Source organism: Colias croceus, chromosome 5 (genome assembly GCF_905220415.1).
Source record: "Colias croceus chromosome 5, ilColCroc2.1".
Lineage (NCBI taxonomy): Eukaryota > Metazoa > Arthropoda > Insecta > Lepidoptera > Pieridae > Colias > Colias croceus.
Window position 1 is genome coordinate 11,819,835 of NC_059541.1, and position 134,804 is coordinate 11,954,638.

At 33.8% G+C, this 134,804-nt stretch overlaps 8 protein-coding genes, 2 long non-coding RNA genes and 1 other non-coding gene across 14 annotated transcripts; 5 read left to right on the forward strand and 6 right to left on the reverse strand.

Annotated features, from left to right (window-relative positions):
- The first annotated feature begins 8,700 nt into the window (after positions 1 to 8,700).
- LOC123691940 (putative mediator of RNA polymerase II transcription subunit 26) lies at positions 8,701 to 9,861 on the forward strand. The gene is made up of 2 exons (XM_045636535.1): positions 8,701 to 9,508; positions 9,791 to 9,861. Exons 1-2 carry the CDS (start codon positions 8,701 to 8,703, stop codon positions 9,859 to 9,861), a joined length of 879 nt encoding a protein of 292 aa, XP_045492491.1.
- A 4,621-nt stretch (positions 9,862 to 14,482) lies between these two features.
- On the reverse strand, positions 14,483 to 40,763 carry LOC123691694 (zinc finger matrin-type protein CG9776). 2 transcript variants are annotated; one of them, XM_045636218.1, is made up of 14 exons: positions 40,648 to 40,763; positions 37,635 to 37,806; positions 36,080 to 36,273; positions 35,782 to 35,912; positions 35,005 to 35,133; positions 34,728 to 34,831; positions 34,453 to 34,571; positions 33,823 to 34,120; positions 33,415 to 33,532; positions 30,071 to 30,145; positions 18,596 to 18,819; positions 18,046 to 18,179; positions 16,253 to 16,449; positions 14,483 to 15,332 (listed from the first exon to the last, which is right to left on the reverse strand). In XM_045636218.1, the coding sequence occupies exons 1-14, from the start codon at positions 40,660 to 40,662 to the stop codon at positions 14,867 to 14,869; spliced, it is 2,376 nt and encodes a 791-aa protein (XP_045492174.1). In that variant the 5' UTR covers positions 40,663 to 40,763; the 3' UTR covers positions 14,483 to 14,866. The 2 variants fall into 2 exon arrangements, with proteins under 2 accessions (XP_045492174.1, XP_045492173.1); XM_045636217.1 differs by lacking the exon at positions 40,648 to 40,763 and adding an exon at positions 38,520 to 38,930.
- On the forward strand, positions 20,021 to 21,294 carry LOC123691696 (putative uncharacterized protein DDB_G0271606). Its single transcript, XM_045636221.1, has one exon. The coding sequence runs from the start codon at positions 20,051 to 20,053 to the stop codon at positions 21,206 to 21,208; it is 1,158 nt and encodes a 385-aa protein (XP_045492177.1). The 5' UTR covers positions 20,021 to 20,050; the 3' UTR covers positions 21,209 to 21,294.
- Positions 40,764 to 40,896: 133 nt separating the features above from the next.
- Positions 40,897 to 97,251, forward strand: LOC123691695 (neprilysin-4-like). Of its 2 annotated transcripts, XM_045636220.1 has the most exons (17): positions 40,897 to 40,966; positions 52,237 to 52,295; positions 70,107 to 70,249; positions 79,625 to 79,870; positions 80,249 to 80,448; positions 82,573 to 82,749; positions 83,105 to 83,212; positions 83,674 to 83,818; positions 84,213 to 84,427; positions 84,814 to 84,990; positions 91,255 to 91,358; positions 91,445 to 91,503; positions 91,652 to 91,700; positions 91,789 to 91,856; positions 92,229 to 92,362; positions 95,360 to 95,527; positions 96,142 to 97,251. In XM_045636220.1, the coding sequence occupies exons 1-17, from the start codon at positions 40,955 to 40,957 to the stop codon at positions 96,316 to 96,318; spliced, it is 2,241 nt and encodes a 746-aa protein (XP_045492176.1). In that variant the 5' UTR covers positions 40,897 to 40,954; the 3' UTR covers positions 96,319 to 97,251. The 2 variants fall into 2 exon arrangements, with proteins under 2 accessions (XP_045492176.1, XP_045492175.1); XM_045636219.1 differs by lacking the exons at positions 40,897 to 40,966; positions 52,237 to 52,295; positions 70,107 to 70,249 and adding an exon at positions 78,793 to 78,884 and having other exon boundaries at positions 95,360 to 96,180.
- Positions 53,354 to 53,425, reverse strand: Trnam-cau. Its single transcript has one exon. It is a non-coding gene; the product is annotated as a tRNA-Met (tRNA).
- On the reverse strand, positions 97,245 to 100,529 carry LOC123691697 (probable U3 small nucleolar RNA-associated protein 11). Its single transcript, XM_045636222.1, has 4 exons — positions 100,132 to 100,529; positions 98,225 to 98,350; positions 97,802 to 97,993; positions 97,245 to 97,474 (listed from the first exon to the last, which is right to left on the reverse strand). The coding sequence occupies exons 1-4, from the start codon at positions 100,360 to 100,362 to the stop codon at positions 97,265 to 97,267; spliced, it is 759 nt and encodes a 252-aa protein (XP_045492178.1). The 5' UTR covers positions 100,363 to 100,529; the 3' UTR covers positions 97,245 to 97,264.
- A 1,469-nt stretch (positions 100,530 to 101,998) lies between these two features.
- LOC123691987 lies at positions 101,999 to 105,890 on the forward strand. Its single transcript, XR_006751466.1, has 2 exons — positions 101,999 to 102,147; positions 105,220 to 105,890. It is a non-coding gene; the product is annotated as an uncharacterized LOC123691987 (long non-coding RNA).
- A 286-nt stretch (positions 105,891 to 106,176) lies between these two features.
- On the reverse strand, positions 106,177 to 109,522 carry LOC123691941. The gene is made up of 9 exons (XM_045636536.1): positions 109,431 to 109,522; positions 108,890 to 109,084; positions 108,385 to 108,654; positions 108,037 to 108,136; positions 107,664 to 107,831; positions 107,310 to 107,433; positions 106,985 to 107,090; positions 106,668 to 106,774; positions 106,177 to 106,387 (listed from the first exon to the last, which is right to left on the reverse strand). The coding sequence occupies exons 1-9, from the start codon at positions 109,520 to 109,522 to the stop codon at positions 106,254 to 106,256; spliced, it is 1,296 nt and encodes a 431-aa protein (XP_045492492.1). The 3' UTR covers positions 106,177 to 106,253.
- Positions 109,523 to 112,287: 2,765 nt separating this feature from the next.
- Positions 112,288 to 115,729, forward strand: LOC123691875. Its single transcript, XM_045636459.1, has 3 exons — positions 112,288 to 112,610; positions 113,164 to 113,828; positions 115,412 to 115,729. Exons 1-2 carry the CDS (start codon positions 112,439 to 112,441, stop codon positions 113,727 to 113,729), a joined length of 738 nt encoding a protein of 245 aa, XP_045492415.1. The 5' UTR covers positions 112,288 to 112,438; the 3' UTR covers positions 113,730 to 113,828; positions 115,412 to 115,729.
- Positions 115,730 to 117,502: 1,773 nt separating this feature from the next.
- On the reverse strand, positions 117,503 to 120,762 carry LOC123691990 (E3 ubiquitin-protein ligase TM129). 2 transcript variants are annotated; one of them, XM_045636590.1, is made up of 5 exons: positions 120,149 to 120,762; positions 119,835 to 119,964; positions 119,340 to 119,594; positions 118,893 to 119,011; positions 117,503 to 118,367 (listed from the first exon to the last, which is right to left on the reverse strand). In XM_045636590.1, the coding sequence occupies exons 1-5, from the start codon at positions 120,562 to 120,564 to the stop codon at positions 118,196 to 118,198; spliced, it is 1,092 nt and encodes a 363-aa protein (XP_045492546.1). In that variant the 5' UTR covers positions 120,565 to 120,762; the 3' UTR covers positions 117,503 to 118,195. The 2 variants fall into 2 exon arrangements, with proteins under 2 accessions (XP_045492546.1, XP_045492545.1); XM_045636589.1 differs by having other exon boundaries at positions 118,893 to 119,023.
- Positions 120,763 to 123,128: 2,366 nt separating this feature from the next.
- LOC123691732 lies at positions 123,129 to 124,075 on the reverse strand. Its single transcript, XR_006751444.1, has 2 exons — positions 123,729 to 124,075; positions 123,129 to 123,308 (listed from the first exon to the last, which is right to left on the reverse strand). It is a non-coding gene; the product is annotated as an uncharacterized LOC123691732 (long non-coding RNA).
- Between the last annotated feature and the right edge of the window lie 10,729 nt (positions 124,076 to 134,804).

Genomic DNA, 134,804 nt, shown 5'->3' on the forward strand with positions numbered 1-134,804 from the left:
GGTATAAGTATCATCTAATTTTAAGAGGTAGACAGAAAGATTGCAGTTTGTTTTTGAATGACATAAAAATAATGAAAGATATGCGAAAAAGTTGTACGCGTGTGACAAAAAATAAATACATGTAACGACGCTTTTCGGTTGAGTATCGCGCGCTTGTCGAAAAATAAATACACGTGATATATTACTTTACCCCCCCTCCCCCTTGTGATATTTCGTGATGTTTTGATGGACCCCTCCCCCCCTTTCGAGCCTCACGTGATTAATGGACAGCCCCTAAGTTGGGCCGTAACCGTGCACAAATTGTAATGGACCACACTGTGGCAAATTAAAGAAGTGGTATATTTAGAAAAAAATATTGCCAAGGGCCAGGCCTATATAGCTTTGAGTAGAGTTCAAAATTTTCAGGGTGTGGCTATCCTCTCGCTCCCATATCCCCTCTTCTTTCACAGACTTTCAACCCTTCCCTTTCCACCCCTAGTAAATGGGAGAACCGATTTTGATGTAAACCATATCTAATTGTACCTATATGTACACGTCATATCCTGTCGTTTGATGCTCCATTTGGTTTATTTATCCCCACTGTCACCCCTAATAAGCCCTAAATGTAATAAACGGATGAACCGATTTCGATAAAATATGACTAATTATTGTAATTCACACGTTGGCCTTTCATATTTTGATATGCCACTTGAGTATATTATTTGACCAAATTCGATTTTTGTTCATTCCCACTTTTACCGCTGTAATCTAACAAATGGAAAAACCGGATTGGATAAAAATATAACTAAGTGTTCTTCACCCGTTATGCACTTTCATTTGATATGTCACTTGGGTTTATTTGACAACATTCGTATTTCATTTCCACTTTTACCCATATGGTCTAAGATGAGAATATAAGTCGATCTGCAACGACGTGATAATAGAATGAGACCAATTTTATAATAAATTTAGTGTATTAAAAAATGCATTAAAAATGGGTTGACTGGGAAAATCCTGGACAGGATATTTATTAATTAATTATTAAAAAATCTTTTTTATTAATTGCAGTTTCGAGATAATAAAACAATTTTGTAATAAAACAGCGCTGATATAATTTTTTTTTTCATCATCCTATCAAGTGAAAGTAACTGGTACCGACATACCTGTTTAAACCTGCCAACCTAGCCGTTTGTCCCGGTAAATATTAGAAAACGACTATGACTGCACATTCTGTAGGTTTCATACTTTAAGTCTATTATATTTTTTTTATACTGCTATTAATTAAAAAAAAAAAAAATGTTTTTTTTCTTAAATTCATTAAAAATGTCCTGTCCAGGATTTTCCCAGTCAACCCATTTTTAATACATTTTTTAATACACTAAATTTATTATAAAATTGGTCTCATTCTATTATCACGCCGTTGCAGATCGACTTATATTCGGATCTTAGACCATATACCAATATACAATATAAACGGATGAACCGATTTTGATTAAATATGTCTAATTATACTTTACACGTCATGCCCTTTCATTTGATATGTCACTTGAGTATATTTGACAAAATTCATTTTTTATTATCACTTTTATACCTATATCAAATAAATGGATGAACCGATTTTGATAAAATTTGACAAATTGTTACTGATAGGTCGTTCACTTTCATTTAATATATCACTTAGGTATATTTGACAATTTTCGTTTTTTTCATTCCCACTTTTACCCCTATATACCAAGGTATAATAAATAGATGAACCGATTTTGATACAATTTATCTAAGAACCAGCGTCGGAAAATATGCTGCCTAACAAAAAAACCGCATCTAATTCGGATAACATGTTAGCGAGCTACCGTGGCACAAACAGACACACACACACACAGACACATAGCGGTCATTTTTGCGTCGGGTTTTAAAAATATAATACGACATAATTTAAAGGACATTTGAAGTAAGCATAATTCTAATTTGACCCCCCACCCCCACCCTTGGGAACTTTCGATATGATCACTTGGACATTTATAGGAATCCTAATAATTGAAACAGATAACTTACGTTTTTTCACTTTTATCGTACAGTCTATAATATTATAATGCCTTAGCAAATGTTCGCCTTGAATACTTAAATGGTCATAACTTTTTTATTTATGAACCGATTGACATGAAATAAACACTAAATGTTAAATGAAGATTACCACAATATATTAGTGAAAACCGCATTTAAATCGGATAAGCCGTTTCTGAGATTAGCGTGTTCAAACATACAGACAAACAGACAAACAGACAAAAAATTTTTTAACTACAGTTTTGGGTTTGGGATCTATTTAATAATAATACCTACTCCTTTTTTTTACATATTTTGATTGTACAGACACGACTTTTCTAGAATTTTATTATATGTATTGATGATGTATTGATGATGATATTGATGATGATGATGATGATGATTGATGATGATATTGATGATTGATGATGATGATACCATATGTATTGATGATACCATATCTGACTACAAGTTAAAAAGAGACTATTTTTTAATTTCTATAGATATGGCAGTATGAGTTTTAAATTATGTTGACATATTTTCTATCAAAATGATAGAAATTATGTTGACATATTTTCTATCAAAATGATAGAAATTATGTTGACATATTTTCTATCAAAATGATAGCTACAAATAGTACCTATTAGGAGTCCAGTCTGTTCAAAGGTCGCATCTATTTTTTACGCAATCTAGAAGAGCACGAAAATATAAAAAAAGGAAACCTTAAAAAAATCTTGTTTAAATTTATGTGCATAATTACGTAAATATTAGGGAAGAAAAAGATAGATATTATAATTATTGTATTTTTATCGATACGTGGCGTCTCCACTTTGTCAAGCACTAAGCCTGTCAAACTATTTTCTTTTTCTTCCTAAAACAAAAAGGTAGAGGTTCTATGCTCGTCTAATAATAATTTTAATTTATTTTTGCATATTTTGTGTTTTTTAATTTAATTTAATTTATCGTTTTAAAAATAATTTAGTAGGTATACCTACATACAAGTATTGTAAATTCTGGTTTAAAATAATTATTGAATATAATTATGTATAATACAAATATCAAGCATTATAAATAATTTAGGTACATTAAATAGCCTTCGGCGTCCATAACAAAACTAGATTTCGAAATATAGCACTGATAAAAACGTATTTACTTTTACAAGCATATAGCACTGATAAAAACGTATTTACTTTTTTTTTTTTTAATTGTATTAATTCGGATTGTTTCTTCTTGTAAATTCATATTTAGGCTATACCATTTTTGTATTTTAACGGGTTTCAATCTCCAAATTACCACAAAATCAACTGTGAAAAAAGCAAACAGAAATATACAGGCCGAATTGATAACCTTCTCCTTTATTTTTCAAGTCGGTTAAATATCAAAAAGTAACAGCCCTATAGCTATACGTCATAATTTCATGGGGGGGGGGGGGGGGGCTTAGTTTCCTAACTGTATGTACGTAGTATATATCTGTCAACTGTGAAAATGTTCTGAAGGTAATTATATTTTTCATTGATGGGTACCGCCCACTCGTTGTGCATAATTAATTTCCATACTCTTCGCAAATTATTCATAATCGGTTAGTGAAAAAAATAATTGACGAAAATATTTTTTGACGTGACAACGTCTTATAATTCGATAAAGCCGGCTGCACGCACGAAAAAACATGACTCATGCGGCGTTACCTCGCTCTGACTCATCTGAGGCGTTCCATGTAAGGCTTGAAGTGCGAGCGAGAGCGCGGAACGAGCGACAAAGAAGCACAATCGGACGTCGTCACGTTCAACTATCGTCAGTAAACCGACTTTACAGACAACCAATTTTTTTCGGTTGGCTGACAACTTTGGCTTATTATATTGTAAAGAAAATAACTGACGGAAGATTCACTTTTTCTCTATTTTATTGTGATTGAGTGAATATTATTGTACCTAACAAAAATATTCAATTATAGAAAATTTACCTTTTTTTTTTCTTTATTGTATAATTTCAAACCACCTACAATGTAAAAGTTTAAGTTTAATTTTCTATCCGAACTTTAATCCAATCTAATATATAAAAATCAATGCCACTTTTCGTTGTAATTCCATAACTCGAGAACGGCTGAACCGATTTCGATAATTCTTTTTTTATTATATTCCTTGAAGTACGAGGATGGTTCTTATGTAGAGAAAACGTTAATATGTACCACGGGCGAAGCCGGGGCGGACCGCTAGTGCTCTATATAGAGTAAAGTTATGATAGAAGTATGTAACATTCACGGTTAACAGGGACGTTAATATCGCGTAAAATTAAAAAAAAAATGGTACAAATAATCAAATCTATGAAAAAAGAACGGTTGAAATAAAACCGGCCAAGTGCGAGTAGGACTCGCGCACGAAGGGTTCCGTACTATGGGGATATATTAAGGGGGGGGGGGGCTTAATATATACAGGTTTACTTGTAAAACACCGGCAACCTCGCAGGACAAGATAGCTAACATCATAAGCAACAACATTTGTTCTACGACTTTTGGTAATTTGTTAGATTTTATTTTCATACAAAAATAAATATTCATTTAATTTTCCGTTTGAATATTATAAACTCTACTCTCTACTCTACTTATAAACTATACGCTTCCCAAAAATTACGTTAACAAGAAGCGAACGAGAGAGGGAAGGGGGCGTCGCGTCGCGTCGTCCATCCGATATTGAATAGAACATAGACTTAAAAATGTTACGAGAGTACAATAAAAGTTTAAAAAATCATTTAAAAATAATTTATTGCGTTATGCCAAAAGTCGTAGAACAAATGTTGTTACTTATGATGTTAGCTATCTTGTCCTGTGAGGTTGCTGGTGTTTTACAAGTAACCCTGTATATTTTTTTTTAATTTTTAGTATTTGTTGTTATAGCAGTAACGGAAATAGGTACATCATTTGTGAAATTTCAGTTTTTTAGCTATCACGGTTTATGAGATACAGCCTGGAGACAAACAAACAACAAAGTCTCAGTAATAGCACGTAATAGGGTCCCGTTTTACCGTTTCGGTACAGAACCCTAAAAAGGAACCAAATTATGATTTGTTTTAAATAATAATTTTTAAGTTGATCTACACCATACATTTTTGTTGTAAATTACTAAATAAATATGACTGACTGAGATGATACTAATAATGGGTCGATTACACCTAACGAGTACAGTGGCGAGTCAGTGTCCTCGGCCGAGTGCTCGGTTGGTATAAACACTTTAACACGTTCACTGCGGCACAGAAATATCTGTACTTTCCATTACTGCGTTACGGGTCGTTTTAAACCTTGTCCTATACCAGAGATTGTGGCGGCACGAGGCATATTAAACCCCACCGCCCGTAGGAGACCAAAATCGTTTTTTTGGGCGCCAAATAAGACAAAGTGTGCGACTTTTGTCGTGATTATTATTAACAATGAGTTCATTAACCTAAATCTACCGTCGCCCGTGGTTAGATTAGTTAGTTTAGATTCTAGGGGTAAAATAAAATGTGGGGTCTGATGTACCCCATACCGCACTGAACAATAGCAGTTTTTCATATAATTTAGTGATGGGAAAAGAAATATCGATTTTATTTAATTGTATTTATTTATCAAACTTATGGATGTTTTTCATTAAAACAGGCCAAACAATAATATTGTTTGCAACCAGTGCATTCTGTGAGAATTTTCTTTACCTTTTTCGGCCTCACGACTTGTTAAGAAGGTGCGGAGTTTTTCGTAACATCCTACACATCTACTCTCCTTTGATCCCTTTAAGAGATGATGTGCCTTGTTTGTTGGCTTGTTGACTTGGGCAAGAGTTAAATTTTGATGAGCCATACACCGATTGCCAGGTGTTTTGGATTTGCCGCTAGTTGATTCAATGAACAAACACACTAATAGTAATCATGATTATCAACCTATTTGAAGAAAGTTACTCAACATGTCACATTCACGTTTCTATTAACGATATTTATTATAACGAGTAGTTAGTATGTTTGAAAATTACCTGTATCCACATTCAAGTCCTTCTTTGTAAAAGTTCAATAAGTTGTTCCACAAATAGTCTCGAATGCGTTGCACAACACTAACCGCGTGAAGCTAGCTTAGGGTGCGGTACGAGGTGCGTGGTGGTACGAGGTGTTCGCAACCTCGTTCCGCACTGTGTTAGAATTTTTATTTGTTCAGTGCGGCACGAGGTCTAAGAAACCCGGTATTAAGGTCGGTATACCATTGAACTAGGAATCAATAGCACATCTCAGATATATAGATATCACTTTCCTACACTGAACCAGATGGAAGTTATGCCTCCCGCACGACAGAGAAGTTTAAGTTTTTTGCTACCGCTATAACGACGAGACACGGACAGGGTGTTTCAAGCCCTGTTTCGCAGCTAACGTGTTAAAGAGTGCTCGGCCGAGTACTCGGTCGAGAAGAGAGGCAAGAGAGTCACTAGAATCCCAATTTGTTTTCTAGGCCGAGTACCCACCACCCCGCTTCATTCTTCTGCCCCAGCAGCGACTCGCTATCCCGCTCGGCACGTATAAACACGCTGCACGCACTCGCTTGTCACTCGGCCACTCGCCACTCGTTCGTTATTCGTTATCAAGCAGTGTGCGTGTTTGTGTATTTTTTCAAACAATTTATCAAAATCTCAATTATAGTTCAGGATACATCGCCCATTTTTGCAAGTGACTACTATCAAGCTAATTTTCCGTTTGTAGCTTTATTTTGATGAGACGCCCAATAATTTCGTGTACGAAAGTCTCGATTGTGGTAGCTAACAGAGATAACAAGGATAAAAAATTTTGATTTGATGGTTCTCAAATATTACTGAATTCAAATATTAACTGAATTTTTTTTTAGTTCAATCTCAAGATAATTACCTAAATTATTCGAAAAAATATTTGTCCTACAAAATCTATGGTTGGTTCAAAGAGTCCCCCTTCCCAAAGTGTATCGATAACGAGGTCATCATAAATGATTACTAACAACCTGATTTTTTTGTTTTCACTTAGTTAATGTTTATATAATTCAACAGACATATTGTCCTACAAATTGCGTAATAAATATTTGAGAACCATCAAATCAAAAAATTTTATCCTTGTTATCTCTGTTAGCTACCACAATCGAGAGTTTCGTACACGAAATTATTCGGTGTCTCATCAAAATAAAGCTACAAACGGAAAATCAGCTTGATAGTAGTCACTTGCAAAAATGGGCGATGTATCCTGAACTATTAAAATGACCGCTAATAACAAATGGATCTACTGCAATTCATTAAAAAGGCTATTTGTTGCTCCAAGAGCATTTCGCCTTAAAATCCATTTTCTGGTCCAAATTCGTTGATCTTCCCAAATCCCACAATTCGTTAATAATATCTGGTAACAGCCGATTTAAAACCCGTTTAAATTCTTTTTTTTTCGATCCATTGCAGACGTCACGTCGTGATCAAAACTGAAATGACTCGCCACGTTTTTCAAATATTATAAACTTATAGCAAATCGTAGTCTTGTAGCCGCCCGCGTCTCACCCACAAGGGCCTCTCGCGGACGCTTGCCAATAAGGTTCGCCTCACCTCCCGCGCCCCTCTGTAACGGCCGGCGCGTCTCCCGCACGTGCAGCCGTCATTGTTAGTCGCGGACGCTTGCCAATAAGGTTCGCCTCACCTCCCGTGCCCCTCTGTAACGGCCGGCGCGTCTCCCGCACGTGCAGCCGTTATAGAGAGTCGAGGATTAACCGCGAACGCGACGCAACGTTTCCCGCGCAAACCCTAACTTGATCTTGTGTGTATTCTCATAATATAGTGTATTGTGACCTTGTGTGGAAAGGCGACCACTGATCCACAACCTTTGTATAAGTATTTTATTAGTAAAGAACTGACATCCACCCCTGAGTTATCATTTCTGCCTGCTGGCAGTGGCGTACCCCATACCTGTGACGACCTATGTCTATAAACTGCATTTAAAAATAACTATCATATCATCAAATTCACATAACTACCTAAAAGTGTAACAAATATGAAATAACCCACTAAAAACATTAGTTAACTATAATTAATAATTATTGTTAAAAAAAATAATAGTATAATATAATATAAGTAATAAAGTTATTACTTATCTTTTACGGGGACTTATGTTATGGAATTCCACGTATCTCGATGACTTTTTAGTTATTGTGTCATTCTATTCGAGACACCAGCTGACGTATAATACACCATGTTGTAACCAGCTGATTTTTTTTTTCGTTGAGATATTGGATTAGCTACAATTTGACAAATTTTTAGCTGAGAGGAAATAAATGAATGTATTTTTTTCCTACGTGCGTGGGAGGCTACAACCGCTCACCCTCCCAACCGAGCGCCAGCTGACGTTCACGAGGCTTTATAATACTATACTCTGATGCGTCTGACGAATTATCTCTCGAGAGGAAATAATTAACCAAATTTGCACCTGGCTCCCGGACTTTAAAAAAATATATAAGAAAAACAAAATAGGACGAAGGAAATATTCAGCACGAGGTAATTGAATAAAGTCATTATTTCATTCTAAATATAATATATCAGTTCACAGGGAAATTCTGGCCAATAAATAACACAATAATATGTGATAAGAGGTCAACCTTATTATAATTTTGCATATAAATACTGGACGATGCAACGAGCACGTATCACAGAGTGTTATAAACCTGTAAAGATGTACCGCGTATTTGTTTTGCTTTGTACATTCCATTTGTCACATGGCTTTTTCTGTTACCAACTGCAGGTGCAAGTGGGGGAACTAGAGAAGAGATTCTCCAGCTTGTGGTCGCAGCTATCGGACCAAAGTTGGAACTACGAACACCAGATAGCGCAGGTGCAGCAAAATGCGAATGATACATCGCAGAACGCACAAACACTAATAAATCAGTGCCACGAACTAAAGAATCAACAGGCTGCGTCACATCAGCAACAACAACAACAACTTAACCAACAGATAACGCAACTACAAGCGAAGTTGGCTGAACAACAAGGGGCCGCACAAACAGGAATGCAATGCCAGCAACAGCTAGGCGCTCTACAGCAACAAGTAAACACGTTGCAAGCAAAAGAACAAGAATTTAAAAAGCAGATAGAAGAGCAGCAGCGGAAATTGCTTGAACAAGAACAAAACACAAAAATATTACAACATGATCAGTGCCAACAGCAACTACAACAACAGATCGCGTTGCAAAAAGAGCTAGAAAATAAAATGAAGGATCAAGAACAACAGTCACAGAAAAACTGCGCAGAAGCTAAAGAAAATATCACACAAACAGAACGAGCTAAGTGTCAGCAAGAACTACAGAAACAGCTAGATTTACAAAAGCAACAAGAAAACACAACGAAACAACAAGAACAAGAGTTACAAAAGCTCCGAGAGAGGGTGCTTGAGTTGGAAATTTTTTTGTCCCCCAACAAAATGCCTCGAAATAAAACTTTTGATCACCTCGGCTCGTTTTTGAACGAATTGGACTTTTTACAATGTAATATCGAGGTTTCCACAACTGTGGTTCAAGATTCCTATAAACTTACTTACCGTCTGCCGAATAAACTCACCGATGACGATATGGAAGTTAAAATAAATAACAGAGTGATTTACGTAAAGGGCAGAGAAGGTTCCACAGTTTTGTTTGAAAGCGTTGAATTATTGCCGGCCGGTTTAGATGTGAAATCGACCGATTGGCAGTTGCGGGGAGATAATATGGAAATATTTATTCCATTTAACCTGCTTAAAACTGGCAATAAAATTAAATCATGTATTGCAGATAATCCAGCGATTACAATAGAATCTCCAGAGAGTACTCTTTTCTTCATTTATAGAAAGAAACCAGAATAACACTGAACACATAGCATTGCGTAACCATGGCTGATAAATCTAAATTCATTTATACTCTTTTTAATAAAAAGTATAAAAGCAAAACTGTGTATACAAATTATTTGAAATCTTCCCTAAAATGATTTTTTTTTTATTTTTTCTTTTAAGCACGGGTAGATGTTTTCGGCCTGTGGTGGCCACCTCCTGTGAGTGACATCTATCAAAAATATATTTTTATGTTCAGTCAATTATGCCATTTTACTATGCCAAGTTACAAAAAAAAAATACGTGTGGCACTCGGGGACTGCCGCGGTAAAGCTATTGCATAGCATGCCTTCAAGCCACACCTGCGCCCGTCGGAGTTGGGAGCGTGAGGTTTTTCGTTACGCAATTTCTGGATTCGGTTCCCGCACTCAAGGCCCGCGATAGAAGCTATGCAATAGCTTAAAAAAATTAGGTACAAATGATAAAATTTTACGATTACAATAAAACGAATGCTTTTCGCCTATTTCACAGTGACGTGGTGTGTTCCCCTTCGCAGCTCTCTCTTGCAGGTTTGGTGGGGAAATTGTATACTATTGATTGGGGCAATAATAAGTCAATAAATCAACGTTCAAGGAATGCAAGAATGGCAGAGAATATCGCCGCAGTCCATGGATATGCACAGCAGAACCTGAAGCAGGTGATTTCTTGTCGTGCCTAAGAACTTGCGCTTCAAATTAGTGATTATTAGGTTGTTACACATTTTTTTGTAGGATTTCTTGAAGTTGAGGTAATCCACAATCGACTGATGCTGTAAATGCATGCTGATATTTATCTAACACATGCCACTGATAAAATTCAACAAGATCTCACCACTTCTTCTGTGAAATTGACTCAAAAAATCGTCTTATTTTGATCATAAAATTTTATCATTTGTGCCCGATGTTTTTTCGTGTTACTTGGCATAGTAAAATGGCATAATTGGCTGAACAATAAAACATATTTTTGACTAGCTTCCGCCCGCGACTCCGTCCGCGCGGATGTCGGTCTTCGCGTGGATGGTTTATTTCTCCATTTTGAGTAACTCTGACAATGACATCTTATAAATATCTATTGGACCCAAATACGGCTAGGCCTTTAATAATAAGCAACATGTGTTCGCGGTTCTACGGAACAACGTCTATGGATAAAACTGAAAAATTAAGATTAATTTTTTTCTACATATTTTTCCAGAATAAAAAGTATCCTATTTTACGCCCAGGATAATAAGGTATAATTATACCAAGTTTCATCGAAATCGAACCGTTAGTTTTCACGTGATGCCTGAACATACAGACAGACAGACAGACAGACAGACAGACAAAAATTTTTTTAATCACATATTTGGGTTTGGTATCGATCCAGTAACACCCCCTGCTAGTTATTTTTTCAATATTTTCAATGTACAGAATTGACCCTTCTACAGATTTATTATATTATGTATAGATAGACGTCACTCACAGGAGGTGGTCAGCACAGGCTGAAAACATCTACCCGTGCTTAATGAAAAACCCTTTACTTTCATCATAATATTCATCTTCCAGTATCGTTGACATTTTTCATTTGATATTGAACTTAATGAAAATGAAAATGAAAAATTATTTATTTCAGCAAAAACACAGTAGGTAACAAAACAAAGGAGAATGCCCATTTTTGGTACTGGTTTTTCTCATGCATCAAGACAACAATATATTAAAAAAAATTTCGGCAATTTAGAGGCCTTCTTATCATCGGAAAATATATTTTGAACAGGGAATGTTTTGTAAAATCTAATAAGACATGTAATTGTTTAGATCCGTTATTATAGATTTAGTGTCCATTACCATTTACATTTTTGGTACAGGTTTTTTCTCATGCATCAAGATAAAAATACTATTAAAAAAATCTCGGCAATTAAGAGGCCTTCTTACTATCGGAAAATATATTTTGACCAGGGAATGTTTTGTAAAATCTAATAAGACATGTAATTGTTTAGATCCGTTACCATAGATTTAGTATCCATTACTGGTTACCACGGTAACCAAGCGGTAAGTATTATGACATTTACTATGGTAAATAGCTAATATTGTTTTCATTGAATTACAAAAAAATCAATTAAAATAAAATCACTCTGTAAGGTATTGTTTATACACTGTAGGTTGTTTTAACATATATAGTGAAGTAAAATAATATAAATATATATAAAAAAATATTATTATGACATAGCTTGGTAGGTAACCAGTTATTTCTTATTTGTTTCTTTCTTCGAATATGTAGTGAAAAAATGATTCAAACAACAACAACAATATGTAAACCGAATAAAAACTCTATTGGCATTTTTTAAATATATATTTAGGTTTTCTTGAAATCCGTCCCGGAAGATTTCTGGTGCCTACCTACACTAGCCGATGAACAGAAAGACTTTGTCTGAAAGCATAAGCTCTACGCATAGATTAAATAAGTTAAACGAAAAATAACCTTCAGACGATAAAATACTACCTAAATCACACATAAACCTAACTAAATCGGGTTTATTTAAGTTTTGAGGTTAATTCACATTTTTCTCAATATCTTGAAAACCCCTGTTTTTATCACAAAAAAATCAATTGGTAAAAATCTTTTGAATATCGAAGAACCCTCCAAAACCACTCTGGCATTGACGCAACACTATACTGTGGTCCATACTTTCATGGGCATTCTCCTTTAACAACATCAGAATTTGCTGTCGCTTATTATACAATATAATAATTATTAACTGTAGCTCCCAGCCTCCCTCTCCCACACTAAGAGAACTTGTGTCGTGGGAGCTGGTACGATTATAAAAAATGGATTTACGCGAGGTACCGTAATTGTATAATAATAATAAAAATAACTAATTTAAATATAAGATATGAATAGTAAATCCACAGAGTACATCTAATGAACTAAATTTAAAAATAAATACATAAATAAATAGATACCTAACTATATCAATAAAAAAATAAGTTAAATAAATAAAATTATATGATACTATACTTACAATATAATGTAAATAAACAATAAAAGTGAAGTCCCATGTCCCCGTAGTGGGGTAAGGGGCAGATGCATTATGCATACATCTGTTTCACTGATCGATTTTCTTTAGGGACAAGTAGGTAGGTGATCAGCCTTCTGTGTCCTACCAGACCGAGACATTTTTTTTTTCTTCGTCTCCACCGGGAATCGAACCCAGGACCCCTCGGTTCTACGCTCACGCGTCAACCACTGTACCAAGGAGGCGGTCGTCGGTCGTCGAGGAAAAAAAAAAAATAATTTAATGTATTGAGACAAGAAGCTTTTCTGTTTGTGTGTAATTTAATGATTTTAAATAGCATGTAATAACTTTTTTAGCTTTAGAAATAGAAAAACTCTTAATGTTATCTACATTTTAAATTTATTTTATTATATAATATAAAGATGCCAATATATGGGTTCATGCGCTTAGCGAATGTTGTGTGTGTAGTTATGTTTGGAATTTTGAAGACACGCTTTTTTACAAGATCTTTGTAATCAACTAAATTTAAGATAGATTTATGTGTGGAAAGAGAGCTATAAAGGATCACAGAGCAAGTATGTAAAGGATGAAAAGCTGCCGCACCGTCAGAACGTCACTGTCTTTATAAACTTCAGAGGTTGGGTATCTGAAGGGCTTGCATAACATTGTTTTTAGGACCGCTCGTTGAGCTCTTTCAAGGCCGATAAGTGATGTTTTCGCAGCCCCGCCCCAAGAGTTAATACAATAGGTGATAATGGATTGGCAAAGAGCATAATAAACATTCCTAAGCAGATCAGTTTTAGCTGAATTCCGAAATTTTTTTATTATACCTGAAATTTTACGATCAGAGAGCAGATGTATGTGACTCTCAAGTTCAAATTTTCATCCAACATGATACCTGGGTATCATGTTGGATGAAAATTTGAAATCTTGATGACCTCTTTTAATTGAAAGATTAGCCGGCCTTGTTTGCGGAAACTCTATCATGTCGTATACTATCACGTCATATGGTAATTATACTTATTACGATATTTTTATATAAATAGAGACGCTAGTTGAAGCGATCATTCTAATTTCCCAATTAAGCTAAGGTTATATAACAAAGGTTAATTGCTACTTAGAAAATACCCCTACAAAAGCAGATTATAATACCTATAATATGACAAATATTTGTTTTCATTATTCAAAAGATACATTAGATAGCGACAGGGATCGCATCATCACCTATGTATTCTATTTACTTTAGAAACGCTTTTGAATCATCATAGATAGATTAAAATAGTACCAAACCGGAAATCAGAAATAGTTTGTTCAGAGAAGAGCCGATACCAAACTCTAGTTTTAAATCACTTTTAAGGGGACTAGAAGAGCTAAACGCGAGTTTTATAATGCTTTAAAGTATATGATTAATAACCTGCATTTTGTTATAATACTAAAACTTAATTATATAAGTACCTAGTAGTTTTGATCTGTAAAAATGTAAATTACAACTATTGCATTAAATTATAGCCATACATACGGGATTTTTTTTTTCATGAATTTAATTCATCTAATCTCACTAAGTCGTAAGTATAGTAATTATGTTAAATAGTAAAAAAAGGGGGAAATATCTTAAAATAAAAAAATAAATTGTACATGTCGAACATTTTTATTATTCATCACATAATATACACAAAAACATAAGAATTTAGTCGTAAACTAAAAATAACGTAAATACAAGTCATGTCATGCTCAATACATGGTATTGTACAATTCTTTTTAATTATCAGTATTGTGATTGACTGACTAACATTATCTTACAGACTAATTCTAAATGAAAAATATAAATCTAAAAAAAATAATAAGAATTGAGATTGGGACAGAACTTTCTGATATGAATACTACAAATTACATTTTTACCAAAAAACTCATATTCCATATTATATCAGACATAACACTGCACATGTAAAACACAATAAAAACCCTCATTATAACCGCCAAGTACTTTATTTGTAACATTGTATCCACAAGCCATCACATGCCTGCCCCAACATCCGAGGCATCGATACCCAGAAGAGCCAATTCATCCAACTCTGCTTTATTCCTCTCTGTCTTCTTCTCCACCGGGCTCTCCTTCTCCTTCTGATTATTCTGATTCTGCAGATTCTGGTTCTGTTGATTCTGATTCTGCTGCTTCTGTCTATTATTTTTCTGGTTGCGCTTGTTGGACATCATGGGCACGTGAGTGTCATAGAGCTGGGGCCTCGGGAACAGCGGCGAGTTGAGGTCGAAGGGCATCATCATGGGGGGTTGGCCCAGGAGGCTCAGTTGGGGGAACTGGGGCATCACACCACCGAGGCTGAGCCCCGGGAAGCCCGGGATCCCCTGGAGCCCTTGGAACATGTCCTGCTGGCTCATTTCTTGTTTCACTTCTGACGGGAAGATTATGTCGAGCGCATCTTGGAAGTCTTTCGGTAAGTTTACCGGCGGCTGCGTGCCTCTGTAGGTGAGAAAGAAATTTAAAGATTATTTATTTGGACAACAAAGTGTATATGTAATCAATAAAATAAATTAATTTTATTTAGTTCTCACAACATTAGCAGGTTTCAAAACTTAATAAGTCACTAGCAGTTTAACGATGACATTGTTATAGTTGCATATTATTAATGTTAAACAAGAAAATATCGCATCGCAGTGTTTGCTGTTACATATTAACAATTCCAAACTAATCAACATATTAATTATATTTTTTGAGGCGAAGGATAAATATTATTTTGATAAAGAACCACAATGCTAGACTGATTATGTTTTTCTTGTAAAACCTTGATGATAATTTTTAGCACAAGAGTTACAGTTATTAACAATATTTATCACATATTATATACTTTAGTTTCATAGCATTCAAATGCTTTATAAATAAATTTTTTTGCTATTCGTTTATAATATTACTATTACTTAAAAATAAAAAGAAATACTATCAATATTCTTTTATTTGTGTGAGAAAATGGATAATATATTAAATAAATCCAAAAATGTGTTAGCGATTTATTCACACGTACACGGTTACATGTGTGCGTGTGTAATGTGTACATGCGGCGACATGAGCGTAGCGCACTATGTGTGTATGCAGGTGCATGTATCTGTGTATGTGCGTCTATGCGTACAGCGGCACGGGTGTGCGGGCGCGGGCGGGGCCAGCAGGAAGGCTTGTGTGTATGTACACGTATGGCGGGCGTGGCGCACTACGTGTGTGTACATGTGCATGTATCTGTGTATGTGTGTCGAAGCGCACAGCGGCACGGGTATGACGGCGGGCAGGGAGCAGGAAGGTTTGTGTACGTATGTACACGTATGGCGGGCGTGGCGCACTACGTGTGTGTACATGTGCATGTATCTGTGTATGCGTGTCTGCATACGTACGGCGGCACGGGCGTGGCGGCGGGCGGGGGCTGCGCGAGCGGGGCGGGGCCGGGGGCGGGCGCGGGCGGCGCGGGGGCGGGGGTGGGCGGGGCCAGCAGGAAGGCGCCGGGCAGCAGCCCGCCCACGAGCCGCGCGGCCGCCTGCTCCTGCTCGCGCTCCAGCTGCGACTTCGCTATCTTCTCCTTGAACTCCGCCACCTGAGGTTGGGTACAAAATTATATTATGTAGTTATTTACTTCTGTATAAATAGGGCTGGAAGAGACTATTCTCCACGACACAGGTAATCCTATGTAAAGATTAGTGCATTGTAATATTTTTCGGAATGTTTTAGTAACAATAAAGATTTTTGTATTTGTTTTGTTTTTTTTTTATATAATATAATAGCGGTGTTAAATCCCGTTGCTATGGTAACGGATTATAAAATCGTCGTAAATTGTGAAGAGGGGGGATTGAATCGGCCCGTTGCTATTGACACGCTTGTTTGAAAACGTATTTTTATGATCACAGTATCACAATATGATTTTCATATCCAGTAAGCATCTATTTTAGAACGATATTTTATACACATTTGATATTACGGTCAGAAGAAGTGTTCTAATAAGAATTAACTATACAAAATATATCAATTTTTTATTTAAGATTCATACACACGGACACACCACGCTACTTGTTTCTTGAATATATCATTAAAATATGTTTCTTTCTTTATGCTCAAGTCACAAAATTATATTGAACGAGAAACAACCAGACAAAGAGAATCAGAATTATAATTTTAAACGATACATACCTGTCACTATCGGTGATGATAGCGAAAATGATAAAATTTTTACATTATTCTAATGAAATAAGAATCTATTTAAAATTAAGACAAAAGCTTTTATTGAAATACAACATTTCTAAATTTATTGAGAAATGTGAACCAATGTTGTAAAAAATTTACTTTTTCAAGAAATGGTTAGTTTCGTTACTAACCATTTCTTGAAAAAGTAAATTTTAGTAAGTGACTATACAAAATATTCTAGTACCAAATAGCAATGTACCTAAATATCTATATTGCAGCAAACAAATTAGTTTTTATAGTATCTTATATATAAGTAGCGACAGCGTAGCGATATGCGAAGCTTTCTAATACTACTTCAGTGTTTAAATATATGCACATTTAAGCCTTTGAGCTCCTAATTGTTTGTTTGTTTGAACGCGCTAATCTCGGGAACTACTGGTTTGAAAAATTATTTCGGTGTTAGATAGCCCATTTATCGAGGAAGGTTATAGGCTATATATCATCACGCTACGACCAACAGGAGTCGAGCCACGTGGGTGAAACCGCACGGAGCAGCTAGTATGTTATAAGCTTTCAAAATATATACTCAACTGGCGGTCCACCCCGGCTTCGCCCGTGGTACATATTTACGTTTTCTCTACATAATAACCATCCTCGTACTTCAAGGAATATAATAAAAAGAGAATTATCGAAATCGGTCCACCCGTTCACGCGGGATGCCGTGACAACACGAAACGGGTTTCCTTTTTTATAATATATACGTAGATATATCATTCAACAAGATGGATTAAAGAGTGGCAATGGAAAAATTGCAATAAAAAAGCGAAAAATAATGACAATGCATATGTTTTCTTTGTGTTGTTTAAAATAGAAGTTCTAGTGCATCTAAATAAAGGAAGAAAAGCTAGACATGCAGAGAAAAAACAAAGCTATATATGTATTTTAAAAATATATACTTACATAGATCTTCTTAAGCCAAAAGCAAGAACTTAAAAAAGTAGAAGAAACTAACCTTCTTCTGTATCTCCGCGTCGATCTCTTGCTGTCTCTTCTTCAACGCTTCGTCGCCTTCTTTTTTCTTCTCTTCTTCCTTCTTCTGCTCTTCCGTCTTCGACTTGCCGAGGTGTTTGTATACCGGCATTTTCCCTTGAAGTATAAATATAGATATTCAATTCATATGACAGATTTTATCAATCTAATATCTAGATTTTCTCTTTTGCTTATGAATCCCAATTATATTTTGTAATAATTTAAGTACTTACTATTAACTGTTATAAATAAATAAATAACTTATGTATTTGCAACTGAAATGTCAGAGATACATAAATGATAAAATACAGACATACATTTTTGGCAGGTTTTAACGATTAAAATAAAACAATATATTATACATATTATATACTAATTATAATTTTTTTATTTAAATAAAAAAAAAGTTGTGACAGCAAGTAAGCAGCTAATTTTTTGATATGACATGTAGAATCGAACCCCACCAACAGATAAAAAACAATTATCTAAATATTTTTTAATATTATTTTTTCACGTAACATCAGTGTACTCACCTATAAAGGGCATCTTCCGTATCTCCGGCTTCTTCACATCGGGCGTCGGCGAGTCCCTCCGCTCCTCTTGCTTCTCCTCCCTTCTCTTGTCTTCCCGCTTCTCCTCTCTCCTATCGTCTCTTCTCTCCTCCCTCCTGTCGTCCCTTCTCTCTTCTCTTCTGTCATCGCGGTGTCTGCTTTCCGTCCGGCGATCCGCTGAACGGGAGCGGCGTATGGATTCCCGCCTGTATATTCGAATATTTAATACTAGGTTTCCGCCCGCGGCTTCGCCCGCGCAGTCAAAGAAAAACCCGCATAGTTCCCGTTCCCGTGGGAATTCCGCATTTCGTCATTTTCCCGGGATAAAAAGTAGCCTATGTCCTTTCTCGGGTATCAAAATATCTCCATACCAAATTTCATGAAAATTGGTTCAGTAGTTTAGGCGTGATTGAGTAACAGACAGACAGACAGAGTTACTTTCGCATTTATAATATTTGTATGGATTATTTACATGCAAAACATCACAATATTATAATATTGCGAAGGAATGAGTCATTATACCACATATTTGGATAAAATTGTTTATGGATAGATATGAATAGGAATAAATTAAGGCAGTCAATTTGAGCAGTGCTTTCCTTTACATTAAAACAAATTAATACATTTGACAAATTCGTAAGTAATTAAACTAGAAACGAAATCAATTTTATCATTCTAGGATTATCTCATAGAGAGTAAAGATAGATAGAAGTATGTAACATTCACGGTTAAAAGGGACGTTAATATCACGTAAAATTAGAAAAAAGTATGGTACAAATATTCAAATCTATGAAAAAAGAACGGTCGAAATAAAACCGGCCAAGTGCGAGTCGGACTCGTGCACGAAGGGTTCCGTATTAAAGTTTCCTCCTCCTTAATATATCCCATTAAGGGGGAGGGAGGAGGCTTTATATATTTTTTTTAATTTTTAGTATTAGTTGTTATAGCAGCAACGGAAATACATCATTTGTGAAATTTCACGGTTTATGAGATACAGCCTGGAGACAAACAGACAAACAACGAAGTCTCAGTAATAGGGTCCCGTTTTACCGTTTCGGTACGGAACCCTAAAAAGAAACCAAATTATGATTTTTTTAAATAATAATTTTGAAGTTGATCTACACCATACATTTTTGCTGTAAATTACTAAATAAATATGACTGACTGAGATGATACTAATAACTTAATAAGCTTACGAAAACAACATAATATTAAAAAAATTAAAAGAAAAACAAAATAGGACGAAGGAAATATTCAACACGAGGTAATTGAATAAAGTCATTATTTCATTCTAAATATAATATATCAGTTCACAGGAAAATTCTGGCCAATAAATAACACAATAATATGTGATAAGAGGTCAACCGTATTATAATTTTGCATATAAATACTGGACGATGCAACGAGCACGTATCACAGTGTTTCAAACCCGTCAAGATGTACCGCATATTTATTTTGCTGTGTACATTCCATGTGTCACATGGCTTTTTTTTCTGTTACCAACTGCAGGTGCAAGTGGCGCAACTACAGCAGAGCGTCTACAACTTGCAGTCGCAGCTAGCGAACGAACGTGCGACCTACCAACGGCAGGTAGCGCAGGTGCAGCAAAATGCGGCTGTTACATCGCAGAACGTACAAACACAATTAAATCAGTGCCACCAACAAAAGAATCAACAGGCTGCGTCACATCAGCAACAAGAACAACAACTTAAACAACAGATAACGCAACTACAAGCGAATTTGGCTGAACAACAACGGGCCGCACAAGCAGGAACGCAATGCCAGCAACAGCTAGGCGCTCTACAGCAACAAGTAAACACGTTGCAAGCAAAAGAACAAGAACTTAAAAAGCAGATAGAAGAGCAGCAGCGGAAATTGCTTGAACAAGAACAAAACGCAAAATTACAACATGATCAGTGCCAACAGCAACTACAGCAACAGATCGCGTTGCAAAAAGAGCTAGAAAATAAAATGAAGGATCAAGAACAACAGTCACAGAAAAACTGCGCAGAAGCTAAAGAAAATATCACACAAACAGAACGAGCTAAGTATCAGCAAGAACTACAGAAACAGCTAGATTTACTAAAGCAACAAGAAAATACAATGAAACAACAAGAACAAGAGTTACAAAAGCTCCGAGAGAGGGTGCTCGAGTTGGAAAAACCTTTGTCCCCCAACAAAATTCCTCGAAGCAAAACTTTTGATCACCTCGGCTCGTTTTTGAACGAATTGGACTTTTTACAATGTTATATCGAGGTTTCCACAACTGTGGCTCAAGATTCCTATAAACTTACTTACCGTCTGCCGAAAAAACTCACCGATGACGATTTGGAAGTTAAAATTAATAACAGAGTGATTTACGTAAAGGGCAGTGAAGGTTCGACAGTTTTGTTTGAAAGCGTTGAATTATTGCCGGCCGGTTTAAATGTGAAATCGACCGATTGGCAGTTGCGGGGAGATAATATGGAAATATTTATTCCATTTAACCTGTCTGAAACTGGCAATAAAATTAAATCATGTATTGCTGATAATCCACCAATTACAATAGAATCTCTAGAGAGTACTCTTATCTTCAATTATAGAAAGAAACCATAATAGCACTGAACACATAGCATTGCATAACCATGGCTGATAAATCTAAATTCATTAATCTCTTTTTAATAAAAAGTATCAAAGCAAAACTGTGTATACAAATTATTTGAAATCTTCCCTAAAATGATTTTTAATTATTTTACTTATACTTTCATCTTCCAGTATCGTTGACATTTTTCATTTGATATTGAACTTAATTATACTTTTAATATAAAATTACGATATTTTTATATATAAAAAAAAAACGCTAGTTGATGCGATCATTATATTTTCCAAATTAAGCTAAGGTTATGACAAAGGTTAATTGCTACTTAGAAAATACCCCTACAAAAGCAGATTATAATACCCTATATGTAATATGACAAATATTTGTTTTCATTATTCAAAAGATACATTGCATAGCGACAGGGATCGCATCATCATCTATGTATTCTATTTATTTTAGAAACGCTTTTGAATCATCATAGATAGATTAAAATAGTACCAAATCGGAAATCAGAAATAGTTTCTTCAGAGAAGAGCCGATACCAAACTCTTTAGTTTTAAAACACTTATAACAAAATATTGTTTCACACATAATTATAGAAGAAAGATTAGATGGTTGGTTCATAACGATTTTACTCAAATTTCACAGATAGCTACACTACCTAAGACTTAAGAGACAGTTTCCCAAGCGGAGACGGAACGTAATACTACATAGTTGTCAGCCAGCGGCTTCGACCGTGTAGACAACGATAAAGTTCCTAGCGTTCCCGCATAGCACAGTTCCTACTCCCCTGGGATTTCTCAGGTCCAAATTTGAAATAAATCCATGCAGTACTTTTTGAGTTTAGCCCGGATATACACACAGACAAACAGATAATCAAACAGACAAAAATTCTTAAAACTATATTTTTGGCTTCGGTATCGATCTATAGATCACGCCAAGTATTCTTTAAAAAAAAATCAATGTACAGTTTTGACTTTCCTACGATATAATTCTAGATTTAATAACATATGAACTACAAAATGACTGAATTTACATTCATGTCCTTGAAGTATTTAAGACAATGATAAAACATCCGGCTGACTCAAATGACCTGATGAATATCGGAATAAAACTGTCTCAGTATCTTGATTATCTGAGCTTAATTGGAATGCATTAATTTTCGTTACGTTAGAGCTAGCGCGCAAGAGCAACTTTTGTCTCCGCAACTATTTTGTCTCTCCCACCTATGGGCTAGTATGAAAGTGTGTGCACGTAGCGACGCAACTCCCCATAGAGTTGATGGGAGAGACAAAATAGTTGCGGAGACAAAAGTTGCTCTTGCGCGCTAGCTCTTATACAGAAGGATGGATTAACAGATGACAGCAAACAAAATTATAGATTGACCTACGTTTTTAGGGTTGTGTACCGAAACGGTAAAACGGGAGCCTATTACTGAGACTTCGTTGTTTGTCTGTCTCCAGGCTGTATCTCATAAAACGTGACAGCTACAAAGCTGAAATTTTCACAAATGGTGTAATTACGTTGCCGCTATAAATTGTATAACAACAAATACTAAAAATTAAAATATATGTATATTAAGGAGGGGGTCCCCATAGTAAGGAACCCTTCGTGAGCGAGTCCGACTCGCACTTGGCCGGTTTTGTTTAAACATTATCTACATATTATTATCAAATTTTTCGCGGACCGTATAAACTTGACACTGATGATAACGATGTAACGGTGAGATAATCTTGCTAATTATTTATTTTAAACACTTTATTGTGCTGCTAACATAACAATAGTAGGTACAATAAAAACTTAAACAGTTAAACATAAATAGACACACTTATCTATACTAATATTATAAAGCTGAAGAATTTGTTTTTTTTTGTTTGAACGCGTTAATCTCAGGAACTACTGGTCCGATTTGAAAAACTCTTTCAAAATGCTATAGGGTATATCATCACGCTAAGACCGCGAGGCACAGCTAGTATGTATATTAACAAAGCCATAACCAATCTCTGGAAAGTCCAATATGGAGTTCATCACTCCATATCACAGGGGAAAACCAGTGTAAATTAATAATAAGGCGTTATCTAAGACGTATTAATAAGTTTATTCACTGTAAACAATTACAAATTCCCCAAGGTTCTTGATATAAATATTAGCTTTTAATATACTTAAATACTTTACACTTTAAATATTGCTCTTTTAAAAAATCCAAGTTTCATCACTGGCCGCGAATGTTCATCACGACGCCACTAGCCCATACAACAGTACCCAAACCCGGATAGTGAAAAAATAAGTGACGAAAATATTTTTGTTAGACTGACTGACAACTTTGGCTTATCATGTGAAGAAAGTGATTGACGGAAGATTTAGTTCAGGATACATCGCCCAGTTAACGCCGTCGCGCCTTACGGTCCACACGTCGCGTACAGTCTTTTTTCATGTAACTTACTTTTTACTCGCAAGTTTATAATTACCCCACATTGTCTCAGTTATCACTTATCACAATCGTTAAAGTGCTACAACAATCCTTAAAATCAGTGCAGTATAAATAAAGTAATATCAACTAAGTGCAGTTAAAAGTTATAATTTAAACGCGTTGCTAAGCCGATCACTCGCTGAGTCGCTCCGCTTATGACTCACCGCTCCGCTTGTGCGCATGACCTCACCGCGTGACTGTGCTTACACACTGTGAGGCATACTGACTGTACTGTACGTGCAAAACAAATTAATAAGTGATTTTTGTAAAATAACTTGACTAAATAATAACCGATTAATAAATAAACCATCTATTTATACGTGATAAAATAGTGTATAATTAATATTGTGTCATAAAAACTGAATAATGTCTTCTCAAAAAAACTGCTCAGCCTGCCTTCTCGCAATCAGAGATAAAAACTATTTAACCTGCGCCTCAGAGAATTGTGATAAACTATTTCATCTCCTCTGCGTCAGCCCTACGGCTTTAACAACAGAACAAAAGACGCGTTTTATATGTCCTAATTGTCAAGCTACATTAAAAAAAGGCGGGGATAACTCAACAACCCCGGTGCGCACTTATGCAGTGGAGGACAATATAACCAAACGTAAGAAAATCAGCAAATTTAGTAGCCCGCAGTCTGGTTCTATGGCTGCCGTTCAACCAGCTGGGTCTCTTGACATGCAAACTCTTGCCGAAGAAATGAGACTGCTCCGTCAGTCCATGTCTAGTTTTAAAGTTGACTTGGAAAGGGTTGTTACCACACTGAACAATTACCAGGCCCAACTAGAAGGAATTTCTGCAAAAATTGAAAGCCAAGACGTGAAAATTAAACTTATTGAAGATAAGTATCGTGAAAACGAAGATCTCCAAATAACTATATCCCAACTAAAACAACAACTCGATAATAAATCACAATCCATGCTTACAAAATCTATAGAAGTGATTGGAATTGAAGAAATGCCTAACGAAAATCCCGTGCATATTGCTCTAACCTTAGCTAATAAAATTGGTCTAAACATGTCAGAGGCGGACCTTGACAGTGTTTCTAGATCTGGAACACGCAGACGGCTAGAGAAGACCGATAGCAATATCCAGGATCTTACTGCTCCTCGACCGCTTACGATCCACTTTACAAGAAAAATAATGCGCGACGAGTTTTTAAAATCCGGTAAATCAAGGAGAAATCTCGTGAGCAAGGATATAATTGGTCAAGGCCAAGAAAGAAGGGTATACATTAACGAAAGGCTCACAAGGGATAGAAGACTGTTGTTTCGTGAAGCGCGTAAATCAGCCATTACCCACTCTTTCAAATATTGCTGGATCAAAAACGGAACTATTTATTTTCGAAAATATATAGGGAGCCCTGCAATTCCAATTCATTCCTATGATGACCTCCATCGGATCTGCCCTCCCAAGTCAGACTAAAAATATAAATCTAAATAGTAAGATAACTCTAAGGAAACCAATCCATGCGTACATTCCTGTTTTTACTTTAAATTTGATATTCTTCTTTTTTGTTTATTTTATTAGTAATTCAATGGTATATTCTACACTACTACAGATTATTCTTAAAAGCAATAATTTATTATTTACAGTTTTACTAGATCCAAATTTTTATAGTCTTTTATTGTATAGATACTTTTGTCTCAATTTTTATAATGCCGATGAAGATATAAATCGGAGCTTGTTTACTGTACTAATCTTTTGTTGGTTGATTATTGAATCTGTTGTAAGCTTAAATGTTGACACTTTATTTACACTTCCATGGTTATGTGAAAATGCTATATTTGTTGTTGTTATTTGTACACTGTTGAGTGTCAAGCCCTGTATTAGTTTTAATTGTTCCGTGGTGTTTATGGGTTTTAAATGGTTGGTGGTCTTGAATCTGTCTGTTTGCATCACACTTTGGTACTATCTCATTCTTAGTTATCTCTCTATGGTTTGCTGGAACTTAATTCTCTTTTCAAATTCATCTAACTATAAAAAAACATAATAATGATTGACTTACGAGTTATTCAGGACATAGATAGTTCCAGTAATAAAATATGTCAAATTAAAGATTCACCAGAATTCTGCACAGATATTCTTTCTCATTCAGACCTCAATGTGATTGCAACCAACATAAGAAGTCTTAATAAGAATTTTGACAGCTTTTTAATAACTATGGCTCGTACCAAAATTGAATTTGACGTTATAATTCTAACCGAGTGCTGGCTGACTCCTCATTCTATCATCAACCAAATGAATAACTATAACTCGTTCCACACGTCAAAGCATAGTAATAGAGCTAGCGGAATAGTGATTTACGTAAAAAATAATTTAACAGCTATAGCAAGGGAACTCGAAATTACCGATTGTGTAAACCTATACATTGAAATATCTGATTTCTTTTCAATCCTTGCGGTTTACAGATCACCCTCTTTAAATCCAAACCTTTTCCTTCAATCTTTATCTCAAACCTTACGTTGTCAAAAAAACTTTCCTTGTCACATCTTCACCGGAGACATAAATATTGATATACTCCCCACATCACAAACACAAGATACTTCTTCTGAATATCTTTGTATCATGGCTGAACTAGGTTATGAAAGTGATATCAACGTCCCTACTCACAATAAAACATGTCTCGACCATATATTCACTAAAACTCAACTCGATAAAATCCCAATAGTTTGTAAATCAGATGTTACCGACCACGATCTTGTTATGTTGGGGATTAGTAACAGTAAACATAAAATCTCGAACTCGAAACGCATTCATAAAAAAATAAATATAGACGCCGTGAAGCAAGATCTTCTTCTGGTGGATTGGAGTCAGGTCCTTAATTGCAATTCAGCATCAGTTGCAGCCGAAACTTTCATGACGAATATTACCGACATCATAGGAAAACACTCTAGTATGAACATAATCAGCCGTTCTAAAAACACTCTAAAGCCCTGGATGACTCCAGGTTTAATCCGATGTGGTAGGCACAAAGACAAATTACATTCCGAATTGCGAAAGGACCCCGAAAACCCCATAAAAAAGCGAATTTTCTCACGCTACAGAAACTTTTACATCTCTCTCTTGCGACGTCTCAAAGATGAATTCGACAGCAAAACACTTTCTGAAAATAAAAATAACCCCCGACCTTACTGGGAAGCCATAAAACGCATAGCACATTTAAATAGCTCAAAAACTTGTTCTTCTGGCCTTTTAAATATCAAAACCGATCCTCTTGAATCGGTAAACATTTGCAACAATTATTTTTCAAATATCGGTCAAAATCTTGCTACTTCAAAGCTAAATCAATTGAATACCACAGAAGAATCTCTTGCTTCAAACTTCATTCCATCGAATTCTCCGGTTGACTCGTTCTTTTTGAACCCTACGGACGAAAAAGAAGTCCTGGACATCATTAATGGTCTTTGTAGAAATAGCGCACCAGGATACGACAATATAAATAATGATTTTATAAAAAAGATAGCGAGCTGCATATTGTTACCCTTGACATCAATCATTAATCTCAGCATGTCATCAGGTGTTTTCCCGGAGGTATGGAAATCTTCAATTATTACCCCGATACATAAATCTGGTCCCGCTTCGGAACCTAGTAATTTTAGACCAATCTCTCTACTTCCCAGTTTTTCCAAAATTTTGGAAAGATGTGTAAACAAAAGATTGGTCTCTTTTCTGGAATCACATAACCTCCTAGCTGGGCATCAGTATGGCTTCCGTAAAGGAAAATCTACTGAAAATGCCGTCTCTGAGTTAGTGAACACAATAAGCTCTTCCCTAGACAGCGGGCAGGTATGTGTTGGAGTATTTCTTGATTTGAGTAAGGCCTTCGACACCGTCTCAGTTCCAATCTTGATTAGGAAATTGGAAGGTGTTGGTATAAGAGGATGTGCACTGGATTGGTTCAGAAGCTACCTTCAGGGAAGAACGCAGCGTGTGAGAATTAACTCGTACATTAGTTCGCCAGATCGCGTCACGTTTGGTGTTCCCCAAGGGAGCATTCTCGGACCGATCCTCTTCCTAATATACTTAAACGATCTCATTTCTCTCCCTCCTACCGATGCAAATATTATATGTTATGCAGACGATACTGCGATTTTATTTCATGGCCCAAGCTGGGCTGAAGTTTTTCATAAAAGCCAAAAAGGTATGTCCCAAATTATGTTGTGGCTTAATAATAATCTCCTCTCCCTCAATGCTACCAAGACGAAATTTCTATGCTTTCATAAAACCAGGGCAACAGCTCCTAAATCTCTCCCAAAATTTTTCATTCACATGTGCGGTAAATCTACTCACCACGATAGCCGTGGCAGCAGCTGTAATTGTGATCAAATTACCAGGTCAGATTCTATAAAATACCTTGGTGTTATACTGGACGAAAAACTCACCTTTAATGAGCATATTAACGCCATGTCAACTCGAACAAGACGCCTGATTTATATAATGAAAACTCTCAGAACCAAAGTCGATAAACACCAACTTATGACCATATATAAGGTATTATGTCAATCATTAATAACCTACTGCATTTCTGTATGGGGAGCCGCCTCAGCCTCGGTTATTATCAAACTAGAGAGAGCTCACCGTTCCATTTTAAAAGTTATGCTGCGAAAGCCCCCAATCTATCCTACAGTGTCTCTCTACAGGGATGCTAATGTTTTAAATGTTAGAGGACTTTATATTTTACATGCAATCATCTCAATGCACAAAAAACTCTTAAAATCTAACTTTTACTCCAATACATCGAAACGGCTATTAAGAGCACCAACCCCATTGACCAAATGTTTCTTTTCCAAACGTTTTCAAAATTTTATGTTCCCATACTTGTATAACAAATTCAGTAAACTTGTTAACTTCCGGCAATACACATTACTCAATATTAAATCTAAATTGATAAGCATTCTAGTGTCCAAAGACTATAAGCAGACAGAACAGATTCTAAGAATACTTTAACTGTACAATTGTGTAAATAAGCATATAACTTTTATTATGTATTATTAGTATTATTTTAAGTGACCATACCGTACTGATGTTCAAAGTTGCATTGTATTAATGTATTATACGTGTTGGACCCTATGTGAACCTCCATTTTTATTGTATAATCGTTTTATGGCCCCGCGAGACAGGCTGTGCCTAGTGCGGGGTCCGCTGTCGTAATCTGTACTCATTTTAATAACCCTCTTTTGGCAAATAAATATAATTTTATTTATTTTTTTATTTTTTTTTTTTTTTGCAAGTGACTACTATCAAGCTGATTTTCCGTTTGTAGCTTTATTTTGATGAGACACCGAATAATTTCGTGTACGAAACTCTCGATTGTGGTAGCTAATGGAGATAACAAGGATAAAATTTTTTGATTTGATGGTTCTCAAATATTTATTACGCAATTTGTAGGACAATATGTCTGTTGAATTATATAAACATTAATTAAGTGAAAACAAAAAAATCAGCTTGTTAGTAATCATTTATGATGACCTCGTTATCGATACACTTTGGAAAGGGGGACTCTTTGAACCAACCATAGATTTTGTAGGACAAATATTTTTTCGAATAATTTAGGTAATTATCTTGAGATTGAACAAAAAAAAAACTCAGTTAGTAATAAAATATATTTGAGAACCATCAAATCAAAAATTTTTATCCTTATTATCTCTGTTAGCTACCACAATCGAGACTTTCGTACACGAAATTATTGGGCGTCTCATCATCAAAATAAAGCTACAAACGGAAAATTAGCTTGATAGTAGTCACTTTCAAAAATGGGCGATGTATCCTGAACTAATTCACTTTTTCTCTATTCAAAACAATAAAAGAAAATTGTCCTTTTTCTTTATTGTATCATTTCAAACTACCTACAATGTAAAAGTTTAAGTTTAATTTTCTATTCGAACTTTAATCCAATGCGCTTTACAATACATATTCATGCCAATTAAATACTCACGTAAACTTGAATCGATTTATCGTGAGTATCGAGCACCGATTCGTGTGGATAAATCATTACTTACGTCCAGAAGACAAAACACTTTTATTTTGTGAAAAGTATAATCAACTGCAACCATTATTATAACTGATATACAATAAACAACTGGAGACTCACAATCACGCTCAAAACTCTGCCCTACACATAAGGCAGAGTTTTCTAATGAGCGATACAATAGACTTTGAACACTACTGACACGAAGTAAGGTGTTCATTTCAATTGATGTTTTATACATGGCGGATGGCGAGCTATATCCATTTTAATAGGCGATTTTAATTTCAATACGTCAATGTAATCTCTATATAAAAAAGAATCCCTATTTCCCTTGGTTGGCATCACGCGTGAACATCCGTTTGCTTGAAGTACGAGAATGGTTCTTATGTAGAGAAAACTTAAATATGTACCACGGGCGAAGACAAATAAACTGACCGGTCGCTAGTTGTTCGCTCCCGGCCGCGCTCGGGCGCGTGTCGTCTTGCTTCTTCCAACTGACCCAGTTTTATCCTGCAAATAATATATTTTATGTTGAAATACTATATTATAACATAATAAGATATTTGATAGTGAGCGAAATATTAGAAACATTTTTTGGAAATTTGGACAATTATTGAAAATGACTCTGTAAAAAGTATCAACAATCTATATTCTATACTAATACCCTGGACACTCCATACAAAATTATCGTTTTGACAGTCACACTGTAGAGACTGCAAATGTGTGTGTTAACGCTTTATGGTTGGCACATTTGTGACTAGCGTAAAAAAAATTCGCGTTTTTCTCTCTCTGAAATACATCCGTAAACAGCACAATATCTAACCATTTTCTACGAAAAACGATAATCACAAATCCAAAATAATAAAATTACTTTAAGTCAATTTGATTAATGTTGTCAATCTTCGTTGCGTATCGTCCTTGCAGAAAAATGCGGACCATTTTTAGGCTGATCGTGCGGGGTGAGGTAAGTAATAATTAATTTTGGCGGGAGGCGGAGAGTGTCCGTTCTGTAGCGTTTAGCTACTATTATGTATTCTGTGCTAATATTATAAAAAAGAAAGATTTTTATGTAAGTTTATTTGTAAGGAATTTGCTCAAAAATACTGGAACTAGAGACTACTGAAGCTTTGCAATAATAAATTTATAAGTTATCAGGATAACACATGTGCTAAAGAAATATCCCACCAAAAACATAAATGTAAAAATTGGAGCCGAGTTCAATCGTTGACTTAATTTGCCAAAAAAGAAATGAGATCTAAATGTGTGCCAAGTTCTGCAGACAGTCCAGAAATTTATTTACAAAAATGTATTAAGTTCTTAGGTTGACTGAAAACTTAATTGTTTTATTTTCCCTTAGAGAACAATGTTTATTCCAAAATATAACTTTTTTAATTTGAATAATATAATTATTTTCACAAAGCAAACAACTAATGACCTATTGAACCCCATAATTTGATGAGGCTAGTTTTTAGAACCTCACAAAATATAAACAGTATGTAAAACTAGCCTCATCAAATTATGGGGTTCAATAGGTCATTAGTTGTTTGCTTTGTGAAAATAATTATATTATTCAAATTAAAAAAGTTATATTTTGGAATAAACATTGTTCTCTAAGGGAAAATAAAACAATTAAGTTTTCAGTCAACCTAAGAACTTAATACATTTTTGTAAATAAATTTCTGGACTGTCTGCAGAACTTGGCACACATTTAGATCTCATTTCTTTTTTGGCAAATTAAGTCAACGATTGAACTCGGCTCCAATTTTTACATTTATGTTTTTGGTGGGATATCATTACTTTTTGTACAGAAAATTACTCTGCAAATTTGATTTACTTTATAAATATAATACTTTTTATATACGATTTTTTTTTCTTGCGGTTTCTCTGTATGGTTTGTTTAGTATTATTTTCTATATTTTCTTGTATGTTATGAATGTCAGCGCACATTGCCCCGTCATTATCTGCAATTTTTTAAACTCGTTTTCTGTTTAAAAGATTACATGATTTTCTAAACATCCAGCGTGAATTTGTACACACACTATTACCAAGATGCAAAGATCGTTGTAGAAGAATCGTCGCCTTACTCCATGACGTTACGGTATTGCCATGACGCGATCTTGAAATTTTACTCTAAACGCGCCTAAAGATGTTTCACTCATATTAATATTACGCAAATTAAATCATTTCGACCTTCGACGAAGCCTTCTTCCATTACACCATTTATGGTAATTATTTTTGCATGCTTGTATTGGCTAAACATGTTTGTGCTTTATTAATATAATTGTATCACCATTGAATACCATGTTTAAAGCAAAATAAAGATTTTATTTATTTATTTATTTATTTACACTGAAATTAAAACTAAACTAAACACTCATAAATAAAGAATAAATAAATGTGATTATGTAAAATTATATATTATTTTTAACTGTATGGGCAATAAAGGCAATATTTTTATTACAATTTTCTTTTATTATACGTTTAATAACCAAGTTTTGAATAAAGAAATCATGCAATCGAAGTAATCCGCCCTAGCGATACTAGCGCGAGTGAGTGTGATGTCAGAGGCGCTTCGAATCTACAGACGTTTCGTCCTAAAATATGTAAACTTCAATAATCTATATCTCAGTCATTTATTGATGGATTTCAAAATTTTTTTCGGCCACTGATTAGTTTTGATCTATTTTTTAAGACTAGTAAGGTGAATATACTATTTTCTTTTTTTTTAAACTTTTCCATTTTTCCATACAAACAAAATTTATGTCATTGAAAAAAAAATTAAATACAAATAAATTCAGTATTTTCTGATTTTTTCCTATGTACACTCACTATTACCTAGTTGATTACAAAATTTGAACTTTCTAGGTCATCTGGAAGTGGGTTAGGTTTTGTATATGTCTATAAGTCAGTCAGTCTTAAAAATTGCGATTTTTGGATATTAATATCTACGCAACTGTTTAATCTGTATTTATGAAATTTAAGGTTCTTGTTTATCTTGAGGTCCTCTTGATATGTACCAAATTTGGTTTGTATAACTTAAATAGTTTTCGAGTTATAAGGGGGTGAAAAGTGGCTCGAAATGGTTCGTGTAAATATACACACGGCTGCTGCTCGCCAGTTCTCTTCGCTTGAACTCGGCTTGACACGCTGCCGCGTGTCTAGATGTACTTGACTTTGCCGGGGGGTTCACAATGAAAAATGAAAATGCGCGAATGAAACCGCGCGGCAGAGCTAGTAGTAAAGCTATACTGTTAAATCTTGGAAGTGATATTCAAAATTCTAATAGATATTATTTTGCCACACACTCAGTCCCTAAAAATGTGAATAACACAACAGTTATAATATTTCGTTTTTAATTTATTGAAGTTATACTTATTCTTTTGGCGCGATGGAGAAAAATGATGAGAGTGAATTTTTACGATGCGCGCGCACACCGACACCTAAATTTAACAGCATGAAGTTAGTTCTAGGTGGTATGAAAATTGATAACTATGTTCAAGTTGTATATTCTAGTATTTTTTCCATGCGCCAAAGAAGTATAACTTCTAACGCGTGTACATAAGTACACACACTCTTTTTTAAGCTATTGCATAGCTTCTATCGCGGGCCTTGAGCGCGGGGACCGAATCGAGAAATTCCGTAACGAAAAAACCTCACGCTCCCCACTCAGACGGGCGGAGGTGTGGCTTGAAGGCATAGCATGCAATAGCTTTACCGCAGCAGTCCCCGATTGCCATACGTCTTTTTTTTAATTGTGTATCTAGTGCATAGAATGGAACCTGTTAGCCAACGCGTCAAAGTGATGTCTATCAGCCCGGCGCCGCTCGTTGAGCGACGACATTAGTTCTTGCACGCGCGGGTCGTGAGCGTCCAACTTCAACTTCTTGCTTTTCTTACCTGCAAATAATTATTTTATTATATACGAGGTTGTTAAATAATTGGATTTTGTTCGGGACTATGTCTGTGTAGGATACAAGTCCTTTCATTTTGTCTACTTAATGTAATTTTACTCAATTGAATAATGACTCAATTACACTGAATTTATTTTTCGGTGATTAAAACGCGTAAACAACTAGTGAAATTTTGCTTTACTCAAAGAAGTTGAAAATGTCAAAATCATAATCACTCTTTATCTACAGTTATTTTTCTATTTATCTTTCTACTAATCCAATACAAAATTCACTAACTCTTCTTCTTCTTAACAGGCTCGCTGTCCGAATCGCTGGAGCTGCTCGACGAGCTGCTGCTGCTGTCTTTCTTCCTTTTACTCTTCTTCTTCTTCTCCTTTCTCTTCTTCTCTTCTTCCTTCGGCGGGCTCTTGGTCTTCGTGTGGAAGCCATCTTTGTTGAATGTTATAGTGTGTGCCGTGTAGGCGTGGTTCTTGTCGTCGATAGATTTGTTCTTCTTGCCGCGAGTTTTTTCGAATGCTTTTTGCCGGTCCGACATCCAGTCGGTTTCCCAGTGCGGGTTTTGTTCTACGAAGTTCTGGAATTAAATTAATATATTGGAATAATACGAAACAAACCATACAAAAAACGGTATTAGAATCGAATTACAACCATGAAATTCACCAGAAGCTACGTAAGTACGATAGAATAATACGTCTTTCGCGTAACATTCGATTGAAATATTTAATTCTTATTTAAGTCAGGTAACGTCTAGATGAGCCAGTATATAAAAATGGTACATACTTATTTTCTTTGATACCATACGAAAAAGTTATTATCATTATTTTCCTAAAGTTTCACACTTTTACAATCTTCAAAGATCTCAAAAATATGAATAGTAATTAATTATTTAATATAACGTTACATTACCGTATAGTTTTTAGCGTGCACGATGGATTTGAGATGAGCGGATGCACAATGCAAGTCACCGATGAACTGGTCACACAGCTTGCAGTACCACGCAGTAGACGGCACGAAGAACTGCAGACCTGTATAGACAAGAAAATTTAAAGTTGTGACCATTTATTTATGAAAATTTAAAAAATATTTTCAGCTTCTTAACAATCATGTAAGCAAGTACATAATATAGTCAATCGATACATAAGTTGAAACACATCAATAAGAAAATTAGATTAGCAACTCGCCTTTGATAGGTGTTCTCTTTGTAGGAGCGGATGAAAACGTTTGAAATCCTTCATTAACTCCCGTCACAGAATGCCACGGCGCTTCCATGTGCGCTGCTGCACTCCTGCAATAATACAACATACAAATTACAAGTTATAATGTAGCGTCATATACGTGATTTTTTATAGGAGTTCCACAAGGACGTAAACTAGAGCCTTTGATATTCCTTAACCATAACATTGATGAATGTCATCATTTCAGTTAGCAAATAATTATTAATAGTAGAAAATAACTTACTTATGATGCGCCGCCGAATGTAAATGGTTCAGGTAGTCCTTAGCGGTCGGAGGGAACTCGTTGCACACACGACACCAATGCATCTCCGGATCGTAGTACACATAGTTGAATTTCTTGTTGGACGGGGACCTATAATATGTTCTCTAGTTAATTTTCCGTCCAAATTACAAATATTTATATATATTACACATTAAATATTACCAACGAACCGATCATAATAACGTTATGTGAAGTGATTCATTTCAAAGATGGAGTATGGAACGCAATGTTATGTAATAACCTTGTACTGAAAATAAAAGGGTAAATAAAACCAAAGAGAAATTGATCACATTTAATTTCCCAATTAAATTACAAATATCTACTTATAAGGAAAATTACACATCTACAGTAAAATAACAATTGTTCATAAACAAAACAGAAAAGTATTACATAAACTTATAAATCTATTTATTCTTCAAAGCCATTAACAAAATAAAGCTGTCAATCATAAAAACATCTTCAATGTTGGTTGTTTCATCCAGGTGCTCACCGCAAACAAATCATCCTCCGCAATAGACGTCTCGAAGCACTATATCAAAGCTAAAGCCATTGTGTCGTAGAAGCAAATCATTCCCTCTATAAATTGAATTATAATAAAACTATACATTACTTACCTTAAAAAAGAAGAAAATAAAAACAGAAATATCAACTTTATTCATAAAAACATTTTGAAATTTTGCTTATATATTTTATTGCAAGTACCAAATAATAATATAAAAAAATAATCGTAAAACAAACCTGGACTTTCGTTTAGAGCCGCGATCAGGCGAATCGTCAGATACCGGTATCTCTGCAGCCTCCTCACCGATGATGCCGTTCAACATGTCTACCACATTGTTGATAGTCTTCAGTTTATTCTGTATCTCCAACTAGACAAACGCAAGGCAAGTTGATGCAAGGTAAGACAAAAGTTTCATTTGTGAACAAGCACCATAAGGAGGCAAGCATTAATTTCTTTATTAAAAATTTACAGGTAGCATATAAAGAAATTGATTCACATCATATATTTTATTTTATAAGCAAAACTAAACCAAACCTGCAGCTTAGTATTTTCCTTTAGAAAGCGTTTAGTATCGGGACTAGGGGAGCGTTTAGAATCGCCCCGAAGCTCGTTCCGTTGATCTTTCAATGTGTCCAATTCTTTTTTGAGGATTGCACTTTTCTTTATGTAGTCCTCGCGTTGTTTCGATAGAGCAGCTTTCTGGTGACGCATTTCCGATTCGATGGCCGCTGTGGCAAAATTTAAATGTCAGTCAAACGCCGTTGTTATATGTATATACTAACAGTAGTTAAAAATCGTATAATAACAGACTTATCTATGATGTACCCAAATTTCATTTAAGCCAAATAATCAACTTTCAAGCCATTCCTGAAAAAAATTAGACATAAATCAGCAACAAGAGGAAATGTATGATCATTTTTTTTTATTGGAGTTTAAATTTAAAAAGCAAGAAAGTCTTTCAAGTCACATTCAATGTTGCAGAATATTATAATTTTCCTGAGAAAATAACAATAACATGAAACTGTCGAAACAATGATCAGCTTATATAAAATCTAAGCCTTATGATTTGTAGCATGGCGAGTATTATAAAATCAATATATTTTCATATGAAAAGTTCATACTTAATAATTCTGATTTAAAATAATTTGGTCTATGAAGGAGCAAATGATGAAAGGAAACATGCCTTTTTCGCTAAAGCAAAGACTCATGGACATGTGCATTGTGCGTCTCCTTAACCATCCTTACCTACGGTGAACAAACTTGGTGACTGACTGCAAAAAATAAACACTTGGGATTTGCCAAAGATCCATAAATCTGCTGAGTCCTAATGGAACTGCGCTGGCCGTGAATAATGGGTGAAACAAGTACTGTAAGGATTGAAGCAAACTTGCTCCACTTAGTGGCATGTGGACGGAGAGAATAGAGGCCTTTACCCAGCAGTATGATCAGAACAGGACAAAAAAAACCTTTTTTATTGCAGAACTTACAGCAAGGTAGCATTCAAGGATACAGTAAATGAATTTAAGATATTTTGATACCTTTTATGTTGTGAAGGTATTTAGGTGAAGGAAAAGATTTAAAAATTATTTCAATTTATAAATGAATTTGAATTTCTTTTTTTTAATTTTGTAATTGTGTATGTAGTTTGAATATTATTATTTCATAATTTAAACACTTTAACAGTTTATTTTTATTTTAAAAATCTTTCATTTTGTTATTACATCAGCAAAATGTATGATTTGAAGTTTAATTTGTTTCAAGTGTAACTTCTTTAGACACGTTCAATGTAGAATTTCAAGGTCGCGCCATGGCAATACCTTCACATCATGGAGTAAGGCAACGATTTTGGTATCTTTGAATCTTGCCAAAGAAGTTTCACTTCTGACATGTGTGCTCGGCATACACACTCTTTTTTATTGAATAATAGAGAATAGAATCTTAAAGATTTCTGTGATAAAATTAGATGAATGCATACTTTCTCTTATCATGATGGAACTGCCACAAATATACATGTATAAATTACATTATTAATCTGAAGTAAGTATTATACAATGAATCGCGAGTAATAAGTCAAGAAACATAAAATTACCTTCTTTCTTGATCTGATCCTCAACATTATAAACCTGCTGTGGTGGAGGTGGTAGCGACATCTGGTTCCATGAGGCCATCTCGTTGGAAGCTGGTGGTGGAGCACCAGGTGCGGGTGGAAACTCATCATACTGCCCAGAGTACGAGGGCTGGTAGTTGTGGTTGAAGGTAGACTAAAGAAATAATACAACCTAATGTAAATAATTATGCCATGTTACCGGGGTTGTGATAATGAGATGTAGGTTTTTAAGTAATTTGTACTGATGATTTTCTAAGAATTCACAATCTATATATATAAAACTCAAAGGTGACTGATATAGTGATCTATCAACGCACAGCCCAAACCACTGGACGTATCGGGCTGAAATTTGGCATGCAGGTAGATGTTATGACGTACAAAGTCGTGGGCGGAAGCTAGTTGAAGTATAAACTGCTCGATATCTTATTAACAAACTTTCCCACAACACAAGCCTTAATTGAGCTTACTGTGGGACTAGGTTGATTTGTGTAATAATGTCCTATAATATTTACAAACTGGTCAACTTTACATGTATTTAGTAGGACGCTCTAACCGCTAAGCTAACAAGCAAATTTGCAAGCAATATTGTTCCTGTCATAATATTTTTAGCTATTATTTTATTTGTCCAATACAAATGAACTAAAATCCATTAGAGCATTATTTTTTTTTTTTTCTTATAATATCTCGTACCTTTCGCTTTATGCATCAACACTGTTATTGTTGTATTGAACTAACCTATTTGTAGCTAATGTTGTTGGTAGCAGTTTTTACTTTTGCATTGTTGACATAACAAACATAATTTTGATAGAGTATTTGGCGAAACCTTAATAAGATTGATAGAAAATTATAAAACAAACATATGCGTACATCTTGTGAGAAATTGGATGCCGGCGCCGTGTAATTATTCTCTTGTTGAAACTGATTGTCCCAAAGCTCGCTTGGCTCGGGCAGCTTAGATATTTCGCTAAGTATATTGTCGTCTATAATATCCTTATCGGGCTTGCGAGGTGACCTGCTTCGCCGTTTATCTTGCTCCCTGTGAGGGCTCCTACTACGCTTCCTTGTCGGCTTCTCGTACCGTCGATACGCATCCCAATTACGATCGCGGTTGTAATAATCTTTTCGACCCATGTCACGAGACATATTTATTGTTGTATATTCAAAACACGATTAGTTCAATGATTTAAAATATCAGAGGCATGATAAATATTTATGCGAAAATAAAAGTTTTCAACGCTGAATGCTGATGCGCTGAAGCCAAAATTGACAGATGACAATCGTCATCATAGATAATACTGTGATCGTCATAGACAAATAGTAGTGTTGCTATATATCAATAAATCAAAAACATGTGATAAAATTGTGGATAAAATCAAGAAGGATAAAATATGCTTTAGGGATAACATTAATGCACTGCTCTGATAATAAAAAAGGCTTATGTACGAACTCATTGGACTTAATAATATGTATAAGAAAATAAATAAGTACAAGCTACTTTCATTAAACCATAACTTATTAGAAACCAGGGGCTATGTATATACCTAATATTATCTCAAAGAATAAGTTATGTTTAAACTTTAGGACAGGCTATCCTCAGTTAAACATCCTTCCTCTGTGAGGCTATCTATAACAAAAAGTTGTTGAAATAGCATTTTAATATTCGTGATGTTAGGCCACTGTTATATTATGCTTTGTTTTCATTTTATTTAAAGCAGTCAGGCAGTTTATTAAATTAATTAAAGTCACGAGTACTTTTTGATAGGCAACTTATCAATGGCATTTGTTCTTAAATTATATTTCATGATGAAAAGTACCTACGGATAAAAAAAACGTCTCAACTGGTTATTAGATGGGTGATGGTCGATTTAATTATTAATTTGTATCTCAAACTAATAGAAAAGATATCATCCTGGCAATACGTTTTAGCAAACTTTTTGGGTAGAGTATTTTGATATTTTCTAATAGGTACACAAAGTAATATACCTACCTACTACATAGGTATTAGGTACAATAACTATGATGCACAGAGCAAGTAATATAGCTATGTTGTGGTAGAAACACAAGTATTATATTATAATATTTCCATGGGTAGAATTAAAATTATGATATATGCGACGGAATTTTTTCCCCTTATTTTTTTATTGCGTTATAATTTTGAAATTCGTTAATTTTATTAATCATATTTTGTGAATTTAACTAAACGGATGAGTGTCCTCATCTTGCAATTATAAAAAAGTATATACATAAACTATGTAATAAGGATATTCTAAAATGAATCGCTTACAGTTTACTGAAATCTACACTGATCAGAATTTACATGGGCCATTTATTGTAGGTACAGTTCAAATACCTATAGTGTACTTCAGCTTAGTGCTGAGGTATTGTTAATTTGTTAGAAACTGTATTGTCGAAAAAACTTAACTATAACTATGTATGCACAATTTCTTTTTTTCGATTGAAGCCTTCTGAATAATAAAATGAAATTTTCAGGGTAGCTACCTGATAGATAGAGCAAGTTTTTAAAAGCCAAATGAAAAACTTTTTTTATGTGATTTTATTTTTTTATGGGCCCTTGAAGTTGTGAACATACTGGGTAATTTTATCTTTCTTGGCATTTAATCCTTTTTTTTATTTCATTCGAAGATCTAAAGATAGTAAATGTTACCATACTGAATTGGACTATCTTTCAGCTTAGCACACAAAAAAAAATCAAGCATCTAGCGCAATAATTCACGTCACCATAAATAAAAATCTCATCGTACTCAGCGATGGATGAAAAATTGAAAAAAATGTAATAACTCCGAAAATACGAAAAATCGCATAACACACATAGGGGTGATTCGGATACCCCTCTAAGTCCTCTACCTCCCAGCTTCCGTTCATCACTACTTTTTGGGACACCCTGTATTTTAACTTATGACCTTAACCTTCAGCTTTTTTCCAAACACATTACAACAATAACTTTAATAAAATAACGCATGTCGCTTATACGTACCTTAAACTTATACATTGCTTACAATTTTCCGGCTGAAAGAAGTTGTGATGTTGAGATCACGGGTCGTTGCACCTCAATGGCGGGGAAGCAAAACCACTGACACAGCTGAAGCGCAGCCATTGTCGCGCGCCTGCACAGAACGCATGCGCGGCTGTAGAAGTTACCGCGAAAAGACAATCGGATGAGTTCGCCGCGAAAAAGTTTCTATATATTTTTGTAATTATTATTTTTGATATTATTGAAAAATATATAAATAACTAAGTAATAATTTTTACATAGTTTGTTGAGTGTTTGTGAATTAATAAACATGAAGTATAAGGTGAGTTTTGAATTACCCTCAATTTAATGTGTATTTCTAAACGATTAATGTTTACTTATTAAATGCCTATGTATTTTGAATAAAACTTGTATCATCGAAATAAAGACAATTCGCATGAATAGGTACCTATTCCTCTAAATCACTATTATAGGTACAATATTAAACTTACACGAACTTTAATCAAAACATTTTTAAAACATCCAACTATAACCTACTTACCCGCAAATTTCTGATATTGTGAAGAATGGAAGAAAGTAATTTTTAAAACCTTAATTATAATAAACGTTTGAAAGTTTATTTGATTGTTGTAATTCATAAAATGGTTGGTTTATATGAAGATGGATGCAACTTCATAATAATATAATGGCACTAATGAGTAAATAAAATTCTTGACAATAGACAAAACGAGGGTTACGCTTATTAATTATCTTAACTAGCGAAAAACCTTGTGATGGTAGCATTTGTAGGTAATAGGTAACATCATAATAACCTTTATGCTGATAAAATAAAACAAATTTGAATACTTACATTATGTGCAGTATACAAATGTTTCTCGATTGTACCTATCTTTTAAATCCATTTGTGGTAATTTTTGAAACTATACTGATTTCAATGTAACTTTTAGTGAATTATGTAGTTTGTACACAATTTATAGTTGGCATTCTATAATAATCTATTGCTAGAAGATCGAAGAAGAAGTCAAAACTGCCGATGCCGGGTGGTGCCGGTTAGTTTTGAAATAAATTCACTTTTTTTTTAAATACAAGTTGCTTAGACAAATTGACTCAAATTTAGGGGGAAGCAAGGCAATCGCAATAATATTTTTCAATAGTTAAACGGCAATTTTTGTAGATAAGCTTTCAGGGCCTACTGAAGGAATTTCCTTGTGATTAATAAGTGATTAATGTTCACTTTGACAAAAATCATTAAAACTCATTTACGTATAATATATTATGCTTCATAAATCATAATCATTATTTTAATAGGCACATTAAACATACTTACAGTTTAAACATATTTATTTATTTATTTATTTATTTAGATAGGAACCAAGAAGCTTATATCTACCTAATACACCATACCAAGATAGGAACATATCTGATATCACAGCTGACAATTTTGAATAATTTATGTTACTGTAATGTATTGTAAATTGTAATGGACATACTAGATACGAAAAGCTCTAAAACAATCGAACTGATTTTAATTCGGCTTTATTTACATACATAAATTTTATTCATCAGACACTGACTGACGAATGAAACAATAACAAAAATTCAATATTCATGAACAATACCCATTAAATAAACATAAGTTAATATTTTAATAAGCCAATTCCATTGTTAATTCGGATGAAGATATTTTGAATTTTTTATCAAAACAGTGTGCATGTGGTTAGCATTGATGTAGGTATGTAATTGGCAATTCGTTACTAGCTATATGCCCCGCGGATTCAACCGCGGACAAAATGAGCGTAATACTTTAAGTGGGTATATACCTAGTTGGTTATTTATTCAGGTTTTAGGTAGGTGCATAATTTTCTATATTCTGTGCTACTAAACTGCCAGTAGGTACCTGATCATTAAAATCTGGTCAGTAGGTTCGAATAACAAACATGCATACTTACCTATATCCATCCTTACTTTCACATTTATAATATTGATATTAATTAGCTATAGAGTAAATAAATAAATATTTCCCACGACTTCGTTCGGGTGGAAACTTTATTCAGAATATAAATAGATAGGCTAGATCCTGAAATTGCAAAGAACTCGTTTATTATTCACGATCGAGTCTATTTTCACAATAAATGTCATGCTTAATGCTTATCTTTAAAATATAATAATGTAAATTTTGATAATAATAAAAAGATTGCAGTAAATTTAAAAATTGGAATGAATATTAAAAAATGTGGTTCGAGTCTGTTCGAGTCACATCGTCACCGTAATTTAACCCGACGCCGGACGAGGAGGGTCTCATAACTTTTAGCGAATAGATAGAGTAGGTATCATTGTTTCTGCACAGGTTTCTGTGCCCATTTATTTTATTGTTATTATAATAAAGAAAAATCCGTATTGATTAAAGCACTTATTAGCACTGGCATGTGTTCCAATAGCAAATATGAGCTCAATTTAGTCGATAAATAAATTTAGCTGTAAGTAATTCATATATTTGCACACCCAGTTATTGGGTAGAATGTATTAGCACTATAAAATTGTAATAACAACACCTATATTTGTAACTGCATTCTTGCAAATAAATGTAATTTGAATATCGAATGAATGAATGAATGAATGAATGTAATTCAGAGTTGTAAGTTGTAATTGTAAACTGTAAAGCTTGCTTCAAGTGACCCCTCAGTTAAGTCGTGTAGCCGTCATTATAATGGATGGCCACGACTAGACAAAAGCTTCGCCTATAAAGCTTTTAAGCTATTTTATAAAAAAAAGTATTTTTTTCATTCTTGATTTACTATAAACCTTTAGTAGTAGGTAAATAATTATCATGAAATAAATCCTAAGTCATTGCTCAGGACTCAAACTATCCGAATTTCATCTAAATTGGTTCAGTGGTTGAGACGTGAAGAAGAGATGGACAGACAGACTAGTTACTTTGCATTTATAAAATTAGTAAGAATGGCAAACCAATTTCTAGTGAAATGTATATGTATAAGTTGAACAAAAGGACACAGACAAAGGACATAATTGTTACCAGATTACATCTGAGTCACTCTGAAATTTGAACCAAAGTATCAATTCCAAAAGTTAACACACCGGTATAAAAAACTTCTATAAGCTCATATTATCCTCACTGTGGTAAATATTTATTTACCTACACCGATTTATAAATTTTAATAAAAAATCACTCTTCCAATCTTTGTGCATCATAGAAAGTTCACCTTTACTTTGACATACTACTTTCTCACTCCGTTGATAACTTTGTATTAATTTGCTACAAATTCAAATTACATATCTAGGCCACAGCATCTAAACATCATCAATCTATAATTATAAAAGCGTGTCGTATAATCTAAGACGCCTACATAGTATCGATATCAACACAATGACCGTACAATATTTGGGGTCCCGTTAAAGTGACCCACATTAGCACCGTTATCCTCCGCCATACATTATCCTTGAGGGACGTTGACCGTGTAACAATAGACGCAATTATGGATATAATATATCATAATATTTGGGCCATTTAACTTGAGCAACAGGTTGTCAAGCACACGTGGCTTCGTAGGAAATATACAGTGGGTCATCTCACCAGCTCATAAATATACAAGTTTGACGGGGGAGAATAACAAAAGAAATGAATTTACATATTATACTGAAAATGAGCACAAATAATTTATTCACAAGCTGTATTGATAGCGAGATGTTAAAGTTCAAAAAGTCTAATAAAAGCTCGTTTAAGCTTTACTAAAGAACTTTATAAAAATATCCTTATCCGTTATAATTATGTTATTTGTCGGTATCCTTTATAGTAGGTATGTGCTTACATATAGTAGAGCCATTTTAATAGGCAACATTTGACAGTTCAACAAAATTCAACAACGTAACCTAGTAACGACGACATAGAATAACATGATATTTCGTTTTGTTAGAACTGCACATTTGCTTAACTTTTTTAAATTACGATTACATATTTATAATAATAATGACCAATACAAGTAATTTTAAGATTTCATTTTACTGATTAACCATTCTAAACATAATAAACAATTTCTGAATTGAAGAACTGACGTCGTTACAATTTTGTGTCAATAAACCTTTTTTCTTTTTAAATACCAGAGATGTTACTCTAAAAATCGAAATCTGACATCTAGAATCGAATGCATTGATTACTTGTGAATAAAAATCATCATAAATTAATAAATTCGATTGACAAATGTTTCAAATCCGTATCGATTAATTCACTTTAATCGATGTTTTTATGCAAGTTACATCTCTTCGAAGATAAAATTGATAGACGTCAAATGTTGCCTATTATATTGGCTCGACTATAGTTACCGAAAAACCTAAGCGCGACCCCACAATGTTATTACGATTCTCGAAACTTACAGAAATAAATATACGAAAAGACCTATCAAACAGTTACGGAGAATCAATGAATATCAATTGCGGAGAATCTGTAAATAATTACCATTATTCTATCGTGACAATTGCCCCGCTATTATATTTATTAACAAAATTATGACAAAAAGTGTGATTCATTCGTTACCCAATTATTGGACAATGACTGTTTCTATAATCAAGATAGTCAATTGAATATTCACTGATTGCAGCATCTTATTTAATAACTAGGTGAAAATTTATCACGAATCGTTGGATTATTTGATTAGCGGGCAGTGGAGCAAGATATTGTATTTTATAATTCATTGAAAAATTGCAATTATTTAAAAATTATTGCTGATTGCATGAACGTAAATGAAGTAAGAAGAATAGAATGTAGTAAGTTCTAGGTACTACAGATAATAATTGCAACTAAAAGCGTTATCGATCATCGATATATCTAATTGTCTCAATTCGTGGAAGTAAATAATTATCTTGTGAATTACCTCATGAAATACACCTCATAATTATTATGTGAAAAACACACAATAACAATACTTGTGTTATGTTGTCGCGACCAACCATATGGCCAATCTTTATGTATTTAGGTGTATATTTATAAAGTAAAAGCTCGCCGAATTGTTTATAACTTATAGGAAGTAGGTCATTACCTAGCAGTGGCACTAGGTGCCTCCTAACCACCACTCAGGTAGTATCCTGTTTACAATATAATTAGTTCATTTCATAATATATGCGTAATAAACGTAATATGAAGATGCACCATAAATAATACATTGGATGTTGTTGGACGTGGCGCCGTGTCCGCATTGTGATTTAATTATCTAACGAGATCTGCATCTCGTGAATGTTTGTTTTCCTTATCTGGGTATGTATTTAATATGCAGTGTCGTCTTCTTGTACCTACTTATTTTAGAATATGCTCTAAGAAACACATAGCGTGGTTTCTTTCGATTACAATGCAGTATAACAGAGCATATAATATATGACGCATAATGGTGATAGTAATTCTTAAAAATATCCCAACGTTGCACGCGTAAACTCAATAATAATTTTCCTAAAAAATCACAACAACCGACCATTATTTTAACATCTAAACTTATTATCTTATTTCAAACTTGTAACGCTCCGCCAAGTTCAGTGATCGATCTCTAATCTTGAACTTGAAGTGACGAAAGACGAAACAAAAAGTTTCACTGTCTATTGCTAGTTTACCGTTGATTATTGTAATCTATGCGAAATCTATGGTTGACATCGATTACAAACCACATTGCCAATTCAAGGGTCACGAACCACTGCATCACTTCAAGCGATTAAAATGTGAAATACCTACTTGGTAAATATTATTGCATTAGATTATGCATCTGTAAGCGAGATTGTCTTTCCTAATGGCTTTGGTTTTTTATTGTTATATTTTATGGTACATATGTTACCATTACATAATGTGTTTTGTGTAGTAACGACTTTAGTAGGTAACATGTGCTATGTGTCGACTAGTTTCGTCATTGTTATTAAAAGCTCCATAGTCTATACTATAGACTCTATAGTATAAACGAACTTAACTGGACATTTTGGAGGACTATAGGTAATATATCCACTAACTAAATTATTATGAAATGTTACTTAGGCCGTCTTGCATGCTCTCCTGCTCTCCCGGACGATTCATGGAACTTACGTAAGAAGAGAACTTACCAATGCCACAGTACTTACTACATTAGTCCTATACTACGTAAAATAGATAAAGATAACATGACAAAAATATTTTTTTCATAAAGTGCTAAATCATTATCCCCATATTGATTCACGCTCTTTTCACGCTAGTTTCTAAATAAATTTAAAATTTATGATGAGTATTAACGTTTTATCTGTATCTCTATTCGAAATTTATTACTAATAGGTATTATGGAGTCATTGCCATAGGAGAGTTTTGCAACATCTGTTGCTATACAGTTGGAAAATGTTTATTCACGTTTAATGATTTAATCACGAGGCAGTATTTGAACCCGCGTCTCCTCTTGATCGATTTTTTCTATAATTATTTATAGTATTATTTTTATAAAGCATTTGAATGCTACAAAAGTAATTAACAAATTCAAACGAATACAGTGTAGGTATATTTCCTGAAATTTCCAACAATATACTTCTATGATTATTGTATTCACAATAAATAAGAACCCATTCGTGCTTCACATAATTTTTAGCTTCCATTACTAACCGTGCTTATTTCACATTCTAAACGTTATAATACACCATATTAAACATCCATTTCCTTAGATACATCATACAAAGTGAGCAATTTATATGAACAAGACAATATAGGCTCACAATGGAAGGGAAAGCAAAAAGCACACGGGTGAAAACACGCGTGCAATAGGTACACGATACGATATTATTTTACTAATCGTATGTATTTGTTTAAAATTACACCTGTGACGTCATTATTTGTATATAAGGTTTACAAATCTATCTCTACGCTTTACTATAACCAATGACTAGTGTACTGATGTAATAGTTATAAATTACAATATCCTAATTAGGTACATAGTGTTGGCTTTTAGGTTAGCGAACTATCGCATTTTCCGCTAATCTCTGTAAAATTGTGCGATCATTATTTATATTTTTTTTATTAAATAAATATCTAAATGTAAACTGGGAAGCGAGATTTAAATGCATGAACCTACTAGGAGGAGGGTGTTGATAATGCAATTTAAAAAAAATTCAAGGAAAAGCTAATTAACGTATCCAATAGATATTATAATATTCGTACATTTTATTGACCCTCTATGTTTCAATTCAAGTACTCAATCATATTGCATCACACATTTTGAGAGACGCAGTTCTTGTGAGACTGTTTTTTTGTTTATTCTTGTACCGTCATGGTGTCTGGGTTGCATAGCGTGGATCAGCATAGCTTCCGCCATGTACCATGAGAAAAAAAAACATAGATAAAATATAGGTACATAGGTATAAATAAAACATCTGTTGTTTGTTTTTAAACGATGACCGCGTTCTAAATACTTAATTTATTCTTAAATGATATCTAAAATTCTGGCCATAAATAGAAAAAAAAGAAACGAAGTCAATGTTCCAATTTTGAATTGAGCTTGGAACAAACGCATGTTGAAAATTGAAATAAGGTTGAAATTAGCGTGTGCTAGAAATATTGATGTAAATAATTAATTGTTTTAAAGGTGAATTATTGTGAATTTCATTATTTCTGCTCCACATTAAATAAAATGGTATTTAGGATTAGGTACATAAGTAAGCTGTGTGTAGGTAAGCTGTGGCCTGTGAGTGTATTTTTATTAGGATCTTTATTAACATAATGTACTTACAAAATTTTTATAAATTTTAATTAACTTCACCATTCCTTATTTCTATATTTTCTGAAAACTCATCAAACATCAAAGCTTTTAATTCGGTATAATTATCAATAGGTACCCAATGACCTATTATACTAGTAGACGCGGCATACGCCAACATCATTGCACTAAAAAACAGCGTAATTAATACATACCTACTTACTAACGCATTATCACCAATACAGTTGTTCTCTCTTTCACTCTCACGCACGAGACATAATACATGTCACACTCATGTACTTCGTAATAACAACCGATTAAAATACAAAAAGAACGTCCAGCCACGACGCTGAATGGTGCGTGACTAAGTGAAACTCGGGCACTTACCTGAGTTTTTTCTTGCCAAAATAGAGAGCGGGTAACGTATCTAGCTCTTTTATATATCATAGTAGGTACCTGCCTATTTCGTTTGTAGGTACAAATACATTAAACTTTATTTGTTATGCTCTTATTTATTGCATTTCAATTTTGATTTAACTATAATTAAGAACCCGATCTCAATTTCATCACCATTGTACTGTTTTTTCCATATCGAAACAAAACACCAAACTTTACAAAAACTAGTGACAACCTAGAAATGTATTTAAAAGGCATGACAATGGGGCCACTAGACCGACATACATGACATAACTACCGGTAAAAACGTTTTATAGGCATTTAGATTAGTTGTTCAGTGGATTTAGGCTGTTAGGTGATGAGGCCATATGCAAAGCCTTGGCTGAAATGCTTATTGTTAGAACCTTGGTGTTTTATGATAAGGAGTAATCGGTGTTCCTATTTGTAGTGATAAATGTTATAGTTTTCTATCTATTTGTCTGTTTGTTGGGTCCCGGACCATCTGTTTATTCCCGGGACCCCTAATTACTTTCCTTTGATAAGTCTGTATAAATAGTTATAGTAGTATAGTAGTAGTATAGTATTATATTACATGTGGTTGTACTAGTAGTAGGTACATAAAGAAATAGTTTTAGCGATCAAGGTTTTTCCATAAAGTGGAATTAAATTCCAGCACATCTATTATAATATTTTTACGTCAATGAAAATATAATAGGTATAGTGAAGAAGGTACGAAGTTTACTGGGTAATATACCAAACTACAATTAGCGACACGATGCAAAAACGTAGGAACTTACAACGCATAATATTTAAGTAATTAAGTGAAATATTAAAATTAACAAATATTTGTATTTCATGATTAATAATTTAATAAATAGATAATATTAAAAAAATACGAATGTTATGAAATATTTGAACTTTCTCCATGCAAAAATAATTATTGTATTGCAATGTTTGGCAACAGTTTGCCAACTTAGTATGGCGAATTTGAATATCGTAATAAATGGACACGAGTTTTCAGCGACTGAGGTCATTATAATAATGTTATATTGTTTTTCATAAATATGGTTATGCTTTCAATATGACAAAATTTTATTTTGTAACCTAATTAGGTATTGTGTCATTGTTTCAGTTGTGAGTATCAATTTGCGATCTAATTAAAATTGTTTTAAAGGTAAAAACATATCAATTGTTATCAATGGAAAATGCTTGTGTGTTTATTTCCTAAATGAATTACCTACATTCTAATTGAGTATAATGTGGACATGTGAACTATATCATTCTTAGTCAAATTTAACTCAACTCTAAAACTATGTGACATTAACAATATTTACCACATCTGTGTAGAGCTTTTATCTCAAAATATCAAAATGATATGAAATATTCAATAACAGTGTTTTATAATTTTTTGAGACAAAACGCAGAAGCAGAACAAATGACAAATTTAGTACAAGGAGCAAGTAACTATCAATTAAGTTAACAGTTAGCCTTAACCTAGACAAATAACACGACGAACTAAAAGAACATTAAGATAATTTTAATAGATGTACATATTATGTACTTCTGACTTTGGAAAACAACCCGAATTATACTTACTAGATGTATCATCTTTTATTATGTTTAGGACATCAGAAGACATACATAAAAAATACTATCCAGTTTGATATCTGCTTAAAATTGTCTCAGAAATTGAATAAAGACTTATTTTGACTTTTGTTATTTGAACAATTTGTTATTTCAAATTATTGTTTTACTTTCAAAGTGTGTTGATTCAATCAACACAAAGATGGATCGTTTATGAACGAATACCGTACATGCTCTCATTTGTACAATGTAAAATATGTACTCCGTACATGCTCTTATTTCCTCTAAAACCATGATGTAAACATTTGATGACTAACAAACAACACACAAACGTGTACTATCTCTGCTAATTGTTTTCAGACAATACCGTCTGATCTCATTTATCTCAATTCGTTTGTGACTCTAATAACATGCGATACTTACGTAATACACATGATGTGCACTTTTAATAGTGTAGCCTTTTGCAACTTTGTCGTCTGCTTTAACCTAGTCTCAATTATTAACTTATTATAACTAATTAAAATTCAATGTACGATACGATAAATAATAAACAGGCCCAGAGTTAAAAAGCAATAATATAATTAAATAAATGAAGCATGAACAATTATTGAACATTGCTAGAATTTATGGTGTCCCTCAGGGTACAATATCTGGTCTCCTATTTATTATTCACACTTTCTCTTCAAGATTGTCTTCACTCTACTATCTACGTATAGATCTTATAAAACCTTAAGTTTAGAACTCCCACGGAGCCTTTGAGGTTTGTGTGAAAATCTAGAACTTCCTTATATTAAAGAGGATCTTCCTGAAAGCCTTCGTGGCTAAGTAGGTAATACATAAGAAATACCAGCGACCACAGGCCAGAGTAATTAGGATTTTAATTATTCCAATTTAAAATTAAATAATTTTGTATGTATGACGACTAAATAATTTTGTATGTATGACGTCTAAAATTGTTAAGTAAAAAGATTTTATTTCCTGTGTAGAAATTAATTACTTTCACTTCTCAGTTTTATTTGTATACGTAGTTTTATTTGTTATTATTAGTCTGTGGTTTTATTGTTGTCCCACTTTACATTACAACGGAAACATAATAAAAGGACTTCCAATAGAAATTATATTTCCTACAAGTGGAATATTTTGTAAATTATCCAGTGGAATATCTATGGAAAATATTAATTAAATTATATTACATAAGAAATGGTTTCCACCACTGACGTTTATCTCATTCTCAGTAACAAGTGTTTCCCAGTTTGTATTTGTGGTTTTGAATTGTTAATAACGTATATAATATTTATTTACACACATAATCTAGGAACTATAATAAATTATTGTACAAATATGTATATTTAAAACAAAGACTTCCAAATTCCATCCAACAATACCGCGTAAACATCCATGACTAATTGCTGCGGATGCTACTAGGGGTATTTTTTTGCTTATTAGGTACGCGATGTGTTTATTTTCTAACATCACAGCATTTTTTTTTGTTAAAAGACATTTTTTGTATAAATCTCTCAAGAGATAAATCAGACGACGAAGCACTTAAAAACAGTAATTAATAGTTTTAATCTTTGCGTTACGTAACAAAGCTTTTTACATAATTTTTAATAATATTGTAAAATCCTATACTAGCTGAGCGCCGCGGTTTCATCCACGTTGCTCCGCTCTTGTTGATCTTAGCGTGATGATATAGCCAGCCTTACTCTATAAATGGGCCATCCAACACCGAAAGAATTTATTATATCTGACCTGAAGTTCCTGAGATTAGCGCGTTCAAACAAACAAACTCTTCAGCTATATATATTAAGTATACATAAAAGCATATTAATTATTACATATTTACTGAATTCTGCTAAATTCCTGTTAAATATAAAGAGTACATCATTACAACCGTCACGTTTGGTTCCAGGTGAAGAACGCTGACAGTGAGAGTCAACGTCAGCCAGACTCCGTCCTTGAAGAGAAACTGTAAGTGCTCATTGAATAATTCCACATTCAGTTTCTGTTTCCATTTGTGTCTTAGAATTTTGTATTGTGAAAATATAGAAAAGAGCCGGTTTCTTATTGTACGTTTTTTTGTTACACTATGTAGCAATGTTTTTAAAATTACAAATGTTACTGAAATAACAAATTTGGATTTGTATGTTGTTGTAAGAATGTTGATAATGGTAACTAGGTACTTAAGAAAATTTAGGCTTCACAAATTATAAACCGAATGCATTATTATGTACCGAACTTTAGAAAATAATGTAATTTAATTCACACGTATTCAGTACTAAAATTGCGTTATTATAATAAGTACCTAAAGCTTATATTATTACGTATTTCAACTGAATTCAGACTTGCTGATGCATAAGAAGGCTTTCTAAAGCTCGGACTCAATTTGATGATCGTAACATAGGTAGGTAATGATTGTATAGGTAGGTAATGTAACATCATCTCAACGGAATAGAATAATTTTATTCGTAGGTATAGGTAAGAATATTAATTTAATTGTAGATTATGAGGCCGTAGAAGAACATTTTGGGAGTATGGTTGGACTGATTTTTTTAAGTTTTTAGATCAATGAAAAAACATTTATTATACGTATACCTGTTAGTTACTACTATAAGTGAGAAGGTAAATACTTTCGGCCAGTCATTGCTCCGATCAAAACTATATTGTACGATCTTTTCAATGAAATTACGTGAAAGCGAAGTCATAAACACAATGTTAAGGTCTAGAGATGGTAAGAGCACGTTGGTTATGTAATGATTATTATCTTTATGTGATCGCAACACGCTTATACCGTGGCTTTGTTTGCATTCAATTACCTTTGTGTTGTTGTTAAGTGGTGTCTACGAATCACAATTACACGACCGTGGAAAAAGATGAGTACATTGTTAAACTGATTTAGTTGCAGGGTGAGGTAAATAGAAGTATAACTTTCTAATCGAACTCCAAAAAGATGAAGGTACTATTTAAAAAAAAAACTCCTCTCAAGCAGGCAAAAAATGCTAACTTGATTCAAAGTCTAAAAAAGTATTTAGCAGAGCGTGGTTTCGATCCACGGACCTCTGGGTTATGGGCCCAGCACGCTTCCACTGCGCCACTCTGCTTATGAGCACTAGTTTGAATTTAGGAATTTGTTACCCTTAGTTGTTACCTATATTCTTTAAAAACTAACACTAACACTAATAATAATATATACCTAATATAATTAGCACAGCGTAGTTTCAACACAGTTTCAAATTTCAATCCACTAAAGTTTCGAGTAATCGAGTTAGAGCTCAGTACTTTTAACACAAAAGTAATTTGTTTCCAATTACTCAAGTTAGAGGTTAGCACATAATCTCGATATGTAATGCAATCTTACATAATGCATGAAACATCAGTGATGCGTTTACAGGAAGCTGTTTTGATGTAAATTCTAAACGGTTGTAGAATATTGATTATTGTTTATAGAAGAGGTCCGTGACCTTCGTGCTAGACATGGATAAAATGGATTTAAAACATGATTTATTTAATTAAACTTAATTAGATATTTAAGGGATGTTAATTTTGTTTTTCAGTAAATAATTTTGATTCAACTTATCTCCTAGGTCCTTAGGACACAACGTTTTTTTTAATAAGACCTTTTTCGATACATATCTCACAAAGACATTTTCAATCTCTCGGTATGTATTTTCCACTTTTTTGGCTCTATACCTAAATACTTGCGTATACCGATGGTAACGAATGCTAATGGTATTCTCTTTTATAGATTTATATGTATTAAATCAATTTCCACTACATTAAACGCATTCTAGCCAGGCGAAGAAAACGTGTTTATTACGGTAATATTTTTTATCAGCCCATTGTCTCGGCACGTTTACTTGCAATTTTCCATACATTTGATCTAATTACCTAGTAAGTATTTAACTAGTGTTGTAGAATACAAATGCAAGAAATTACGAATTCATAAAATACAGAGGCGAAATTTTCCGTTAATTTTGATATTCAAGCGAAGTACTTCTCTTCTGTGGGCCTCATCGACTGATCCTCATGATCCTCATTACGTACCCACCTAGCTATACTTCGCATCCACAACTCACCTAGAAAATTACACACATAACAATTTCACTGCCACCATTTGGATTACAAATGCTATTTATTTAAACTTCCAATCGATCTTAAAAATCAGCAATAACCAGAACCTATTCGTGTCCTAGAATTTTAGTAGTTCCTACTTAAAGATTATCACAAGAAGAAAGAAAATAATTATCACATGGCATTGTTACATGCGATTAGAATGCATAGCGCATGCAACTTAGCATATGCAGAATGCTATCAGGCAATTAGCATACATCCCTTTGTTGTCAGCTTTCATGTCTAATGTTTTATGAGCATTACCTTGGAAAGATCGGTAAATGATACCTACATTGTAAAATGGTTAGAATGTATGCAAAATAATTTCTTTCTCTGCACATGGAGTGTTAAAAGATTCTTAATATTATGTACCTATATTAATTGATAAACATAATAATATAAATTACCACAAATGTACGTCCTTTTAATATAATTGAATATGTAATTATTTAAAAGATGAATTTTGGGACTCATAATAATTTATCTTCACTGTTATTTAGGTATTTTTATTTGTTGAGTATTTTTTGCATCGTTTGGGTTGGATACCAAAAACATGATAAAATTATGGCGTATTTTAAAATTAATATATTAGGTATTTTAAATTTAAATAGAATTCAACAATGTAGTTAGGTAGTTAAGTGTTTATGTTTGAAATAACAATTATAATTATTTTAAATGCAGTTTGGTCTACTGAAAGATTATACAATCATGATAATTATATACATAATATATAACAATAAAGGAAGATATCAGGAAATATGTAGGTAATAAATAACACCAATGCTACACTGATCTCCTTGGTAGGCACAGTGAGATAAAATTACATTACGATGTACCGGGTTCGTGATGATAAGAATAGTCTGTAACGAGGGCATGGAAGTTTGATATTTTCCGTATAAATACCTTAGTTCAAAATATTTATAAAATTGTACTGATAGACTTAGAGATAATTTTACTCACTATGGAGTAAAATGAAATATTTTATTGAAAGCTGCGATAAATAAGCTGCGCAAGAATAGAAATTACAAGGATCTTACACTATATCCTACAGTTTTGTCCCAAACATTAAGTTAGTATTTAGTCCTAACGTCCCGTCTCTGACCTCTACATTGTTTTTACAATTACATACAAACAAGCTTCTGTCTTTCTACGTTTACTACTTCCGAAACCATCTTCAACCAAAAAGTACACATCCATCGAACCTTACCTTCCACCGAATCATTAACTACCGCCTTCCTGTAATAGAAACCGAATAACCATCGAAATAAGTGAGGACCATAATTGTGACGCCGCACGCGACTGCTATAGAGAAGTTAATCGGTCACGATTTTACGCTCTAATTGCGTAATTTATGTGATATGTTACACTGCGTTGTTTATGTCATATGCTCTAGGAAATAACAATGACGTAGTCATCATCATCAGCCTATGTAAGTGGTACTGTAAAGCAACAAGCTTCTTAAGCGTGTTCCAGCCATAGTCCATCATGCTGGCCAGGTATACGAATTGGATGATGTCACATGTGCAGATAAACTGCAAAATCAAACTAATGAAGACAAATCAATATAAAAATTGGCATGGTTCAGATGATATTTACCTATCTATAGTCTATATCAATACATTTACGTTATAGTCATGTATAAGATCCTTTAATAAAATAAATACCCATGTATGAACTAATAGGCTTTACACGATTGTATTTAATTGCGATATATTTAGTCAATATACCTACGTTGACATTTCAAACATTACTGAGTCATTGGCAAGTTACAGTCGTGACACAGGTTCGTGGCATCAGAAATTATGATATCAGTGTATTCCCTTAACTTTTGCAAATGCTAATTTTGCGGCTCATGAGCTCATATGCCTCGTACCTGTAAGCGGAATACAGGTTTAATGTTGAATGTAACTTCTAGGGGTTTTTGGTCGCTTTGATGGTAAAGAATAAGAAAAAAAAAATGGTCACTAAATGTTATTCCAATTCGTCATAAAATATGTATATTATATTATTATAGGCCTTCTGAAACGAATAAATCTTGTGAAAACGACTGCTCGTTGAAGTCTTTTGCTTGAAATATTGTGTGAAGCATTTTTTGTTATCCATAATGTTCATAATTTAATTATAGCTCTCCTATCCTTAGTAATATTTTTCGCAAGCGTTTTCTTGTATGTTTTTAAGTGAAAAATTTATCTGATCTAATAATCTAATTTTGCACGAGCGGTAGTGGTAAAGACCATGTACCTATTGATTTCTATACGAGCGAAGCCGCGGGTGAAGACTAGTAAAAACAAATTTAGTATTAATTTGGTATAGGTTACAATATACAGGTACAACAATAGATTTACCCCTGTTATTTCAAGCCTTGAAAGCTAATTGAGTGACAAGGATGTCGCAATTTTAGGTCGATTTCTGATTCTGCTTTTTGTTCCGCTTTTGTAAAAATAAATGTTTTGCTGAATGTTTCAAGTGAGCTAAATAACTTCTTTCCGATATAATATTTTAAACATTTAAAGAGTGTATAAAATATAACAAAAAATATTTTTTAATACTTACCAAAAACTAATTATTTCTTTAAATTTTCTTTCTAATCGAACATAAAAACTAACTCATCCACTCATGAATCATTAGGTAAAAAAACGCGTTAATTATACACATAGACACTTACCCATTGAATGCATACTTTTTATAGAACAAGCCTTCAACCACAACAAACACAAAGCCTTCAAACCCAGAATAATCAAGTGACAAGTGTGACAAAAGAGATTTAACATAATTTATCTCTGCCAGGAAGTTATAGGATACAAAGACCTCGGTGGTCCTGTGATTTCCGTGCAGAAATCATCATAAATTATGGATGCGCAGGACTAAGTATAATTTTCATGAATCATTGTCGCTCTCTTGTTCGAGGGACCTTCGGGAACAATGAAATGTTGTTTTAATCAACCACGCAGATGTACAAGCTAATTTGTATGGAGATATAACATGCAAGTCATAGTAATGTTTAACCAAATAATTTTTTTCTTTAGCTTGCATAAAGAACGAATTATGCTCTTTGATTTTTTTGAATAGTTTTAATTTGGTAACTCTGAATAATGCAGCAATTTTATAAATTATAATCTAATTTTCTAAAAAAAAATAATTTTTCAACCCTCCAAAAAAATTTAACGGAGAAAAAAAATCGGGAATGTTCTTGTTTATATGATTAAAATAATATCTGAGGACATTTTATATCATAAAAAATCATGAAGAATTGTAAAGAATTGTAAAAAAATTAAAAATGCGAACAACTTATGTAGGTTATGCTTTGTATGTGCCAGACTAACATTGGTTTAAATTTATTTTAAAAGTGTTTTAGTATCGCATTGCTTTCACCAACGTGAATTAGTTCATCCTTGAAATCATTTAATTTATGAATAAGTTTGAATAAATAAAAAACATGAATATTAATAAGTTATTAGTAGTAGTCATGAATGAAAACTCTCAATAGCTGTGTTTTACCTGAAATAAAACACATATTAAATACTTACCTATATTTGAAGCTTACTTATTGAGAAGGTACCTAGCTTTTTCCGCCTATTTTCCCTCTCTTTCTCGTTGTATATATGCTATCTCTCTCGCACACGGCACACCTCTCACCAGGTGGCGCGGCCGGCGCACGATAATGTGCAGGCGCTAGATCTTCTTCATTGAGTCGAAATACTCAACAGGTGGACGTTAAGTGTAAGCTTCAAATATAGGTAAGTATTTAATATGTGTTTTATTTCAGGTAAAACACAGCTATTAAACACTTGACCGTAATTTGAAGCTTACTTATTGAGACCTGTTTGTTACCCACCTGGTGTACAATATATGGACGCCAATGTGAATTTGAATAGGTACATAAGTAATTACTTATTTCTTTATTTGAAAGAGTAAGGTGTGCAGATAGTATACCAATAAATCACACAAATTTTTAAATTTTTATATTATTTATATTAACAATAAAAAGTTAATCAAATAAGAACCAAAAAGTAAATCATAATGATTAAAAGTATTAGAACTTATGAGATTGGTTCAAGCGTACCTTAGTTAACCTTTTGGGCTTGAAAAGTTAAAGTTACTACAATTTCCACTATCTTTAGCGTAAATCTGCGAAAGAGCAAGTAACGACTTTTAATTACGCATTTAGATGTTACTTACAAAATTAAGCAACAGCTCATCACCGACGAGGCAAGAATACCTCAAACTCAAACCTTTATTTATTCAATTAGACTTCTGTAGAAGCACCATTGAATCCTCATAACATAGATTTACCAGCTGTCTCAACTCACACAGTTCTAACCCAACCTGCTACTAGCGGACAAGTAGAGACCTTGGTCTTTACTTTTAGGGTCAAATAAATTAAAAGGTCATCCCTTGGATAAGGTAATAAAATAAACCAGGTAAGCGGTTTAAATTATAATACAGATAATATGTAACATCCAACCAAAGCGTGCGGTGTCTATTAATGTTTAGAGCCAACGCCACCGATCATAATATAAACATGGCTGGTACTTTCAGTGCAATGCATGAATTATTTATTTAAAACTGATAGGTTTTAAACTCTGTACTGGAAACATATAATGAACTCAAGAAGTTAGAGACTAAAATGATAAGAGCTTATCTGTGTCCCAAACCTGCAATTACTACAGCTAAGTACGTTAAGTTTTAATCAAATTAATTTTAAGGTATAGTTATGGTTTACATCAGGACTTATATACCAAAAGTCTCGGGACTACATAACGTGACTTATTTATAATGAAAGTGTTTGTGCATAACATCTAGGCCATCAACAGCTATATGAACGTCAGATAGGAAATGAGCCAAATTTATCCAGTAAGTAACAAAGGTTTTTAATTATACTTATTCTAATTCAACCAACTTCTACTAGCTACTCCGTATGTCTTTTGGGTAGACGGAGGCAAATAGGATTTTTCTTCCGACTAAAACATTTGATATTTGGAAAATGTATACATTTCTGTATACCTTCAGAGTCAGATTCTAGTGGTGCAGCACTAAACACTGTCTATTAGGTGAATGGTGCTGCTGACCGGGCCTTCAGTTCTGCTTTCCAGAATACCTTCGCCCTTCTCGGTGCTACTACTACTGAAATAGCAGTACTCTTACACGTCGTTCAGGCCTCGAACTGACTAGGATTTCTCATATTATCGTTACAACCCTCGCTCGCTCTAACGAGAACAAATTATCGCTAAGGAATTCTGCTGCAGGACAATGGCAACAGATTAATATGCATTATTATGTTCAGGAATATGGTGCGTTCTGAATACTATCGTCGTCTGAAGGTATCTCCTTTCGATTAACTGCATTAAGGGTGCAGATCTGATCCCATTTTTGTTCCGTAGGAATGCTACGACTGCCTAAACGTTAAACTGGACAAAGAAAGTTGCCCTGAATATGGTCGGTTGTTCCAACATCCCTAATATGGCTAGCTTACCTTAGTTACCCCTTGATTGTAACTGCTACCAATGGAGGCACTGCTCGTGGGTTGTCCACAGTTTTTTGAGTGCAAAAATGAAGAACTGAACTCGTGGGGATCTATGTCGAATGAATCTGTTTTAAGATTATGAAAGGACAGTTGGTTGTGGATGCGAAGACAGGACGTTACTTTAGTCATCTGTAACCACCACGAGAGGCAGCCACGGACAGTGATATAGTAAGAACTAAACTAAAGTAACCGTCATGAGAAGCTATAAATTTTGTAAACAAGTGTTCAGGAGTTCACAACATTTGGACCAACAAAAAAAATGAATTTGTTTAAGATTTAATAAATTATTAAGTAACAAATATTAATTAACATAAATATTATTTAAGAATAATTATTCGTCAAAATCGATGCTGTTTTTTTATTTATTTCGGTTTTGTAGGGATATTCATTCGATGGCCAATTTTCTTTCACGTACTTATATACGTTGATCACCATATTTTTCTCATTAACCGTAAAGCTCGTCACCTGTAAAAATCACCGGTAGTCACTTGTCACACGAAGCTCAAGCTATATCTCCAGGTATACCAATTAACCTAACCAATTACTTCACAATTTAAAACCTACTTCTAATATTAACCTTAAGTTTCCAAAGATTAGCGCGTTTGAACAAACAACTCTTTCTTTTTACTTATTATATATTTTAGATAAATTGTATTACGCACCTTTTGACGTTTTTTTCGTGGCGAATTTATTTCCTTAGATGTACTGGCTACTGGCTCCATTATACGTAATAACAAATAAAATTAACGCAACAATTAAAGTAACAACAATAAAAAAGTGATAACGAAACAATAACAAAATTAACAATAACAACCAGATCCGCGATATATGCAAAGCAATGAAACAAACTCGTACGCATTCGAAACTCGAATGATGCGTTTATTTCAAAATGGCGTCCCGATAGTTCACAATCCCTGCGACGGACGCGTTCCGGTACCAAGAAACACAAACGATAGCGCTTTGCGTCGTTAAAATATGATCCGACTAAATTAAATAGGTTGTTACTTTCATATAACCCGTCTATATTTCATGTCGATTGAATATGGTCAATTTATTATTATCTCGCAGTATAAAATGTTTACTTAGTAAAAGATGTTTGTTTACATAATTTATAGCTTCTCGTGACGGGTACTTTAGCAAAGTTTAGTTGGCTTACTAGACTTTGTCATGTTTAAAATGCAGTATATCATCTGTATAGAATTGCATTTATGACCATTGATAAACTTAATTCAACCGCAACCACGAGAAGCAGGCACGGATATCGATATAGCAAGAACTAAACCAGAAAGGTTTAGTTCGCTTATCTGGTATATTTATAATGTTTCAAAAGCCGTATAGTCTGTATTGCATTGCATTTATTGCCCCCCCCCCCTTCAAATCAAAGAAATGGGCAGAGCTTTCTCGTGAAGGGTAGGGGTTCCAAGTAATATCTAATAATACGAGGCTTTTGTTTGGAAGGATTGACCTTCCGTTATTAATTATCCTCTATCCTAAGTAACTCAATAGTCAGAATTCACAGCACTCGTTGAGTCCTTAAACGTTTTACGTTAATAGTTGCATATAAGTTTATTATATAATATAATAATCCTGGTGGGATGACAAGAAACTTGTCTAAGCAAATGATTATCCTAATCCCTCAGCGATTTATTGTTTGAGCCCTGAAGAAAAACTCATGGGTGCCATAATGAGGCCAAACGGGTTGATAAACGAGTCGAATAAATTGCCTACAAGATCGGGCAACTAAAGTAGGCCTATGAGAGGTCAACTATACATAACCAATCGTAATTTGTTACATTCAATCGCTTTGCGATTAAAAAATCTCTTCAGGTGATTTTATGTGAAAATTGGTCGGCTAGTGCCATGGAATTACGATAACAAATATACCATTGACACAAGGCTTGGTGACAATCCTGGAAACCACTGCCACAAATCATCTGCGAGATGATATTTGATCCGACTCGCCTCCCTTTGTTGTGATTCTCTGCATTGGTAAATACAATTTGTTCAAGTCGCAATTTCCATAATTGATAAACCAATGGTGGTTTCCTGATTAAATAAGCGTAAGCTAACCTTTTAGGATACAAAGTATTCATTTCATGCGTCCATTATTTAACGTCTCTTACCTATTTTATTGTATTTATTAGGTTATATTACTATACTTATATTGTATAGATGGCCCACTGTGAATTAGATTTCAAAACCTTTTTCTACCTACCTTAGAAGAGTGAAGATCCGTTACTGTCATCTCTAACATTTTCGTGGGTCCTCGTTGACGAAAGCAAATATCTATGATCATTTTAATGATCAATCCTTTGTATATTTGCACCAACCGCAATCAAAGCCCCGCGAGGGCCGATATATATTTGCACCATTTCCCCGTGAGGGACGGTTGTAATCAAAGCCCCGCGAGGGCCGATATATATTTCCACCATTTCTCCTTGAGGGCGGTTGTAATCAAAGCCCCGCGAGGGCTGATATATTTGCACCTATTTCCCTGCGAGCGACAGCTGCGCGAGGGATGTTTGTAATTTGAAATAAGTAGGGCCTTCCCAAAAATACTTAATAGTCACCCTGCGAGGGTGGGTTTAACCTGGCTAACGAACCTAACCTGCGAGGAGTAGCGGTTAAACCTAGCGGCCACATTTATGTAATCTGCTTCGAGCAAGATTTAAGGTGCTAATATAAAATTAGAAGTTAATAATCATTTAAAATAATAATATAGTAACAAGGTACTTTAACTTATTTTCCAATGCTAGCAACAGCTGTCCAGGATGAAATAAGAATTGATTTGACAATGGTAATTAATTGTTATGTATATGTATATAAAAAGAAGGCTTTAACTATTTAATAAAGTCAAAATTCAAATCATTTACACAAAATTTTAAAATGAACTTCGATTCATATTTAATTTAGTTCATACAATCGATGTCACATTCAGTTGCTTTATATCCGTTAACATTCCTTACGAACGCAGCCATACGTGGCCATACCATCGTAGGACGGTTTTATTGCACAAAATAATCTCCGCTCACCCGCAATTTTTTACTTTTTGTCAAGGTGTACAAGTTTATAATATTATTCTAAAACGTTAGAATATGTGAATAGTAAATCCTTTGAAATGTCTCTAAATTTAATTTCTAATTAAGGTATCTCGATAACTATACGATAACGTCTCTTTCCAAACTAGAAAATTTAAATGTAAAATTTTGGCACTTACTCGTTTTAACCAAAAAGTTGCATCATTTGAAACATAGGAAACGTAATATAAATAAAAGTAATTTTCAAACCAAAATTGCTGTGTGTAATACCTATGTCTATTTTCGCTTATATACGGATCAGATTAATACTCATAAAAGGACACGTATAGACTACGGATACTTTTGAATGTGTGGTACGTTTATGGTACCTACTGAACATGTGCATTGTGCGTATTCCATCATTATTCAGATGAGCGGCTAACTCCCGGACGATTTATAACATATCTCGACATGTTCGGACACGTTGTGATTCGTGCAATTACGCTAACATCAATTTGTTCCTGTTATAGGTAATACCTATATAATTTGTTCTTTGAGCTGACTCATCTCGTTCGATAATTTTTAGTTATAAACTATACTCCGAACCGTTCCTAGTGATAACGACAATGTAATAAAGTCGTAGCAATGGATTGCATGCCTGTTAAGCTTTGAGTTGGCTCATAGGATTAGCCTTGGATTTATCCATACATACTATTAATATTCACTTGTAACCTTGTAATAAAAACACATTAAAAATGAAATAAAATAAAAATATCTATATAAAAGAGAGGGTATTTGATATATTTAGTCAATATCAAATAATCACAAAAGTAATATTAACGATACGAGTAAAGCCGAACGGTAAATCCGTTAAAATCTGCTTTACTCACAGTATTAGAAATTCAAATATTCATTAGTATATATTGCATTACTTATAAAATATTTCAAAAGAAAAGTTACTATTTCACGTAAAATGTAACGGTTGTATCGTTAATTTTAAATATCTAACATGCTATTAAGTATTTAAAGCATATTGAAAAATAAACTATTGCTGAAGGATTCACTAAAAGACCTCAGCATTTTAAATAAAGTCCAACGGATATACCGTCGATTTAAAAGATTTTTGCTCATTTTTAAGTAAAATGTCATTACAATAGATGTAAAAATAACTCACTGTACCGATCCGACGGGATACACTTTTTCACACTTTTAGCACTTGCAATATGCAATACTTAATACTTAATAGCACCAAGGTTGTAGTCTTGTAGACAACCTTCTCGCGGCGGAAGCTAGACGCCAATGAAGAAGATCTAGCGCCTGCACATTATCGTGCGCCGGCCGCGCCACCTGGTGAGAGGTGTGCCGTGTGCGAGAGAGATAGCATATATACAACGAGAAAGAGAGGGAAAATAGGCGGAAAAAGCTAGGTACCTTCTCAATAAGTAAGCTTCAAATTACGGTCAAGTGTTTAATGATAATATTTATTAAAAGGCAATAAGTATATATTATTTCTTTTTTGTATAATTTTTAAGATACTAGAACGTACCTATGTTCGATTATAATTTCCAAGATTTACATACAGATAATTTCTAATCAAAATAAAAACACACTTCTTATATATTAGAAGAAACTCCGTTGAGTTAAAAGGGAAAGTAGGAGCCTTATTAGGGGTTGTGTTCACTGTTATATCAGCATCTGCGTCGTAAACCATAAAGCACGCCTGCAAATTATATTATTTCCGTTAGTGTCCAAATTACAAGCATAGCGGATTTAAAAAAATTATTACCAACTCATCATCATCAGCCCATATACGTTCCCACTGCAGGGACACGAGTCTTCATGAGGATACAAGCCATATCGACCACGCTGGCTAAGTGCGGGTTGGCGGATGTCACGTCATGTCGTCGAACTTTTGATTCTTCAATATGTCAGATCCCTCACGATGTTTTCCTTCACCGTTTCACCAACCCAATAAATTTGCACATTTGACTATAATCAGCACGCAGCATTCATTGTATAGGAATAATTATATAAATTAAACTAGCTGCGCTCTCCGGTTTCACACGCGTGGCTCCGCTCTTGTTGGTCTTAGCGTATATTATTAGCCTATAGCCTTCCTCAAAGCCAAAGATTTTTTCAAATCGGACCAGTAGTTCCTGAGATTAGCGCGATCAAACAAACTCTTCAGCTTTATAATATTATTAGTATAGAGGAGGTCTCCGTTAAAATTTATTTTAGCAAATATATACGCTCCCGCCCACCACTTACGGCCGTGCGTAGGTTGGAAAGCAGCGGACGTGAGGCGGTTTAATTGTTCACAACCGTTGGCCGAGCCGTGGCAATGAACCTGACTGATTCACTATCGATACTTATCCGATGATTTATTTCATGCAGATTTCATTTGGTATTCATAACCGCTATGTCACTTGATTGCTGAGATGAGATAAATTAGTGTGTGAATTATTATTATTGGTTATTATAAGCTGTTATAGCAACACGACGTACTGAAGGATCTTGAAAGGTTCGTTAAAGTGGTGTAAATTTCTCATAGAACGAACAAATACACACGTAGGTAAAGTGTGGATATGTTCGTTCCGGGAAAATTTTAACACGGGGAAACTTTGGTAAAATTTTCCCGGATCCTATACTTATTTGTGCTGACATAGGTAATAAATTATACGTTTCATACATAATTAATCATTTTTAATTTACATCTAGTAAAATTACCTCATAGGAGGCCCGTGTTCCACAGCCCACTCCCAGCAGTGGAATGTATATGGGCTGATGATGATGATAATTACCTATATACCTATGTGTTCTAAGTTATATAAGTTATAAATATTGAATGAAAAACAAATTCTCCTAATAAAACTTTTATCTTGCATTTATTATAGGTAATCAATTTATTTACACCCAACCACTTTGTAATCAAAAACTGTGCTCAAAAATATTTGATACCTATATATTTTGCGATGCATCAGGGTCAACAAACGATATACTTTTGATGACAATCACTTACTACGAAACCCAAAAACGAGTTTTGATATCATGTACGAAAATTTTTGCACGCCTCTCAGGTCAGAGTACCTACTTTACAGTATCTTTATGATAATATTGTTGTTATTTTATAATCTAATATCATATTTTACGTATAAAAATACCTCTCCGAATCTTGAATAGACATTAACACATTTATGTTTAATTTTTAATTTGATTTTAAAAATTGCTAGAGAGATATCTACTTTCTTCTTAACAAAATAGGCAGACTTTAATATTTTTTTGAGTAGCGTGAGCGCAATGATGAAATGTAAAATATTTGTTGTTTGTAATACTATTTTATTAGTTTTATTATGTGAAATAAGAAACCCATGTTGTTGAGTTTGGAAGAAGCAAAAAATGTGGAAAATACCGATCTAAATGTGGCTATTTTTTGCACAAATTACAGATTTTGGGTTTTATATGTCGTCATAACCATGTTTTGTTTTTGTTTATAACTTACTTATTATTTTAATATTCCTTTGAATAATTGTAACAATAATACAAATAAAATAATGGTAGAGGCAATTTCTATGGATGTAAATTGAATTGAACTTTTACACATATCAATGAAAATTCACCCTTTTCAGAAAACAATAATGTAGGTTAGTAAGTACTTAGAAAGTATAATAATAACAAGGACAATGAATATGCTGACTCGTTGATTTGATCATATACATACTTAGTACACAGTTATATGTACGGATATGTTATAATCATAATTAGTAATCAATGCAATGCGTATCTTATTATCTATTGTTACTAAATAGTAAATTACTAATTTATACGTTTTAGAATGTTTAACTGTATAAAAAGAAAAGATTGATAATAACAAAATAGAGATACTTTCTTCTATAGGATAATGGGACGTTAATGATATTATTTTTCCACTGATTAGCCAACTGTGAATGTTTACAAGCAAAACTTACACAAGCATATCTCATCAACTGATGGGATGGAAGATTGTGAACAATTACGCACAATTAGGTAACTATGAACACGTTTCTTGGAGTTTCAATCCATGTGAAATTATTTTCCTTAAATTAAATAAATTGCATACATTCAATTTTAATAATCTCAAATACACACAAAAAATCTCGACCCAAACTAATTTTATTTGATTCTGAATAAACAATATAATATGTATGTACTATTAACTATAGTAGGTACCTATATGCTAGTTACTATTCTACTAAAATAAAATTTGCAAAATTCAATCGTGGTTTTCAATAGTAACAATTAACACACAATACTATAAAACTAAGTAACTATAAAGGGCACAATATAAAAGACACGTGGAACACCATTGACTGCATCAGACGACGATTACAACATATAAATTAAATAATAAGTTTAATTGTTTAAAAAGCCGCTGAGTCGATTAATTGAATTAACAAGCCATTGTTATAGTTTTAAATTGAACAGGCAAATGTTTCTTGTTAACTTTAAATTAGTGATAAGGTAAAGAGGTATAACTAACTAGAAAATATATTATGTTCAATTTCGTTTTTTAGCTGATTCAACATTTCATTAGGTATCAGAGGTATGACTTGAGCCTAACATATTCGATTAGTGTAATCAAGTATGATGATCGAGGTGAAGGAACTTCATCGCGTAGATGGATATAACAAAAAATATTTTACAATATAAATCCTGTACAATAACTAACCAATATATCAAGGCCCTTACACAAGCTATGAATCTTTTAAGTACTTTCCCATTTATGCATTTAAACAGAGGCGGCTTTGAATACTAAGAGGAAATGGTCGTTTTGCAGAATAGAAATATTGTAAGTTTTAATATAATTCAATGTTACGATAGATTCCTTTCCTTGGTAAGGTTTATAGTTTATACATTAAGTAGTCTATCAAGAATGTTATGACGAGATTTTATATAATTATTTTATTTGATAAGCCTCTTCCTCGAATGCTGGTATTCGAGGAATAGACTAATTTCCTTTACCACGGGAAAAAAAATTCACCAAATCAGTTATTTAACCAAATTAGTTATAAAACCCAATCTATCTAACTAACTAGCTTTATCCATGTTTCGTGGCCCTGGGACATTGCCTCTACCACCTGATAAGGCCACTACAAAAGAAATAATAATTACTAGTAATAAATCCCACAGCACGTGCATCGAACAACGCCGTGGGATGCATACTAAGTACCATTTACATTATGTATAAGAATATTACGTAGATATATTGTATAGTCACCGTTACATACGATAAACATCTTTCGCGTACCGTAGTTTTCCTTTCGTGGTTGTTTCTTAAAAACAATTACTTTTATGGTTTAACTTTAAAGCGTAGGGAATAATCCTTACTATCTTATTCCCTTTACTAAGAATGCGGTATCAAAGACATTAATCACATGTCTCAGAATTTCATTTTCCTAACAAAAATTACATGATATTAGAATGAGCTTAGTCATTTTTAGCATAGGCTAAATTGAAATGGATATATATGATTTCGTTATACAAAACGCCAAACGGAAAAATTTGAACCTATGTTGGTATGTAAATGGTATCTAGTTATTTAAAATATTGTTACAAGAAATATACGGAAATAAATAACACGAATAAAGGCTTTTATAATTTTGTATTAAGTAAAATAAAATAACTTTTTAGAAGCGAATTTCGAAAAACACGGCTCTAAACAATTAATGTACTCATATAATGTTTGCTCAATGTTTAATGCGTCAATCAGCAACTTTCACTGCGCATTAGCTGCTACAAGCCATGGTTGTGCGCTGTGCATAATGACAATCGAGGAACCATTAACAAATATAATATTACTCGCTTTCCGGTGTATTATTTGCTCGCACCTACGAATAGTACTGATTATGTACACTCTACATAATCATTATTGGAGCCTCTACAATGTAGAGACATTGTAGAGATTTGTTCTTCAATCTCTATACCCCATTTTTATCCTTGTATGCTCTTGTACGTCTTGAATCTTGATAAAAATATTCTTGGATCCTTCAGGAAGGTAGTATACAAAGGCTTCTTCTTGATTTAAATTAATTCTATTATAGCACTTTGTGTGCTTTTTGACCTCTAAAGGACTTTTCCCGCTACATATTCTGCATATTCCATCTTTTAATTTTATTACACCCTTAAGTTACACAAAAATCCCACCATATTTATAAGCTTACTTACACGCTACTCGTTAACTCGCGCAATTACACAATTAAAATGTGTAAGTAATTTTCAATTATTTTCACGGCAATAAATTGTTAACCAAAAGTGAACAAGATATTTCCGCATCATCCTTTAAAATTTAATGTAAACGAGACAAAACGTTTTGTACAACAACTTCCTCAAAACTTACGACTATCCATGTTAGGAGATTTCATATTTAGCATCGTATTTATCTTTTAATTAATAGGTAATTGGTCAATTTTCAAAGAGAAAATATGGAGGTAAAATATGAAAATTAAATACAATTTGTCAGCAAATTTTTCAGGCTTTGTGCGATTATCATCGATGATTATAAAATTTCATATTCGGTTGTATAAAAAAGGGGTACATTTACTTATATTATTACTTAATATTATGTAAGTCAATATTTTATGCAACTTTTGCTTAATAGATTTGTTTGTTGATTAATGTTTTACTACTTTAGATAATAAATTGTAACAACTTAAGTGAAACAATCGTTAAATGTTTCTTATATTGAGCCAAGTTTTGTTATGAATTGAGTTTAACAGCAAATTTTATATACTTCCGTAAACATTGCTTAAGCCATCTTAGGCTTTTCAACGATCATATCAGATATTTAGTAAGCGAGAAATTATGAATATGAAGATTTTAAGATAGTTATTTAAAGGTTGTTCCGCAGTTTTATTCAATAAAATTATTGTTTAAATTGTGATAACGTTTTGTTCCTTTGTTGTGTGCTTCATATTTTTAATGAATTAATTTACATTTATTAGTTCATAACATTTTTATTTTACGGCTATTATGCCATAGATTTATGGTCATTTATTGATCGTTAGCAAAATTTTCAACGACACATTTATTTTCATATAGTTTTCCTATTACAAAACCTCTTATAACAATAAATAAAAATAAAATAATCTTCCACAGAGAGAGAACCGTCCGATGTTCGTCGATACTGATAGTGGCGCTAGGGGTGTCCCTGATCGCGCTAGGGGTGTACACCACTGTGTTGGTGCTGACCGACTATAACAGCCCCCAGCCGTGTATGAGTGAAGTGTGTGTTGGTACTGGTAAGTTAAACTTTTTCCTAGTACCTAATATTATTACGTATACCTATTAATTTTATTTTCACTCTATATAATACCAATTACCAAGGTTGATTTCGATAGTTAGTTCGTTCCCACAGAGTCCTCCAAAAGTTTATTAAAATCTGTTTAGCGATTAGCATTTGTTACCTAGCTTAGCGGCAAAAAATAATTTCGATTTATCGTCATAAAATGCCATTGTGAAGAAATTCAACCACAATCACAATGACACGAAAATTTAAATCTAAGATTTAACTCTAAAATTATATTCCTACCTACAATCTATGAATATGTAACTACATAATTATTATGTTTACACGTTCTTGCATTGATTAATTGCCCCAAAAGAATGCTAAGTAAGCACAATTATTGTATTTGCATACCCATCTGCTATAATTAATATAATTATGCAGATATCTCAAAAATTGCGTAACCGTTTATATGGTTCAATCATTCTTTATTTGCATACCAACTTTAATAGGGCTATAAATTCCACTATTATATTTTATGTGAATTAAAGCATTGATTTATAAATGAGATTAATTTATGGAGATGCGTTGTACCTACGTTATGAAAACTGTATCAAAATATATTTATCCTCTTTACTGAACAAATTAAATACAAAATCGAAAAACATTTTATACGCGAAAATAAATCGCATAAAAATCCGTTGCATAGAGGCTGCAGTCTAGCAAAATTGCGTTTTCAACAAGTTATTTGACAATTTTTTCCCGGCTATTGAAATGATAAACTGAATTTTTTTTTCTTGTTTATCAATTAGTGTTATATACGCAATGCGCATGAATTTTTTCACATTTATAAAGTTACTTTATGTTACCTTAATCAGGCCTTCAAGATAAGTCTCTTTCCCCCAAAGACATTTCGAGCTAAGTTTGTGCACTCACTACGTTGCAACCGATTACAATTTATACAATTTGATCAGCGCATTATTATCCTTATATAAGGTAAAGGCTCCTAATACGGCGGTAGTCAAAATCGCTCCCTAAAACGGTGGTATTTCTATTTTCGAGTTTTATTCCTGTTTTATTAATTTTAAGTACACCAAAATGTAAACTATTTATTCCAAATTTATTACTCCATGACTTAACTAACGTTTGCAAGTAAAGCACATAGACAACACAACAAGATTAATCAATCTGTGTAACGGCATCGACATGAGAGGTGTTTCCATACAAACGTGAAACAACAAAAGTAAGTACACTAATATTTATAAACTAAGTTTTTCGTATTAATATGCCGTTCAAGTTTGTATTTGTATTGTTTATTGCATTTTCCTACTATTACACTCACTATTTAAATAGCTTGTTTCATATTTGTAAGTCATTTTCTACCCAAAAAATAAGAAATAAAATATCGCCGTAAAACGGTACAAATTTTATAGATTAATCCTAATACGGTGGCATAACTCCGAAATAGGAAAACTACTGGGCATGTTTAATTGTTTATAACTTTCATTTTATTTACTTATTGAATTAATTCCAAGATTAGTTGAAATAATTATTAATCTGATAAATTAGAAACCATATTCTGCGGTATGTGTTCTTAATTGGAAATCCAGTTAAATATGAAAACGGTTGAGTACAAAATGTTTGTTTCTTAGAAGGGGTAAAAATAGGAAGGTGTATTTTAATGTATCACAAATCATTTATTTTGTACTAGCTGTTGCCCGCGACTTCGTCCGCGATTAGGTCGTTTTTCGTCATTCGTTGTTTAAAAAAAATACGTGACACTTTATTTTAAAATTTTCTTAATTATTGTCTCTTATAAAATTTAACTACATTAAAATTGAACACTCTGATAATAAAATCTTAAAATCTGAAGAAAACATGAATGTGGTTTAAATTCTACATTACTTAGTATCAAATAATAATCTAAATTAAATGTAGATTAACAGTTTGAGCACACCATTATAGAATATGTACCTAAGTATTAAATTACGTTAGTTTACATAGTAACTTTACTAAAAACACGATGACTATCTTTCGCGCTCGATACCACAAACTAAGCATGTTTGTGGTAGGTACGTGGCCCGCGTCACTTGACCCCCATCTGGATCCATGATGATGATTCCATCCTGAAGATGATTCTGAAGATGATCCAGGATGATTCCATCCTGAAGATGATTTCTTTTGACTGGAAGAAATCACCGTCGCCTAACAAATATAATGTGTTTTCTTATAAAACCGTTACATAATTTATTTTATCTACTTAAATAATGAAAATGATATATTTATAAAATATAAAACATATTATTTAAAATGATTAAAAATAAATAAATGAAGCAACTACGATTCAAAGAAAACATCTTTTTCAGTGTGAAAATGCTCTAAGCAATCCGGGATGATGAACTGTATATCATGTACCTACTCTGATCCCAGTACGGTCGGTACGTCGATAGCCATAACGATAAATATTATAATCAGATAACCGCAAAGTCAAAATAAAAACATTACTTGTAAAGTTGTGAGTGCAAAATTTACGTTTCATTTGGCAATAACATTTTTTTCGGTACTAAAACGTAGTAGTTTGATATGTGGTTGGCTGCCCCTCCTCTCCTTCCTGAAAAATATCCTCCAAAATTTCCCGAGATACTTCCAATGATTGAACCATTGGACGTTGGACATTAACTTCAGTCAAAAATTGACGAAGCGGATGATTACTAATTTCCACTTAATCCTCGCTGCTACTGTCTTTATCATCAAATCATCAATTTTCAAGTGGTGTAGTAAAAATATCAGCAGAAATCGTCTTCCAAAGGCGATATAATTTTATTAGCATTGAATAAAAAAATCAAAAGTTAACTGTAAATCTATAAAAAAAGCTACTTACAAATAAAATTTTATCAAAAACTTCTGTTCCCAATGCACCTCAAAATAATAAAAGAATCATTCATTTCATTTCATTTCAATAAATACCTGTAAGTAACAACTTACCTTTTGTGGGAACGCATGATGGTGAAAATTCACAAAACACGAAGATTGCATTTGATATTTTTGGTTTTATGGCATTCAATTGCTTTATAAATATCACTACATAGTATAAAAAAAGTCGCTTTCTGTGTCCCTATGTCCCTATGTCCCTTTGTATGCTTAAATCTTTAAAACTTCGCAACAGATTTTGATGCGGTTTTTTTAATAGATAGACTGATTCAAGAGGAAGGTTTTAGTACATAAATTATTAGGTTTTAGACAAAGCGGACGAAGCCGCGGGCGGTAAGCTAGTAAATTTATAAAACACGAAGATTTTAAAAATTGTAACTAATGAACACAACAATATATTATTAAGTATACTCTTTGGAACACAATCATTAGATTAACTGTAGATAATGGTGTCTATTTTTACTTAAAATAATAAACATCTAAGTAGGTACCCTCACTTTAAAAAAAAAATGTAGTTTATTATTTACACGAAATATATCTTATAGGGAACGGAAGATATGGGTTAAAGAGTTAAATAAATAAATAACATAATTATATTTAAATTATTAATTTTTAACATTGTGTTCAGTAGTGTTAACATGTAAATTGATTTGATTTTTACGAAATCTCATAGATGGCGCTGTTACAAAATTAACATTATACAACTTACATTCTTTAAGCTATGTTTCTCTTCCCAAGTTACTTAAATGGCATAATTTTTATAGTGTCAATCTAGATATTGTCAAACAACATTTATATATGCGTCATTTGATTATTAATTTCCAATAGTTAACGTGTAAATTAACATTTAATAGATGGCGCTGTTTCTAATTTGTCTTTATACTACTAAATTCATTAAACTGTTTCTCTGCCCAAATTACGTAAATAACATAGTTTTTATTTTGTAAAGCTAGATAATAGCATGGCTTACTCGAAACCAACATTTAAACATGAGTCTTTAGATTGTACGCTGTCGTAATACACGGAATACGTAAGAAAAATAAAGGTTCACAGCTCCTCCCCCGTAGATGATAGCTTGATAATATGTAGCCTATAGCCTCACCCGACCTGTTAGTAATATTCATGCAAAATTTGAAGTCAATCTATGCAGTACTTTTCGAGATTAGCTCGGACAAACATACAGACAAACAGACAAACAGACAAACAGACAAACAGACAAAAATTCTAAAAACTATGTTTTTGGCTTCTATATCGATTATAGATCACGGCCCAGGTATTCTTTTAAAAAAATATTCAATGTACAGTTTTGACTTTCCTACGATTTTATTATATGTATAGATAACTGTTGATTTGAGTTTTACACATCTGAGCCAAAAAACTGTTATCATTTGATTAAGCATTTACATTCTCTTGTTTATCGAATTTTTGATGGGTCAGAATTAGGATTATTAAAAACACGAGTAATTTTCCTATTACGGTGGTAGATATTTCCAGGTAACTCTGTATTAGGTTATATGATCTCCTATTACGGCCCTAATATAATAGAACTTAAAATTACCAGATTAAGGGTTGCGTAAATAAATAAGAAGTTTTGTGTCTTTTTTTGTGGATTCTTATTTGATATGCGTGTTTTTTTTTTCGATAAAACTAAAAGCATAAATGAAACACATTAAAAATGAATCAACGTAATCAAACCAATGGTCAATGAATAAAAAACTTACAATTTACTTTACTAACACATTCCTATTATTTAACAAATATTATTTGTACGGAACTTCAATGAATATAATTTCTGACCCTCCGTATTAGGAGCCGCCTACCGCAGTATTAGGCTCTGACCAAAATTATACCTCCGTGTTAGGGAAAATCGACCTGACTATTTAAATATTTTTTTAAAATAAGAAATATCATGAAAATAAACATAGACTCAACAGCAATACAAAATTTAAGTTCCACTTTTAACGATAAAGTGGTTTGGCACCTTTACAAAGACTTACAAATGCTTATTTTTGATACTTACTTTCAAATGTTGCGAAATACCTCCGTATTAGGTGCTTTTACCTTAGTCGTTATTAAAATCTGCTGAATACAATTGCCGAAAAACTTATGATTTTCCTAATTAGAACGTTATAAATTCATTAAATTTCCCATTTTTTGCCTTACAAAAACTATTGATAAATACTGCTAAAAGTTATTTTTTCCATTAATTTATTCGAGTTGAATGAGTATTAAACCTTTAAAAAAATTTTTTTTGAATTTTGATAATTCTTTAAATATTAAAAAAATATTTAAAATAAGTAGGAAAAATCCTAGCGAATTTCTTTAGTCGCGCTCCTTGGGCCGGAGCGTTCTGACGTGTGCTCTACGCTCGATTTTCCTTCATACCGAAGTGAAAGTTGCTCTACTTCATTAAATTTAATATTTTTGTTAATTGATTATTTTTATCTTAGTTTTGTGCAAATATTCGTATTTTTAAACATTTGATTTCGATATGGAAAATAAACGAAAAAAATATGCGTGTAACTACTAGAAAAAAAATTATCTTCGAACATAAAGTTAATGAAACCAAAGGTGATTGGCAAAAATTTCGTTATTTTACGGGGTGTCAGTAAAGGGATGTATATTTCTTTAAAACTAAAGTAAGCTCATAAATTTTCTTATAATATAATTTTTTTTTGAAGTTCCAAAAATGTTTATTTTTCGTTTGAGAAATACGAAACATAATATAAACTTGTATTGAGAACTTGAACTTGGGACATACGGGAAAAATGATTTGTTTACTCCAAAATTCCAAATATGTCGAGGTGTTTTAATTTTTTCTTCTAGTCATTTTGAACGTAGCGGCATGTTATTTGATTATTAATTTTGTAACTTAAATACAGGATGTTGGTTTTATATTCTGATCTTACAGACGCGCTGACAAATTTAGTCTACCATTTCTAGTTTAGACCTCTAAGTACCAATATTAAAACGAATGGATTATCATCACATCATCAAAACTCAGATGTAATGGAAGATCACAATAACATAGAAAATTCAATAGGTGTTGAGAACTAAACAAACACAAGTAACAGAGACGCGAAGAATAAAAAAAGAGGACGAAAACGATAATTCGTTGATGCTTTCCCTTTTCGACGTATTGTTAGGGTACATCACCAATCTGCAAAAAATAAAACTGATGATTCCCAATTGCTGATTAAAAATGAAAAACAAATAATCGACAACAGTGGTGAAAATTTGCTGATCACAATGAAACATCCTTCAGTGGTAGCAGATTTACTCATTTAAAATGTAATGGAGAGGAGGACAGGAAAACATTATGAATGTGGATGGTGGATTGTATACAGGGTGTAATCGATAAGTATATGCAGGCGATTATGACGTTATTATTGCAGGTATCAAAAAACTTAAAACTGATATCGAAATTACTTTACCTAATGAGCAAAATGACAATTATAACTTTTTAAAAGTATAACGAGAAATATCTAAAAAAATTACTTTATACATTCCCATATCAAGAAGGGAAAATGGGACTAGTAAGTAGAAGTTAAATGTCTAATTCCGGCCAAATACATGAATGCGGAAGATGCGGTTAAAAATAAAAAATTTAATATTTGAAATACAATGCAAAAAAATATCACTTTTGTCATAGATAAGAAACATGACTATTTTTTCCAAATTCAGGGACAACTAAACGTTGCAGAAGCAGAAGCCTGCTTATTTGCTGTTTGGACTGGAGTGAATCATAATCGTCTAATATTAATTTAGTGAGAAACGTCTTCCCAGTTCAAAATGGAGAAATAAACCATCCACGCGAACACCGACATCCACGCGGACGGAGTCGCGGGCGGAAGCTAGTCAAAAATAAATATCTTTTGTTTTCATTTGCGCATTTTTCTATTTTATAATTTTTTACACAAACATTACATTTTTTTTTATGATATACAAAATTTGATAGAACGTATTCGCAAATTTTGTGTACTGATAAAAAGAATCACCCGGTGTAATTTTCACGAAAATTGTTTCAAATTGTCATTTTAGGTACTTATTACGAATATTAAATTATGCATACGAATGATTTAATTTTTAAAAATTAAGTGGAGCAACTTTCCCTTAGTACATTTGTATTATTTACATATAGGATGACAGGATGCATTTGTTTGCACTACTAGCTACTAACCCTTAAGACATAGGAACATAACAAACAGCGAAAAGTGACTTATGTTTTATACTTTAACCAATTTTACGAACCTTATGGAGTAGACATTAAATCGTTACTAATACTGTTAGGTCCTGTATATTTATCACTTACTCATACAAATTTGATATAATTATGGACGTTATGAATTATGATAAAGTTGATATAAAGGCTCTGCCCCAAATTCCTTTTTCACAGTCGACTCTACCGAAAAATATTTCTAGCAACATCATCACACTTTTTACACACATCACAAGTTAATCCAAAACATGCCATTATTAATTAAAGTTATGAGTCATCGCAAAACCTAATGAATGAATAATAGATCTTACACATTGCTTCAATGTAAAATGAAATAAAAATCATTAAAAAAAACAATTACTATGTTAATCAAAACATTTTTAAAACGTGTAAAATAATTGCCTGTACCATAATTTTGTATGAAATAAATTAATTATTCATAAATATTGAAGACACGTGTGCTCCATTTATAAAACTGCGCCATTTTCATCAATAGTTCACCACTATTGCATCAACCTAACTAATAACGCGTAGATATTATTAACTAGGTACTATCTTTCTATTGCGCCGATCACATGTTTTCATTACAATTAATAAATATTGAATAGGCACCAGTAAAACATAACAATAATTATTTTTGCGAGGGCCCTTTGACTTATGTTCCTAGGACTAATAAATATTGAATTCATCCTCTGAGAATACCACATACTTAGACCACATAATTCAGAATATGCTTGATTCTTGAATTTAAAATAACATAGGTACATATTTAATTTTAATTCGAGAACCACTAGCACAGAATAAAAATTGTATCAATCACTAGCTAGGTATATGCTCAAATGTACCGCTATCAACCCTATCGGAACGAAAGCTGAAGCTGACTTTAGTTAGTAGACTAGTTTTAGATTCATCATTTACATAATTGTATTTCTATTAACTTTTACCACCAAAAATAGGATTAGGGCACATCATACAAAAAATATTACATAAATTCAAAAAATAACATTTTTATCAAATCAGGCGACTAAAAGGAATTAAACATGGGGATATTGTAGTGTATGTAAATCATCAACAATATTTTAAAACCACCATCAATAATATCGATTAAATATAACTTATTATTAAAATCAATCTGCCTTAGCCTTAGTTTTACATTTTCTGTTTATGTTTTCCAAACGTAAACAGAGCCTCGTGGCTTCGTACACACATCAATTAAAAGTAAATAGATTTAAGCTTGATATATATGTTGAGATTTTAATTATTATGTGACTAATACAATTGAAAAACACGTGGCATTTAGGAGCAATATATATAATTTATAACAAACAAGTTATTATGCGCTTAAATTCTTTGGAAAGACGTTTTATATAAAAACTACAAGCATGTACTGTATGCAATAGTGTTGGACAGTGCATTTAAGTGAAGTGTTTTGGTTTTTTTTAATCGTTTATTCGTGAAGGCTTCGAAATGGCCGCTAATATGATGCTATTATTAAACGTCGGTTAGTATCTGTGAATTTAAAATTTTCCAAATTTATCTTACATACCTAAATAATAAAACTACCGCTAATGAGGAAAAGTGTTTTAAATTCTGAGCGCTTTTAACAGATGCAAATCTGATAATGTAGTGTATAAATTATATCGAGTTATCAACGTAACTTATTTGTTGAAGTGAAACTTCTTTATCGGGGTTGGAAAAAAATTTAGTGTAACATTTTTTCGTTACGCGTGACGTTTTGCCGTTACGAGCCATCTTTTTCTTATCCCTACCACGCGTGATTCGACGTATTTCTGTAAAGTTGCATAGGTATAGTAAATTATTTTTTGAAAAATAAGGTCACGAAGAAGTTTCACTTCTTACGTGTGTACACTAGTACACGCACAGATTTTTTTAAATATTATTTGTCGATTTTTATATTTTTTGTTACTTTCTTACCTTTCATGGAAGTAGGTATTATTTTTTTTTTCATTTTATCCTGGAATTATTTCATCAATTAATTATGATTTATTATTTTTCCAGTTAATTATTTTAAATGCATTGTTAATTGTGTAATTGAAACAGAAACTTGTTAACCCATCTTGTTATATTTTCTATTTATCCTCCTCCACAAAGCCGTGACTTTCTTTATATTTTTGAACTGAACTTTTGACTGGGTGAAATGATTACTAGGTACATATACAAGTCTCATTGTATTAGATTTTAGTCTCAAACATACAAATCTAACTATCGAAAACCCCACAGCATCCCGCGTACTCTCCGCAATGAACAAAGAAGTGGACCCTTGTACGGACTTTTACGAATTCTCCTGCGGTGGTTGGATCAAGAAGAACCCGGTCCCCGAGTGGGCGACCTCCTGGGACCAGTTGTCGAAGCTTCGGGAACAACTGACTACGGATCTAAGGGATCTACTGGAAGCGCAGGATGGACCGAACTCGCCAGAAAGTGTAAAGAAGGCGAAAGCGCTGTATCGGACTTGTATTGATGTTGGTGAGGGATTTTTATGGTTTTCTATTACACTAGTCTATGTTTTAAACTAGAACTTTCTTCATTAGTGATTATATTGAATACTTTTTAATATATTTTATAATTTGCGAGCATATACTTTTCTTGTAAATGCTTTGTGGTGTCAACATTTCGATGAACTTTTTCAATCGTTAAAAAAATAATTTTAAAATTATCAATGGTGATTTGGAACATAAACATATTTTTTTCACTTGTTTCGTTTGTTGGGTATCAAAAATAATTATTTTTATAGGCAATAATTATTTTTAATTGCCACTTCATAAACAAACAACGTTTTGCTATAATCATGTTACACAATATGACAAAATTGACTTTTTGTAATTTATCTATATTCGACAACAGATAAAATGGAATCCCGCGGGATCCAACCGATCCAGGACCTCCTCACCGATCTGGGTCTCCCTCCCAACCCTCCCGCAATAAGCAGCAATATCTCCTGGGAGGAGGTCGCTGGTCGTGCGCGGAGGAAAGTCGGTCTGAGTGTACTGCTCAGTGTGCAAGTGTTGGAGGATGTGAGGAATACCAGCAGGAATCGTGTTGTGGTGAGTATTTCTAAATATGGACAAAATTTGTGGCTTTTAAATTCTTTGCAGCTTTCCGAAGTGGTGGTAAATTCTTATTTTTATTTTTTTTTGTACTTTGACGTTTCAAAAGCGCTTCTAAACGAAGTCTACTTGAATAAATAAATGTTTGAGTTTGAGTTTGACTATACAAATACTATAAAGATCTAATTTGTGTACTTATATTATGAGCAACAGTGTGAGCGAAGCATATTCAAAAAATACGAGTGTTGACTGTTGTAATACTAAAGTTTTTAACTCTTGTAAATATATATCACAAATAAAGTCACTAATCTGTAACATGAAACAACAATAATGCATAAGCTCATAACATTTCGGTATGTGCCAGAACCTTTTAAATATCTCTAAGGCATATTTTTATTCAAGATTTCATATCAGTTTGCACTTTATAGTTGAAGGTTGTGAGGAGAATCGTGATGAAAACACCATTCACGATTTAATATTATTATTTCAATTATATGATAGTAAAATTATAGAAGCGGATTTTATTATGATCAAACTATGCCTTTTGTGGGCTTATTTTGTGTTATTGTTTTGGACTTATTTCGTGAGGTACTTACAAGAATATGCAGTTACTTTACCTATATATATTATTATTGATTCTATTTTCTTTTATTAGCTAGCTTGTATGTAATAAAATGATCTGTATAATGATTTATCGCAATATCTGCAATATTTAGTCACATTGTAAAGTACCTCACTGATATTAATTATAAAATGACGAATTCTACACATTTCCCTCAACACGAAAGTTTATCACTAGTAGTTACGTAATTTTTTATTTAATAATTGTCCTTACGAGCGAAACACAGCAGACACGGGTTCAAAAATCTTTCTCTTCAATTATGATACCATTACATAAATGTCGCATACGTTACGATGTGCGAGATTATTGATATAATATGATAATAATTATAAAAGATAAACGATGAGAATAACTTGGTATTTAAGCTTTATCGTCTATAGAATATTTTTGTTAACAAAATAGGTACTAAACCGCGATCAAATTGTCAGAACTACACCAAAACATGGAACCGCACGGGTGACGAAAGGAAGCTTTCAAATAAAATAAGAGTCTTGATGATAGGTTCATGCAGTTGAAAGTTTAGTTAGTTTATTCAAAACTATAAAAATTCAGTCGAATTCAGAACCTCCTCCTTCTTTGTAGTTGGTTAAATATACAGTGGACGGATGACTATACAATATACATTCCTAACATATTATTAAATTTAACGAAATCAAACAAAAAACCCACATACCAATATGTCTCAAAACATAATCGCATTAGCAATGAAGAGCATTAGAATACTTTATCAGCAGCATCAGGGCAATCGTGAGAGATATCCTTCGTCCCGGCACGCGGACCCAATTGTGTTTATTATAATATTTTATGTATTGAAGATAATTGGTATGTGTTATATTTAATGATACACATATCGATATTCGTATGTGATTATAATATTATGTAGAGGATGTAGGTAGAGCCAATTTTCTTGTTGATAAATTGGATTACGAAATTTTAACAGCATATGTTTTGTTAGAATTCTGTGTTAAAAGATCAAATAAATTAAATAGAAGAGAGCTCAAATAGAATGTTAACTCATTCTCTTTAAATTTATCGAAACATGAAAAAAAAACTTTTTTCAAGCCGTAAGTTTCTTATTTAATATGTTACCTCAAAATATATAGATAAGCTTAGTTAGTATGTACATACCTATATGAAAATTTTCAACACGTAAAAGCGACTGCACATAATTATTTCCTATTGTAGCTAAAAAGCTCAAATTAAAGAAAGAATCCTTAATCATTTAATTTTACATTTAAAAAAAAATGTAAAATTACAGTGTAATTTTACATTCCCGTAAACATACTTCAATTTTAAAAATTTTCTTTCAACGTCAAAATTTTCTACCGTAATTAATTAATATTTAAACTTTTAAATGGTAATCCAAAACTGTTTAATAATAAACAGGTATATCTATTATTCCTAGTTGAGGTGATCGTCGTATCTAAATTGTTTTGTATGTAGGTATGTATTGTTTCTTAATAAACTATTTGTCTGTTTATTTTTATTTAATGTTCCAGATCGAGCAAGTGACGCCCGGCTTCAGCGAGCGCTACCTGCTCCACCCGGAGCAGTTCGCCCACGAGCTGCAGCAGTACCGCACCTACATCAGGGACATGATTGCTGTAGTCGATCCGCAGACTGATGCTGACAAGTTCGCTGATGATATCGTCGGGCTGAGCAAGAGTTTGGCCAGGGTAAGGAATCGTGGGAGGGAAATATGTACACCTTATATGTACACCTTGTACACAACATGTAAACATGTACGTACACATAAATGTACACGTACACGCACATGCACGGATGTCGTACACATACACGTACACATGCACGTATGTCGTACACATACACACAAGGATACGTGCTACATCAGGGACATGATTGCTGTAGTGGATCCGTAGACTGACGTTAAGAAGTTCGTTGATGATTATGGGCATATAACATTTTGTAGAATATTTTAAATACCTATACACTGCCTTCTACACCTGTACACATGATTCACCAATAACTTTATTAGTTACTTAGCTTCACCAAAAAACATATGTGTATCAGATAATGACCCCAATGGAGGTCCGTCGCAGCGGCACGCACTTGTTCCATGATGTGAGCGTCGCGCAGTTCGTGCAGGGCTCCGCTGGCGGACCCGTGCAGTGGACTGAGGTATGTAAATACTATATCTAGATACATTATTGTATTAAGCTATTTACTTGGTATAATTTGTACTCTGTAAGGAGATGTTTCTTGATCCTCCAATTTTATGAACTCGATGATTTGTAGCGAAAACAATTACATGTGGATTTCAAAAATATTTGTCATTAAGAGCCCCAATATTAAACATAATTTTTTAAATAGTTATCTATCTATCTTCAGTTTATGCGCTAAACATGTTTAGCATGTTTTATCTTCTAATTTTCAATTCACCAATTTCGTTTGTAAATCTTAGGTACCTATGACTATCGCAATTTAAAATATTTATGTTACTTAAAACTGCATTACTTTTAACTTTTACCATTTAATCTCTAATCCTTGAATCTCAAAATTTCCTCATCTACTCAATATTTTCATTATCTCTCACCCCTTTCAATATTTCACGTCAAAAAAATATTTATATTATCTTCTAGCACGACTGGGACAAGTACCTTGAAACAGTCTTCAGCAATACGACCGTGGTCCTAGACCAGAATGCGGACCGGCTTATTGTTATGGACCTGCCTTATTTGCAGCGATTGGCTACTTTACTATCGGAAACCGATCCGTTACTTGTTGGTATGTTATTCTTTATACTAGTATTGTAAAATTAAACATACTATTTAGTGCTTGTTAAAAATTTAATGTCATAGAACGCTTCATGTAGTGAAGCGTTTTTCTATTTAAGTGATTATTTCTAAGGACGTTTCATGTTGAGCTTGCTTCTTATTAAAATGTTTATTGTCACTGCATCATTATTTGTATAAAACGCTTCAAATGCAGTAGTTAGATTTTCATTAATTTTATTCTTGTCCAAGACTGTTTTATCCAGCGAAGCGTGCTTAACATTGTGTCTATCACAGAGTGACAGAGCATTGCAAATGCTAAGTTTGTTTAATATTAAATCATTGTCTAACAAACCAAATTGTTATAGAACCTTTCATCTAGCGTGTTTAACATTAATATTTTACAGAACGTTTCATCTGGTGGAGCGTATTCTCCACAGTCTCTCCAATGAGTATCTCCCGTTTCCGCGACCTCGGCTTTGCGTTCAGTCGCTCTGTGTACGGGTTGAGGACTCGGGCTCCAAGATGGAAGACTTGTGCCGCTAATGTTAATGCTAACTTTGGATTGGCGCTGTCGTTGTTGTACGTGGAGCGGCATTTTGATAATGCGTCGCGGATTAAGGTGGGTCGAATAGTTAGCGATTTTTCGCTTAATATTTGTTCGGTTGTGCAAGCGTGCTTACGTTTAAAGTAACGTTTTCTCATACATATTGATTATTGACTGCATTATTAGCATGGTTTGTGCGAAACGCGCGAATCTAGATAATATTTAAACATTAAACATATAGATTTGAAAAAAAAATGTTTACTTTGTGGAATTGTTTTTTTTTTCTCTAAATCAATCAAATAACATACCTGGAAAAACAATAAATTCCATTATCATGTAGTATATGTTAACAATAAACAATATTTTGTTCTCTATAAATGTATATTTCCTCTAGTTTTCCTCTGCCTTGGAAGTTATTCCTATACAATCTCCAACTAAATAAATATTAAATTATCCTCCAGGCACTAGAGATGGTATCAGATGTACGCGCCGCGTTCGCGGAAAGCGTGTCCCAACTCACTTGGATGGACGACACCACACGAGCACGTACGTTACGTAAACTACAGGCGATACGGAACTTCGTGGGCTTCCCTGAGTGGCTGCTCAATACTACAAGATTGGACGTACATTATAAACATGTGAGTGGCCACATACATGCTTGGAAACATGCATGCGCACACACATGTTACAAACTACGTACGCACGCACGCATGTAAATAATACACGGACTCACGTGCACACGTTTAGGCAAATAGCAGGCAATACGGTTCGTGGGCTTCCCGTAGGTGTACTTATACATACACACTCAAACACACCTGCTCAGTGCGCACGCACACATGTAAGTATTCACATACATGTACGTTCGCTTCTCAGCACATATTATGTAGGCACGTACACATGTATCTAGACACGCGGCAGCGTGTCAAGCCGAGTTCAAGCGAAGAGAACTGGCGAGCAGCAGCCGTGTGTATATTTACACGAACCATTTCGAGCCACTTTTCACCCCCTTATAACTCGAAAACTATTTAAGTTAAATAAACCAAATTTGGTACATATCAAGAGGACCTCAAGATAAACAAGAAACTTAAATTTCATAAATACAGATTAAACAGTTGCGTAGATATTAATATCCAAAAATCGCAATTTTTAAGACTGACTGACTTATAGATATATATACAAAACCTAACCCACTTCCAGATGACCTAGAAAGTTCAAATTTTGTAATCAACTAGTTAATAGTGAGTGTACAAAGGAAAAAATCAGAAAATACTGAATTTATCTGTATTTAATTTTTTTTTCAATGACATAAATTTTGTTTGTATGGAAAAATGGAAAAGTTTAAAAAAATAGAAAATATTATATTCACCTTACTAGTCTTAAAGAATAGATCAAAACTAATCAGTGGCCGAAAAAAATTTTGAAATCCATCAATAAATGACTGAGATATAGATTATTGAAGTTTACATATTTTAGCGCGAAACATCTGTAGATTCGATGCGCCTCTGACATCACACTCACTCGCACTATAGCCCGGTCAATTTAAACCAAAAAATGAGGGTACTACTACATAAAGTCCCAACAGGCTGAATTTCTGTGAAGTTGTTGAAAACATAATTATAAACAATGTCTAAAAGTTCCCCATCATTCCACTGTAAGCTAAAAATTTTATTCACGGTCAAAGGTCAAAAAAATGAGTTTTTCGCGATTTTCAGCAAAACGGTAAGTTTTATCATAAAGTACTTCAGGCAAAGATTGTAGATCATAAAATTGTCTATAAAAAATGTATCAATACTTTTTTTCTTACGTTATTATAATATATACGTTACTATAATATTATATACGTTATTATACGTTATTATAATATATTATAATATTGTTGACCATGCATATTATGACGATAACAACTTTTATAACTTTTTGAATCGTTATATCTCAGAAACGGTGGCTCGTAAGAAAAAAAGTATTGATACATTTTGTTTGTTATAGATAATTTTATGATCTACAATCTTTGCCTGAGGTACTTTATGATAAAACTTACCGTTTTGCTGAAAATCGCGAAAAACTCATTTTTTTGACCTTTGACCGTGAATAAAATTTTTAGCTTACAGTGGAATGATGGGGAACTTTTAGACATTGTTTATAATTATGTTTTCAACAACTTCACAGAAATTCAGCCTGTTGGGACTTTATGTAGCACCGAATGTTTAAATTGACCGGGCTACTAGTATCGCTAGGGCGGATTACTTCGATTGCATGATTTCTTTATTCAAAACTGTTATTAAACGTAAAATAAAAGAAAATTGTAATAAAAATATTGCTCATACAGTTAGAAATCTAATATCTAATATAATAATTTTACATATTCACATTTATTTATTCTTTATTTATGAGTGTTTAGTTTAGTTTTAATTTCAGTGTAATGGAAGAAGGCTTCGTCGAAGGTAGAAATGATTTAATTTGCGTAATATTAATATAAGTGAAACATCTTTAGGCGCGTTTAGAGTAAAATTTCAAGATCGCGTCATAGCAATACCGTAACGTCATGGAGTAAGGCGACGATTCTTCTACAACGGTCTTTGCATCTTGGTAATAGTGTGTGTACAAATTCACGCTGGATGTTTAGAAAATCATGTAATCTTTTAAACAGAAAACGAGTCTAACTCAGCCCCCGGAATCATAGACACAATAGAAAATCATTGTGTCGTGGCCCGATCGGGCCGCTCGGGGCTCAATGGGTTAAAAAAATGCAGATAATGACGGGGCAATGTGCGCTGACATTCATAATATACAAGAAAATATAGAAAATAATACTAAACAAACCATACAGAGAAACCGCAAGAAAAAATAATAAAAATCGTATATAAAAAGTATTATATTCATAAAGTAAATCAAATTTGCAGAGTAATTTTCTGTACAAAAAGTAATGATATCCCACCAAAAACATAAATGTAAAAATTGGAGCCGAGTTCAATCATTGACTTAATTTGCCAAAAAAAGAAATGAGATCTAAATGTGTGCCAAGTTCTGCAGACAGTCCAGAAATTTATTTACAAGGATGTATTAAGTTCTTAGGTTGACTGAAAACTCAATTGTTTTATTTTCCCTTAGAGAACAATGTTTATTCCAAAATATAACTTTTTTAATTTGAATAATATAATTATTTTCACAAAGCAAACAACTAATGACCTATTGAACCCCATAATTTGATGAGGCTAGTTTTACATACTGTTTATATTTTGTGAGGATTAAGTGTTGACAGACAATCTAGCCCTAAGCTAGATTTAAACTAGTTTATAAGACAACAGCTAAGCAGTCAAAATATTCAAGGCTTAGCTAGCAAATTATTAGAAATAGAATTATTTTTAAATCATAATAGAATTAAAATATTTTGTGTAACAGAACATTGGCTTAAACAATGTCAGTTGTTAATAAATATTGATAATTATAAATTAAAAAGTATATACTTTAGGACAAACGCTATTCATGGAGGTTCTCTTATTTTTGTACACAATAGTTTAAAATGCAAGGAACGAACTGACATTGTTAGCCTTTCTGTAGAACGCACCATTGAACTGTCCTGTGTTGAACTTGAGCGTTACATTATTGTTTGCGTTTATAGGCCTCCTTCCAGTGACTATAATATGTTTGAGACAGTCATGGAAGAAATATTAAAGCGTTTGAGCAGAAGTGAAAAGAAGGTTATAGTATGTGGAGACTTTAATATTGATTTACTTTCACACACACAAATGGCAACACGAATAGTTAATTTATTTCAATCATTTAATTTACATAAACTTTTTGATGAACCCACACGAATTACACCAAGTTCTGCAACTTGTATTGATAATGTTTACTGTGATTGTAACTTTTTAGAAAAAAATATTCTCAATACACTGACTTCGGATCACTGTGGCCAGAAAGTAGTTTTTGAATGGGATTGCATACCTACATTTAAAAGAATTAATGTTAGGCCTATAACTAAAAAAGGCATTCATAAATTTAGAGATAATATTAATAATAAATTGCCTGGCCTGAATGATCAATCCTTTCATACTAATCCTTGTGAAATGTTTACAAATCTTTTTAATTTAATTCATAATGAGTTTGAAAAAATCTTTAAAGTTAAATCTTTAAGTATTACCAAGGATTTACCATTTAGCCAATGGGCAACACCTAGTATACACAGATGCAGGAACGTTTTATATGAGTTATATGGCATGAAGCAATATAACAAAGACTTGGCATTTCTTAGTTATGTTAGAAATTATTCAAAAACTTTTAAAAAAGTTTGTTTCACTGCCAAGTGCTTGTATGTCAGAGATAAAATACGCAACTCTGATAACAAAGTTAAAACGGTTTGGGCAATTATTAATGGTGAAATGGGCAAAAGCCAATCAAATAGTACCATAAAACTAGTTAATGCTGGTAGGGTCATTGACAAAAGTGCTGATGTTGCGCTTGCTTTTGAAGATTTTTTTAGTAGTGTCCCTGCTAGTATTACCGAAAAATTAAATTCGTCATCAGCGCTTGCGGAGTCCTACTTGAGGGACCATGTTGCTGAGTGTAATGTATTATTTGAATTGCGACATGTGACTGCAGAGGAAATTGTTAAAACTTTTAAAACATTAAACTTAAAAAAAACATGTGATCTCTGGGGAATGTCTGTAAATCTAGTAAATAATATTATAGAAAACATTGCCAACCACTTAGCGTTTATATTTAATCAATGTTGTGACTGTGGTATATTCCCTGATTTATTAAAGTTAAGTAAAGTTATTCCTTTATTTAAAAGTGGTGACCAAGAAGACTGTAATAACTATAGGCCAATTTCCATTTTACCAACTTTGAGCAAAGTCTTCGAGAAATTAATTTTAAACCAATTATATAGTCATTTTGTATCAAATGGTTTACTGCACGCCAAACAGTTTGGTTTCACAAAGGGGCGCTCTACCACTGATGCTGGAATAGCTCTTTTGTCACATATATATAAAGCATGGGAAAATTCAAAGAATGCTTTGGGGATATTCTGCGACCTTTCTAAGGCTTTTGACTGTGTAGAACATACCACTCTATTACGGAAACTAAATTTTTATGGTATTAAAGGTTTATCTCAGGACCTCATAGCTTCATATCTTCAGAACAGGGTACAAACCGTTGTTGTTAATGGAGAGAAATCTCGCGGTGCGCCGATTAACATAGGTGTTCCGCAGGGATCTATCTTAGGACCGTTTTTGTTCTTAGTATATATTAATGACCTACCTTATTATTTGCAGGATATGTGTGAAATAGTACTGTTTGCAGATGATACCTCATTAATATTTAATGTGGATAGACATGACACAAATGTTGACGAAGTAAACTCTGCTCTTTTACGCATATCCAAATGGTTCACTGCTAATAATTTATTATTAAATGCAAAAAAAACAAATTGTGTTGAATTTATCCTTCCAAATGTAAAAAAGGTGAAAAGGGATATTATTTTAAACGGGGAGGTATTATACCCTGTGGATTCTACTGTTTTTCTTGGTTTGACACTAGATGAGAAGCTACAATGGGGGGCCCATGTTGCCACCACCGCTGCTAAGCTTAGTTCAGCTGCATATGCAGTTCGAAGAATAAGGCATCTCACCGATGAAGACACGGCTAGATTGGTTTATTTTAGCTACTTTCATAGCATTATGTCCTATGGAATTCAGAAAAGAGCCATACGCTCTATATATAATTTACGTGCTAGGGACTCACTAAGACATCTCTTTAAGAATACTGGTTTTCCTCACAGTAACATCACAGTATATATTTAATAATATTTTATATGTACACAAAAACGCAGACTTACACACAAGAGTAGGAGATAGACACCGTTATGGCACAAGGAACCGAAATAAAATTGAAATGCCATTTTACCGGTTAGCTAAAGTTAAAAATTCATTTATGGGCCAAGGTATACTTTTTTACAACAGAATTCCTCATAGTATTAAAGAGTTTAGTAGTGCTAAATTTAAAAATTATGTAAAAAACGTATTAGTTCAGAGAGCCTATTACAGCATTAAGGAATATATGGAAGATAAAAACCCATGGAGGGTTGTCGCGTAAAAACCACAGGACAGTTCTTTGGCATATTATGATATATACGTACAGTTACTTACATATTTTGTAAAATTAAATTGTAATACTGAAATGATTTAAAAGAGCAACTATGGAGTTTCTTGCCGATTCTTCTCCATAGATACTGCTTTCCGAATCGGTGGTAAATGTTAAAAATATGTATTGACGTTTCAAAAGTGCTTCTCGAAGAAGTCTAATTGAATAAATAAATGTTTGAGTTTGAGTTTGAGGTTCTAAAAACTAGCCTCATCAAATTATGGGGTTCAATAGGTCATTAGTTGTTTGCTTTGTGAAAATAATTATATTATTCAAATTAAAAAAGTTATATTTTGGAATAAACATTGTTCTCTAAGGGAAAATAAAACAATTGAGTTTTCAGTCAACCTAAGAACTTAATACATCCTTGTAAATAAATTTCTGGACTGTCTGCAGAACTTGGCACACATTTAGATCTCATTTCTTTTTTTGGCAAATTAAGTCAATGATTGAACTCGGCTCCAATTTTTACATTTATGTTTTTGGTGGGATGTACAAGTGTACGTACGCGCACATTCACAATCGTAATATCAAAATGTCTACGTAGCTTTATGTGCACGCCTATTATATCAAAATATATTGATATTAATCGAAAAAATTTAACTGTATGTACACAGAGTACTTAATAAGCAAATAGTATAATAATTATGCATTCTATACTTGAATCAAACCGAACACTAAACATCCTGAACTGAAAGCTTATTGTACATAAAACTGATATTATGATTTTAACCATGACTAAATTTCATATTTCATTACAGGCTGAAGTCGTAGAAGGCAACCTGTTCGAGACCTTCTTGAAGCTAACGCAGGCGGCCGTCAAGAAATCATTCGAATCTTTACGAGTGAAGCCTGACAGAAACAGGTACTTTTTCTTTTCTTTCTTAATCATAATTTAAATCTATCCAAATTCTATCTTTTCCCCTAAAATGTTTTTATAATAATTTTTAGATGGGTAGCAACGGCGACAACAGTAAACGCATTCTACTCAGCGACACTCAACTCAGTCAGTAAGTAGTTTGAGTTAGTAGTATTTTGGAGTATTTAAAAACTAAGTGATATAAAAATAATTATCCAATTTCAGTAGGTACTTTCCTGCATTTAATTTTATGTAAGTAGAAATTAAAGGGTTTATTAAATTGTTTTTTTCCTTTTCAGCATTCCCTGCTGGTATCCTACAGCCACCCTTCTATGGAAATGGCATTGAGTAAGTAATATTAGTAACAATTGTTTGCCATGAAAAAATACAATTTTTAAATAGGTACCTAGAGATTAATATTGTTTTGATATTTTAGGGCAATAAACTATGGATCGATTGGTGCAATAATGGGACATGAAGTAACGCATGGATTTGACGATCAAGGTAAATTATTTATAAGGTGTATAACTTTTATAATTTATCTTACACACACGTAAACAAGAACGCGGGTATGTTTATGTGTATGAGTGTTTGTACGTACATGCGTGTATATAGCCGCGTATATGCGAGTGCGTACATGCATGGATATATCCGCGTATATGTGAGTGCGTACAAGTGTTTATGCATCCATGTATATGCGTATATGAACGTGCATATAATATGTATCCATGTATATGTGTTGGCGCGTGCTTGTGTGTATTCGTATGTGTGTAGATATATACCTGTGTGTTTTTAGTATTGTATATGCGTGAGTGAATGTATGTGTGTATCGATGTATTATGTATGTGTGTGTACATAACACTTGTACTGCGTCAGGGCGTCGCTACGACGAGGAGGGCAACCTGAAGCAGTGGTGGTCGGCGGGCACGCTGGAGCAGTACCACGGGCGCGTGCAGTGCATCGTGCAGCAGTACAGCCGCTACCACATGCAGCAGCTGCCCAACTATACGGTAAATATATGTACATATTATATGTAGTTTGCCAATTTGTTATGTTACAATTTGTTTTTAAGGCTGCAGTCTAGCAAAATTGCGTTTTCAACAAGTTATTTGACAATTTTTTCCCGGCTATTGAAATGATAAACTGATTTTTTTTTCTTGTTTATCAATTAGTGTTATATACGCAATGCGCATGAATTTTTTCACATTTATAAAGTTACTTTATGTTACCTTAATCAGGCCTTCAAGATAAGTCTCTTTCCCCCAAAGACATTTCGAGCTAAGTTTGTGCACTCACTACGTTGCAACCGATTACAATTTATACAATTTGATCAGCGCATTATTATCCTTATATAGTCGTTATTAAAATCTGCTGAATACAATTGCCGAAAAACTTATGATTTTCCTAATTAGAACGTTATAAATTCATTAAATTTCCCATTTTTTGCCTTACAAAAACTATTGATAAATACTGCTAAAAGTTATTTTTTCCATTAATTTATTCGAGTTGAATGAGTATTAAACCTTTAAAAAAATTTTTTTTGAATTTTGATAATTCTTCAAATATTAAAAAAATATTTAAAATAAGTAGGAAAAATCCTAGCGAATTTCTTTAGTCGCGCTCCTTGGGCCGGAGCGTTCTGACGTGTGCTCTACGCTCGATTTTCCTTCATACCGAAGTGAAAGTTGCTCTACTTCATTAAATTTAATATTTTTGTTAATTGATTATTTTTATCTTAGTTTTGTGCAAATATTCGTATTTTTAAACATTTGATTTCGATATGGAAAATAAACGAAAAAAATATGCGTGTAACTACTAGAAAAAAAATTATCTTCGAACATAAAGTTAATGAAACCAAAGGTGATTGGCAAAAATTTCGTTATTTTACGGGGTGTCAGTAAAGGGATGTATATTTCTTTAAAACTAAAGTAAGCTCATAAATTTTCTTATAATATAATTTTTTTTTGAAGTTCCAAAAATGTTTATTTTTCGTTTGAGAAATACGAAACATAATATAAACTTGTATTGAGAACTTGAACTTGGGACATACGGGAAAAATGATTTGTTTACTCCAAAATTCCAAATATGTCGAGGTGTTTTAATTTTTTCTTCTAGTCATTTTGAACGTAGCGGCATGTTATTTGATTATTAATTTTGTAACTTAAATACAGGATGTTGGTTTTATATTCTGATTTTACAGACGCGCTGACAAATTTAGTCTACCATTTCTAGTTTAGACCTCTAAGTACCAATATTAAAACGAATGGATTATCATCACATCATCAAAACTCAGATGTAATGGAAGATCACAATAACATAGAAAATTCAATAGGTGTTGAGAACTAAACAAACACAAGTAACAGAGACGCGAAGAATAAAAAAAGAGGACGAAAACGATAATTCGTTGATGCTTTCCCTTTTCGACGTATTGTTAGGGTACATCACCAATCTGCAAAAAATAAAACTGATGATTCCCAATTGCTGATTAAAAATGAAAAACAAATAATCGACAACAGTGGTGAAAATTTGCTGATCACAATGAAACATCCTTCAGTGGTAGCAGATTTACTCATTTAAAATGTAAAGGAGAGGAGGACAGGAAAACATTATGAATGTGGATGGTGGATTGTATACAGGGTGTAATCGATAAGTATATGCAGGCGATTATGACGTTATTATTGCAGGTATCAAAAAACTTAAAACTGATATCGAAATTACTTTACCTAATGAGCAAAATGACAATTATAACTTTTTAAAAGTATAACGAGGAATATCTAAAAAAATTACTTTATACATTCCCATATCAAGAAGGGAAAATGGGACTAGTAAGTAGAAGTTAAATGTCTAATTCCAGCCAAATACATGAATGCGGAAGATGCGGTTAAAAATAAAAAATTTAATATTTGAAATACAATGCAAAAAAATAACACTTTTGTCATAGATAAGAAACATGACTATTTTTTCCAAATTCAGGGACAACTAAACGTTGCAGAAGCAGAAGCCTGCTTATTTGCTGTTTGGACTGGAGTGAATCATAATCGTCTAATATTAATTTAGTGAGAAACGTCTTCCCAGTTCAAAATGGAGAAATAAACCATCCACGCGAACACCGACATCCACGCGGACGGAGTCGCGGGCGGAAGCTAGTCAAAAATAAATATCTTTTGTTTTCATTTGCGCATTTTTCTATTTTATAATTTTTTACACAAACATTACATTTTTTTTTATGATATACAAAATTTGATAGAACGTATTCGCAAATTTTTTGTACTGATAAAAAGAATCACCCGGTGTAATTTTCACGAAAATTGTTTCAAATTATCATTTTAGGTACTTATTACGAATATTAAATTATGCATACGAATGATTTAATTTTTAAAAATTAAGTGGAGCAACTTTCCCTTAGTACATTTGTATTATTTACATATAGGATGACAGGATGCATTTGTTTGCACTACTAGACCAAACCCTTAAGTGAAACTTCTTTAGGCGCGTTGAGAGTAAAATTACACGGTTGCGTCTTGGCAATACTGTCACGTCATGGAGTATGACGACAATTTTGGTATCTTTAAATCCCACCAAAGAAGTTTCACTTCTGACATGTGTGCTTGGCACACACGCTGTTTATTGTAATAAAAATCGAAATAATAGTGGAACTATAGTTTGACCGCAGTGGCTGTAGGGCTGTATAGGTATGTGTGCGGCGAGGCGGTTCCGTTTTTTTCTAACTTTTAACTCGTGCTCTTTATTATCCGGTTCTCGCCTCACCGCACATACCCAGGGCGCGGTCAATCTATAGTGAATTATGTGTTTTAAGCTATTGCATAGCTTCTATCGCGGGCTTTGAGCGCGAGGACCGAATCCAGAAATTCCGTAACGAAAAAACCTCACGCTCCCCACTCCGACGGGCGGAGGTGTGGCTTGAAGGCATAGCATGCAATAGCGCAACCGCGGCAGGCCCCGAGTGCCACACGTCTTTTTTTAATCTTAATTATCATATTGTTCAGGTGCACGGGTTCAACACGCAGGGCGAGAACATAGCAGATAACGGCGGGTTACGGGCTGCACTGCACGCGTACCGCATCCACCAGCGTCGTACCGCACGCCCCGCGCCGAGACTGCCCGGCCTGCCGCAGTATACACCCGAGCAGCTGTTCTTCTTGGGTTTTGCGCAGGTATACATGGAGCAATTATTGCTCTTCCTGGGTTTTGCTCTGGTGTGACCGTAGATAGACACAGGCTAGGGTCATTGTTGGCCCTGGGTTTTGCACAGGTATGATAGCAAACAGACATGCCGGAGGAACTTTTCTTCTTGGGATTTGCGCAGGTGTGGCCCGCTAGGGTAATTATCGATGTCCCTAAAGTTTGCACAGGTATGATAGCAGACAGAGTACATACCGGAGCCACAGGCCACAGCTGTTCTTCTTGGAATTTGCGCAGATATAACAGCAGGCACTATGGAGTAACGGGTATTGAGTTTTGCACAGGTTTAGATGGATTTGTCCGCCTGGGTTTTACATAGATATGAAAAATTGAAATGAAAAAATTTTTGTTGAAAAGAGGTTTTAAAATACTACGCATCCTCGCACATCTCTGGTGGAAAAGCACCCTAAAACTTTGGTTGAAATTAAAAATATCATAAGTTTCAATAAATTGCTATTTTGACTTCGGCATATGCTGACGACGCTGTTTATAAACGGCTTACCTAATTAATATACAATTATAATTTGCCTTTGACATATTTTATACTACATTCTTCTACTAAATATGCATAACAAATATATTTCAGATATGGTGCGGAAATTCAACAGTAGGCGCTCTCAAGTCGAACCTAGTAGAAGGAGTACACAGCCCGAACAAGATCCGAGTGATTGGAACTCTCAGTAACACAAAGGAGTTTTCAGACGCGTGGCAATGCAAGCCCGGCTCGCCAATGAACCCGGAACATAAGTGCGTTCTGTGGTAACGAAATAACTATTAACATGTAAATAAATAAGTGATACCTACTGCCTATTGACTTACTCGAGAGTGTAAAAAATTGAGTCACTGACGTAAAATACAGTTTTTTTTATATTGACACTAAAATGAAATAGCTAACGTGAGATCTATGAGATGATCTCGAGTCCAAATTGAAAATAACAATTTGTAACGTAAAAGATATTTGTTACGTTACAAATTGAAATTACTTCAGCACACTGTTTACAAAAAATTTCAACAAAAGCTGGACATTTTTCTTTAATATTTTTTTACTCAAATTAATTCAACTGAAACGTGACTATAAATTGTTAAGATGTTGCTGAGCAATGACAATAGTTTATAAGTTCTTGATTAGGTTATTAATTAATTGACCAGTTAATTTATGTTACCATCTGAAGCGTATTATATCATGAAGACTGTGAAGAAAATAGTAACCAATTTGCTAAGTTCTAAAAATTCTAAGTATTTTACTCTTACTCCATTTATAGAAGAAAATTTTTAGGAGAAAAAGTTATAAGTCCACTCGACAAATTGTTAAATATGTCGAGTGGACAGTGGTGTCGTTAAGTATGTACAAGTGACTTGGACTTGGACTACAATATTAATGTTATTTATAATTCCTAGAAAATTTACTAACTTATGGACCACCAGTGATTCTTTATAGTTACCATGATAATGTGAAAAATTTTGTACATAGAATAAGTATTGACTGTTAGAATAGTATTTATAGGTAAGCGTGTAAAAAGCTGTGAATTTATAATCCGTCCGTAAGATAATTTTAATAATAAATAAGTTACCAAATAATTATGATGTATCCATGCATTTTATTTAGTACCAATTGTTAATGGCATTAATTAAATAAAACGTGAGATTATTCAGTTAAGTTAGACTTAATTTAAAATGAAATAAAAGATATTTTTAATACAAAGTACATTTTATTTCTTTCTAAAATATTGGAACTTGTATACAGGTGCTGACACTGGTGTGCCTCGTTGTACTTTCTTAGGTTTCATGATCTTGGCGTCATGTAGCTGTCGCTTTAACTCCATCTTCTGTTGTGTGACCATCAACAGTTTTTCCCTCTCAATCCTCTTTGACAGCTCTTTGTATGTATTTTCTTTTGCCTTCTTTGCAGACAAAAGAGTCTAAAATAGATGTTTTATAAATCAGGCACTCAGAATTCAAAATGCTATTTATTGTGAGACCCATTACTTTAACAACAAAATTTTTTTAGTCAAATCTTTCTTAACAGTCTACTTAGATCAATTTAAAATTGAAAAAATCTTAAATTTAAAGCCTTTTTTTCAACTACTTACTGCTACTAGTAATTTTCTAAAAACAATACAGTTCTCATAAATATATAATTTATGAAATTTACTTCATATAAGTTACAACTAACCAACCACTTTTACAACTTACAACCAACTTTTTCTCTTTACAATTTATTATTTACAACAACTAATATTACTCACTTGTTCATCAATTTCTGGCAGCTTCAACTTATCCAATTCAGACAACCGAGGTCGATTGGACTTCCTATTGATAAGAGAAGGGTGTGTGTCCAAACGTTTAGCAATGTCAAATTCTTTCTCTTCTCCCTCATCTACAAAAAATGTGTGAGTGTTCGGTGTTGCGTCTGCTATGTCTGTCATATGTAGCTCCGACTGGAAAATTATAACTATGAAGTTTTAATAGATTCTATAACAGAACATACAAAAATCTTATATTTTCATACACATAACAAAAGCTTTGTCTTATATACTATTACTTTATTTCTCTCTTAAAATCTTAAAAATTGAGCATAAAATATTAGAAATTTTTCACTAAAAATGTCTTCAATTTAAAGGGTCTTTAAAATTAGTAAAATTATTTGAGATAGATTTCAAAGACAATACCTGCAACCTCTGGATCCTGCGGCCCTCAATGGTACGCTTCATGTTAATGTACTTAATATCTTGTGTCTGCATCAACTTGATCTGCTCCACTGAATGTTCATTTTCTTTTTTAACCTCATGATGAACCTGGAGATTTAATTATATTTTTATTAAAATTATTTTTAAATAGTTTTTTTATGGTCAAATATTTATAAAATATAAAGTGTCGCCTTTGGCGCCTTTGGCGACCAGCCTCAGCCACTCCGGCTCGCTTGACTCTGCCTGCTCCTCAGCACACGCGGGCGCCACGCTCCTCCGCGCCTCCGACTTTTTTAATACACTCTAGTGTATGACAGACAAGTACCACGTGGATTCGGGGTGGACAGATTCGGTTCCGTTACTAAGAATTTGTGTGCAATATACATATAATATTTTTTTTTTAATAATTATTTATTCAAATTTTGTATACATGTTTGATACAATTTACAAGGGTAATGACAAATGGACAAATCTGAATCATCTCAGATTTGCTGATGATATAATACTCATATCAGATAACCCTGGAAACCTTCAAACCATGCTTCTTCAACTGGCACAAGAAAGCAAAAAAGTGGGACTATCGATTAACTATGAAAAAACCAAAATCATAGCAAATAGAGCGCGAACCCCAATTAAAATAGAAGATAAGTTAATCGAATATGTCAATTCTTATATTTATTTAGGTCAAATAATAGCTTTCAGCGACCAAATGGAACATGAAATTGAGAGACGGGTTGCCCATTCTTGGAAGAGATACTGGTCGCTGAAAGAAATATTTAAAAATACACAATACAATATCACAATCAAAAGAAGACTATTCAATACCTGCATTTTGCCAATACTCACCTATGGTTGCCAAACTTGGGCTAAAACAAAAAAACATGACACAAAATTGGTAACATGCCAACGAGCTATGGAGAGGAGCATACTAGGTTATACAAAAAAAACATAGAAAAAGAGCTTTAGATATAAGAAAAATAACAAAAATAGAAGATGTTGTAAAAAAGACAAGGATTCTTAAATGGAGGTGGGTAGGGCATATGCTCAGAGAAAAGGGAAACCGATGGACAAGGGTCATTACTGAATGGACTCCCAGAGCAGATGCTAAAAGGAAAAGAGGAAGACAAAGAAAAAGGTGGTCAGATGAGATAAGGAGAGTGGCGGGGCCGCTATGGCTACGGAAGGCGAAAGAACGTGGCGAGTGAAAGAAGTTGGAAGAGGCCTTTGTGTCACAAGGACACGCCAGCACCCACATATAAATTTAATTTTAGTTTTAAGTAAAAATGTAACCTGTAATATTGGCAATAAAGGCTATAAATAACAAGGGTAATGAATGAATCCATTTTATTTTTTTCCGCCCAGCGTCTCCACATATTATATTCTTTTATAATATCATCGAATTTTGGGTGGTTTTAGTTATCTGTTTAAAAAATCTTTTTACAACACACCACTGGGACTCAATTCTTTGAGTATGAACTATGAGTTCCATCAGGGAACAAATGGGTTGTCTGGGTCTGAGTGATTAACTTTTTTATGAACATACCAAAGTTGCCCCAATCATATACCTACTACTCGCCAATAATCCTTATGAATTGTTGTCCCTCAGCAACATGCTTTTGAATGAACTATGAAGGAACTATGGTTTTGAATGTACGTTCTTTCAAACACAATTCTTGTAGTTTTGTCAATGTAACTCAAACAATTTTGAACATAACCTCAAAGATTAAAATTAAGATTTCTCTGTAATTACACGTTTCCGCACGAAAAGCCAAAAGAAAGTTTCAGGGCATTATTATCGATCGGAAAAAATTAAAATCACGCCGAAATTCGTGCCGCAAATTACTAAAGTCAACCCTAAAAATGTTTAAAGGACTTAATAAACAACTTACCCCATCCTTCACTCTAGAATTAATCATGTGAAAATAAAATTCATCCGGATTCTTATCAAGCGCCCTTTTGCGGATGACTTTAAGGGTTTCGCCCTTTTTATGGTAGTCATCGGCACGTTTCTTGTAATCTTTCTTTTTCTCAAGTAAGCCCAAATGTTTTCGTTCAGCGGGTTGATGCCTTTCTCTGTGGGTTTTTTGGTTAGCTTTAGCGGCTTTCTTCCACGACGACATTTTCAGATATTTTTTAAATTACTCTTGGTTTAAATTTAGATACTTATATATTATAACTCAATAGCAGACATCAATTTCTTCTCAAATCATTTAAAAAATATTTATTCCAAATAATTTTCACGTGTTCTCCGTGCAATGTTGATTGACGATTGTAATTGTCTGTGATTGTTGTCGTCGAACTGTCACTGTCAGGCGTCAAATGTCGTAGTGTCATCTGTCACATGCCAGCATTGTTCGATGTTGTTGTATCGATCTCTAATCTATGGCAGTATTGGTGTTGTTCTCGGTGCTAAATAATTCTTATCTTCTGATCTTCTGATGTATTAAAAAAAAACATTACTTGAAGTCATAGCTTGAAGTACATAAAAAATAATGAATACCGGCAGGTATTATTACTTATTTTACATCAGACTGCTTGTAATAGTTTTTAGCTTAATAACCTGCATTTTATTACGAGTAATCCACTTTCCGCTCAAATAAAATTATTACAAACTCATTAAAACATCAATTTGTACGTCTACATAATATTTATTTGCTAAAAAGAGGACGATCGAAATTGGTCTACACTCTACCTGTTTTTTATTCTGCTAGACATTATTACACTACTTAATATAAAATAAAACTAAAGAGTTTGTTTGTTTGCTTGAATGCAGAAATCTCGGGAAGTACTGTTCCAATTAAAAAAAATGTACTTACAATTTCAGTGTAAGTTATGTAGCTCATTTCACGAGGAAGGGTGTACATACATCATCATGCTTAGACCAAAAGTAGCTGAGAAATGCAGGGAAAACTGCGGGATACACCGTACACTCAGTAATTTTATATTCGTTGAATTTCCCCAGGATATCACGCATCAAGCAGAAAATTGGACTGGCGCTCTTAGTTACAGGCATAATACTATTTTTTAAACCTGTAGTTCTAGTATTGGTACAGGAGCTACCAACGTTTTAAAAAAAGTCATTTTAGTATAGTTGGGTTTTTCATATGCTGTTTCTCTTGCTATTTCGGTTTAGAGTCCGGCCGCGGCTGTCTGGCTGGCGCGGGCGGTAGTGGTTGCGTTTATTAGTGCGCATCTTATCTGCACAGGAAGATATACCTACTTAACTTTAGTCATTTTTTAACGCGTTATTTTTAATCGCTTTAGATAGATCCATCAGACATAATTTTTTTTTATTGTAAGACGTTAGACGTTTTATTCGTTGATAAATGGGTGCCATACGCAATTTTTTATTTAAAATAATTAAAATGTTATCGAAATAAGTGAAATTACATCAACATGAGTCCGCTTAAAAGAAAAGTACTTAACTAATAACTTAAGTAGTCATTACAATTTCAATAACTTGTCATCTTCTGTTTTTAGTTTTTTACCAACAAGATAAACAGACAAAATGCATCTTATATAATGAAAGGTATGTTATTTATGGGCCTTGTGTGTCATGCACTAGACACTAATGAAGAATATTTCAAATTCCAATTGATTAATTACTTAATATACTTAATTGTAATTTGTAATCACGAATACATTACTGATACTACAATAATATATGCAATGCAATGTAGGTATTTAATACGGTAAGTATTTTATTTATTTATTTAGCATTAAGATATAAAATAAGTAATCTTGTAAGTGTTTCAATAAAGTAATTTAGATAAATGCATATTGGCATTAACTGAGTAATTATTATTGTGTGTGATTTCCTTTATTATGTGATAGGACTGTAAAATATCATTAAATTAAATCGAAAATCAGTCATGGATAGAGCCCTCTGTTTTTCTATTTTTCTGGTACGTACTCTATTCTCTTCGTAGTAATAGTTATATATATTATTATAATAATCATTCTATTGTTTCCTAATTGTTTTAACTTTTACTGCATTTTTATTAGTAAGTACTCAATTAAATAAGGTAACGGCACCAGTGGTGGACAAGCATCCAGTAATGGACAAAATAAATATAAAATTTAAATAATAAGACCAAAATAAACGTTATATAATTTGGCAATACTTAAAATATAAGTTTGCTTCATAAACTATCAAAATACGACACTTCATCTTATTCGGTCAAAATGTTTGAAGATGGCATAACTTTATGTTTAGGTAGTTGCTGCGACTCATTTCTAAGAAATCCGTTTTTACTAAGGAAATCCTTAAGGAAGTGAGGACACAATTTTGTTTATAAGAATTTTTGTATAAATCTTAGCAAAATTTGATATTACTTTTATTTATAGTAGTTAAGTGTACGAAATATTACACGATTTAGTATCATGATAGATATAAAAGATAGAAATAAAATTCGTCAGTGTCCATAACTGGATTTAATTCTATGGATATATCCATTTATGGACAAATGTCGAAACTAAACTTTTTTTTAAGATATTAAGTACATGCGCTTTTCTATATTGTCTTTTCTTTCTGATTAATAATATACCTATCACGACTATTTCGAACACAGGGTTCCAATATTGTACAACAATTGTCCATGACTGGATTTGCTTTGGTTCCTATAATGGACATTGATATTTTTTGTTAAAATTACACTCCCCGACAAATTGGTAATGCAATCAATGCCCTTAATAGTAGGGATAAAGTAACAAAAGCCGCTGAAGGATTTGAAGTGCCAAGAATGAATTTGCACAATAAACTATCAGTTAAAAGTCCTAAGGTCTGCTCAATGGGTCCAACAACACAATATATATCTGAACATGAAGAATATATTTTAGAACAATGGGTCATTATGTGCTGTGCGACTCGTTCTTGGCTTCATTCTCTATCACTGCGTAGATAAATCGCATCCTTATGCGCATTGTAACGCATCTATCATCTCTGATGAACTGTTTGGATCGCTGTCTGCTGCTAAATTCCACCACCATACAGCACACACGCTTAAATTTAATCCACACCATCTTGACAACAGTTTAAAAGAAGCTTTTTGCCTCGTGCTACAATTTGGAATCCATATCGATGGATCGATCAGATGAAGGCTGCTATTGGCGGTTCACTTCACGAGTGTAGCGGAATGCCAGGAAACAGAGAGATATGGTGGAACATCGTGAAACGGGTAACATCTACCCTTCAAACCTCATGTTGACCACTTTCGCTCTGACTAGAGTGATACGACGAAGAAGAAGAGTTCCCAAAATGGATGGATGTGTGGCAGTACTTTTTGCACGCCTCATAAGCGAAGCGTTGAGGTGGGTACTACTGTCACTTCGCGCAAAACATCTGATTTTTCAAACTTAAAATGTCTTTATGTATCATACATTGCACTTGTAAGATTATACATACACACACATATTAAGAAAAAACACTATTTTTAACATTCATGATATTTTTGATGTCATTTTTGTTATTTAAACTAGTTAAAAAACAGTTTAAAAAAGTTCTGTCTTGGACGTCCGTGTGTCTGTATGTGCGGAGGATTTTCTTGTTAACACGATAGCGACCGAAATACTTTACTAATCGAGTCTTTTTTTTTCTCTTACGCTTGAGTATGCTCAGGAATAGAACCCTTTCATTTTTCAGGGTCTGATTCGATGTGGTTTAATTGTTATTAAATAAACAAAAAAAATATCGACTTTTTTTTTTATAGTGTACTCAAAATTCACCATTATAAACTCGATTCTTTATACTATAAGCCAAGGTTTAAAAAAATAAGTTGCTAGTCAGTCCCTTAAACCTGCGCAGTTTCACATCTAGGTGGGGCCACAAGAAAAATAGCTCAATTATTACGGTACCGCTTTCTTTACTTTTCCAAATGTTTTATTTTATTTCTTTTTTATATTTATAGTCACGTACTATTAATAATCAATTTTATTGTAAAGGATGAGATTATGAGGCGTGCACTTTTGGATTTTCCAAACTATTTTAGTTATATTTTTCATCCCTGACTTATTGAGAACCCATATTGTTTTTTTCTTAACGGACACAACTCAGATTAAATAACGATGCCTTTGTCCAATTTTTGCCTAGAAAATGGAAATTTAGACTGTTTAAAATATTATAAGTATGCAAAATAATTAATAAATACTATTTTTTATGAATACATCCCAGATTTATTGTATTCCAATCATCATTTGCAAGAATTTATTGATAACTATAAGTCTTCTCCAAGTGTAAATAACTGGAGAAACAACTTTAGGTACAGTCCATAATTGGGTGTTCATAACTGGATGTTGTCCAAAACTGGATGTCCATCATTAGATTTTAACTGTCCAACACTGGTGCAAAAAAGTGGTTTTTTAATTTATAAATAACTTTATTATTTATGCATTGTAATCTTTTTTCTAACAATGGTTATGTTAAACTAACATTGAACTAAAGGTATTCAAAAACAATATCCAATAAAGTTAAAAAACCTATGAGAAATTTGCAAAAAACTTGATTTTTTTCCTTAATCTGTACAAGACTGGTGCCGTTACGTTATAAATGGTTATCATTTTTACAATTTGTATAAAATATGTCTCTCAGCTAACCCTGCAGCGGCGAAGCCACGATGAATAGGTACAATATAAAAATTAAAGTAAACTTATAAAAATCCCAAGGTCATCTAATTTAAGATAATCATATGGCACAGTACTGTTATCTGCTGACCCGGTTGTGTCCGTTGACCCAGTTGGCCCGTGGCCAATGAACCTGATTTTATTAGTCCAAAAAGTGTGGGTTCGATCACCACTTTTAGAAAAATAATGTTTTGGATATTTACTTTTCTAGATCCATGCTTTGTACATGTAATAAGTATATAGTACTTTTCTAGATCCATGCTTTGTACATGAATATTGTATTTAAAATGGAGTTAATAAAGCTAGCTATAGCTCTGGAATAGTCTTCATATATTATTAATTATCACCCTCTATTACAGCTTTCTGGTGTGTATGTGACATACCAACTTCAAACTAACGTGTGCACCAGCAGCGGACGGTTTGCGTCCCCTGGCGACGAAACGTGTACAAAATACATCCTATGCATTCGTGTACCATTTACACAAACATTTAAATATTATAACTACACGTGTCCTGCTCCCTCTTTATTTAATCCGAATAATAGCGTATGTACTACAAATTATACATGTAAAGAAACTAAAAGTCTCTATGCAACGCAGAAGGTCGTATCCCCGATCCAACATCGACCAATTGTACAAAATACATACAATGTATAAATATTAACAGTACATATCAAGAATTCCCCCAAAGCTGTCCAGATGGTACTTATTTTAATCCCAACATAACCGAATGTGACGCGCTTTACTCGTGTCCTTATTTTTCCTGCCCTTCTTCAGGCAGATTTGCAAACACTACAGATCAAACGTGTCAATCCTGTATTTTATGTGTTAAACTCAATAATGGCACGTTAGCTCACTATATATACATGTCCATCAGTTTGTGTGTTTAATCCCGCAACAGAATTGTGTACGACTCAGTATATATGTCCAACGAGAAATTCTACAGTTTAATTTAAAAAATACACTTGGAATGAGATGATTTAGTATTTACCTACTTTGTTTTAATATTAAAATATTATTAAGTTGATTAAGTTACAGTTGTTTTATTCTCATAATTAATATCATCATTGCTAGAGCAAGGCTAGAGCAATAAATGCGCATCGGAAATTTTATAATCATATGTATTATTATTAAACTACAATTTAAGAATGATGACTATTGACTATAGTGTAAGATCATCAATGTATCATATTGTAATTAATATTATAAATACTACGGATTGGAAATAAAACATCTTTATTAAAATGTGAACTGGTTTTATTGCTTATAGATACAATTTATAATATAAGTACATAATTATTATTTAATCTCGTTTTACTTGCTCCCAGCTCCATAAAATATATTGCGTATACAGTAAATACAAAATTTATATTCGAAAATAAAGGCTAAAATTACTAAGTGTTAGGGTGCTCTATTTCAGTAGATTTTCGCATCACAATGGGCAATCGCAAGAATGTCAAGAACAGCAACTCGAGTGCGCTGAAAAATCCAATCCCCAGGAACATGTTGAAGACACCACCTAAGGATGCTGAAAGAACAAAACAATATTGTTTTGTTTACAAACTGATTTATTTTCTTTACATATGCTCAATTGATCAAATAGAGAAATATACCACGGATAATATAATACTGTACAATGTACATAATACTCATGTAGAGTAAATAAAAGTTATTTAGATACATAAAAAACATTAAACTCTAGGTACCCTTTTAGTTTTGCTGAACCATGCTGAGACCACTGTTGAACCAAAAGTTGTGAGGATGAATGGATGTCAAAAAAAAATTTGTGAAATTAAAAACTTGCGTACACAGTAATGTAATCCACGTCTCTGTCGGGTTCACGGTGAAAATTCTGGACCCACTGATTCTCATTCGGATATTGATTACACTGTCCAGCAATACGTCGACGTTCGCACTGAAACACATTAGTTACATTTTTCCAAAATTAGCTACTTTTTGAGTGAAATAAACTGCGCTAAAGAAAAGTCTCAGAGCTCGCAAATTTATCCTACAAAATAATCATCGCGTTCTTTGTACAAATAACAGACTTCTAGTTTTAATTTATATGCCTAGTCATCTTCATTCAGTAAATCAATGAAAACCCTACATTAGAATTATAACTTACTACAAAGTATTAAAAGATTGCTCAATAGCACTCATTCGACTCGATTCCAACGCAAGGGAGGTGGTCACCTTCTTGCAGGTTGGTAAACAGTTGCAGGTATTGTTATCTGAAATAGTTTTATAAAATTATGATGTGTGTACCTACATTTTTTATCATGAAAATCGTTTGTTAAAGCTATAAATAAATAAGCAACGAACAATAATAAATGTAAGTAGTATTGTTTAACGCCGTAAAAAAATATTCTCTTGTAAGTATACCTACATGACTTTTTTCATAATATAATATGTATGGCGATGAATGTATGTTTGTAATGAAAATGTGTTACCCCGTTTAAAATCTCTTAGGCAGCTCAACTTTTGTAGGGTACAGGTGGGCGGAACATTCATTTCTTTAGGTGAGTTGATTCGCACTACATCTGAACATCCACATCGTTGTTCCATACATTTCAACTAAAATGGAACATATTCTATAGTGGAGTACAACTTTATATAGGTACTGATTGAAATGTCTCAATTTATTCCTGTAGTGTTTATGGACTATGGTGAGGGAAAATTACTACAGCAAAATTAATTACGTACGTACATTGAAGTGAAGTTATCAATGTTTAGGTTTTCAAATGTTATATAAGAAAAAAAAACTACTGGATTTAAAGCTTCAATATGCTACTACCGAAACTCACCAAGCATCTACTCCTCGAATACAATTGATGAGCCGCACAGGTTCCATCAAAAAGCTTGTCCAGGTCGCTATCTATAACCGACACTGAGGTCAAATGAGCTTCGTACGAATATCCAGGACGAAGCGGCGTCGGCTCGAACCATTCTTCCACGTCATATTTAGTAAAGAACTATGAGCCATATAAAAAATAAAATTATGTGGGATATAAAAGCAATAATTCTGACTGTTTTAATTCTCATACATAGCCTACATCCACCTACAACCATAAATATAGGAAAAAGTATCGTAAAAAAAAGCAAATTCGAAGCTTGTTAGCATTTCTAATATATGCTGTAGAATGTAGATTAACCAAATATTGTGGAAACAATACTCACTTCACAATTATGGAGCATTGGCTGGTTATAACACTGCATGGTAATGCTCAATGTCCACATTGTTTCTATTTGAGACAACGAACCTGAGGCCGTTTTAAAGCTGCAATTTTCAAGATCTTTTAAATCTATCTAACTACGATAGAAATCCAGATTATTTCCACTACTTACATAGAAGAACAGGACTGCGATTATATAGAAAAAAAATTAAGTCTGTTCGTATTTCAATTGAATGAAGTTTTCGTCAAACAAGAGAGATCAGAAACCAAGCCCTCCCTACTCTGCGGTGGACTAAGGTCTCATAATAATTGATATTGCTACCATAAAACATTAGAAGTAAGTACCACTTACTCTTTAGGCAATGCAGTACAGCAGACTCCCCATTGAGTCAGCATTTTAGTAAACAACCGCCCACAAGCTATCGCTTTATCCTGCCATTGACATGCCCTCAAAATAGTTTCGCATGCCGGCATGATAGTAAATAAGGCTTGTTTAAAGGTGATGCCATTTTTATCTATAATAGCGCTGAGAACAGCTAGACGTTCTTCTGTTACGTATTTTCGACGTAAAATGCGCTCAAATATTCTGGGTAATTGTTTTGCAACTGTAGCGTTTACCTCGCTGGTGGATAAAAAACGTAACGTCAGACCTATGCTGTAGAAACTTTAGTTCGCATAAAATATTTTAAAGCTATTCTACTGAAGATCTAAAATATGTAGTGGCAAAACAAGAGCTCTGAGTTCGAATCATTAAATTTACCACAAATCACAATACATAGTACTTATTATTGGCTGCCATACACAATAACAAAACTCAAATCATATTCCTACAATATCATCAAACTTTCGAATCTCACAAATGCTCAGAAAACATTCGAGCGACGGTTGCCACGGGCGGGCAGATGGCCACTAGCGGCATATCCACATCACGGTCTTGCACCATCTCCTGCAGCGTGAGCAGCGCGGGCACCTGCATGAACCGCGCCCACACCACTGCGCACAACACCGCCGAACAGCAAGCGCTTGCGCAGCAACATAGTAGCCATCCTAGCCTGGAAGATTGTGGGACTAGAGTAATGATTTGTTAAACGTGATGTACGTTGCAATGGTTGTAAAAATATGCTTTAGTGGTTTTAAAGTCTTTGATGAAATAAATTACTTGCTTAGTACCTACCGGAAATTAGTAAAATGTTGTTTTTTAATTTTTTTAAGAAATATGTTGAGAATAAATTAAGAAGGTAAGGTACATACCTACTTAACGTTCACTTCAACTCATTAGATACTTACCTATCACACTAAGATTTTGTTGAGTAAAATACTTAAGTGATTTTAAGGTCTTTGATTGAAGAAATTTTATTTAGTACCAAAAATTAGAAATACAACTCTTTAGATACTTACCTATCACAGTAATATTTCGAGTAGAGATACTTAAAACCATGAAACGTTGTGGTCTCAAAAAAATGTCTAATGACACGAGCGTACGATTTCATATTTTATTTAAATTTCCCATGAATGTACAAATGTGCGACAATATTTCCTATACAATGAAAAATCACGCATTCAATAGAACTTGAAAATTCTAAAGGTTAATTATCGATGACTATCATAATTGCTGGTGTTTAAATCGATTAACGTTTTGTAGATGGGATCAAAAGGACCTTGATACCTGTAATTATGAACTCAGATTAATAATTAGAACTTAGTTCAAGTTTTATAATATACAAGCTGCTCGTCCCGGATGGGGCTGCCCCGCACTGCAGTCTCCGTGACTTCCCCTGGCCTCTATAATAATTGTATGAAAGGAAGTGGATTCATTCCGTGTCATTATAATATTGCTGGTTAAATTATTGTTCGTAGCTGGGTTCGAGAATATGCCTGCTACAGTTAGAAGTTAGAGAACAGACGAGTGTCAAACATAAAATGAATTTTACAATATACCTATCTGTACGGTTAACGGTATCAACATCACCGAGATTGTGGCCGAGCCTACACCATCATGCTACGGCCACACTACCTTACCGTCTACCGGGCTGTTACCGCAATAATTATGGCATTAAATTACCGTCTAAATTACTGCATGAACTGGTGTGGTTACACTACAGTTTACCTAGATATGTCGGTAATTATTGGCATTTACCGCAGCAAAAAAAAAATTAGTTAATAATTAATATATAATATGGTTTCTGTAATAATTCATCAAGGATTCTTTCTTTTTAAAAAGGATTTTTTCTTTTTCAAATCATCTATTGTACTTGGAAATGATAAGTTTTGTTTGATCCGACGCCACGCATCATTGTGTACACTGCGATGTTTATAGTTCTTCTGTTGGGTATCCCCAAGATCCCAAAGAGAAGAATTCCAAGAATTCCCAAAATTTGCGCCATCGAGCGCTTTTTCATTTGACCACTCCATTTCGGTCGATACGTGCGTCGCCGGTGAGCTCATATTGCACACTGGACAAACGGTAGTGTGGCCGCATACGCAATAATTACGGCGGTAATCTTCTTTGATGTGCGAAAGAATACCGCCGCCAGAGCTATTGCCTACCGCCATTTGTCATATTGATTGGCATTGTAGAATTATGGCCATAAGTCGTGGTTACACCTAGGTGTTGTTAAAGTTGTGGCAATAATTATTGGCATATCACGGTAGTGTGGCCGTAGTATCATAAGCGGATATAGTTACATATCATGCTACGGCCACACTACCTTATACTACGGCCACACTACCGTGATATGCCAATAATTATTGCCACAACTTTAACAACACCTAGGTGTAACCACGACTTATGGCCATAATTCTACAATGCCAATCAATATGACAAATGGCGGTAGGCAATAGCTCCGGCGGCGGTATTCTTTCGCACATCAAAGAAGATTACCGCCGTAATTATTGCGTATGCGGCCACACTACCGTTTGTCCAGTGTGCAATATGAGCTCACCGGCGACGCACGTATCGACCGACATGGAGTGGTCAAATGAAAAAGCGCTCGATGGCGCAAATTTTTGGAATTCTTGGAATTCTTCTCTTTGGGATCTTGGGGATACCCAACAGAAGAACTATAAACATCGCAGTGTACACAATGATGCGTGGCGTTGGATCAAACAAAATTTATCATTTCCAAGTACAATAGATGATTTGAAAAAGAAAAAATCCTTTTTAAAAAGAAAGAATCCTTGATGAATTATTACAGAAACCATATTATATATTAATTATTAACTAATATTTTTTTTGCTGCGGTAAATGCCAATAATTACCGACATATCTCGGTAAACTGTAGTGTAACCACACCAGTTCATGCAGTAATTTAGACGGTAATTTAATGCCATAATTATTGCGGTAACAGCCCGGTAGACGGTAAGGTAGTGTGGCCGTAGCATTACCGTCTACCGGGCTGTTACCGCAATAATTATGGCATTAAATTACCGTCTAAATTACTGCATGAACTGGTGTGGTTACACTACAGTTTACCTAGATATGTCGGTAATTATTGGCATTTACCGCAGCAAAAAAAATATTAGTTAATAATTAATATATAATATGGTTTCTATAATAATTCATCAAGGATTCTTTCTTTTTTAAAAGGATTTTTTCTTTTTTAAATCATCTATTGTACTTGGAAATGATAAATTTTGTTTGATCCGACGCCACGCATCATTGTGTACACTGCGATGTTTATAGTTCTTCTGTTGGGTATCCCCAAGATCCCAAAGAGAAGAATTCCAAGAATTCCAAAAATTTGCGCCATCGAGCGCTTTTTCATTTGACCACTCCATGTCGGTCGATACGTGCGTCGCCGGTGAGCTCATATTGCACACTGGACAAACGGTAGTGTGGCCGCATACGCAATAATTACGGCGGTAATCTTCTTTGATGTGCGAAAGAATACCGCCGCCGGAGCTATTGCCTACCGCCATTTGTCATATTGATTGGCATTGTAGAATTATGGCCATAAGTCGTGGTTACACCTAGGTGTTGTTAAAGTTGTGGCAATAATTATTGGCATATCACGGTAGTGTGGCCGTAGTATCACGGTAGTGTGGCCGTAGTATAAGATAGACAATCATATATTCGTTTGGAATTACTAGGTAATGAATAAAACGACAATGTTATATTTTGAAATTATTTATTTATTAAAACAGGAAGACATAGAGAACCGTACGTAGAAATTTTCAGACAGAAAAATTCTTACAATGAACGGCCGCCCTTAAATCCATGGCCTTATGTCAATGTGTCAAAACTCAATTACTCAAATGTCATTTGAGAAAATAAAATACAAATAAGGCTAGCTTCATACATTCGGAATGGTTAAATTATATTCCATAATCTGAATTCTGATATTATTAATTCAGATTTCAGAAAGATCAGTTTCTCAGATTATTTCTTTTAGACTTGTGTGAGCGTGATGATAGATGCGGAAAAGTTAATTTTGTGCGTCCAAACCCGCCCTTGTATATGGGATATTTACGATGTAGATTATTATGACCGGGAAAAAAAAGATTTAGCGTGGATAGATATTTTTCATATTTTTAATCCAAATTGGGAAACATTATGTGAAGAACAGAGAAAAATAAAAAGTAAGTATATACTTAGTTATTGATATATAAAATTCAGATATCTTAAAAAAATATATTATTTACCGTCTTTAGCAGTATATCATCCAAGCATTTGAGTTTCTTAGAAGTTTTTTAACCGACTTCAAAAAAAAGGAGGAGGTTATCAATTCGGCCGGTATGTTTTTTTTTTTATGTATGTACACCGATTACTCCGAGGTTTCTGAACTGATTTACGTCATTCTTTTTTTGTTCGATGCGGGATGGTGTCGAATTGGTCCCATAAAAATTTTATTCGGATAGGCCCAGTAGTTTTTATTTTATGAGCATTTTTGTCTGTAGGTATTTGTGAATTTTGCAAGTGCAAGTTTGAAGTCGGTTGTTTTTAACGCAGTTATTACTTGTAATTGTCTTAAAAGCTGTGTCGTCGCCTTAACTTCAATTTTAATTATTGGTAAAAATATTTAAAATCAATCAATCACATTATATTGTATCTTGGAAGCTTTCACTAGCAGCTCGTATCTGTTTTAAAGTACCTAATAACAAAATAATAATAACACTGTATTTTTTCCAAAAGTTGCAGAACTCAAAAAGAAATGGGGTAACTGTCGTGATTATTACTTGAAGGATGAAGAAAAATTGAAGGGTTTTAAAGGATCTGCTCCAAAAAAAAGTAAAAGATATGTTCACGCAGACATTTTAAGTTTCTTAGACAAAATAAAGAAAAACGAAAGAAACAATAAAAAAAATTATGAAACCGATGACACTGATGAAGAAGATGAAGATGAGGAACAATGGGATGTTAGAACACATAGAGAGCAAGAAGATATAAAAACGGAATATATACACATTATGGATAGTAATACATATGAAGAATCGAAAGCTAAACAGGCAATACCACAAGCTGTACCAGCTGATATATTAAAAATATTAAAGATGAAAAAAAACACAGCAACTAAAGATTATGACGATGATGAAAAATATCTTTTGAGTTTTTTAGGTGACATGAAAAAAATGACACACATGCAAAAAATTGACTTTAAGTTAGGAATGATGCAATTACTTAAAAATATATTCACAGAAAATTCAGATAATTATTATATTAAATCAAACACCCCTAGCCCTCAAAGTAGCTATAGGTAATAAGAGTTAACTACATGATAGTAGGTTTCTCAACAGGGCTTGCTAGAGTGGTCAAAGAAAATTGACAATAATTTTCATACATGTCACATATTTTGTAAATATACACATCAACACCGTCTAGGGATATTATGTTTAAAGTTTTTAATTTCAAAAAATACTGGCTAGTTTTAAAATATTTTAAGAAAGCTTATTTTATAAATCTTTTTAAATAATTCTAAATTTGAATTTAAGAAATTAAAGAAAAAACAAAAGATTTGCGCGGCATAACTAGAGAGAAGGTCGAAGGTGCACTTTACCTACCATTAGTTTTCGGTTCTTTTTTGTCATTTATTGGTGTTTTACAACAAGTTAGCGATTAATTTCGAAATTTTGACACTGTACGCATCATGCAGCGGCGCCATTTAACAAGAGAGGAAATGTTAAGGGCAGTAGGCATGCTCCAAGCTGGGGCTACTCAACGGAGTGTTGCTGAGGAGATTGGAACAAAACAGAACGTTATCTCGAGATTATGGTCACGTTATCGTGCTACTGGAGAAGTGGCTGAAAGACACTCAGGTGGGAAGCGCATAACCACCCGACGACAAGACAGATTTTTGCAAGTTGCTGCAAGAAGGCAACCAAATGTTACGGCCATGCAGTTGGTTCAAAGGCTCCAGTCAGAGCACCAGTTGCTTGTGAGTGACCAAACTGTGAGGAGGAGACTGCATGAAGCTAATCTTCATGCTCGCAGACCGCTTCGTACTCCAGCACTACGCCGAGGAAATCGTGGACGAAGATTGCAGTGGGCTCGTGAACATTTGCTCTGGGAAGATAACCAGTGGTCTGTAGTGCTGTTTACTGATGAGTCTCGATTCGGTTTCCATCCCGATTCACGAAGAGTACGCGTATGGCGAGTTCCTGGTCGTGAGAGTCGACTACTACACCATCAGGAAGTCCACCCTTACCACGGTGGAACAATTATGGTTTGGGCCGGAATTCGTGTTGGTGGACGAACAGACCTCGTTTGGATCAGAAATACCATGACGGCTGAAAAATACCGTGACCAGGTGCTAGGACCAATAGTCAACCCCCATCGGTTACAAATGGGCCAAGAATTTACGCTCATGCACGACAACGCCCGTTCGCACACAGCGCGAGTGGTAACCAGGTGGCTGCAGGAGCACGACATATCCGTCTTAGACTGGCCCGCGCAATCACCTGACCTAAACCCTATAGAGCACGCGTGGGACATGCTCCAAAGAAGGGCTTTGAGGAATTTTCCTGAAAACATTGTGACTGAGGAGCAACTTTTTTTACATCTTAGCAGGACCTGGGACAATATCCCACAGCTTGACTTTGATAACTTGATTCAAAGCATGAAAAACCGTTGCAGGACGGTTGTTAACGTCATGGGTGGTTTCACTGATTATTGATTTTCTGAATGATTGCAAAAACTGGCATAATTTTCTTTTATTTTTAACTTTTTTCTCAAAAAACACATACGTCGTTAGTTTTGCCATTACTTCACCTTTTGTCTTTTTATAAATAAAATTTTATTTTCGCAAAAAAACTGTTTTTGTTTTATTCTAAGCTATAGCCTAATAAATAGGCTTTATAAAAAATATTAAGTTGCATTCTATTTATAACAAATTTTTAGTTAATTGAAAAAAATTCGTAATATCCCTAGACGGTGTTGATGTGTGTATAATATTAGAATTGGATTTATTTTGGAGTGATTGAAATGCTCATCATAATAGATTTTCCTGTGGGAATGAGATATTTAACTCCTAACTATGCCCAGTAATAAAAATATATCAATATTGCTGCATTGCGATGTGAAAAGAAGACAAACCAACTTTAACTTTATCTTCCAGCCCAGTTGATTATATTTTCAATTTTGTCTACAACACTGAACTTAACCAGCAGGTTGTCATTTAGTTGATCCACATTTGACTTCTAAAACTAATGAAACCTTCACATGTAGGAAGTTTTTCTTTTTAATAAATATTTTATTGTATGAATGTTGTATTTATATTTATTTAAGAATATTTCATTTTTAATTACTTTTAATGTTAGAAATAATCTTGCAATATACTTTCCTTTCCTTTAGTTTGTTCGCATTTAGAGAATCAATCCAGTTCCAATTCAATTTCTTTCTTTTTTCTTTTTTAGAGCCAAAACAAAAAAACCATCTGACCAATCTGAATTTTTAAGATATATGTGAAGCAAACTGTCTGAATTTAGATTATGAATCCAGCCATGTTTGAACAGTTTGAATTCAGATTCTTAATAACATAATCTGATTTCCGGAAGTGCGCCTTACCACAGATAATTCATAGTACCTCACACATAAAAAATCACAATACTCTTTTTCATTTTTCGGCACAGTTAAACGCACAGATAAAAAATAATAATTGGTACTTTTTAAATTAATTTATTGAAGATATTTGTATTAATAACAATAAAAAAGAAAAAGAAAACATTTCATTTTCTGTATATCAATAGAAGGGAGTAAAATTTTATATCTAGTCATAAACCCGTAAATGGGGATAATTTTCTAAAAAATAATATAAAAATTTTGTCAAACTTTATGACTGTGTGGAAAGATGTACATTCTGAATATTATGTATTCTTATTATCCCTGTTTGGAATTCAGAACATTTGTTAGTTTTATTGATTAAGAAATTCATAATCTGAATCTGACCTTAACATATTTAAACCAAAAAGCCATTTCAGATGTATGATGTCAGCCTAACATAGATTAAAAAATTATACTATGAGTCATCAAGTTTTATCAATACTCCACATACTTATATTAAAAAATTAGGATATAAACATTGAGATATACATATGGAGACGACACCGCCTACATCACTTATGTTCCGCTCAACATACGCCATATGGCGTAACTGCACGCTCATTTTTTATTTGTTTTAAAGTGAAACGCATCAAATAAGCCTTCGTGTGTATTACGATATTGCACAAATAATACAAATAATACGGAAAAGTGGAAAGGAATAACTTTCATTGGTAAGTACCTAACTAGATAATAATTTTTAAAAATTAGAGCAAAAAAATGGCGCACAGATTTTGTTCGTGGTGTCTCCTCCACCGTAGTACGTAGTTATTATCTCAATAGCCGCGTCCAGACCGCGGCTCGCGAGTCCCGCGCGCGAGCCAATAGTTCGGCCGGTGTGGACGGCGCTCGGGCTTCCTCGGGCACACGTTGGCTCGGCCGAGCGCCGCTCGACCCCAAGCCATGCGTTGTCGGTTTTTGCCGATGCTCAAAGGCGGCTCGGTCTGAGCTGCTCGCCCGGTGTGGACGAACGTAACGACACTCGCGAGCCAGAATCAAAAATGGATAAAGAAGACAGTATTCGCTTAATACAACTTTACGGAAGCTTCAAAATGTTATGGGATTCGAAAGATCCAGATCATTTAAATAAAAACAAGCGAGAAGATTCGGTTTTGGTACAATTTTTTAATCCAGAGTTTTCGTTTCTTTTTTCTTTTTTTATTATATATCCAGACAACACAAGCGCAGCAGCAGCTAATAATACGTGGTTTTCCATCGTTAATCGTTATACGGAGAGAAACTGAATGCTCAAACCGGCTCACCTTGGCTCGCGAGCGCGGCTCGGAACTTTTCACAATTAGCTCGGGTGCCACGGCTCGCGAGCAGGAAGTCTGAGCGCGGCTCCGAGCCGGTCTGGACGCGGCTAATGGAAATAAATCTTGAGTTTGCTCTTGTATTTAAATTAATAGATTAAAACTAAAATTTAAAAATGCACTTGAAAATTTTATAGGCATATATTTATTATTCTTAGATAGAATTAACTAATAGAAATAATTGACTAAAATTAAAATACCCGAAAGAAATATCTTGGCTTCATTTCTTATCTTATGGCTTAAACCTTGCTAAATAATCATAATTGTGAATTCTTAACTAAGAGAGTCTCATTAAAAATAATATAAAATTGATCTTTGAATTGAAATAAAAAAATATAATTACTCCACTACTCTATTACATAACTATGCAACACATAATAACATGTACTTTGTGCGCATATCACAACATTAACAGATCACACTCAATAAGTTAGCAAATACTATTGACGTCACATTAGCTGAATCATAGCTATATCATATAATCATTTACATTTTGCTAATTAAAACTCAGATTCCTCATCGGGCTGTCATTGTCATGTAAACATAATCCAAATCCCAAATGTAATAAAATTTGAACAATGTAAACATAATAAGTATGTCTTAATGATGTAATGTATTATGTTGAAATTGTTCAATACACAAAACAGATTAGTGTACATTTAACACACTGCATTACCATAGTTGTTAGTTGCATTATACTATTTGTCCAGTATACATCCAATACACAAAGCATTACTATTCCCTAGTACTGCAATACATTCGCTTTCATTTGTTTCACCATATAAAATTTCAATTTAATCACTATTCACTACACAAGATCACTCGTTAGCCACGGGTTCGGTGGCTGTAGTAGTACAGAAGCAGACATCAAGCAAGCAGAACACAGCTCGGCAGACGGGGCAAGAGCCCCGGGCTGCTAGCCACGAGCTGGGCGCGCCGGCCGCGCGGGTCGCCCACCAGCGGGCCATGCACGCGCAGCACCAGAGCACCCTGGAAATATAGCGATAGATATTTATATATTAGCATTACATAGCAATTATTTTTCTATGCATATCATCATCATCATCATCAGCCCATATACGTTCCCACTGCTGGGACACAGGCCTCCTATGAGGGTACAGGCCATTTCAGGTTTCTATGCATATATAACATAACTATTCTCATGACATGATGATGATAGGGAGGTTGTGGATACATTGATAAAGGGACAAATTTCATGATAAATCCATTGCAAAGTAAATAATATCTGTAAAACTAGGGTAAGAAATTATTAAACACAGCTGCCTTGGGCTTTCTGGATTGACCAAGGATAAATGTAATGACTTATAATTTAATGATATAAAATTTAACAAATCAATTTTACAAATAACTTTACAATCGTAAAATTATTTGTAACATCGATTTGTTACTTTTTGAGTTGAAACCACAAAAAACAGAAAAAAATCTTTCTTAGATATAATAACATAAGAGTTTTCCGGTCCTCAAACTAAACTAGATTCCACACATTACACATACCTGCAGTTGCATTGTTGGCAAGGTGGTGGCCCTCCTTGTACCTCCTCAGTTGGTTCACATCGCTTGTTAATCTTCACCTCAGCCTGGTTCTGCATGCATCCGATACATTGTTCCAACTCCTGTTGAAATGACTATTATTTTTGTTAAGTTTATGAAATATAAATATAAAGTGACCATGCAAAAATTATTTTAGAAATGTCCATTTTTGGCAGTGATAATAATTAAAGCAATGAATTTATTTAGCACAAAAATCTAACAAACATGGCAACTTTCTTTTTCTAATTAAAGCCAGAAAAGAGTATTGTAAATCCTCTCAATAATAAATTTAAGCTTCGGAAAGAAAAGCATTCAAAAATGATCTTGTTTAAAATAAAAAAAAAAATACCTGATATACTTTATTGAATTATTCCCAAAACATGCACACTATATCACATACACTTTTCTCACCTGATCCACATGATAAACGGGATTCTGATCAACATGTTCCTTGAATACTTGCACAAATCTCTCAATGAGTGGTGGCATTAGGGATATATGTTCAGGAACGCGCACAGGCCGGTCGAGCCTCGGTTGCAACTCTCGCAGGGCCGCTGTAGACATTCGGAACACAAATCGCTCCATATCATCACGCAATGGAATGACTTCTATGTTTACGAATTGTACTTCTTCTTCACCAGTGGGTGTGAGATTGTGGGTGTCAGTCTGTTATAAAAAATAATATGAAGCCAGGTTAAATTATTTTAATAAAAAGGTGAAATCTTTTGAAACATAAGAAAGCAACTATTCCATAATAAATGTTTATAAGAGATAGCTATAGATAGAAGCTAATTCAATAAGATATAACAAGCCTAGAATTTTTCATGCATTAGACGCTACAGGTGGTTAGCATGTAATACTTTATTGAAATAATATATCAATCTATGATAAATATTGTATACTTACAGCAGTAGCAACAAGGGTACAGTCTGATTGTTTTATAATATTTACATGGTATTGGGACACTTTGATGACCCAAGTTTGAGTAGCTATAACTTTGCTAGTTGCACTTAGTGGTAAGGAGACTTTGTCCACCCTAAAAAGAAATTATATACAATTAAATCATATTCTAAATTATTCCCTTTTATACTGTTTCCAGCCTACAAAAGTACAAAACTTGCCAGCCTACTTCTTTACAGTGGTTTTAGACTATTAATGCCTGATACTACTCAGACACATTTGGTTGAAAAACTGAGTAGTAGAATGTATTTGTTAATTACCCTCGAAACTCAATATTAAAGTCAGCAGCTAGCACTCTCCAGTCTTGCCTGTGCCTCACGTAAGGCATTAGCGCTTTAACCACAGGATGGTTCGTCTTGTCGTACTCCCACCAGCAAATCACAGTATACATCATGTAGGCAGGGATCAGCGCCGTCGCAATCAAAGAAGACAGCATCCATTCCCCGCGTTCTCCGCCACACCACAGCGTAATAACGTATCCCAGCGGCAACGACGCATGTATTAACACTGTTATCGTGATCCTCTTCATGTGGTATTTAATAAAGTTCATGTTCTCCGAACCGAGAAAGCTATCGAACACTTGCGGAATCGTAAAACCGGCGGATACGAACTCCGTAGGCGGATAAACGACGCATATCGAGAAAAGAATGTAAAAAAGTGTTATCAAAACATCCATTTTTTGTGGTGTTTTCGGCGATAACAATGCAAATGGTATGTTATTGTTTTGTGATTTTATACACTGTTAAATTACAGGAAAGAAAATATATATAACATTGTGATACGTATACTGAAATTGATATAATTAAATATATTATGTTTATGATAAATTGCCAAACAATCACAACAACCACAAACTGACCCACAAACGCACCAAACAAAAACACCACACGTATGACAATTATTGCACAGATTAGGTATTAGTTACTAATTATTGACAACAGTCAACAGTCAAGTTGACTGACTGTCAACTACCATAAACAACTAAAGTAGCCTACTCACGATTCAATTTCAGTAACAATCTGCTGACACAATCTGCAGTGAGCTGACAGATTGTGTCGTGAATAGTGTAGTTGAGGGCACGTTGGGGGCGTAACCCAACATGTTGCGTATTGGATCGGCGCGGAAGCAACCCGACAAATTGTCTCAGCAGATTGTGTGCGTGTTGAAACGTGAGTATTGTGATTGCTCCAATCTCGGCTCAATCGCGCTGCCGCGTTAATCGCAAAATGGCGGTTTTGAAATAAACGCGGGAAAGACATTTTTACATATTTGAGGAAGATGTTTATATTTTATACTTTATAGCCCTTGAAATCTATCAATAAAATTGGAAAAAATTCAAGCTTTACAAAGATAATTATCTTATATTTCATAAATTAGTATATCCATTAATAATGCGTATTATTGCGTTGAGGTTTAGCAACAGGCCAGGCATCAACGTGACGTGCACACGTTGTGGCAAGCAATCGCGGAATGAAATTGTATCAGCAGATTGAGGGTTGGATGAATCGTGAGTAGAGAACGCTCAATCGCGACTGCAACAAATTGTTTCAGCAGATTGTTGGTTGTGTTGAACCGTGAGTAGGGCCTTTAACTTCAACTTGAAACTTTAGATGAAGCGTAGACTGAGAAACTTAGAGCGTTTTCACATTGTCCGGTCCGATATCGGATATCGGGCGCCGATAGCCGATATCCGATATCGGAGGCTAAGTAAAATGTATGATTTAGGTACCTGTCTTTCACATTGTCCGGTCCGATATCGGATATCGGAGCCAACACCGATATTCCCGTGAACTATCGGACGATAATTTTCAGTGTTACCAACTCAATTTTCGAAAAGGTAGTATACCAACAGCAAAAAAAGCACTAGTTTGTGTATTTTCAGTCATTTCTAGGCGCTAAATGTAAAAAAAAAATCCTTTCATTTACTTTAAACCTTTTTATTAAGAAAACATTAATTTAAGTATTTAAAGGCATTAAAAATACTATTTTTACGGGAGTTATTTTAATACCGTCCTATAATATACGGCAATTGGCTGAACTGAAGTAAATAAAAATATCTATATCTTTTTTTACGTCTCAAATATAATAACTACAACAAATAAAGTTTTTTATTATAGTTTGCCATGATGACCAGTGTTGCTAGACCTTATGATTTTTCGGGTGATCTACTGATTTTTCAAATAGGTACTAGCTTGGAAAGAAAGGGGTAGTTATAATATTTGTTAAATACTACCCAGAATATTTTAAGAAAGGAAAAGTAAATTTGCATATTATGTTAACGAGGTATCAAAATATACTGCACTTTCCAACATGTACAATAAATCAAAAATAGTATGACATATTTTAGAAGAAACTGACGAAATAGTTAATGGAGAAACAATTTTATGACATTCAAGAATTTATTACATTGCGGAATCTGTGACAACGAAGAATTAGTTTAGTTTAATTTATTTCGTTTAATATTTGCACACCCAGATAATAGGTAGAATGATGTACATTCTACCTATTATTTATAGGTATAATATATATATATATTATTATTAGCACTATAAAATTGTAATAACAGCACCTACATTTGTAAATGTAATTTGAATTTATATTTGCCAGTTTCGTCGCTTTAATACTGAGTTGAATTTTATTTTATTTTATTTGTTTATGAACATAACAGTCGTACATGATTTAATATAAAAAAGTTCTAAAATTCACTACGACCACACAACATGTTCTATTATTAAAAAAAGAAAAACAGCATATAAAAAAAAACAAGCCTCACAATGAAATTGAATACCTATTGAAACTAGATTCTGACTCTGCAGAGGGTACAAATCCAAACTCCGCAGTCAGCAGATTAAACCGGTTTGAAAAACATAGTTTATTTATTACTATTTATTTTATTTAAAATAAAGTTTATTTTTTGTAACATAAATGCATCCACTGTTTTTTTTTAATTCTCCATATATCTACTTTTCCAGTTTCTGGCAACACTCATGATATCGGGACGATACTATCGGATAATGTGAAAGGGCAAATTGTGTCCGATATCGGATATCGGCTATCGGCTTCCAATATCCGATATCGGACCGGACAATGTGAAAACGCTCTAAACAAAGGTACTCTGTAACCGCGACTGAGACAAAGATAGTTTGTCAATGTATAAGTTGAATGTTGCCACAGTATCCGAGCTCCCGGATGTTTTGGAAAGGGTAAATATTTTTAGGAGCAATTAAATAAAACCAGTTATGAGATTTTTCTTTTGTCTTTATAATCAATTTAGTAGATACAAAAAATATAAGCAGATTGATTATTGATGACGAAACACATTTCTTACTTTTTCATTGGCTTGTTCATATTTTACAATATTTTGTGAGAATCCAATCTTTTCTACCACTTCGATCCATTAATTACGTAGGTCTGGATCATCTGGAAACAAATCGATAAACATAGGTTAATAATAATTAATGCTCGCAGGTAGTTCAGGTTCTCTAAAATTATAAGTGAAATTTTATGTCAATCACAATTATTACTATGAGAAATAATAAATTAAAATATGTTTTCGATGCCGAAGTCTTCCCGAAACACTGGGTTATTATGGGATTTCATATTCATTTACTTTCGAGTTTCGCCATATTGTCAAATCAATATTTTTTTTTTGATGATCGGGGTATTATTTTTCCCGACATTGGCAACACTTACTTGTTGATGTTTATAGGTTATTGAATGTAAAAATCGATATTACGCTAATATTTTCCTTGTTTTAACGCGACTTGTTGTTACTTTAGGCTAAAGTAAAAATAATCATCACTGAGAAACTATAAATAAGGACAATAAAGTCGTACTTACGCGTGAAAAGACACACCGGCAATTTTCTTCTCACTATCGCTTATACATGCAATAACACGACAACGCACCATTCTATTTACTTCGATGTCTATATTAAGATAATTTCACCGTCTTTTCAATGTACTCGTATCGATTTTTTACTAAATAATATCCAAAATTCGAACACCAAGCACGATGAAGGCACGAACTGTCAAAGTTTGTTTCGCAACTCAAGTTGCGGATCTTGAAAAACAGGTTACACACTAAGGGACAAAAAATTGGGTATTTGTGTCTTTGTCTTATGCATTTGTTATGGTATTTTCACTCTCTTTCTTGTGTAAGTGAGAAAGGTATCGTCATTGGGTCTATTAGTTACTCTGTCTACGAGATGAAGGCTAGCTTGAGCAGTGAGCTCACCAAAACTTGACCCCGCAAACAATTTTTTTTTGGTTTTTCAATTTTTATTATTGCATATCGTTAGTTCATGGTTTGTTTTTGATTGTTCGCTATAAATAATTGTTTGTTCCTTAATTGTTTATTTAAAAATAATTAATTAACAACGTACCGTTTGGTTAGCCCCCTCATTCAAATCTATTAATATTTTTCCTTATCATTACGCCGTTAGTACACCGACGCATTCGCGAGCGGCAGCGAAACAACGAAAAATCTGTCAGTAGTATGACAGGTTTTCGCATATAATATGTCATTGGATATGTCTCACTCTAGCACATAGATAGATGAAATAGTTGCGTCCTTGTCAGTATTGTTTTGCAAGGAACTGCGAAATGGCCATTACACAGACGCATTGCGAAAAAGTTGCGAAAACATTGCTGTTATTAACGTTCCACAGATATTTCGCTAAGCAGTAGTTTCGCAGAGATTCGCTGCCGCACGCGAATGCGTTGTGTACTAACGGCGTTAGTCCATAAAATACAGATTAACTTTTGTTCTTCAATAAATTACATTTGTTCGAACATTTAATTGCATTTTTATTGTTTAAAGTTAAGATAGGTAAGTATTATTAATGATACTCATAATTTTTAACAAACTTAAAAAATACTATAAAATTCTGTGATAAAATTGTTTGCAAGCATTATTTATTAATGATAACAATCACGTCTTGTAAAGAGCAAAAAATTTTTAGATGTATCTATATCTATAAAAAATACAATAATTAATAACGTAGTTTATTAGTTGACAGTAAATTGAATTGGATCCAATAAAAAAACTTGAATAAAAATTTGTTGTTTATTTGGTGAAGTTGAGATAAAATTGTTATTTTAAACAAGAAATTTACTCAAAAAAGGAGAAATCATGAAAAAGGTTAAACGTAGCGGTGTCCGTGATGCCATATATAAAGTTTTTGTTGTTTTTAATCTATGGACATCAAATGAAACCTACGTCATCTAGTGAATAAGAGAGTGAAGAATGTAATTCGTTTTGTGACTGTATGAATTGTATCAATGTATCGGTTCATTCGTTCTTGCTCATTAGTCATTAAAATACTTGCCTCTCGTTCGCAATCAGATACACGTTGTTTTATTTTATCCTCCTGAGACCCAGGATTTTTTTTTCTTTCTTTTTTAATAAAAATTAGCTGCATCTGTTCTAATGCAATTATAGATATTCAAAAAAATGGAAAAAAAAATCTTTCGTGGAAAACTTGGATTTTCTTTATGTCATTTATATATTACAGGGGGTCCCAGTTCCAAGTGTAATAAGTTTATGAAAATGAAGAAAAACTACATGTTTTTTTAGTTATTATATATTTTTAAACTTGAAACCTAATATTTATTATTCTATCTATTGTTCTGTATCTATTTTTTGTAACTTGGTTCAAAGATAGGTATTTTTAGGGGTGAGAAATAACCAGTTCAAGTATTTTGCACCGGCGCGGCGGGGTATTTATATTGTCACGTCCACCCCTAGGTCTTATTTCTAATCCATCCTCTTGGTCAGCCTCCTCTAATGCTTGGTCCACGTCATGTGCGTCCCCGAAATGGTCTGCCAACAACTGAAGATGACATACATAGTGATGATTCTGTACTGACGTGACTCATACTCATTGGACGAATGGAAGAAGACTCATTTTCTGGTGTTTGGGCGGCTTCATCGGTATCATTTGGGGGATTATCTTCATCTCAAACATTTATTTATTCAATTAGACTTCTTCTAAAAGCACTTTTGAATCGTCATAACAGTATTAACATTTACCACCGATTCGGAAAGCAGTATCTATGGAGAAGAACCGGCAAGAAACTCCATAGGTCCATCATATAGGTCAATATTTGACTCATCCAGGTGTTGGTAGACCTCAGTATCTTATAATCCTTGAAAATTATAATAAAATCTGTAACATAAACTAAATAATGTCATATAGGTAATACATGGGGCCCTTGTAACCAATACCAATTTGGCAAGAATTGAGACCAAATGTCTTGCCAGTATGACATAAAAGAAAACATTCATATTTTTCACAAGTTTTAGATTTATCTTACAAAATAACTATTGCAGTTGCAGAAATAATATCTATTATAATTAGATATACAAAGATATACTGCAATATACTAATGGTTCCACTAAAAATGTAAGATTACTGACCACGTATTTGCCGTCGCACAGCCACCTTCGACTTTGAAATGAGAATACTTCAAATCACTGTCACTTATAAAACCAAAAACCGTTTAGTATAGCGGATGACATACCACTACATCGATTTGAGGTATTATTCCCGCATATACGCAAAAGATGGCGTTGAAATATTTTTTTATTGTTTATGTAATATATATATGACCGCAGGCCCCAGGAGGTTATTAATAGGTTATGGGCCCAGATCCATAGAATTAGTTATCAAAAGTTGTAAAGTTATAGTTTTTTTAGTTAGCATCAGTGATTAGAAAGTGATTGCGTCATATATCACGGTGAAAAAATTTTTTTCATCCCTGTTGCACGTGGCGCGGCGTTGTGGTGTGATCAACAGATATGGCTTCAAGTACAAATTCCTTTATTGCAAATGTGCCGAAACTAAAAGGCCGAGAAAATTATAGCGAGTGGGCGTTTGCCGCTGAAAACCTATTAGTACTTGAAGGAAAGTCAAAATTTGTCAAGCTTGAGGGAACCGGCGACGCCATTACGGAAGACGCTATGACGAAAGCCAAGTTGATTCTAACCATAGATCCTTCGTTATATGTACATATTAAAGATGCTAAGACTACTAAACAACTATGGCAGAAATTACAGCAGATGTTTGATGACGCGGGCTTTTCGAGAAGAATCATGTTATTAAGGAATTTAATTTCAATACGTCTCGAAACATCGGATTCAATGACAAGTTATATTACTCAAATAATAGAAACCGGGCAGAAATTATCTAGAACGGGTTTTGTGGTGAATGATGAGTGGATTGGTTGTTTAATGTTGGCAGGATTGCCTGAGAAATATTTTCCAATGCTCATGGCCATTGAACATTCAGGGATCGCCATTACGGCGGATGTTGTAAAATCCAAATTATTAGATTTGACCGGGAATGATGATTCGGCGGAAACTACAGCGTTGTACACTAGAGGGCGTCGACATATCGATCAAAGATCAAAATCATTCAGTAAGATTGGAAACACGTTCAACAAAGATGGCGATACGTCAAATGTTAACAATAGCAAAAAGAAAGTCATCAAGTGTTATCGTTGTAAACAGATTGGGCACTACAAAAATCAGTGTACACAAGTGAAAAGTGCGATGACAAACAACTTAAATTGTTTTTCTGCATTATTTTTACGGGAAAACTTCAAGAAAGATGATTGGTACTTAGACTCAGGTGCAAGTGTGCATATAACCTCGAACGTGAACAATATTCGGAATCCATCAGAAAACACGAGTATAAAGGAAATTACAGCGGCTAACAATGGAGTGATGGCTGTATTATGCTCGGGTGATGTTGATATTGTTACGATTACGTCGAAAAGCAGATATAATATCACAGTGAAAGATGTGTTATGCGTGCCAAGTATTGCAACGAATTTATTATCTGTTAGTAAATTAATTGAAAATGGAAACAGAGTGGATTTCAAAAAAAATCATTGCTATATCTACAACAGTAAAAATCAGATGATAGGAGAGGCAAGGTTAGTTGACGGTGTCTATAAACTTATTGTAGAAAATAAACACAGCTGTTGGCTCTCAACGACTGTCAGTGGAAAAAGTGAGTTGTGGCATCGAAGGATGGGCCACTTGAACAGTAAAGACCTCACAAAAATGAAAGATGGTGCAGTTGTGGGCATTGACTTTAATGACAAAGCTGTTGTTGATAAAAGTTCGTGCGTTGTGTGTTGCCAAGGGAAGCAGTCACGATTACCGTTTAACCATGTTGGTACCAGAAGTAGTGAAGTACTTAACATCATTCATGCGGATGTGTGTGGACCTATGGAGGTGAATTCAATTGGAGGCTGCAGGTATTTTTTAATCTTTGTTGATGATTACACACGCATGACTTTTGTCTATTTCTTGAAAGCTAAGAATGAAGCACTTAAATATTTTAAAGAGTTTAAAGCTTTAGTTGAAAATCAACAGAATAAGCGGATTAAAATATTTAGAACTGATAACGGTCTGGAATTTTGTAATACATTGTTTGATAGTTACTTGGCAGAAGCTGGTATACTTCATCAGAAAACTAATATCTATACTCCAGAACAGAATGCTATCAGTGAGCGTATGAACAGAACTCTAGTAGAAAGGGCTCGTTGCATGTTGTTTGATGCCAAACTAGACAAAAAGTTCTGGGCTGAAGCGGTAAACACAGCCGTGTACCTTAGAAATAGGTCACCAGCTTCGGGCTTACAAGACTTGACACCAATTGAACTTTGGACTAATAAGAAACCTAATCTTAGTCATATTCGTATTTTCGGGAGCCAGGCCATGGTGCACATTCCAAAAGAAAAGCGATTAAAGTGGGATATTAAATCTAAACCACATATACTGGTTGGTTACTCTGAAAATGTGAAAGGGTATAGGATTTATGACCCAGTTAAGAAATGTGTGACAGTAAGCAGGGATGTCATAATTCAAGAAAACTTAAAAAGTAACATGAATGAAACAATATCAGTTCCAAGCCGTAAACTACTGGATTCTTAACCAGGAACGGGGGTCTTGGCTTAATTGCCCGGACCGCGAGGAAGATAACCTCTTCAAAAATTACCCAAATCCAATGGTGGGAAACGTGCCAAATGGATGCATGGCTGTATGGATGAACAGCATTAGCGCCAACCTCTACGGACCTGGCAAACGTAGTTGTATTCTGCCTTCTTAGGGAATGGCGTCACCCCTAAGTGACCTGTTATTTCGTCCAATACTCGTGGGAACAAAATGAGCAAACTTACCCCAAAAACCAAAACAAATGTTAATCCAACTATGATCCAACAAACTTTCCACAAAAGTTTATTTATAAAAACACGAAGCAACTCCGTTGGTTCCATGCCACAGGAAATTAATACTAACGATTTGCTATTTAACACAATAGACAAAAATAAAACCTGGCAACGAGACCAAATACCTCAAGCTAAAAGAAAAAGAATGGAAACAACATCTCCGGAGACGGAAAATGCAAACAAAAAGACTAATGTGACGGCATATGCCATTCCAACACAAAACCAGTTTGAAATATTAGACAATGAAGAAGATAAAACTAATAATAAGGATTTAGAAAAGCCACCAAAGCCAGAACCAATCTTTGTAACAGGGGTTCTAGATATTAGCTCACTCAAAACCCTATTGTCGCAAATAGCTACGGTAGAAAATTACACTATGACCACACTAAGGTCGGGACATATTGTGAAAATAATGCCTGGAAATATAGATGTTTACAAATCAATAAGAGAAAAATTCATCGCGGACAACATAAGTCATTATACCTACATGCTAAAGAGTGAAAAACCTTACAGAGTTGTTTTACGGGGCCTCCATTGCTCAGAGGATTTATCGGAAATAAAAGAGGAATTGAAGGCCCATGGACATGAAGTAAGGCAACTAGTAAATGTGCGCCACAGACTATCAAAAGAACCCTTACCCCTCTTTTATGTAGACCTGGAGCCAAAACCAAACAATAAGGATATATTCAAACTGAAATTCTTAAATCACATGAAAGTATCTTTTGAACCACCATATAAAAAAAGAGAAATCCTGCAATGCAAAAGATGTCAAAGATTTGGACATTCAAAAAATCATTGTTATCGACCATTCAGATGTGTCAAATGTGGGGAAGACCATCCAACCACTAGCTGTACCAAAACAAGAGATACGGAAGCAACTTGTGCTAATTGCCAGCTAAAACATCCTGCTAGTTACAGGGGATGCATAAAATATAAACAGTATAAAGAGCACCTATTTAAAATACAACCAAAACAAACACATCAAAGTATGGATCCAACAAAACATATTCCTGAAGGTGTTAAACCACAGCCAAAAACCTTTAAAACATATAATAGAACTTCCGCAACATATCTAGACATAGCAAAAAACAAAACAGACAATAAAAATAACACAGACCAGCCAATTCAAATGCAACAACTTGGTGACATCTTAGAACAAATGTTTAACAGAATTCAAACCATGATGCTTAACATGGTAGACAACATGATGGATCGATTTATCCAGCTTATCAGCAGACAAATAAACAAATCATCCTACCCTTAAAATAATCACATGGAATGCCAACGGACTAGTCGCACGGCGACTAGAGCTCGAACATTATCTCCTCACGAAAAACATAGATATAGCTTTAATATCAGAAACAAGGTTCACAACCAAAAGTTATGTCTCAGTTAAGGGCTATAATATTTATACCACCAATCATCCAACAGGAAATGCTCATGGAGGAACGGCAGTTCTCGTAAAATCGAATATAAAACATTACCCACAAGAACCATTTTCCACTGACAAAATTCAAGCCACTCTTATTAAAGTTAATGATACAAGCTCGGACATCACACTAGCTGCAGTTTACTGTCCACCTAAACACCAGATAACTAGAGAAGACTACAAAAACTTCTTTTGTACTCTTGGACATCGTTTTGTAACTGGAGGCGATTGGAACGCAAAACATCAGTTCTGGGGTTCTAGGTTAATAACAACTAGAGGGAGACAGCTTTACCAAGTAGTAAAGGATTTGAACCTTGAATGTTTGTCCGCTGGCGCACCCACCTACTGGCCAGCTGATAAACATAAAACACCTGACCTGCTGGATTTTTTCATATCCAAAAATATTGCCATTAACAATACAAATACCGAATCCGATATGGATCTCTTGTCAGATCATTCTGCAGTTGTCCTCAATATATGTGATAAGATCATTTTAATAGAAGTCCAATCTAAACTATACAACAGGAGCACTAACTGGGATAAATATCAGGACATAATCACGTCGAACATACAGCTTAGGGTCCGTATGAAAACAATCGATGAGGTTGAACAAGCTATAGAAGCACTAAATCAATTAATCCATGAAGCAGCATACAAGTCCACATCCCATCACAAAACGAAAGAAGTCAAAGAACATGTTTACCCATTGTCGATCAAAGACTGCATTAAGGAAAGACGTAAACTTCGCCAAACATGGCTCAACACTCACTATCCTAGTGATAAGACCGCGTTCAATAAAGCCTCGCAACGTCTGAAAACATTAATTCAAGAGTCAGTAAACGAGAATCTTCAATCATATCTGGCTGGACTGACACATTCAAGTGACACGAATTATTCTTTGTGGAAGGCTACAAAATACCTAAAGCGTCCCAAGCAGCCAATAACTCCATTAAAAACACCTTTAGGAACCTGGGCTCGCTCTGACAGCGAAAAAGCTAACACTTATGCTAATTACTTACATAATGTTTTTGAACCGCATCCATGTAGTAACCGATGTGTTGGGAATGAAGTACAAAATCACCTGAACTCACCCATGCAAATGTGCTTACCACTAAAACACGTGACAATTAGGGAGCTAAAGCGGGAAATCCTGAAACTTTCAGAAGGTAAATGTCCTGGATATGATCTTATTGATGCTACCCTACTGAAAAATCTCCCAAAAAAGGGAATATTATTCTTACTCACTATTTTCAATGCATGCTTAAGATTATCCGTATACCCAAGCCAGTGGAAAATAGCACAGGTGATTATGATCCTGAAGCCAGGTAAACCAGTTCATGAAGTATCTTCATATAGACCTATAAGTCTGCTTCCTGTTATTGGAAAATTAATGGAAAAGATTATCCTAAACAGAATGCAAGAACATTTAGCAAAGATAATACCAACTCATCAGTTCGGTTTTAGAGAAGGGCACGGCACCGTAGAGCAAGTACATCGGCTGGTGGATGTTATAGGTAGAGCGATGGAAAGTAAAAAATATTGCTGCGCAGTTTTTCTAGATATAAGCCAAGCGTTCGACAAAGTGTGGCATGACGGGCTTCTTTTCAAAATTAAAAAAATGCTTCCACATTCGTTCTTCCCACTACTAAATTCTTACCTGGCTAATAGATGCTACGAAGTAAAATATAATTCTGATATATCAGACATGCATGAAATTAAGTCAGGAGTACCTCAAGGTAGCATACTAGGTCCCGTACTTTATCTTTTGTACACATCAGATATACCAACTGATCCTAACACCATTACTGCTACGTACGCAGATGATACGGCTATTCTAACTACACATGAAAACCCTGATACTGCTTCAGTCAAACTACAATATCACCTTACCCGCATCGAAGAATGGCTTGATAGATGGCGCATGAAGGCTAATACAGATAAATCAGTACAAGTAACTTTCACACTTAGAACGAAAACCTGTCCACCTGTCAAACTTATGAACAAAGAGATCCCACAATCAGATGACGCAAAATATCTGGGAATGCATCTTGACCGTCGTCTTACTTGGCGTAAACATATATGGACCAAACGCAAACAACTAGACTGTAAAGTACGTAGTATGTACTGGCTAATCGGACGTAAGTCAAAGTTGAATGATGCCAGTAAAATGGCTATCTATAAAGCTATTCTGAAACCAGTCTGGACTTATGGCATTCAGCTCTGGGGAACAGCCAGCCATAGCAATATCGAAATTCTCGAAAGGTTCCAGAATAAAACTATGAGAGCTATGTTCAACATCCCACCATACATTAGCAATAAAAATATGAACTTAGATCTCAACCTGCACTCAGTGAAGCAAGAAATTGAACTAAACAGCAAGAAATATCAAGGCAGATTGGGACACCATATAAATAAATTAGCTGCTGAACTGAAGGGAGGGGGCACTGTGAGATTTTCTCGCCTGAAGAGAAATAGCATACCCGATCTTGCGATAAGATTCGCAGACAAATGATGAGCTTTGCGTCACTGGATGCAAATCTCAGTGTATAAACATATTTACAGATGAAAATCGGAAACCATATTAGATTATTGTTTATATAAACAGATGGCTAAGTTGCAGTATAGAAAAAAAAAAAAAAAAAAAAAAAAAAGTTTCAGTGGGGGAAATCTCAGAAATAGAAGAAGAAAAGAAAGACATAGATGAATTTGCTGACAAAGAAGCTAAACAGGATATTAACCAGATGAATAATAAAAACGCTATATTGCAGGATGTGTCTGAGATTCAACCACCAGATGAACCAAAGAGGGTGAGGAGACCACCACAGCGTTATGGTTATTCAAACCTGTGCATGCAGTCGAATGCTGAGAATCAAAGTGATCCAGTCAGTATCCACCATGCTCTTCAAAGTCCTGATAAAGACAAGTGGATTTCTGCAATGGAAGAGGAACTTCAAGCATTCAAAGAGAATGATGCATGGACAATAGTGAGTGAAGTGCCTCAAGGTAAAACATTAGTGCAGTGTAAATGGGTCTTTAAAAGAAAGTTTGATAGTGATAACAGTGTTAGATATCGTGCTCGTCTGGTAGCGAAGGGCTTCACCCAAAAACCAGGTATTGACTATGATGAGACATTTTCACCTGTTGTGCGTCACTGTACTTTGCGATTGTTATTTGCACTTTCTGTACAATTAGATTTAAAAGTTACTCATTTGGATGTTAAAACTGCTTTTTTGAATGGTATTTTAAAGGAAGATATTTATATGGCTCATCCACAAGTTAATTTAGATAGTAATAATGATAAAATAATTGTAAAATTAAATAAAGCTATCTATGGCTTAAAGCAGTCGTCAAGGTCATGGTATGATAAAGTTGATCAATGTTTGACAGAATTAGGCTTTAAGAGAAGTTATATAGAACCATGTGTATTTACTAAATTTCATGACAATGTAAAAGTTATTGTTGCTCTTTATGTGGATGATTTTTTTGTATACTCTAACAGTAAAGTAGAGACAAATAGTTTAATTTCAGTTTTGAATACTAAATTTAAAATTAAAGATCTTGGAAATGTAAAACAATGCTTAGGAATGAGAGTAAATATTGATTATAAAAATAATGTATGTACTTTAGACCAAGAACAATACATTGAAGAATTATTAGTTAAATTTAACATGCTAAATTGTAAAGAGGCCAGTACACCTATGGAATTAAAACTAAATATAGATAAAAATAACAATGTTAATGATACTAATATTCCATATCAGCAATTGATTGGTAGTCTCATGTATTTGTCTGTATTAACGAGGCCTGACATAACTTTTAGTGTGAGTTTCTTAAGTCAATTTAATTCTTGTCATAATAGCACTCATTGGAATTATGCTAAACGCATTCTTAGGTATTTAAAAAGGACTAAAAATTATTGTATAAGGTATGTCAAAGGTAGCTCTGAATTGTTAGGTTTTGCTGATGCTGATTGGGCCAATAATTGTGTTGATCGAAAATCATATACAGGGTATTGTTTTATGATGTCAGGGGGAGTAATATCATGGGAAAGTAGAAAACAAAAAACGGTAGCTTTGTCCAGTATGGAAGCTGAGTATATGTCTATGTCAGAAGCTTGTAAAGAGTCTATGTATTTAAGAGTATTGTTGTCTGAAGTCACTAATCAACCAGCATATACTATTACCTTGTACAATGATAGCCAGAGCGCCCAAAAACTTGTTATTAATCATGTCTTACATAGAAAAAGCA

Bases quoted from the DNA above. Each gene is read 5' to 3' on its own strand.
- LOC123691875 (XM_045636459.1), top strand. From the start codon at position 112,439: ATGATAGATGCGGAAAAGTTAATTTTGTGCGTCCAAACCCGCCCTTGT. The intron at 112,611-113,163 runs GTAAGTATATAC...TTTTTCCAAAAG, and splicing joins AGAACAGAGAAAAATAAAAA to TTGCAGAACTCAAAAAGAAA.
- LOC123691941 (XM_045636536.1), bottom strand. From the start codon at position 109,522: ATGAAATCGTACGCTCGTGTCATTAGACATTTTTTTGAGACCACAACG. The intron at 108,655-108,889 runs GTGAGATTCGAA...TTTATCCACCAG, and splicing joins CGAATGTTTTCTGAGCATTT to CGAGGTAAACGCTACAGTTG. The intron at 107,091-107,309 runs GTAACACATTTT...AAACTATTTCAG, and splicing joins CCTAAGAGATTTTAAACGGG to ATAACAATACCTGCAACTGT.
- LOC123691990 (XM_045636589.1), bottom strand. From the start codon at position 120,564: ATGGATGTTTTGATAACACTTTTTTACATTCTTTTCTCGATATGCGTC. The intron at 119,595-119,834 runs GTAAGTATACAA...TTTTTATAACAG, and splicing joins GTACCCTTGTTGCTACTGCT to ACTGACACCCACAATCTCAC. The intron at 119,024-119,339 runs GTGAGAAAAGTG...CAAAAATAATAG, and splicing joins CCGTTTATCATGTGGATCAG to TCATTTCAACAGGAGTTGGA.
- LOC123691695 (XM_045636220.1), top strand. The intron at 91,504-91,651 runs GTAAGTAGTTTG...TTTCCTTTTCAG, and splicing joins AGCGACACTCAACTCAGTCA to CATTCCCTGCTGGTATCCTA. The intron at 95,528-96,141 runs GTATACATGGAG...AATATATTTCAG, and splicing joins TCTTCTTGGGTTTTGCGCAG to ATATGGTGCGGAAATTCAAC.
- LOC123691940 (XM_045636535.1), top strand. From the start codon at position 8,701: ATGTACCGCGTATTTGTTTTGCTTTGTACATTCCATTTGTCACATGGC. The intron at 9,509-9,790 runs GTAATATCGAGG...CATGTATTGCAG, and splicing joins CGAATTGGACTTTTTACAAT to ATAATCCAGCGATTACAATA.
- LOC123691697 (XM_045636222.1), bottom strand. From the start codon at position 100,362: ATGTCGTCGTGGAAGAAAGCCGCTAAAGCTAACCAAAAAACCCACAGA. The intron at 98,351-100,131 runs GTAAGTTGTTTA...TTAAATCTCCAG, and splicing joins ATTCTAGAGTGAAGGATGGG to GTTCATCATGAGGTTAAAAA. The intron at 97,994-98,224 runs GTATTGTCTTTG...ATAATTTTCCAG, and splicing joins GCAGGATCCAGAGGTTGCAG to TCGGAGCTACATATGACAGA.
- LOC123691694 (XM_045636217.1), bottom strand. From the start codon at position 38,795: ATGTCTCGTGACATGGGTCGAAAAGATTATTACAACCGCGATCGTAAT. The intron at 35,134-35,781 runs GTTTGTTTTACG...AACATATTATAG, and splicing joins GGCTCTAAACGAAAGTCCAG to GTCCCCGTCCAACAAGAAAT. The intron at 34,832-35,004 runs GTAAGTTATTTT...GTATTATTGCAG, and splicing joins CATTCGGCGGCGCATCATAA to GAGTGCAGCAGCGCACATGG.
- LOC123691696 (XM_045636221.1), top strand. From the start codon at position 20,051: ATGTACCGCATATTTATTTTGCTGTGTACATTCCATGTGTCACATGGC.